Here is a 118,194-nt window from a genome sequence, read left to right on the forward strand (position 1 = left end):
ACCCTACTGAGAATCTGCGGCACTGTTTGAAAACTGCTGTCCAGGTGGCACCATCCCATCAACCAAGAGGATTTCGAATCAATTCTGCTGAGAAGAACCACAATGTGCAAAACTGGGACATACTTACATACCCAAAAGAATGAAGACCGCTATTGCAGCAAAAGGCTTATCGACAAAGTAAGAATGTGTAGGGCTTGAATACTTAGACAAACATGAACTTCATTAGTTAAATATCTACAGAAAATATAGTGAATGGATAAATATGTGGGCAAATCTTTAGTCATGCAGAATAATTAGGATAACTGTGAAAGGGACTGAATACCTTTGCAGGCCTCTTTATTTGTCATTAACCACTGTAAAAGAATCAGTCTCAACACACAAAAAAGGTTTGGGGCAGCCATCCTTATATTGTCCCTGGCTGCAAAAAGGGGGAATGAAATAAGCATGTAGCACTCTCTTTGAGTTCCAAAGCTGAACTAATTTCAGTGGTGAGATGATGGCGGTTTTCAATGCCAAAAGCTGAAGTAATGTCATCAAAAGGCCGGACCGGCAGTGACCTCATTCTGGGCGCCAGAACCGGAAGTGACACCATTCTGGCCACTGGAAGTGACGTCATTCTAGACATCGGAAGTGGAATCATTGCTGTTAACTCAGGTATATTTTCCTGTAGTTGGACTGCAGAGATAATAGAAGTAGGTTTAGTGCATCCCCAACACTCCCCTAGCCTGGCGGATAATTACCTCCACTTGGTCCACTCAGCTTCCTCCTAATTGCACATGTGTGACACCACTAGCTGTAAACATTCCGATTCTCACTTGCCATAGTTAGCATTTTTCTGACATGGTCATTCTGCTAAATTATGTTGCTGCATTACACGTTTGCAAACATATGTAACTTTAGTAATGTATTTATAACAGGTTATTATCCTGGCAACAGAATTTTGAATAAGCTGTAAGCGATGGATACGTTTTTGTGGGATGCCAGATAGAATAGCATTACAGTAATCTATACGTTAAATGACTAGGGCATTAACCAATACTTCAGTACTGTGTATGTAATAATAATAACAATAATACAATTTATTTAATAGGCGCCTTTCTTAGCACTTAAGGTCACCTTACAATGAAATTAAACAACATTAGTAAAATAAAAACAAAGAGAATGATAAATTAAAAAGCAATAATTAGCAAACAAACAAAGATAACAGGCAGTGACAGTGCAAAATTCACAGTTGGTAGGCCAGTTTGAAAAGATAAGTTTTGAGGACAGTTTTAAAATGTGATATTGAATCAAGCTGACGAATATGAGAAGAAAGAGATTTCCTGAGTTGAAGAGCACTGGGAGAGGACACTTGAACTCCCATAGAACAGAGTTTGATGTGTGGTACAGAAAGTAGAGCTGCAAGTGAGGATCTGAGGGAGCGAGAGGAGTGTAAGACTGGAGGAGATCAGCTAGGTAGGCTGTGGAGAGCTTGAAATGTTAAGAGCGGTATTTAGTACTGTATTCGGTAGTTAACAGGGAGCCAGTGGAGTTGAGAGAGAATAGGTGTAATATGTTCAGTGGATTTATAACAGGTTATTATCCTGGCAACAGAATTTTGAATAAGCTGTAAGCGATGGATACGTTTTTGTGGGATGCCAGATAGAATAGCATTACAGTAATCTATACGTTAAATGACTAGGGCATTAACCAATACTTCAGTACTGTGTTGGGTAAGAACAGGACAAAGTCTAGAAATGTTTCAGAGATGGAAGAAGCTAGTCCAAGAAACATTACTTATATGGGAAGAAAAAGAGAGAATACTGTCAAGAATGACGCCCAGGCTCTTCACCTGGGTAGAGATGTTTGTGTTAATATTGTTAATTAAAATAGAAGAATGGTTAACCTTAGCAAATGTAGATTTAGAACCAATGAGGAGCACCTCAGTTTTATTGCTGTTTAGTTGGAGAAAACTGTGAGTCATCCATGTCTTTATGCCTTGGAGACATGCCATACGAGTATCTCGAGGGAAAACAGAAGTGGATTTAGTGGATAGATATAGCTGTGTGTCATCAGAGTAACTATGAAATTTAATACCATGGTGTCTGAGGAAATTACCTATTGGGAAGATATAAATGAAAAAAAGTAGTGGCCCTAAAACAGAACCCTGAGGGACTCCCTAAGTAATGTGTGTTTATGAAAATGGATGCAGAGAAATTAAAGTCCTGTCTGATGAGAAAATGGATTCTTTCAATCTCATGTGCAAAGAGAATCAAAGAGTGTGCGATAAATCCCACCACACATTACTCGCGACTGAAAGGCACATCCCTTATTCTGAGTCAAAAGGTAAGGTCGAGGGGGAAAAGCGACAGTTCCAGAATAAGCTGGCTATCTGACTTCAGCAGGCTTTTGCAGACCATCTCGCCTGAAGAAATGCATTTTAATATGGCTTTCTCATAGCTTCATTAGTGTAACCTTGATATTCTGTGTACAGGGTTCGTACAATCATGAAAAACCTGGAAAAGTCGTGGAATTTGAAAAGCAATTTCCAGGTCTTGAAAAGTTCTGGAAAACTAAACAAACAAAGAAAGTTATGGAAAAGACATGGAAATCTGATTGACGCATCAGTATAATGAAGTAAATGGTTCCTTTAAGATTGAGCGAGAAACGTCTTTGTACGTTAAAAACTGCAGCAACTAATTTTCCGAAGCTCCCTAAGTGAACCGACAGAAAATGGCACATCTCACTGCCTACAGAAAAGATGTAAAACGTGTGCTCACATTTATAATACAGACTGTATAGTTATACCACACTGGCAACTAGAACATCGCATAAAGGGATCATTTTCCTGCAGATCATCTAATGTGGTCTACCTCATTCTCTGCATGACATGTCCTGACACTGCACTCAGTGTGGGAGAAACTGGACAAACACTCCACCCGAGAATGAATTTACAAAGGTTCCACATCAAGCATGGCAACACAGATTATTTCCCTAGCAGCCCACGTCAACATCCATGGACACTGTGAGAGGGACTTTAAAGTCACAGGGCTTATGGGTAACTTCAGAACACAGCAAGAGAGAAGAGAATAGGAAGTCAGACTCATGCTAAAATGTAACACTTTGCAACATGGTTTAAATAGAGACAAGAGTTTTATGGTCAGATATGAGGATTGCTTGCATCTCTCGGACTGACACAGACAACCTGACTACAGACCCACATTGTATGGAAAAACTCATGAGAAACTTCCAAAGACTTTGTTGGACAGTTATCTTATCCAAACATCTTGACTATACATTGTTCTTCTCTCTTGCTAAATGAATCTTAGCCTGAAGAGGTCTATTAGTTTTTTACATTTAAGATGTCTCACTTAAAGATTTACCAATGTTGTTATTTGTCCTAGTGTGTATATAAACACAGGGAACTCCAGTTTCTGTATTACATCTTGCCTGAAGAAGGTGTCTGAGTTGCCTCAAAAACTTGCATATTGTAATCTTTTTAGTTAGCCAATAAAAGGTGTCATTTTGCTTTACTTCTCACTACATTTGGATGATAAATTGGACTGGACTGCCAATACTGATGCTCTCTGCAAGAGAGGACAAAGCCGACTATACTTCTTTAGAAGGCTGGCATCTTTCAACATCTGCAAAAAGATGCTGCAGATGTTCTATCAGACGGTTGTGGCGAGCGCCCTCTTCAATGCAGTGGTGTGCTGGGGAGGCAGCATAAAGAAGAGGGACACTTCATGTCTGGACAAACTGGTGAGGAATGCAGGCTCTATTGTTGTCATGGAGCTGGACAGTTTGACATCTGTGGCAGAGCGACGGGCACTGAGCAGACTCCTGTCAATCATGGAGAATCCACTGCATCCACTGAACAGGATCATCTCCAGACAGAGGAGCAGCTTCAGCGACAGACTGCTGTCACCGTCCTGCTCCACTGACAGACTGAGGAGATCATTCCTTCCCCACACTATGTGACTCTTCAATTCCACCCGAGGGGGTAAACGTTAACATTATACAAAGACATTGTCTGTCTGTATACCTGCATTGTTATCACTCTTTAATTTAATATTGTTTTTTATCAATATGCTGCTGCTGGAGTATGTGAATTTCCCCTTGGGATTAATAAAGTATCTATCTATCTATCTATCTATCTATCTATCTATCTATCTATCTATCTATCTATCTATCTATCTATCTATCTATCTATCTATCTATCTATCTATCTATCTATCTATCTATCTATCTATCTATCTATCTATCTATCTATCTATCTATCTATCTATCTATCTATCTACATTCACAGTTGCTAACACAGTACAACACCCTAGTACTACGATAACAAGTTAAATTTTCACGGAGGTAACTCAGTGCGCTGCGTGCAGGAGATTCAGTAGCGAAACGCCGGGTAAATGCCGATTTAACAATGCATGGCTTCACTTGGATAAGTATAAGGGATGGCTTGAGAAAGATCAGGACCCAAGACATGCGAAATGTTGACTGTGTAGTAAAATGTTTGACATATTGAACATGGGAGAGGCAGCGCTAACTAGACATGCAAAAGGGGCTAAGCACCAGGCTGCTGCTACACTCAACCCTATGATCGATTGACCCCCCCACCCCCCACCAAGTCTCCAACCTGACACCTGCTGCCAGCTGCAGTACTTCCCTCTCATCCAACTTCAAACAAGGGCAGATTTCAGACTCTGTGTCCAGAAACTCAGCCCTAACTGCTGAGGTACTGAGGGCACTAAAGGTGGCAAATTCTCACTATTCTTACAAGTTGTGAGATGTCACAAGCCAGTTAAGAAAATCTGCATCACTATTTACAGGCTAAACAGTTAGACAGGCATGTCAGGCTATAGGATGAGCCCGAAGTGAAAATTAAATACATTGGGTCAGAGTTTATGGACCATTCTACAGCGCAAGATATCGCTGAGAAAATGAAGGACTTGCTTTCAGAGATCGGAAGCATTAGGCCTACCTGTATGAGAAGAAGAGAAAGAAAGAACAGCAAGGTATTGAGTTGAAGCAGAAGACCGTCACGGATGAGCTGCATGAATTGAAAATGAAGGGTGCAGACTGACATTTGCGTCCCTCGAGAAATCTGCTGATGAATATGCTGGGAAAGCAGAAGCTACAAGCAATCTGACCTTCATCACTAAATCCAACAATTCGCGTTGAACTGCAAAAGAAAAGAAAGCATCTCTATAATAATAATAATAATTCATTACATTTATATAGCGCTTTTCTCAGTACTCAAAGCGCTATCCACACAGGGAGGAACCGGGAAGCGAACACACAATCTTCCACAGTCTCCTTACTGCAAAGCAGCAGCACTACCACTGCGCCACATCTCTGCTGAATATTGAAAAGCATATTGATGGAAAGCTTCCAGTCATTTATGTTAACTAGGGCTACATAATGTTTTTCAGGGTTTACATTGCGTGTGAGTGTTTGTAAAAATGTGTACTGTTACACACGTGCGACTAGGAGGACGTTATATGGACCAAGCAAAGGTAATTCCATGCCAGGCCTGGGGGTGGTGGGGTGCACTAAACCTTCTCCTGTTATCTCTACAGACCAGCCGTGGGAAAACCTGTCTGATTCAGAGCAGATGACATCACTTCCGGTTCTAGCGCCCAGAAGAATATCACTTCCAGCACCCAATCTGACATCCGAAGAACATCACTTCCAGTTCCCTTACATCACTTCCTATCTGTTCCCTTAAAGCCACCATCTTTGCAAACCTTCGATAGTTCTGTTTTGGACTCCATACTGAGAACATCTCTGTACCATTTAAAAACCTTTTGCAGCCAGGAATAATATACGGGTGGCTGCCCCAAACCTTTTTAAGTGTGTCGAGTCTATTCTTTTTACAGTACGAACTCTGTGTATATGAATTGAATTATCGTTTTTATCATGGCTCCGCCATCCGTACTAACCATTACTTTCTCTGCTATTCTTTTTCTGTTTTTTTGTGGTGGTGATCTGCACCCCCACCACCTGATCAGGACACCATGCAGTCCCTGCATTGATGGATTGAAGGCCAGAAGCCCACATGAACATTACCATTTTATTCTTCCATGTGAAGCCTGAAAACCATGAGGACCGATTGAGATCATTTATGTTAGGTAGAATGCCCAGTGGAGTCTGGCCGGGTGGTCTCGTGGCCTGAGGACCCCTGCAGATTTTGTTTTTTTTTCTCTCCTTTTTTGTTTTGTTTTTTCCTTCCGCCCGGCCATCAGACTTTACTTTATTCTTTGTTACTTAGTATTGCCTAATCTTATTTTTATATTTTTATTTTTTATAAACTTTTCTTTCATCATTTATATGAAACTGTGCTATAGAAATAAATGTTGTTGTTGGCTTTTATACAAGCAGGAGGAAGACATGATGATGTGCTGCAGCAAGCCTAGATTAGCCGATAAAACAAATTAGTGGCAGGATAACGCAGTTTCAAATGTAAAAATCTGCCAGCAAGTGACATGCAGCATACCATGAACGTTTGTTGGCTGCAAGCAAATGTGCCAAGGAATTAGGACGGTAACAGATATGCAGACAAAATAAGAAGAATGAGGGTGTAAAAAAAATACGAACTTTCAGTTAAGATAAACACAGCAAAGGAAGAGCCGAGTTTCATTCAAATGACACCACTTGTTTTGCTTCAGAAGAGATTTCCCCACCATATGACAACGATGTTCATTATGCTGCAGACTAAGAAGAAAAAAAAAAAGAAACTAATAAGGTCAAGATGGTGTAACAGACTCAACTGTGGTGGAGTATTGTGCCTGGTCAGATAGTTTACATGACACATTGCCAGTAAGCCATCTCTACCACAGAGTTTAAGAAAAACCTATAAATTAAATGACATGTATAATTTTGAAGTGTCGGTTCAATGTGATTCCGAAGACAAAAGCCACATTGTGAGTTTAGTTGATTTGCTGAAAACGTTTCCCATATTTGCGTAATTTCCCATATGGTTTCCACGTGTGTTATCTGTTGGTGATAAATCAAATTTTGAAGTGTAATAAACATCTTGTTTATTTGGTCTATAACACTGGAATAGATCACCTTTAAAAATGAAACAAGTAATATGACATTCTATATATCGTGACAAATACTGAGATTGACCACTATGGCCAAAAATGTTATCATTTTTTTTCTGTAATTTTCATTACAGCTCTGTAATGATGAAAAGTTGAGCAAGTAACTTTTTAAATGTTACTAGCCAGTGGAGTTTCTGTCTTTTGTGTCTCCGTAGAGGGTTGTACATATTCATTTGTGTTGAATCATGCAGCATTATGAGAAGGCAAAATAATTTACTTAATTACAGTATCTTATGGTAGCTCAAAGAGACAAAAACATTATAACATTGGAATAAGTTGAATAGGTCTAAGGCAGGGGTCTCCAACTCCAGTCCTGGAGAGCTACTGTGGCTGCAGGTTTTCATTCTAACCCTTTTCTTTAGTGACCAGATTTTGCTAATAATTAACTCTTTGCCTTAATTTTAATTGCTTAAGACTCAGGCTCATTAATTATTTATTTTTTCTTTAATTAGCAACCAAATAATAATGAGATATAAAATGAAACAGCATATGAACAACAACCTGTGTCCATCACACAATACAGTAATCCCTCCTCCATCGCGGGGGTTGCGTTCCAGAGCCACCCGCGAAATAGGAAAATCCGCGAAGTAGAAACCATATGTTTATATGGTTATTTTTATATTGTCATGCTTGGGTCACAGATTTGCGCAGAAACACAGGAGGTTGTAGAGAGACAGGAACATTATTCAAACACTGCAAACAAACATTTGTCTCTTTTTCAAAAGTTTAAACTGTGCTCCATGACAAGACAGAGATGACAGTTCTGTCTCACAATTAAAAGAATGCAAACATATCTTCCTCTTCAAAGGAGTGCACGTCAGGAGCAGATCATGTCACAGAGATAGAGAGAGACAAAAGCAAGCAGTCAAAAAAAAAATCAATAGGGCTTTTTGGCTTTTAAGTATGCGAAGCACCGCCGGTACAAAGCTGTTGAAGGCGGCAGCTCACACCCCCTCCGTCAGGAGCAGGGAGAGAGAGAGAGAGAGAGAGAGCCACAGAAAAACAAAGTCAAAAATCAATACGTGCCCTTTGAGCTTTTAAGTATGCGAAGCTCCGTGCAGCATGTCCTTCAGGAAGCAGCTGCACACAGCCCCCCTGCTCACACCCCCTACGTCAGCGCAAGAGAGAGAGAGAGAGAGAGAAAGTAAGCTGGGTAGCTTCTCAGCCATCTGCCAATAGCGTCCCTTGTACGAAATCAACTGGGCAAACCAACTGAGGAAGCATGTACCAGAAATTAAAAGACCCATTGTCCGCAGAAACCCGCGAAGCAGCGAAAAATCCGCGATATATATTTAAATATGCTTACATATAAAATCCACGATGGAGTGAAGTCGCGAAAGGCAAAGCGCGATATAGCGAGGGATCACTGTAACTGAAAATAAAGAAAGTTGAACGCCTCAGTAATGTTGATCTGCTCAGGTCTACAAAACATTTGGACAGCGCAAAGAAAATCAACAGTTTTGGAAATGTCTGCCGTGGCAGAATGAGCACCATGAAATTAAATAACGGGTTTAAGGCAGTGGTGCTATAAGAATTATGTTTCTGGACTTCTCTAGCGCCTTCAACACCATTCAACCTCTGCTCCTTAGGGTCAAGCTGACAGAGATGGGAGTAGATTCATACCTGGTGACATGGATCGTGGACTATCTTACAAACAGACCTCAGTATGTGCAGGTCTGACATTGTGGTCAGCAACACAGGAGCGCCGCAGGGGACTGTACTTTCTCCGATCCTGTTCAGCCTATATACATCAGACTTCCAATACAACTCGGAGTCCTGCCACGTGCAAAAGTTCACTGACGACACTGCTATCGTGGGCTGCATCAGGAGTGGGCAGGAGGAGGAGTACAGGAACCTAATCAAGGACCTTGTTAAATGGTGCGACTCAAACCATCTACAACTGAACACCAGCAAAACCAAAGAGCTGGTGGTGGATTTTAGGAGGCCCAGGCCCCTAATGGACCCTGTGATCATCAGAGGTAACTGTGTGCAGATGGTGCAGACCTATAAATACCTGGGAGTGCAGCTGGATGATAAATTGGACTGGACTGCCAATATTGATGCGCTGTGCAAGAGAGGACAGAGCCGACTATACTTCCTTAGAAGGCTGGCGTCCTTCAACATCTGCAATAAGATGCTGCAGATGTTCTACAACATGGTTGTGGTGAGCGCCCTCTTCTACGCGGTGGTGTGCTGGGGAGGCAGCATAAAGAAGAGAGACACCTCACGCCTGGACAAACTGGTGAGGAAGGCAGGCTCTATTGTAGGAACGGAGCTGGACAGTTTGACATCTGTGGTGGAGTGACGGGCGCTGAGCAGACTCCTGTCAATCATGGAGAATCCACTGCATCCACTGAACAGGATCATCTCCAGACAGAGGAGCAGCTTCAGCGATAGACTGCTGTCACCGTCCTGCTCCACTGACAGACTGAGGAGATCGTTCCTCCTCCACACTATGCGAATCTTCAGTTCCACCCGGGGGGGTAAACGTTAACATTATACAAAGTTATTGTCTGTCTGTATACCTGCATTGTTATCACTCTTTAATTTAATATTGTCTTTATCAGTATGCTGCTGCTGGAGTATGTGAATTTCACCTTGGGATTAATAAAGTATCTATCTATCTATCTATCTATCTATCTATCTATCTATCTATCTATCTATCTATCTATCTATCTATCTATCTATCTATCTATCTATCTATCTATCTATCTATCTATCTATCTATCTATCTATCTATCTATCTATCTATCTTAATGAGCAACAAGAAATGGTTTCAAGTTAAGAAACTGAATGAAGGGTGCAGTTTAAGGCCCCAAACTTAGTTGGTCATCTATTGGCTCTCTTCACATCAAATTTATCTTTAGGTGCCATGTAAGAAAAAAAGGAATCAATTCAGCAGTCAGAGTCTCAACAAAAGTCAATTAAAATAAAGGGAAATAGTTAATTAGCAGCAAAATCTGATCACTAATTAAGAAAAAAGTTATAATGAAAACTTGCAGCCACAGTAGCTCTCCAGGACTGGAGTTGGAGACCCCTGGTCTAAGGTTAGGTGTAAATTTGCCCACAAAACAAACAAATCGTCTCTTCACGCCCAAAACACGTTATAAAGGCGACTATGTTTTTCATTTTATACTTACATCTTATATATTCCTTGTGCTAATATAGCTAACTGAGCAGGGCTTCCTTCTCTAAGACAGGTTGACATCTGAGAAATCAATGTACAATTCAGTGTTAACATTTTCAGTGTAACATAACATCCAATTTGTCTATTGGAATGACAAATTCAATATATTTTATTACTAAAAATGTTTGTAATGCGCCATCTGTTGGAATGACAAATGCAGTGTACATCTCTTTTGTATGCCATTCATTATGAGATTTGTAAAAGCAGTGTTAATGTTTGTGATGGGCCATCTATTGGAATGACAAATGCAATGCATTTTATTACTAAAAATGATTGTGGTGTGCCATATGCTGGGATGACAAATGCAATGTACATGTCTCTTTTATATGCCATTTGGTATGGGATATGTAAAAGCAGTGTTAATGTTTGTGATGCACCATCTATTGGAATGAAGAATATTTCTTCTTCTTCCATAGCTATTCATATTTTTGTATGAGGTAGCTATTTTTTTACTTTACTTTTAGTCTTGAAGGTTTTAGTGTGATTTCCAAAAAAAAAAAACCCCATCAAGTCGAGTCGCTAAAGTTTTACTGTCTACCACATTACTTGGCAGCTTATTCCAAGTGTCTGTCATTCTTTGTGTAAACAAAAACTTCATAATGTTTGTGCAAAATTTACCCTTAACAAGTTTCCACCTGTGTCTCCATATTCTTTATGAACTCATTTTAAAGTCACCGTCTCAATCCACTGGATTAATTCCCATCATAATTTTAAACACTTCAGTCAGATCTCCTCTTAATCTTCTTTTACTTAAACTGTAAAGCACGGGTCGGGAACCTTTTTGGCTGAGAGAGCCATGAACGCCACATATTTTAAAATGTAATTCCGTGAGAGCCATATAATATGTTTAAAACTAAATACAAGTAAATGTGTGCATTTTATGTAAGACCAACACTTTTAAAGTACAATAAGTCTCTGAATTCTTTTTAATAACGTTGTGATGCTGTTGCGTACCAATGATGAATAAAGTACTTCTTACCATTATGCGACTTCTGGTGCTGCATGGTTTTGCTGATGGCTTTGAAGTCTGGTTGATACATGGTGAGGTTAAGCTTCATGCAGGCGTTGAGACTTCCATCCGTTAAACGTGATCGTAGGTTGGTCTTAATGTTCTTTAGATGTGAGAAAGACTGCTCACATGCATACGTAGAGCCAAACATTGTCAGTACAGCAATACTTACACGCTGCAGTGTGTTATATGTGAAGGGAAGCGCGTTCCAAGTTTTCACAATCAGATGGTCCCCGGGTTGAAGTTTTTTCATTTCTCCCCACTTGTGTTTGCTCGCCAACTCTGCTTGCTGTCGTTCAAGTCTTTCCAAATCTTCATTCAGTGACTTGAACTGTCCACTGCACACTCGTGTGGATGGGTGATGAACTTAAAAAGACGAGTGCGCTCACGAAATTCTCCAAAGCGCGCTTTGAATGACTGCAGGAGATTAGATGTGAAGCCCGCTAGCTACTGAAGATCAAGATGTTGAGCAGGGTCACTTGCTGTGCATGCATCTTTAAACTCTCCCAGTTTTTCAAAGTGTAGTAAACGACCTGTTTCAATGTCGGCAATGAAGAGTTCTAGCTTGTTTTCAAATGCAAACACTGCCTGTTGAAGGGATAAGACTGTATTTCCAACGCCTTGCATTTTCACATTGAGCTGGTTCAGATGTTCAGTCATGTCCATGAGATAGTAGAACTTCAGGAGCCACTCAGTGTTAGCTAACTCAGGATGCTCGACGTTTTTCATTTCAAGAAAAGTCCGGATTTCGCTCAGACACGTCGCGAAATGGCTGAGCACCTTCCCTCTTGACAACCAACGCACATTGCTGTGCAGAAGCAGACCAGGATAATTATTCCTAACTTCATCTGGCAGTGTTTTAAACTGGCGATCATTTAACACTTTTAGGGCGGATGTCGACTTTTGTCGACAGGAGGGGTTGAGAGCGAATGTCGACAAAAGTCGACATCCAGGGATAGAGGGCGACAATCAGCTGTTAATGGCGACAAAACTCACTGTCACGTCGCAGGCATTCCCTCTCTGCTTGGAGGAATGTTAGACTCGTTGACTCAGCAACTAACCCTTGCGTGTGCGTGAGTTGCGAAATGTAAACAATGGCAAGATGGCATCGACATGTCACAAGGGAGCGAAGCGAGTGCAGAAAAGAAAACGCTCGGTAGACAATGTTTTGCGCATTATCGCGGAGTCGGACTGATTTTTCAGAATCGGATTTTATTGACAGTGATCAGGAGATCGAACAAGAGAGTGAGAAGCCGGCATCAGCTGATCAGCTGATACTGTCAGACGAGACAAACAGTTAGGCAGAGACATTTTTTGAATCGCGGGCTGCGCTTGCATCGCATTCTCGTTTTTCAAAGTGGAAACCCACAACAAAAGACGAGATGAAGCGCGCTGTGGCATTACAAATAGAGATGGGACAGAACTGGTGATATAACTTCAGGGAGCATTGGTCCAAACATGCTTTGTCCCCTGGTGGCTTTGGACAGGTTATGCAGTGTGATGATAGGTACGTGCTCCTGCAAAGTTTTATTCTCTTCTGTAATAAACAGAAGCAAATCCCATGGGGTGAGCCAGGTTATAACACCATGCATAAAGTTCAGCCCCTGCTTGACATTGTGGAACCAACATAGAAACAATTTTATCAGCCTGGCTGTGATTTGTCTGTGCATGAATCTATGATAAAATAAAAGGGACACCTTTTTTCTGCAAATATATGCCAGACAAACCCACAAAGTATGGCATAAAGGATTTTGTACTGCCAGAAGCAAACACTGGTTTCTGCCTGAAAGTAATTACATATACAGGAAAATATTTCTTTCAAAGAGAGAACTGTCCCTTGACAAGTCAGGTTGAGCTGGAGCTGCTTCAGGGCTATGAACATTTGGGTCATGTTGTGTACATTTGGACAATTTTTATACATGCCCAGAATTGCTGTGTAAAATGTATTTGATATGTATGTGAAATCATAGAGTATGCAGGCTCATACAACATGCAAGACAGTAACATTTGTCAAAAGGAAATATTTTTTGTTGATTTCAATCGCTTTGTGTTCTTTTTTTAAAAAAAGTTAGTTTTTGGAAAAATATTCAGCCCAGGGAGAAAAGAAACAAAAAAAATTAGCCCTAAAAGAGTTAAAGCTCGGGCAACAATAAAGTTGACCACCCGAATGACCAGCGACATCACCTCACCAAGCTGCTCGCCACACATCTGAACACAAAGCGCCTCCTGATGTAGGACGCAATGAAAACTTAGGATGGGTCTCTTTTCATGTTCACGAAGAAGCGCTACGAATCCTCTGTTTTTCCCCACCATGCAAGGGGCACCATCAGTACACACCGAAATAAGTTTATCCATCGGTAGATTGTTTTCTTTAGCGAGCTCAGTGACAGACTTGAATAAATCCTCCCCTCTTGTTGTTCCTTTCATAGGCAAAACAGCAAGACTTTCCTCACGTAGTGTGTCACCGACAGCATACCTTGCAATCACGCTGAACTGGGATAAATGGCTTGCGTCTGTTGACTCATCCAAAGCGAGAGAAAAGAATGGTGCTGCATTTATGTCCTTCACTTGTGTTGCCTCAATTTGATTTGCCATCATGATGGTACGATCGTGAACGTCGACAGAGGCATGTCTTTTATTCGTTTGATTATCTTGTCTTTATCCGAAAAGTCGTCAAAAAGTTCATTGGCAACATCAAGCATGAATGTTTTGGCATACTCCCCATCTGTGAATGGCTTTCCGTTTCTCACAATTGCTAAAGCACCAGCAAAGCTAGCTGAATTCCAGTCACCTTGTTGGGTCCAAACACGGAGTTGCTGCTGACTAGCTTGCACTCTGCACAGTAGCTCTTGACATGCTTTCTTCCTGCTGTCCCCCGCAGGATATTTCGATGCAAATGTAGTATGGCGTGTGTCGAAGTGCCGCTTTATATTTGACTGTTTCATCAATGCAATTTTATCATTGCATATTAGACACACTGCAGAACCTGCTCTCTCCACAAAGGCGAATTTCTCTGTCCATTCCTGCTGAAAAGTACGATACTCCTCATCTTTTTTTCTTTTAGCCATCTTCTTCGATAAAAGGGTTTCTGCAATTAGCTAGCTGACTACTTGATTGAAAGGAGGGAAGTTTACTTCCTGACCTCACAACGACCCATGTACGTTACGCATTATCCAATAAAAATTTGGTGTTGTCCCGGAGGACAGCTGTGATTGGCTCCAGCCACCCGCAACCACGAACATGAGCGGTAGGAAATGAATGGATTGAAATATCAAGAAGAGCCACATCTGGCTCGTGAGCCATAGGTTCCCGACCCCTGCTGTAAAGACTCAGCTCTTTTAATCTTTCCTCATAATTCATCCCCTGTAGCCCTGGAATCAGCCCAGTTGCTCTTCTCTGGACCTTTTCTAGCTCTGCTATGTTCTTTTTGTAGCCTGGAGACCGAAACTGCACCCAGTATTCTAGATGAGGCCTCACCAGTGCATTATAAAGGTTGAGCAGAACCTCCTGTGACTTGTACTCCACATTTCGTGCTATATAACCTGACATTCTGTTAGCCTTCTGAATGGCTTCTGAACACTGACGGGAAGTCGATAGCTTAGAGTCCACTATGACTCCTAAATCCTTCTCATAAGGTGGACTCTCGATTTTCCGACCACCCATTGTGTATTCAAACCTCACATTTTTTACTTCCTATATGTAATTCTTTACATTTACTGACATTAAATTTCATCCGCCACAAATCTGCCCAAGCCTGTATGCTGTCCAAGTCCTTCTGTAATGATTTAATGGATTCCAAATTATCTGCTAATCCACCTGTCTTGGTATCATCTACAAACTTAACCAGCTTGTTATTTATATTCCTATCTAAATCATTTATAATATTAAAAATAGCAGCAGCCCCAGCACTGACCCCTGCAGGTCACCACTCTTAACATTGGTCAATTTTGATGAGGTTCCTCTCACCATCACACTCTGCTTCTGGTGTCTGAGCCAATTCTGAACTCACCTAAAAACATCACCCTGAACTCCCACTTCTTTTAGTTTGATGCCCAACCTCTCATATGGCACCTTATCAAATGCTTTCTGAAAGTCAAGATGAATAATATCATATGCATTTTATGGATGTATACCTTCCCTGATGCCAACCCTGCCCATTGCAATGCATTTAATTACTAGAAATATTTGTGATCCACCATCTATTGGAATGACCAATGCAATGCATTTTATTACCAAAAATATTTGTTATACACCATCTTTTGAAATGACAAAGGCAAGGCTTGTTACTACTATAAATGTGTGTTGTGCGCCATCAGTTGGAATGACAAATGCAATTCGCATGTCTCTTTTATATGCCATTTGGTATGGGATTCATGAAAGCAGTGTTAATGTTTGTGATGTGCGATCAGTTGGAATGACAAATGAAAAGCATTTAATACTAAGAATTTTTGTGATACAGCATCATTTGGAAGAACGGAGCCACAGCTACTGGATAGAAACACAGACATTTACTCTTTTATTAAAGTTGATATAAACAGAGCTAATGAAGTGCAAACTATGTATAATTTTTAGTCAGTATTTTTACCTAAACATTTTTTTGTTCCAGGTTAGAGTGAAGGCTACATATTCACATCCCCAAATTACATGTAGGCCAGTGTCACTAATTACGGTTTGCAGCCTACATGTTTTTGTCCAAATATCTACTTTCATCCTAATAGTATGTTCTCAACCAAGGTTATCATCATTAACAAAAACCAAAACATCAGTGAAAACTATTAATTAAATATCATTTTTGAACAGTGTAATAAAATATTTAACCAGACCAAAACAAAAAATAAAAACTAAAAAAAAAAAATTCATGCAGCTAAAAGACTAACTGAAATAAAATAATAATTTACAAAAAATCTTTTATATTTCTACACAACCTGACTTACAGTATGCATTACTGGGCTTTAGAGGTTGCAGCAATTCCAAAATTCATCTAAAATGCTTACTAAGTATTTGTTTTTTAAATAAATATTCCTGCCGTTAGGCTGGCCGGTCAAGTCTTCTTTAACCCTTTTCCTCCTTAACAAGTCACCAGCATAACGTCATCCAATGAACAGCAGCTGTTGACAGAAGGCGGATGTTAATAATAATAATAATCAGGCGGCCATCAGTATTATTTGAAAGTACTCCCAAGTGTGGTGGAAGCCCAAAGTAGGGTTCTGTAGCTCACCCTGGCAACCCCCATGGAACCCAACAGGGCTATGCCAAACTCCAACTCCCATGGAGCAATGTGGGAATCTGAAGCCCCCCTACAACTGAGGGGGGCTGCCATCTTGCACTCAAGGGAGAGGCAGTGTCCTGTGCACTTCTGCTCCACTGGTCCTTCCTTTACGACGGCCTCCCAGACAGAAAAAGCCTTGGCAGTGTTGCACACTATATATATACATATATACACACACACAAAGAGTTTCTGTAAAAAGCCCAATTTCCCTCTATCTATTGTCACACATGTGTGACGTGGAGGGAGCTGAGACTGGACCAAGTGGAGGTAATTACCCTCCAGGCCAAGAGGTGGCAGGGTGTTATCTCTGCAGGCCAAATACGGGAAAACCTGCCTAATTCAATATCACTTCCGGTTCCAGCGGCCAGACTGACGTCACTTCCGGTTCTGGTGCCCTGACTGACGTCACTCCCGGTTCCGGCCAAATTGCATCACTTCCACTTTTCAGCTAATAAAGCCGTTATCTTCTCCTAACATGATCAGTTCAGTTCAGGACTCAAAACAGTACACATGAGTGGTATTTCAAAACCCTTTTGTGTGTGTCGATGTTGTTCATTTCACACTATCTATCTATCTATCTATCTATCTATCTATCTATCTATCTATCTATCTATCTATCTATCTATCTATCTATCTATCTATCTATCTATTGTGGCGAGTGGCTGGGGGTGGTATCCAGCCGGGACGCCCAGGAGGACCGGAGGAGGGCTTACGCCTCCTTCAGACCACGAGGGGGCGACCGCCCTGGTGGCTTTGGGGAACACGGGAACAGAGCTTAGAAGCTCAACCCTATAGGGGCCTGTGGTCACCACCAGGGGGCGCCCCAAAGCCTATGGAGCCCTGGCCCTCAGCACTTCTGTCACACCTGGAAGCGCTGGAGAGAAGAAGACCAGGGACACCCAGAGTGCTTCTGGGTGTGCTGCCGGTAATTCCGCCACACTGAGGAGTGCCGGCAGAAGCTAATTGGGAGGCACCTGGGGCACAACCAGGTGATTATAAAAGGGGCCGCCTCCCTCCATTCGATGACTGGAGTCGGGAGCGGAGTAGACGAAGTCTTGGAGGAGAGGAGTGGAGGCGGCCTGAAGAGAAGAGGGAAGCATTGTGAGGCCTGGACTTTGGGGAAGTTTTGGGGTTATGTGTGCCCTGTTATTAGTGATTGTGAATAAACGTATGTTGGGTTTTGTACCTACAGTGTCCGCCTGTCTGTGTCCGGGCCACATTCCACAGTATATTTCTATGTAATTTGCTGAGTTAAAGGAATCTGCAGACAATTGCAAGCCAAACCAAAAAAAAAATCCCACCCAAAAACTGGAAAAAGCAGAAACGTAAGCTGTTTTTCCATAAAATCCTCCCAGATAATAAACAGTTTTGAGGAAATTCACACATTATGGGAAATCAAAGTCATAAATATAAAAAATGTTATGGTGTATTGCCACAGATTCTGCATTAGAATTTGGTTTCAGAAATCTGTCTGACACTAACAATGCTAACTCTCTGCACTTTCTCCACTTTACTTCTTTTTAGTTTGTTAGGCACCGCGTAGACGTAGCTAAACAATTGTTTTACGTCTCTTATTTGTTTAATTCATTTTTTCTCTTCTGTTGATGCTCTGAGCCAGAGGGATGAGAATAGTAAATAACCTGCTCTCACCAAAACTGTTCCAGTAATAATAATCTGAAATGGGAGTAAGCCAAGCTCTACCTTTGTGTGTCTTTTTATTACCTTATTTCCAACTGAGGCTTTTAAAAAGGAGAAATGTGATGAAAGGGAGATGCCTTCTTGTTGCTTGTAGCATTTTGTGAGATATGGACGGAGCATCTTGACATGTCATCATCTGACGGGGAGCTCATGTGTCCAGTTTTTGCATTGCTCAATACCTGATTATTATTCCAAGATAATTACTTGTATGGACTAAACTTATGATGCACTGCAGGAAGATGTCAATGATGTGCCAGGAGTGAATCATCTGAAGGCTGTTTGGAGTACAGTTGCCAATTCGCTCATCTCAAAGCTGTTTCCTGAAAATGTTAATAAAGGGTGATGAATCCAAGATTTACACAGTTGAGGCATATCACTAGAAAGAAGAGGACCCCACAGATCTGGTGAAGCTTTGTAAAGCTTGAAAAGGTAGGATGATTCTCCATTTACTATTCTATATATGACTTCTTTTGTCAGCTTGGACTTTTATTTTTTCCTTCATCTCTCTCTGAGACTTGTGTTTGGTACTTTTCTTCTCTTTTCCGGCTTGTATGATTGTAAAGATGGCATATTTGGTATATTTCGAACAGGCATCTGTGCATTAATTATACACAGGTCATTCTGACTTCTCTATATGTTTCTTATGTAAACATGTTTTTAATAGAAGGAGAACATTAGAAAAGCTTTTCATGAGAACAGGCCGCTAAGACCAAAAAAGCTTTCCGTCCCATCCAACTAATTCATCCAAAATAACATCAAGTCGAGTTTTGAAGCTCCCTAAAGTCTTAACTGTTTACCACACTTGGTTACTCATTCCATGTGTCCAAATTTCCCTCTGTGAAGAAAATCGTCCCGTCATCTGTACAAAATGTACCTCTTAACAAATTTCCAACTGTGTTCCTATGTCCTTGTTGGGCTCATTTTAAAGTAACAGTCTTAGATAGATAGATAGATAGATAGATAGATAGATAGATAGATAGATAGATAGATAGATAGATAGATAGATAGATAGATAGATAGATAGATAGATAGATAGATAGATAGATAGATAGATAGATAGATAGATAGATAGATAGATAGATAGATAGATAGATAGATACTTTATTAATCCCAAGGGGAAATTCACAAACTGAATTGTCCACTCTAATAATTCAGTTTACAATTTTTAACATTTCAATCATATCACCACTTAATCACCGATTCCTTAAACAGAAAAGGCTCAGCTCCTTCAATCATTGTTCATAACTCATACTCTAAACTTGTGAATTCATGCTAGTCACTCTCATCTCGATTTTTGACAGTACTTATATTTTAGCATCAATTCCACATGTGCTTCAGAAGAGGTCATCCACCTGAATCTAAGCATGTCCGGTCCTGGCTAGTACTTGGATGGGGAGACCAACTAGGAAAAGCTTGGGTTGCTGCTGCAAGAGGTCTTTGTAAGGCCAGCAGGGGGTACGTACCCTGTGGTCTGAATGTAGATCACAGTCTAGTGATGGGGACACTGTGCTGTAAAAATGTCACTGTCCTTTGGATAAGACATAAATACAAGGTCCTGACTCTCTGTGGTCATAAAAGATCACTGGGCATACTTTGTAAAGAGCAGGGTATAGCCTGATGTCTGGGATTCATTGCCCACCACGGCCTAGTCAGGCTGGCCCCTCATTATCCCCTGTCTCTAATTAGCAAGCTATCTGTCACCACTTCACCATCTAACAGCTAATGTGTGGTGAGAGTATATATAAATTATATATATAAAAAGGTTTTTAAGTGACATGATGTTATTAAAAAATTCACTAAAAAGTATTTTTTTTGTAGATAGATAGATAGATAGATAGATAGATAGATAGATAGATAGATAGATAGATAGATAGATAGATAGATAGATAGATAGATACTTTATTAATCCCAATGGGAAATTCACATGTATTAAGATTTTGTTGATCATATGTAACTAAAAATAAGATTGTGGGGCTCCCATAAAATAATTATTTTAATTCAATTAAAATTCATAGATTCGTTAAAGTGAAATGTCTAACCAGCTTAACTATGGAACGAAAATGATACATCATATAAAAGTTGATTAAAGTATGTAGGATAATGGTTATAATCGGAGAAATTTTCAAATTGTAAGTTGTTTTTTTGGCACATCATTTAAGGAATCTATGAATTTTAAATAAGTTAAATAGGTGTGCCACTATACCTTTTTTTAACATTTTATTGAATTTATTAAACACAAGTCACATTCCATACAAGCAAGTCAAACTTGACAAAACTAAATACAAATGAACCCCAACCTATGAGAAATTGAAAAGGCCAAAAGCCAGTGTAAAACTTTAAGAGTAGAAAAAAAAGGGGGAGAAAATCCTTTTCCCCAATTTAAGTGCTTAATCTAAAATGTTAATGATTAGATCTTGCCAGGTTTTAAAAAAAGGCAGCAGAGTAAAACTTTAAGCTAATAAAAATAAGTAAATAGATACATGAATATATTAGATAGATTATATTAGATAGATAAATTAATACATGGATAACGATAAATGGAGTAAAAGAGGAGAGAGAACCTGCTTCCTTAATTTAAATGATTATTCTAAAATGTTATTGATCAGATCCTGCGAGGTTTTGAAAAAGTTTTGCACAGATCCTCTAAGTGAGAATTTGATTTTTTCCAATTTCAAACAGTACATAACATAAGTTACCCTCTGACTTAATAAAGGAGAGTTAGGATTCTTCCAGTTGAGCAAGACAAGTCTACGTACTAATAGTGAAGTAAAGGCAATTACAGTTTGTTTGTCCTTCTCCACTTTAAGCCCATACAGTGGAACCTCGGTCTGCGAGCATAATTCGTTCCAGAAACGTGCTCGTAGTCCAACGCACTCGTATATCAAAGTGAATTTCCCCATAAGAAATAATGGAAACTCAGATGATTTGTTCCACAACCCAAAACTATTCATATAAAAACGATTAATACAAAATATAAAGTAAAAATACATAAAACAAATTAACCTGCACTTTACCTTTGAAAAGAATCATGGCTGGCGTGAGTGAGTTTCTAAACTCTTGTGGGATTGCACCCAACGGAACGACATGCGGAAGAGCGTCCCAAAGCAATCGCAGTCTCCCAGCGCTGTAGCAGTTCGCCGCAAAAGTGAATCCGAAAAGATCACGGACGTGCTATAAGCGCCTGCCGTCAATGGGTGATACAAGGAACAAGGAACATTATAAATGCACAGGGCCCTGCCTGACTGCTGTGACTGTTTGAAGCTGAATAAAGCTGGTGTTGCTAAAGTACTGAGACTCAGCTTTGTGTTTTAGTGTGCAAGACGGGGACTTGCGTGTTACAGCACACACGGGCGCGCGTGAGCACACACACAGTCACAATGCTAATGCTGCAGTAAACAGTATACGCTCGCACGGATGTTTACTATGAGTGAAGCACGCCAACTCAGATGGAAAATAGGAGACGATTGCCCACAATCCCACAGCGAGAGAGAGAAGAACCATCAGCTCAGTTGTGATCACATGACACTCAGCAGACAAAGAGTATACATACTGCTTGTACTGCAAGACCTCGCTCGTTTATCAAGTCAAAATTTATTAAAAATTTTTGCTCGTCTTGCAAAACACTCGTAAACCAAGTTACTCGCAAACCGAGGTTCCACTGTATGGGTGTCCACCAAACACAGCTGTTAATGGATTAGGAGGGATTGTGATGCCCAGGCTGTATGAAACGCATTTAACACTAGAATTACCAGAGCCTACGAGAAAACACGTAACTCCGGTCCATCTTAAATCCGTTCATACCTATACATCAGCGCCTTTTGTCCTGTAAATGTGCTGATTAAGACAAGCAGCAAGCAGCCGGCTATTCCATCCCCCACCGTCGCAGAAAGTTCACAAAATTCTATCAGCTCATGCCTTGTTTGATTATCCTGGAGTGAGTGAACTGCTGGAGTTTTAGAGTGGAAATAATAGATCATTATTTGGAACACATGCATTTCATGTGTGTTCCGTTTCTACAGTAATCTGTGTAAACACATTGTTAAAGCAGAAACTTTTTCATATTTTAGTAATAAATGTTACAAAATGTAGGCATTCTAAACTATAGAATGTGTGAAGCCTGAAGTCCAAATATCAAATAAACACTTTCACAAAAAGGTCAAGGACAATACAACAGCTTCCATGGCGTAGTGGTAACATTTGCTGACATGTAATCAAGAGTCCCCGGTTCGATCCTGACTGTCTCCTGTATTTGCTGTTTTCAGTAGTAGGAGGTGCTCTTATTGTTAATATTATACAGTACACACATACATTTGGTTTGCGTCTGTAACAGACCGTGTACATTTATAGTACTGTACTTGTAAAACGTACCTTTTTTTTTCATTTTTATTCTCTCAGTCACGATCACCATACATACACCGCCCTAGGGATCTGACGCTGTTAGTTTTCATTTGAATCTGGGAATAACTGTGGATGTGAGTGGTGTTTTGAGGCAATGGAACTGGACATTCTCTTAAGCAATATAACTTTGTTGATAAAGAGCTTTACATTTACTTGTGATGTTTACCGCAAGGTATTTAAACTGATCTGTGATGATAAAAGGGAAGATGTCCAATCTAATATTGTGTGCTAGAGAGTTCACAGAAAAGAGCACACTTTTATTCCTATCAATTTTGAGTCCAGAAATCTTTTAAAATCTGCTAATGCTGTTAGGACTGCAGGCACCATATTTTGTTTATCTGATGTATACAGTACCATATCATCTGCATATAGTGATATTTTCTGTTCAGGTTCTTCTCTGATAATCCCCTTTATCTCATAAGCATTTAGAAAATGAACTGCCAGTGGCTCAGTGGCGATTGCAAATAGAAGTGGTGACAAGGGGCATCCTTGTCTAGTGCCAGATTCTAGTTTGAAGTTTCTGGACTGGTATACAGTAGTTTGATCCATGCACATATGTTCACACCAAACCCAAATTTCTCCAATGTAGTAAAGAGGTAGTCCCATTCAACCATATCCAATGCTTTTTTTTGCATCCAACAATACTAATATCTCCAGGGCGTTTGACTTTGTGGGAGAATATATTACATTAAATAAGCGTCGAAGACTGGAAGCTAAGTGTCTGTCTTTTATAAATCCAGTTAGGTCTTGTGATATTGCTGAAAGCAGCATTTTCTCAGTCCTTCTAGCTAGAACTTTGTAGAGTATCTTAACATCATTATTCAGAAGTGAAATTGGTCTGTTTGATGCACATTGTAATAAGTCCTTATTTTTCTGAGGAAAGACAGTAATTAATGATTGGCAAAAAGTTTGAGGTAGAATTTTATTGCCTCTGGCTTCTGTGAATGTTGCTAATAAAAGGGGATCTAACTTTTTTTTTTATAAAATTCTGCAGGGTGACCATCAGGGCCTGCTACTTTCCCACTCTGAAGTGAGTTTATAGCATCTAGTAATTCTGAGAGTGCCAGAGATTTATTCAATTCCTATGCACTGAGAGTATATAGTTAAGGTATCTGTAATGCATCCACAAACACATTAGGTTGTGTCTTGTCTTCTTTAAACTAAGTAGAATATAAGGACTTATAGTTGTCTCTAAATATGTGCATTATATTTTTATGGGCAATGATTTTGTCTCCGTCTATGTTGGTAATTGCTGGGATTGCATGCAAGCTCCCTGCTTGTGGATTTGTTGAGCTAAGATCTAATTAGCCTTCTCTCCGTGTTCACAGTAGTGATGTCATGAGTTTAAAGTGGGTTGTTCTGTTTCTTCTGTTGTCAAGAGGTTAAGTTTGCTTACATTAAATTTCATCTGCCACAAATCTGTCCATGCCTGTATGCCATCCAAGTCTCTCTGTAATGACTCAATGAAATCGAGATTATCTGCCAATCCGCCTATCTTGGTATCTTATGCAAACTTAACCAGCTTGTTATTTATATTCCTATCCAAATCATTTATATATATTAAAAATAGCAGCGGCCCCAGCACTGACCCCTACTGGACACCACTCTCAACATCAATCAATTCTGATAGGGTTCCTCTACACCATAATCCTCTGCTTTCTGTTTCTACCAATTCTGAACTCACACTTCTTTTAGTTTGATTCCCAACCTCTCATGTGGCACTTTATCAAATGCTTTTTAAAAGTCAAAATAAATAGCATCATATCATAGCAGAGGACTATTGGGATGCAGTTTCTAGCCCTGGAGGATATTTGCAGATAATCTAGATAAATTAATGGAAAGAATTAGGGGGGTGATTGAGCAGAACATGGCAAGAACAGTAGTATTTCTGAACAGTCAGCATGGGTTCAGAAGAGGGAGGTCATGTTTTACTAACATGCTGGAAATCTATGAGAAAATGGGACATATGATATTTATCTTGACTCTCAGAAAGCATTTGATAAGGAGGTACATCAAACTAAAAGAAGTAATTTGGTCTCGTCTATTGCGGGAGATGGCCGTCTGAAGCGGAGCTCCGTTAGCAGCGGTGTTATTTTTTCTATTATTTCCTATTATCCAGAGGTATCCTGTATTTACCCAACCCGAGGAGGTTCTATTACAGTATATGCAAGCATATATAAACATGAGCGGTAAGAAAGGGGTTCAGAAAGAAACAGAAAAGAAACCTAAAGCTACATCCAAGCCTAGACAGGCAAGTCCAAGTTCAAGGTACGGCCTTTCAGAGACTGACCTGGAACAGACAGGCGAAAGCCCAGACTTCTCGGGACCACAGTCCACTGCATTGTCTCCAGTCTCCAGAGTGAAAATGGGAGTGAATGTGCAAGTGATGCAGGTCACGATAGCTTGTTGATTCCAGAAAATCAGTTGAAACTGGAAAAGGCCTTGCAGTCCGCGCTTTCATCTACTCCTCACGAGCTGGAAGCATCGGCTGTAATAGGGCTCGTCGCTTCACCTACGGTGCACGAAAGCAGAAATTATATGTCCCAACTGAAGGTAATAATCACTGAGCTCAGGCAAAAGATAAACAAAGAAATAAATGGTATGCTCAAGACAAGCGAGAAGCTGCGGCAGGATAATAACCTGTTGGCCGTAAGTTTGTGTCCCTATTACTTGCCCAGAGAGTTTGGACATGTCATTGTTGTTATTGTTTACATCCCTCCTTGGGCGGACGTGGAGATAGCGAATGACATCATCCATTCTGCTGTTGCTAAGTTATAAACACAGCACCCTGAGGTGCTTGTGCTAATCGCTGGAGATTTTAACCATGTGACGATGGACAAAACATTACCTGCCTTCTCCCTGTATGTGAATTGTAACACCACGGGAAATAAGACTATTGACTTACTATATGCAAACGTTAAAGACGCATACAGCGCCACCCCGCTGCCTGTGCTAGGGAAAGCAGATCATAACCTGGTTCTGCTTCAGCCTCACTACAAACCAAGAGTGAGGGAGCTACCTGCAACCACACGCTCATTCAGGAAGTCCCCTGAGGCACAGCAGGCTCTGAGGGACTGCTTTGGAACTACGGACTGGGATATCCTGCAGGGATCACATAGTGAGAACATTGAGGAGGTTGTTGACTGCACTACTGACTACATCAACTTCTGTATGGACATTGTAGTTCCAGTAAGAACAGTATTTTGCTATGCTAACACAAGCCATGGATTACAAGTGACATCAAGGGCCTTTTGAACCAAAAGAAAAGGGCTTTTAAAGGCTCTGATCACCATGAGCTCAAGCGCGTGCAGAAGGAACTCAGAGTCCAGCTCAGGGCGGCGAAGGAGCAGTACAGGAGAAAGCTGGAGCAGAAGTTGCAGAATAACAGCATGAAGGAAGTGTGGGATGGGATGAAGATCATCACTGGCTGCAGCTCGAAGCGGGGTGCCACCATCGAGAGAGACATGAAGAGAGCAAACCAAATGAACAACTTCTTTAACAGGTTTGACCACCCTAACCCACTCTCACCTTGGAGTACTACACCCTCCAACCATCCTTCTGCTGATACCAGCATAGGAGAGACATCCCCACCCACAATTACAGCAGCGCTGGTGAGCAAAGAGCTGAGGAGACTTCGTGCCAGCAAAGCAGCGGGTCCAGATGGAGTATCGCCACGACTGCTGAAGGTGTGTGCGCTGGAGCTGGGGAGTCCTCTACAGCGCATCTTCAACCTGAGCCTGGAACAGGGGAGAGTCCCGAGGCTTTGGAAAACATCTTGTATCACCCCAGTCCCAAAGGTATCACGTCCTAGTGAGCTGAATGACTTCCGGCCTGTTGCTCTGACGTCACATGTGATGAAGACCATGGAGCGGCTGCTGCTTCACCACCTGAGGCCATAGGTACGCCACGCCCTCGACTCTCTGCAGTTCGCATATCAGGAGAAGGTGGGAGCGGAGGATGCCATCATCTATATGCTACACTGATCCCTCTTCCACTTAGACAGAGGCAGTGGTGCTTTAAGAATTATGTTTCTGGACTTCTCTAGCGCCTTCAACACCATCCAACCTCTGCTCCTTAGAGACAAGCTGACAGAGATGTGAGTAGATTCATACCTGGTGGCATGGATCGTGGACTATCTTACAAACAGACCTCAGTATGTGCGTCTCGGGAACTGCAGGTCTGACATTGTGGTCAGCAATACAGGAGCGCCACAGGGGACTGTACTTTCTCCGGTCCTGTTCAGCCTATATACATCGGACTTCCAATACAACTCGGAGTCCTGCCACGTGCAAAAGTTCGCTGACAACACTGCTATCGTGGGCTGCATCAGGAGTGGGCAGGAGGAGGAGTATAGGAACCTCATCAAGGACTTTGTTAAATGGTGCGACTCAAACCACCTACACCTGAACACCAGCAAAACCAAGAAGCTGGTGGTGGATTTTAGGAGGCCCAGGCCCATCCTGGACCCCATGATCATCAGAGGTGACTGTGTGCAGAGGGTACAGACGTATAAATACCTGGGAGTGCAGCTGGATGATAAATTGGACTGGACTGCCAATACTGATTCTCTGTGCAAGAGAGGAGAGAGCCGGCTATACTTCCTTAGAAGGCTGGCGTCCTTCAACATCTGCAATAAGATGCTGCAGATGTTCTATCAGACGGTTGTGGCAAGCGCCCTCTTCTACGCAGTGGTGTGCTAGGGAGGCAGCATAAAGAAGAAGGACGCCTCACGCCTGGACAAAGTGGCGTTTACTATGCTTATCCAGGGCCACTTTTTAACACCATTCCCTGAGTCTACTATCTTAATATTTCAAGACTGTTGAAGATTATATTTTATGCTAATACAATTTGGACTGTATTGGCAATAGACATCTCAATTTTAATCTTCATACGCCGGTCAGACCCCTGGAGATTTCTAAACCCAAACTCAAGAACATATTCCTTCTACTCACCTGTGCATCACTGCTACTCAAGAATTGATTATTTCTTTGTAGATAACCATTTCTTGCCTATGATTAAATCCTGCAAGTACGACGCTATTGTTATTTCCGACCATGCCCCTCTGATCTTGGAGCTAAAATCATTAGGCCCCACATATTCATCTCACAGTTGGAGTCTTAACCCACTTTTATTAGCAGGCAAGAACTCTACAGAATTTATATCAAAACAAATGTTTTTTTCTAGAGACAAATACATCCTCAGAGGTCTCTGCAGGAATACTCTGGGAAACCCTGAAGGCTTTCTTAAGAGGACAGATTATCTCATATCTTTCCCACAGAAATAAATTGGAAACCAAGAAGATAGCAAAGCTAACCAGCGAAATTACTAGAATAGATCAAGAACATGCCAGGTGTCTTAGTGAGGCTCTTCATAGGAAAAGGCAGGTTCTGCATTCAGAACTCATCCTCTTGACAACTAAAGAAACTGAACAACTCATTTTTAAATCAAGACATCATTACTATGAACATGGTGAGAAAGCTAATAAGCTCTTAGCTCAACAAATCCACAAGCAAGAATTTCGCAATGCAATCCCAGCAATCACCAACACAAACGGAGACAAAATCATTGACCATAAAAATATAATGCACACATTTAGAGACTACTATAATTCCTTATATTCTACTGATTTTAAAGAAGGCAAGAGCCAATCTAATGCATTTCTGGATGCATTACAGATACCACAAATAGATACTCTTAGTGCAGCGGATTTGGATAAACCGTTGACAATATCAGAATTATAGATGCTATAAAGTCACTTCAGAGTGGGAAAGCAGCAGGCCCTGATGGTTACCCGGCCGAATTTTATAAGAAGTTCTCCGCTCAGTTAGCTCCCCTTTTATGAGCAACATTCACAGAACCTAGAGACAATAAAATTCTACCTCAAACTTTTCGCCAAGCATTAATCACCGTCTTTCCTAAACAAAATAAGGACGTATTACAATGTGCATCATACAAACCAATTTTACTTCTGAATAATGATGTTAAGATACTCTCCAAAGTCCTAGCTAGAAGAATGGAGAAAGTGCTGCCTTCGGTAATATCACAAGATCAAACTGGATTTATTAAAGGCCGACACTTAGCGTCCAATCTTTGACGCCTGTTTAATGTAATATATTCACCCGCAAAGTCAAACATCCCAGAGATAGTATTATCCGGTATGCATAAAAAGCATTTGATATGATTGAATGGAACCACCTTTTCACTACATTGGAGAAATTTGGGTTTGGCCCAAACATTTATGCATGGATCAAACTACTGTATACCAATCCAGAAGCTTCAGTTTGTATTAACAACATTAATTCAGACTACTTTAAACTAGAACCAGAGGCGCAGCTAGAGTTTTCAGCGCCCGAGGACAACTGAAGATTTCACGCCCCCTCCTGTTTGCCAAAATGCAATGGGGAAGGGAAAGAAAATTAAAAAAAAATATTTAACTATTAAATAAAGAATACATTAACTATGTATTAAACTATTTTGTCTGAAACATTGAAAAAAAATAGATACCACTATGAAAGAATGCATGAGATCCTGGTTATTTTATTATAATTAAAAAGTCAAATGTTTGTACGTGTTTGTATAATTTAATAAATAAAAAGTCTCAGAAAATGATAACGCCGCCTCATGTTCTTTAAAATCTAAATGCGTCATTAGTTTTTGTAAGAAAACATTTGTTTTCCGCATTTAAAAATGATTTTAAAGAAAGTATATAGCAAATTATAAAGCAAAATAATTATATATTTATAAAAACTGCATTACTTATAATTTATTCGTATGAAAATATGATGGGGAAACGTCTAGACTTTTGCAGCCATCTACTAGAATACTTCACCACAGCCCAAACAATTTTCTATCAAACACATAAACACAAATCACTTGGCACACAGAAATGGCGTTTGCAACAACTTAGACAATGATACACTAATGCCTCATGTCAGTCACGCGACCTGCTTAATAATGTCGTGGAGGGGATACATTATTGTTTGTTGGGTATGTTTTTTATTTACTTTTTAGTGCATTTAAGAATGGAAAACATTTCATTCTAAGATTTCATAACATCAATTTGGCGTCCCCTGAATGCTGCGCCCGTAGACAGATGTCCCCTCTTGCCCTCCCCAGCTATGCCACTGACTAGAACGTGGTACCAGACAAGGATGCCCCTTGCCACCACTACTTTTTGCAATCACCATTGAGCCAATGGCAGTTCACTGTCGAAATGCTTATGAGATAAAGGGGATTATCAGAGAAGGACTGGAACAGAAAATTTCTCTATATGCAGATGATATGGTACTGTATATATCAGACCCACAAAATAATGTGCCTACAGTCCTAACAGCACTAACAGAATTTCAAAAGATTTCTGGTCTCAGAATTAATTTGAATAAAAGTGTGCTCTTTCCAGTGAATTCTCAAGCACACAATATTAGATTGGACACCTTCCCTTTTATCATTGCAGATCAGTTTAAATATCTAGTGGTAAACATCACAAGTAAATATAAAGATCTTTATCAACAAAATTTTGCCGTCTCTATGGAAAAAATTAACACTAGAATTCCCAGAGCTTACGAGAAAACTTGTAGATCCGGCCCACCTTAAATCCGTTCACACCTCTCCCTCAGCGTCTTTTGTCCTGTAAATGTGTCGATAAGCAGCACGCAGCCTGCTATCCCATCCCCACCGCTGCAGTTCAATTTGCAAAGAAGTTTCTCGGTGCTCAGTGTTTATCTTCGAGTGAAGTGCTGGAGCTTTATAGGGTAAAAAAGTACATTTATTTGGAATACATACATTTCATGTGTGTTCAGTGTCATCAACAATCTCTGTAAAAATGTTGTTAACACAGAAACGTTTTTCATGTATTAATAATAACTGACAAAATGTAGACATGAAATGTATAATGTGTGAAGCCTAAAATACAAATATGAAATAAACACTTTCACAAAAGTTACAAGTATAACAAAACAAGTGCACTTTTATTCAAGAATTTAACCATAGAATAAAGAAAGCAGGTTACGGTAGGCAGTTGATATGACAGCTTGCATGATGCAAAGCTAAGAACTGCTGCCTTTCAATCAAGCGGTCGCGATTTCAATATCAGCTGCTTCCCAAATTTACCATTTTGAGTGGTGAGCTGCTCTTATTGTTTATATCATACAATAAAAACATACATTTGATTTGCGTCTGTAAATTTATAGTACTTGTCGAAGTTTGTCTTTTCCAGTTGTATTCTGTCACTCACATTCAAGCTTACACACACACCCACCCTTCCATGTGACGCCTTTTTTAGATAAAGACGTGGTAGGTACAAACTTGTTTTGTTATACCCTCTCTTTATTTGAAAACCGTGTCAGATCTTGTGCACGAACGAGACTGGGAAAACTGTGGACGTGGATGTGAGTGTTGTGTGTGACAAAAATGACTGTGGATGTGAATTTTTTTAATTCAGTTTTATTCTTGAGTGTTCCTGCTCATGCTGAATTAGTATGCGCCTTCTGATCCATGATGTCAAAGCCACTCTGACAAAAAAAGAAAGACTTAGATATATATGACATTTGGAATGATTCATTTTATGACCTGTATTGTACATTTCGGAAGATGTTGTTGCACTAATGCAACATTATATTCATTTGCATACCTTCATGTGATTGTAATCATGACGTGACTGCGTTTGTTTTTTGTTTATTTTTTTTTTCTGAATGCGCTGCAAAGTTGCGCATGCAAAGAGTGCAGCTAGAAAGTAAGAGAAATTTATAGAGGACGTGTGAGTGGGACTTCCTTGTCTAAAGTGTAATGGTATTAAATTTAGTGTAACACAAATTTAGAAATATCTAAAAAATTTCCAAAGCGCTGAGTTAATTTGTGTTAAAATGTCTATATATATAATTCTTTTTGCTTTTGAAACGGAAATTATGTATGACCACGTGATATGGAAATTATCTATGACCACAGAACATATTACAATACAGGAACTAATCACTTCGTTTGTGGACACCATTTTTATATCGTCTTTACGAATTGTTATTATTTTTGTGACAGTTATTTTACCGATATTGAAAAGAAGTAAACACAAACACGCCGATCTATCCCATAGAAACGCCCTCTCCCAGCCGTCCTGTCTGGACTACAGCGCTGAGCCGTCCACCGCCAGGCGCATTCTGACAGAGAAGTTTTATTTATTCGTCCACGTGACTGTTGCTGAAACTGCCACATTGTAACTTTTTTTTAGTTGGCAGTACTTGATAGTAGAAGAGATGAGGAAAACAGCTTTGCGTCTTTCTACTTTTTAACTGCGCCAAGCTGTAAACAATGTGAAGACGAGACTGCCTTCAGCTGCGAGGGGTCGTGAGAACAAAGTGGACGCTGGGAGGCGCGGAATGTCGGGCTGCTCCGCCGAGTCGAGAGCTTTGCAGTTTTGGGCAGCGTCCTCTCTTCTCGCACTGTTTGTGACTCTTCAAGTCCCCCGTCAGCTCCTGGGACAGTGGAAAACTTTGCGAATGAGTGTAATCGGCGCCATCGAAGCAGGACTCTGTTTGTAAATTGCCCTGCACGACTACTTACTGTCCCTTAAGGTAAGTTCGGGTCACTAAAACCCCACAACATTCAAGGTTTCTTTTGTGATTAATTATTTTAACAAGTAAATCACAGGTAAGTAGTGCAAGGTTGTCAGGCAAAAATTTGGACAATCACATAGAAAATGTAATTTCTATACCACAGTGATCGTGTAGCGCCTTTCACAAGGGATCTACTACTTACCTGTTGTGTTATAGCACCTTTAAAATGGAGTTTACCCGAAACCACTCCAGTAGTGCTCAATGTATCTTTACTTCTTAAATGTTAATGTTGTTTACTGTTTAATAACTTATAGACTACATTTTATTTTTTTCCCTTGCACTCAGTGAGCGAAGCCACTGGGTAATCAACTAATATTTGATAAAATCAAAAGCCCCCATTTTGCTTATAAAAATGTTTATATGTATAAAACATCTTTCCTTTAGACCCTGACCAAGTCTTAGGGAAAAATGTTCTCTGATTAATTTTAAAATATAAAGGAGACAATTTCTTTCAAGGATAAAATGCTGCTGGTATATGTGTGTGTGTATGTGCATGCGTGTGTGTGAAGGTGCATATTTGTTATGGACATTGTTTTAAATGCTTTCCATGAGCTGTTAGGTGATTGAAGTAGGGGTGATATGGTGGCGCAGTGGTTGGCACTGTTGCCCAGCAACAGGAAATGAAGGTTCAAACTTGACATATTCTCTGCGTGAAGTAAAATAAACATAAGGAAAAGTGTGAAAATGCTTTAAATAGTAAATGCTTAATAATAATAATAAAACTTGAGTAAGTATAATGTGTTAAAGACAGTTTAAGCTAGTTTGAGTATGTTGTGCAATGCGACAGATCTCTGTGACTGAAGCGCATTTGAAGGAATTTAAGTGAGTTTGGAAATATGTTTTGTTAAAGACAATGTGTGAAAATATGTTTTAAATGATGAGGCAATGAATAAAGGTGTACATAAATATGTTTTGAATTTAAATTTAAAAAAAAATGAATATGATTAGGTCCAATGAAACGTTTCCAGATTTAGTATAAATGTGTGTGTCTTTTTCCTTTGAGTACTGGCCATACACAAATGGAAGAAAGTTCTTTTAGTAATTAAAAAAAAAATGGGATAGCAAGAAAGTTGGTGATGAGCACTGGGTTCCAGTCCAGCTAGTGTTCTATACTAAGATATGCTGTGCAAAAGGGGGGTTAGCTAACAAAAAAGGGCAGACTGTGCTCTTTCTACAGACCAATACTCGGGAGAAGCTGCAAGAAGCATTTCAGGATGATAACAATGAAAAAGTGTACGTAAACAATTAGCCTTAACAGGAGGTTATGGGTAAAAGAAATCAATATTATTAAGCATAGCTAAATTTTATAAATATAATAAAACATTTTCTTTAAAAGTACTATATGTAATGGTGTGATGCACTAACTACCCTGAGAGCATTTTTAATAAGAACAAGATTTTAAATTATAAGGCATTTGATACAGAATGAGATGTTGATTTCTTTTCCCATCACTCCTTGTTCACAAGTAATTTGAATATCTTAAATGTGAATTAGAATGTTCATCTTTGAATGACTACATAGCTGATAATAGGGTTTACCTTTATTTTCTATAATTTGATGCTCAAATGAAACATTCTGGACACCTGTTAAATTCTGAAGCCATTGGTAGAAATGCATGTGTCAATTTAATTAGTAAAATATTAGGTTAAAGAAAAATAAGCTGGGATATGAATACAGAAACTGTTTAGCTATAAGATTAAAAGTTGAGAGGTAATAATAGATGCATTTTAAGATAGTTGTAACTTTTGAAAATAACCTCTTAGGCTTAGATGAAGTGAAATACAAATTTATTTTCTAAATAATGTAAATCCCAAGACTGCACATAATTGAACAGTATTCAGTAATTAGAGCAATTGGGAAAGGGAATGTGGAGCTTAATTGTTTTAGTTTATTTTGCTCTTATTTCTAGAGCAGACCAGACTGTGGATCACTTCTTTGACTTTTGCTTGCTATGCTGGCTGAGAGATGTTCTCTGGAGGACACTGGTATTTTATTACATTCATTATGAAAAGGGGATCGAGAATGCATGTCTAGGCTCCAGTTGAAGACTAGAATAAGAAAGGAAAGTAAATACATTAAAATGTTCTACAGGAACCTCCACAGAACACAACTCTTTAACTAATAACCTCCATACTGTGTAAGCAAGAATATTATCAGTTGAACAAATCTTGCAAAAAGAGGAAGCACTGAGAAGAGGAAGTTAAACGACACGCAGAGCATGCTGAGCAGAACTCTGAAGTAAAGGCAGAGAAAACGCATGTCAAGTTATTAGCAGCCCAGGTTAATTATTATTCTGGACAATCTGCATATCGAGGTAGGGGTGGTCAGCGTGGTCGAGGTAGAGGACGCGGACGGCCAGTGCATTTCTATGCTCCGGGTCGATCTAATATGAGGGCGGACTCGTCTTTTTTGTTTGTTTCAATTGCGGGCAATCCAGTCATTTTCGCCGGGACTGCCCAAATAAAAATATACCCTCTGCGAAGTCAGCACCCTCCCAGCCGACACAGGATGATCTGACACAGTTAACAGTTGTTATCAATACCACTCTACATTCTGTTTTCTTTTGTTTGGTTTGCCACTCCTGGACATATTTGTGTTCTCTATAGGAGACCTATATCATTCTGCTCTTTCCAAGTTGTAGTAATTAACGGGACTGGATTCAGAAGTTTTCACTGACTGATACCCTCTTGCTCCACATTCCCTATAAGGGGGGAAAGATTGATATTTGGTTACAGGTTATGTGCTAATAGTTTGAATATTTTGAGACAATAGAATGTTTTTCCTTTGGTATTTATATATATACAGTAATCCCTCCTCCATCGCGGGGGTTGTGTTCCAGAGCCACCCGCGAAATAAGAAAATCCGCGAAGTAGAAACCATATGTTTATATGGTTATTTTTATATTGTCATGCTTGGGTCACAGATTTGCGCAGAAACACAGGAGGTTGTAGAGAGACAGGAACGTTATTCAAACACTGCAAACAAACATTTGTCTCTTTTTCAAAAGTTTAAACTGTGCTCCATGACAAGACAGAGATGACAGTTCAGTCTCTCAATTAAAAGAATGCAAACATATCTTCCTCTTCAAAGGAGCAAACAAATCAATAGGGCTGTTTGGCTTGTAAGTATGCGAAGCACCGCGGCACAAAGCTGTTGAAGGCTGCAGCTCACACCCCCTCCGTCAGGAGCAGAGAGAGAGAGAGAGAGAGAGAGAGACAGATAAAAAAATCAATACGTGCCCTTTGAGCTTTTAAGTATGCGAAGCACCATGCAGCATACTGAAAAGCTGCACACAGATGGTAGCAACGTGAAGATAATCTTTCAGCATTTTTAGACGAGCGTCCGTATCGTCTAGGTGTGCGAACAGCCCCCCTGCTCACACCCCCTACGTCAGGATCACAGATGGTCAGCGCAAGAGAGAGAGAAAGAAAAGTAAGTTGGGTAGCTTCTCAGCCATCTGCCAATAGCGTCCCTTGTATGAAATCAACTGGGCAAACCAACTGAGGAAGCATGTACCAGAAATTAAAAGACCCATTGTCCTCAGAAACCCACGAAGCAGCGAAAAATCCGCGATATATTTAAATATGCTTACATATAAAATCCGCGATGGAGTGAAGCCGCGAAAGGCGAAGCCCGATATAGCGAGGGATTACTGTATTGTGAGATATGGCTGGCGAGGTGGAGCCCTCCCTACAGCATGGAGGTGCCCCAAATGCCAGCAGGGAATTATGGACATTGGAGTTTTCCTTTACAACCCTGCTGGATACCACGGGGGCCGCTAGAAGGAGCTGCAGGGAGGAGCAGTGACTATTTTCCCTACACCCCGGAAGTACGTCCCAGTCACACGGACAGAAGGAATGGCGTGCTTCCGGGATGAAAAAGAAGAGTTTTGATCTGACCCGGAAGTGCTAAGAAGTCACATGGACTGAGGGTTCGGAAACACTTCCGGGTCAGGGAATATAAAAGGACTATGGGAAATCCCAGACGATGAGCTGAGTTGGAAGGCAGGGTGGCTAAGCGTCTGGGAGAGTGGAGGATTATTTGATTATTGATTATTGGTTATTTGTATTGTGGAGAGGAGAGTGCTTTGTGCACTGTATTATTATAATAAACCATTATTTGGACTTTTATCTGGTGTCTGGTGTGGTGTCCGAGGGTTCGAGGGAGCAAGAGCGTCCTTATCTGTCACAATATTAAGATTGACTTTATTTTATATTGTGGTGATTTACTTGTTATGATTAATATGATTTTGAGTGGGGTCCACAACAATGGCCAAACTAGATACAACTAAAGAGAAATAAACAAAAAATTATTGAGGGATCTATTTTTTGAACATAATGGCCACAATGAGTGGAAACTTCTGCATTGTGTTTACCAGCTGCAAAATTCATTTTTGACCATTAAAAACAAATTGGCTAACAGACGATCAGAGACTGGATAAAATGACTGTTTTACCGCTAGCGTTATTTTTGATGAGGGGTACCCCCAAATGAAACAGGCCTAATATGTCATGACGCACTATTTTTGGGATCCATAAGTAAAAAATTACAGATGAAGTATTGCAATGCTGAATAATATGGAACAAAACTTTTAAGTCGTTGCACCTGCAGGTAAAACCTGTTTTTCCTAGCTCATTTTTTAAGACAGCACTTGAATTTGAATCTGGAGACTGAGCTGTGCTAAAGGTCTGCAGACAAATGAATCATCCGACTCCCAAGGAGAAACAAGCCATACTAGAGAGGGGATCAAGCTGTGGATCAGGCTGTCGATCAATTGACTACTGGACAACGTACTCAAATTCCAGTCCAAGGGATCATGGGTTCCTGTAGCTGCTGGTAACCATTGACATCAAAAGATAATCGTGGGTCCAGAATCATAGAGGTCAGTCTGCATCACATCCAGATCAGAACCTCATTCATTAGATGAAGAGTTCCAGAATATTGATATCCTTTGCTTTGGGGTATTGCACCCCAAGATCTAATTCACACTTTACTGTGCAGGGTTCTATGTTCTTTGCCAGAGCCCACTTCAACTGTGCTTGATATGCCTTACAATGTGTCCACTTGTTTTCAATTTTATGACAGTTATTGACCAAGTACTTGAATTCTTCTTGCCCTAGGAGTTGGAACCACAACCTAATCTCTTTTTCTGCATCACTTGTCCAATACAGTCCCCACAGTGAAGCATGGCGGTGGCAACATCATGCTGTGGGGGTGTTTTTCAGCTGCAGAGACAGGACGACTGGTTGCAATCGAGGGAAAGATGAATGCGGCCAAGTACAGGGATATCCTGGACAAAAACCTTCTCCAGAGTGCTAAGTACCTCAGACTGGGCTGAAGGTTTACCTTCCAACAAGACAATGACCCTAAGCACACAGCTAAAATAACGAAGGAGTGGCTTCACAACAACTCTGTGACTGTTCTTGAATGGCCCAGCCAGAGCCCTGACAAACCCAATTGAGCATCTCTGGAGAGACCTAAAAATGGCTGTCCACCAACGTTTACCATCCAACCTGACAGAACTGGGGCCTCATGTATAACGCCGTGCATAGAACTCACACTATAAAATGGCGTAAGCTCAAAAGCGGGATTGTGCGTACCCACAGAAAAATCCAGATGCAGGAATCTGTGCGCACGCATACTTTCATGTTCTTCCACTACATAAATCCCAATCAGCATGAAAAGTAACGCACATGCACGCGCCTTCTGTCCCGCCCCAACTCCTCCCAGAATTACGCCTCTTTGAATATGCAAATCAATATAAATAGCCTTCTGTGAAAAGACAATGGGAAAAGCACAGGGGAAAATATAAGAATTTCAGCGAATACCAAGTGGAGGCAAAGGAAAACCGTACTATTTGTTGGTTTAAACAGTGGGATAATCAACAAAAGAAAGTTGATTGAGTGACAGAGTGTCGGAAAAACTCGAAAGATCAAATTCACAAAGTCGCACAGTGCCCGAAATAAAAAAGAAATCACATATCAAAGTCGTTGTGAAAAGGCGAGTCGGAGCCCAACGCCTGAGTGTCATATGAAAGCGTATTAGGGTAGAAAGAAAAATCATAGGCACACAGTGGGAAAAATCCACGAAATGTCAACTTTAATCTTGAAATTTCCACTTTAATCACGTAGTTTATTTTGCCATTAAAGTAGAACATCATAAACTTCATCTTCAAATCGTTTATTTTACTAGTTTCTCAAGTAGCATGTTAAATGCTTTGTTCTGTGTTTGATCTTCTATGTGCTCTATGTGTGTGAATCACTACGTGCTTCCGTTCTTTCTCTTTCTCCAACAGGACACAGAATGCATTACATTCGAGATATTACAGCTCTCTGAATAATTAAAATACTGACATGTATACGTGATATCATTTTCATGATGATAGGAATCAAAGCATGTTATTAAACATGGAAACACAGTGGCGCAGTGATTGTTCATATCTCACGCAAGAGGCTTGCTGCACCATGTGCGACCTTCGATGAAATAATTTATTACAGAAGTACTGTCTCTTTCAAACGTATTAACCTCCAATTCCTGTCCATACTTTTCTTTCTCCAATCGCCACACAATCAACTCTGTAATAGACGTTAAGCCATTTCTAAGCTTAGAACGCCGATTCTTCAAAACTTTTAAGGAACATTGAAATATCTTCGTAGTACATGTTTAATTATTCTATTCGTCTATCCTTCCAGTGTCGCGTCAGCACCAGCAAGAATACAGCGCAAGGCAGGAGCTATCCTTGAACTAGCTATACGCTGCGGCACCGTGTCCTCACATGTTTAATTATTAACAATACAGATTATTTAAATGAAATTAAAGTTTTATCTGTATACTATAAGCAACATATTTTGCTGCATTTCATCTTAAAAATGATATTGTCATCATACACGCTTTATAAAGTAGCGCAGGTTGTGCAATATTATAACTGTAGTGTAAGTTTACAGTGAGGTGATTGTACTTATAAGTACAAACAGTTATACAAGGAGCACTTGATGGACTGATTGAGTGCGTTTATAGTTCTTGGGATGAAACTGTTTCTGAAATGCGAGGTCCGTACAGGAAAGGCTTTGACGCTTTTTGCCGTGGTTGATGTAGTGTGTACTTGAAACTGTATACCCATAATTCTCTGTCCGATCATCTGCTGCTGTGATTCACACTCAGATACAGTGATATAAATACTCCGAGTGGTGCAGTGAGAGTAATATGGAAAAAGATGATCTGCTTTGGCAACCCTTAACGGGAACAGCAAAAAGAAGAACAAGATGCAGTGAGCGTAACAACGCTAAAGCAGTTATGGTATTTGGAATACTATGGCTATTCCCTGGCCCATTATATTGCAGCAGGTTAATTACAATCAGATGCATTACACTAATAAACAATATGCAGTTAATTTCAGTGTATTTATAAAGCCGCGTCAGGAATGTGGAGCTAAGAAAGAAAGGATGAGCACACAGGAACAGTAGTTTGACGATTCTGTGGACCATTATATTGTTACAGGTTAATTACAATCAGATGCATTCAATTTATGAACGATATGCGGTTAATTTCAGTGTATTTGATAAAGCCACCGCCGTGGATGTGGATCTAAGAAAGAGTAACCACACAGGAACAGTAGCACTGCTTTGACGCTGGGTGCCGCCAGTCTGCAAAACCGAGCGGAGAAATTGCGTACGCCAAGGTATGAGTTACCGTGGAAATGTGCCTGGCTTTACGCCAAGTTTAGGTTTTATACATCGCGATTTGAGCGTGGAAAGGTTCGTACGCAACATTTCTGTGCGTACGCACCGTTTATACATGGGGCCCCTGGAGAGGATCTGCAAGGAGGAATGGCAGAGGATCCCCAAATGCAGGTGTGAAAAACTTGTTGCATCTTTCCCAAGAAGACTCCTGGCTGTATTAGCTCAAAAGGGTGCTTCTACTAAATACTGAGCAAAGGGTCTGAATACTTAGGACCATGTGATATTTCAGTTTTTCTTTTTTAATAAATCTGCAACAATTTCAAAAATTCTTTTTTTTGTCTGTTAATATGGGGTGCTGTGTGTACATTAATGAGGGAAAAAATTAATTTAAATGATTTTAGCAAATGGCTGCAATATGACAAAGAGTGAAAAATTGAAGGGGGTCTGAATACTTTCCGTACCCACTGTAGATGTTTCTAGTACATCAGAGTCTATTGATACGCAAAAAAGTTTTAAGGATCAGTGTTTGTATGTAATTTGAACTATTAATCACATTTTAACACATGATTATTATCACTTGCAGCATTACCAGCTAACTCAGTCCAATTTAAACTTTCTTGGTTATTGGTTTTAATAATTGAATGAATAATAGAGTTTAACATAAAGAGAAATTTGTTAACTGTGAAGAATGGTAGTAAACCTGAGGGACAGTCAAATGTTTTGGGAATAGAGACGCTCAGGACAAAATGTCTAAATCTATTGACATAAGGTGAAGATAAAGTTTAAAATAGAAATCTTGATACAAGCAAAATGAACCATTTGTTAACTATTGTTTTTTTTCATGAAGGATGTGAATTTTATAGTTAGAATTATTTAGTTAGCAAAACAAAGTAATAATTCAGCACAACAGAGATGGAGTGTCTTATGCATGGAGTGGTGAGTGAGCGGTTTGTGAAATTGGAAAGCCCAGATACAAACCAGCTGGTTAACATCAATAAGAAGCTTGGGTACAACCTTTGTAATTTTAACGTGACATTGACATAAGCCACTGGCTTGCATTAATGAGAGTAGTGCTGACATCTTCTGAAGAGAGGATTGACACCTGCTTCTAGCAAGATAGCTGTTTTTTATGCAGCAAAGGTGATCATCTAATTTAAGGCCACAGCAGGATGTAAATTGGGGCAACTTTGAGAATGAGAGCATGAGGATGTGAGCATGGTTGTTTGTATAAGTATGCTATCTCCAGTTAGTGTTGTACACATCATTGGCACCATAAATTAGAGACGTTGGATGTTTTTAAAGTAAATATTTGGTCTGTCTGTATCACCACCAACATTGATGAAAAATATAGGACTAGGTACACTTCTGTGAACCAAGATAGCTAATGTTTGTTGCATAAGAAAGACATCAAACAGTTTGTATCATTCAACATGGAAGTTATGAGGTTATGGGACACAAATCTGAGATTTATAGGGAAAATCATGTAATGCCAGTATACTCCAGTAGAAAAATAACTTTGCTAAATATTGTTGTTTGACTTGATTTTCTATGTTCACTATTATTGATTTTATTAGTTATTACTGATTTTTGTGATTTATCTTTAGGTATTAATGATTTGCACTGATTTTTGTTATTCCCCAAATGCAGCTAGCCAGGAATCTTTTTCTTCCTTTTAGCCTATAAGGGGGGACATATTCAGTATACACATGTTTTATACAGATTAGGAATAGGGTTATAATGGGAAATTTTTCCTTACAGTTTTAGTGAGACTTTATGAAGTCTCAAAGGGGGGAATATGGAAAAACAATTTTAAGGTAACATAGCATTCATCTTAAAGAAATAGCATAAAGGGTTAATAAATGTGGGAACCAAATAAAGATCAAGTGAACAACAATATGTACGCAGAAATATAAGATTTGGTTTAGGAAAAATACTGAGATGGTCAAGTAAATAAAGAATGTACCAGAAGAAAGGTTAATGTAATATACAAAATGTATTGAAGGATGACTATGGAATTAGCAGATGTCCTACAAACTAGAATGGACAGTTGTTATATGCACAGAAATTTCAAGGATGGTGTCTCATCTCAAAATGGTATAAGAAGAACCAGAATATAATATAATAGACTTTTATTTTATATAAATAATTTGGGTGTAAACCAGTGAACCAACCAGAGTAAATGTATGCATTGATTGACACTGTATGTAACTTCAACAATTTATAAAATGAATCTCTGTTCTTTGTTTCTCTGACCATTCTGACCAGGCTGTAATGGACTGCTTTTGAAGAACACTTCCTCCAAGGCATTTTTCTGAGGAGTAATTAATAAGGAGTAATTAAAAGAACAGCTTTTCTCCTGCCTGATTACTGAATTGACATGTTAGAGGATGTTTATTTCTTTAATAATGTAATCAATTTTGACCACACTAGCCATTGTACAGCACCCCTGGAGCAAATTTTCAGGTTAAGGGTCTTATGGAGTAGGATCCTCACAGGTGGCGCAGTGGTAGTGCTGCTGCTTTGCAGTAAGGAGACTGTGGAAGATTGTGGGTTCGCTTCCCGGTTCCTCCCTGTGTGGATAGCGCTTTGAGTACTGAGAAAAGTGCTATATAAATGTAATGAATTATTATTATTAGGATCCCTTCTGGCAGTAACAGGATTCGAACCAGCAAATTCCAGATATCAGTGCAGATCATTAGTCACAGAGCCACCACTCTGCCTTGTTCCTTTTTGTGTAGATTGATGAGCATAAATGGCACATTTACCCATTTAAAAGTAAATTGACAACACCTGACCAATAGACAGCAATTTGTGAAGTTGAGGGACTGTTTGTCAGTAACGTAGGTGTGTAATATCAGCATTTGCCATCTACAGAAATTTTTAGATGACTCCTCCATTATAGACTGCATTAATAATGGAGATCAGATGAGTCAAAGTACAGGAAGGTTGTGGAGGAGTGGTGCAGGAACATCAATCGGCAACTCAGCATCAGCAAGACAAAAGAACTGGTGGTGGAATTCTCACGTGCCAAGAAGGCTCTGAGACCAGTCAGGGAGAGGATGTGGAAGTGGTGCAGAGCTACAAGTACCTGGGGTTCACATGAACAACAAACTGGACTGGTCTGACGACACAAGAAGGGCCAGAGCAGACTGGACATGCTAAGGCAGCGTTTCTCAACCTTTAAGTATTTGCACCCGAGTCTTCATAGCAGTTTTAATTGCGCCCCCCCTAACGTTTTTTTGAAACGCTAATAAAATTTATTCCTATATTTTTTGCTGCCGATACACCGCTACAAGTTTAAATTTTTCCTACGAATAGCGAAATTACGCCACATATGGCAACATTCGCACCCCCTTATTTTTACTTCTATGAGGCGCGCCCCACAGTTTGAGAACCGCTGTGCTAAGGAGACTCAGGTCTTCTGATATGTGCAATAAGCTACTGGAAATGTTCTACCAGTCCATAGAAGCCTGTGTGGTGTTCTACGTTGCAGTCTCCTGAGGAAGCGACCTGAGTTTTTTATCAAGAAATTTATCAAGAAAGTCTGCTCCATCACAGGGCAAATCCTGGACACACTGGAAGCTGCTGCAGAAAAGAGGAAGGTGGCATAATTGGATGTGATTATGAAAAATTCCCTCCATCACCTCCAGGTGGCGATGTATTGGAGCACTTGTAGCCACAGGCTCATTCCAATATAGTCTGTTAAGAAGCACCTCTTGGCGTCTTTTCTGCCTTCTGCTATCAGGCAATTAAATGTTTCCACCCGATGTATGAGTTTATTGATTAATTGATTAATTGATTGGCTGCATTATCTGTGCTGTGTGGCTGTATTCTTGTTTTTTTTTATATTTCTGCTGCTGTTTGCATTTGAATTTCCCCTTGGGATTGTTAAAATTTATCTAATGTAATCTAATAAAGTGTCCAAAAAGCAAAAATGCAAATAGCCCAGCAAATAAAAAATGAAAATGCAAATAGCCCAACAAAAGCACACTCCATCAAATGGAAATTGTAATTTTTTTTATTATAGATAATTTTTCAGTTTGTTAGTTAAGCAAATTCAAAAAGGTCTATCATAAAAATATAATATGATCAATATATTATTATACATAATTTATTTTTAATTTTTAAATTAACAAAGCTCAAAGACTGGCACAGCAGTAGAATTCTATTTTCCTTTTAGATATCCAGGAAATATTACACACTCAAAATAATAATAATAATAATAATAACAACAATAATTTAGATAACATACAAATCAGAATTTACACTTATATCACAGTATTCTAGCACCAAATAGTAAAGTTGACCTATCTAGGAGTTATACAGCACCTATTCGAGTAAGCACCACTTCAGAAAATTTCCATCAATCAAATTCAAAATTAGATGTGTATAATGTGTAATATTCAAAGCAAATTGTAAAAAAATAAAAAAGTAAAATTCAAAAACAGTTCATGCTAGCCCCAATTAGGCCTGGTATCTATAATCTTGCTGTAACAATCTTGAGCCCTGTTCTCCTGTTTAAGGAAGTACTAGTAGGCGTTTGTCACCTGAGAACAGATAATGCGTTCACAGGGGTCTTCTCCAAGAAAGCAAAGCAGCTGCCTAGACACAGCACTCTGAAAATACATTTTAAATATTATAAATATTTATAGACAGATGTAGATTATAGACTAACCTGAGAAACAGAAATCAAACAGATTGTTCACACTCCATTGGATGTAGACTTGCAAGTTTGAGTAGGATGCCTCTGTGGTTAAAGCTTTGGACGTCAAGCCCTGAGGTTGTGGGATTAAATCCTACTATTAACACTGTGTGACCCTGAGCAAGTCATTTCACCTGTTTGTTCGCCAATTGGAGAAACAAAAGAAATGTATTTAATTATATCTCAGATGCTGTAAGCCACCTTGGTTAAATGCAGCCTTATAAATAATAAACCACTCAGGAGGTTTGTTGATATTATTGATTGCTATTATTATTAATCGAAAACGTTTTTCACTAATGTGACAAACAGGATTAGATTACCCTTGAATATTATTTACATCTTTTCAATTTAAGCAGAGGTATGGTTAAAAGTTTTGCGACAGGCCTCTATTCTATATTGCCTTACTAATTTGAATATGTTGCATTCAAATCAATAAGTAAAGGTAGCTTAAAAATTATGCAGTAACTGCAAAGAATAGAAGGTGACGCAATAGAATGCATTCGTGATGGCTTATGGGTAGTGTGAACCCGCACAGCACTCTGCTGTTATGTAGTTGAAGCCACAGATACCCCGCTGCGGGATTGCATTACTGTTTAGGGTACAGGGTAGGAGCCAATCCGGGGTGAAAGACCATCCCAGTGCTCACTTATATACTTTAAAATCAACTGGTCAGATGGAGTAAATGAGTGAGCCAAGGTGAAAGCATTCCAGTTGGGAAGAGAAGAAAACCAACCAAGGGTAGAAAATGATACTGCATGTGAAAAATAGACAATCATGTTTATAAACCTAGGATGAAGACATCACTCTTAATTTATAGCTTAAACTTTAAATGTCTGTAAAAAAAAGTTTGTTATGGATGCATCCCAGGACCTCAGACAGCCTCAGAAAATTAAACCTGTTTAGTTTCAAGAAGGGCGGCACGGTGGCGCAGTGGGTAGCGCTTCTGCCTCGCAGTTGGGAGATCTGGGGACCTGGGTTCGCTTCCCGGGTCCTCCCTGTGTGGAGTTTGCATGTTCTCCCCGTGTCTGCGTGGGTTTCATCCAGGTACTCCGGTTTCCTCCCACAGTCCAAAAACATGCAGGTTAGGTGGATTGGTGATTCTAAATTGTCCCTAGTGTGTGCTTGGTGTGTGGGTGTGTTTGTGTGTGTCCTGCGGTGGGTTGGCACCCTGCCTGGGATTGGTTCCTGCCTTGTGCCCTGTGTTGGCTGGGATTGGCTCCAGCAGACCCCCGTGACCCTGTGTTCGGATTCAGCGGGTTGGAAAATGGATGGATGGATAGTCTCAAGAAGGGGTGGCCTAATCCCGGTCTACAAAAGTCTCAAAATCATCCATGTCTGTAAAGCCATACAAATTCATTCAACTTGAATGGCAAATCACATACTCGAGGACACCAGTGGAAATTAAGGGGAGGTCCATTAAAGATGGAAGCCAGGAAGCCCTGCTTTAGGCAAAGAGTTGTGGGAATTTGGAACAAACTACCAAGTCATGGAGTTGAAGCAGAAACCTCAACAACCATTAAGAAGGATCTGGATGAGATATTTGGACAGCTTAGCTATTAGCTATACAAACGAGCTTAATAGACTGACTGGTGTTCTCCAATTTGTCAAATTTCTTATCTTCTTATGTTCCAATTCATTCTACAGGCTACCTAGCCAGCTGAGTTTCTATAGGTTTCTATAGGTTCCTAGAAGACTAGCGTAACAATTTTCTTTCCTAGTATTGGGACTGTTGACCTGTAAAGGATTAAGGTTAAAGTGTACACCTTGCAATGGTTCGCTCTGTGATGGACTGGTGCCCTGTCCAGGGTTTGTTCCTGCCTTGCACCTTATGCTGGCTGGGATTGGCTCCACCACCTAATGACCCTGTTCAGGACTAAACGGTTTAGACAATGACTGACTGACTAACCTTGCAGTGGTACCATATGCCACCTGGTGCAGACTTTGCTTCCCTACGATCCTCACGGAACTAAAGCAGGAGCAGAAAAAGGATGGAAGAGACCAGCAGACTGATTTCTAAAAGAATGGCCCGGTGATCCCATTTTCTGGTTCAGTGAATCAATTTTTACCTATAGTACTAATGAATGAATGAAAGAATGACTTAATCGGGAGTCTGGGGTTAAACAGGGTTTGGACAAATAAAAAAAATATATACAAATGCACTCCTGAGGCAATGTGAGTTTTGAGAAGTTATGGGTATAACTGTTACACCGAAAGCATGAAAAGTAAGCAAGTCTGAATTTCACTTTTACAGAATAATTAGGTTAAATAGTCAACTTTGTTAATATGAAAAAGTACTACATTGTATATAATACAGTACATGAAAAAAATATGTACTGTATATTGTATTTAATACTAGGGGGCTTACCCCATGCTCGCTTCGCTCGCCAGCCCTCTTGGCCTGTGCTACGCGTCAGTCACTTCGCGTCTCTGCCACTCGTGTTGTGAAGAGGGAGGCTGAATGCACCCCAAGGAGATGCGGTCGCTCCTCCGAAACCCCCTCTTAAACGGTGATACAATGGGAAATAAATACAGTTTTATTTTTTTACATCCTCTTTGCTCAGTCAGCTGCTGGCTTGCTGCTGCTGCTGCTGCTGCTGCTGTGCCACGTGATCTGCATCTCAAGCAGCTCTTCGAACATTTAAAAACCTGTACAGAATCTGTCTGTCATCTACTCTTTGTCTTTTATTTCCGGCCCCGGGCCTGGTTAAATCTCTAGGCACAAAGTCTCGTCTAGCGGGACATGAGTTCTTGATATTTTTTAGTTTAGAATTTAAAAACGTAATAAGAATCTGAAAATCTAACAACATCACATTAAAGTTTAAAAAACTCTGAAAAGAATGATACCAAACATATGTGTAGGTTTTAAAATAAGCCCGATTTAAAACGTGACATAAAAACGTCACATAAAATCTTTGAACTTTTAGGCTTAGGATTTTATATATACAGTAATCCCTCCTCCATCGCAGGGGTTGCGTTCCAGAGCCACCCGCAAAATAAGAAAATCCGCGAAGTAGAAACCATATGTTTATATGGTTATTTTTATATTGTCATGCTTGGGTCACAGATTTGCGCAGAAACACAGGAGGTTGTAGAGAGACAGGAACGTTATTCAAACACTGCAAACAAACATTTGTCTCTTTTTCAAAAGTTTAAACTGTGCTCCATGACAAGACAGAGATGACAGTTCAGTCTCTCAATTAAAAGAATGCAAACATATCTTCCTCTTCAAAGGAGTGCGCGTCAGCAGCAGAGCCTGTCAGAAAGAGAGAGGAAAGCAAACAAATCAATAGGGCTGTTTGGCTTTTAAGTATGCGAAGCACCGCGGCACAAAGCTGTTGAAGGCGGCAGCTCATACCCCCTCCGTCAGGAGCAGAGAGAGAGAGAGAGAGAGAGAGAAACAAACAAGCAAAAATCAATACGTGCCCTTCGAGCTTTTAAGTATGCGAAGCACCGTGCAGCATGTCGCTTCATGAAGCAGCTGCACAGAAGGTAGCAACGTGAAGATAATCTTTCAGCATTTTTAGACGAGCGTCCGTATCGTCTAGGAGTGTGAACAGCCCCCCTGCTCAATCCCCCTACATCAGGATCAGAGAAAGTCAGCGCAACAGAGAGAGAGAGAGAAAAGTAAGCCGGGTAGCTTCTCAGCCATCTGCCAATAGCGTCCCTTGTATGAAATCAACTGGGCAAACCAACTGAGGAAGCATGTACCAGAAATTAAAACACCCATTGTCCTCAGAAATCCGTGAACCAGCAAAAAATCTGCGATATATATTTAAATATGTGTGAAGCCGTGAAAGGCGAAGCACGATATAGCGAGGGATCACTGTATATATATGTATATATATATATATATACTGCGGAGGGTTGGCACCCTGCCCGGGATTGGTTCCTGCCTTGTGCCCTGTGTTGGCTGGGATTGGCTCCAGCAGACCCCCATGACCCTGTGTTCGGATTCAGCGGGTTGGAAAATGGATGGATGGATATATATATATATATATATATATATATATATATATATATATATACACACACACAGTATATAGAGTACATAGTACATAAAAAATATGTACATTGTATATAATATAGTACATGAAAAAAAAAAAATAGCATATCATAAGTTTTGTGCATGCAAATTGTTCTGAATATGAGCTTATCTTGGTTAATTTATTTTAAAGAGCATTTAATAACTGTAAAAAAAGCTTAAGTGAATATTGTGCTAATAGTCCAATTATGGATTCAGGTTTGTGGATTACAAGCTTAAATACGGAGAAACATTTTCAACCTTTGAACTCTCCTCACAATGCTGTATTTCATAAAATGCATCAATATGCTTAAAATATCCAGATTTAAAAAAAACAAAACTCAGGTAAGTGGCTGAGGATTTGAATCCACATCTTTACTCTAAATAGTCCAAGACCAGACCACATGACACCAAAGAGATGTATCACACTGGTCACATGACTGCCATCGCTCCTATGGGTAACTATCCAAATTTGGTCACATGACAATGCCAGGTCATACTCAGCCAGTAGCTATGATTCTGTGCTTACTGAAATCTTAAAAACAAAATTATTCATTTTTAAAATCATAGTTTAATACGAAGTTAGCTAGATTTCAACTAGTAAGATAAATTAAACGTGATCCATATTACCCAATGCACATATTTTGTTACAAATGTACAAAATATAAAAGTAAAAGTCAATTACAGCACAAAAACATTTTGACTTTTATCATTATATATTTGCATCGGTTAAAGCTGCTCCACTGTCGATTGAGTAATGTGAGATGCATCCTCTGAAAAAATGAGCATTCTGGAAAAATAACACACTACTTTATAAAATTAGATTACATTAAAAAAAAAGAATTCTAGCTCTGTCCAATCCATTTCTTTCAGTATAGATAGGTCTGGTGCAATGTGAATAAAAACAGTAAAAAACTGTCAAAAATATAAAAGTCAGGGTACAGAGAGATGCATTTTCACATTTGGGGAAGCAACTTTACTCTTCACTACTGATACAGTCAAACTTTGGGTAACACAATTTTGAATTCATATTGCTTAAATGAATTCGTTCAAGTTTCTATGTTCAATAACTCATTTCATGTTTATTTGACAGGAGCAAAGCTGCACACTCTCTAGAATGTATTCAACAGCAAATGTCTTTCACTGCTTATTTAACTCTTACATTCATAGGAGTCCCCCACCTAAAACTGATATTTTTTTGTATGTTACTTACCCCTTGTACTTTGTAGTGGTGGCTAGGAAAAATCTTTCAATCTCATATTTTCATGCAGAACGGAGATAAAAAAGTTTATAACATAAAAGAAGCCAAAGTGCCCAATGCTCTACAACGTTAAATGATATTTAAAAATATCCATGGAAACAAAACCAAAATAAAAAATAAAGGATGTTGTTTGTGTCATATAATCCACACTTCAATTGTCCAGCTGTATGTTCTGAACATGCAAAACACATGCTGTTAAATAGTTACTTCCAGAATTATTATGGGACATTCAGTTACAGGTAGGTAAGACACAGTTGGTAGACAGTTGGACTTTAGAGGCCTTCAAAACTCAATTTAATGTTAGTTTGGATTAAGTGGATAAAATTGCATCTCTGTTGTTAGTCATTAGCACTAAAAAATAAGTAACATGATCGTTATAATTTGTTACTAACCCTCACCTATTCTGTTTCTCTTCTCGGTACTCAAATGTGGCACTTGGTGCCACGGTCCACCTGCCAAGCTGTTTTGCCTGCCTAAGGTAAAGTCATCCCTGATGGAGGATCGCAGGAATCATGGGAAAGAGGGGTCCTTTCATCGGATTAGTGCTGACTCAGCTGTGGAATGGCCAATTGGGGGAGGCAGCTTGATGGCCAAGGTCTCCAGGACTCTACACAAATCCAAATCCTATTATGTGATACCATCTACTGTTAAATTCTGCTCCATACTTGTAATATTTTTATTTTGATACTGTATTGAGGTTTACTTTTATTCTGTGTATTGCTTTGTATTGACCCCCTTCTTTTTGACACCCACTGCACCCCCAACCTATTTAGAAAGGGGTCTCTCTTTAAACTGCCTTTGCCGAGGTTTCTTCCATTTTTTCCCTACAAGGGTTTTTTTTTGGGAGTTTTTCCTTGTCTTCTTAGAGAGTCAAGGCTGTGGGGGCTGTCAAGAGGCAGGGCCTGTTAAAGCCCATTGCGGCACTTCTTGTGTGATTTTGGGATATACAAAAATAAATTGTATTGTATTGTATTGTAATTGGTGAGTTTTGTTGGGCTGAATTAACTGTTCTCGTCGAATTTGTTCTAATGTTTTTCTAATGACTTTTTGAACTGAAGACCAACCCCTTCCTACCAATTCATTGGTTAAATGTTTAGTGCAGACAACTGGATACATGACATGTGGGTTATACAACTCAAGTAACGTGAGATTTTTGTTTCTTTTTTCCATGGACGTTTTTCACATCATTTGCTATTGTGCCATCATTTGTTGCTATTGGAGTCTATTATATCATAAACATCTTTCTCTATCCTGCATGGACTAAGTAACATAAAAAAGTATCATTTTTATCCATTTTTGTGTAGAGGATTTTGTTAAATCAATTCAAATGTATATATATTTATTATTTTACTTTTTTGGTATACCAGTTGGCACTGTTACTTTACAGCTCCAGAAACCGGGATTCAAATCTGTGTCCGTGGAAAGTTTGTACCCTTTTTCTTTCTCTGTCTGGGGCTTCCTCTCTCAGCCTTAACGTATACACGTTATTTGACATGTCTAAAGTCACAATCGTCTAAAACTACTGAACAACAGCTGCACAATTCTGAAATGGATTGTTTATCCCCTATCCATATACAGTTCCAACAACACCCATCAATATACAGTTTAAGGTAGCTGGTGATTTTAAACTGGCCTGGTGTGGTTTTACTCACAAGTGAGCTGTCATGTCTTGCAAGATTGGTTCTGGAGGCTGTCATCTTCCAGCAATGTCATCATGAAATGCGCAAGTTTAGAAAACTAAAGAGCCCCTGTAAAGTCCTTAGGCGAGAACTGGAATGTAAATGGATCCAACCTTTATTGTTCTGTGAACCATTCAGCTCTGAGATTAAAAATGTAACTTTAGTACATTCTGCTTCTAATATTGCAATGTGGATTCACAAGATGAAGACAATAACTATTAAATTATTCTGATTCTTTGATTTTTACACTGAACCCTTAGGTCAGTTATAGTGTATACTTTTAATTGGATATCCTTTATACTTCCTTCAGATTATTAATCTGCCACTAAATATGTGCTTTAGTTGCTTGTTTAGGAACAGGAAGAATATGTCTGACTGAGTGATGTTTTTCAAAGGAAAGCTTCTTTATGTAATATTCTGCAAGTATGAAGAGTGCTTGTAGGCTGTATCTCTCACATTATTTCAGTTTCATTTGAATAAGACCTTATTCAAAACTCTGTCGTTAACTCATAAAAACAACAATATCAATTCTAACATGGCCCTGAGCCAATTCTTAGAAAGTTACTGATGTAGATCTTTCCATTCAGGTTCACCGGGGAAATCTCTTCACAAATACGCCCAGGGTCAGGACACCAGAAAACATAGGTGTTCCCTACAGTCAGAGATGGGCATTCATTGTCACGTATTGTGACATTTTCTGTCATCTGAGGGAAGAACCTGAAGGAAATCTGATGAGGACATTTGCTCACATTTAACTTGGCATAGTCGTCTAAGATGAGCCGGCGTTCTCCATTTTTTGCTTCTATAGAAATAACTTTTCCAAAAACACCTGTGGAGCAAAAGCAAAATAGTCAACACATTTAAAATTAGATAAAATTATTTATTTATAATTTAAGATATTCTATTATATGGTGATCTATCTATCTCTTTATCTATTTTATAGTGCTTTTTATTTTTATCTATCATACATTGCCTCCCATATCTATCTGTCTATCTATCAAACACATTTCATTTCTATCTATCAATCAATCAATCTATCTATATATCAAACGTCTTTCAGTTCTATTTATCAAACACATTTCATTTCTATCTATCTAACACATTTCATTTCTATGTTTATCTATCAAACACATTTCATTTCTATCTATCAATCTATCTATATATCAAACGTCTTTCAGTTCTATTTATCAAACACATTTCATTTCTATCAATCAATCAATCTATCTATATATCAAACGTCTTTCAGTTCTATTTATCAAACACATTTCATTTCTATCTATCTATCTATCAAACGCATTTCATTTCTATCTATCTAACACATTTCATTTCTATCTGTCTATCTATCAAAGACATTTCATTTCTATCTATCTATTAAATGCCTTTCATTTCTACCTATCTATTTTATAGTGCTTTTTATTTTTATCTATCATATATTGCCTTTCACATATCTATCTATCTATCTATCTATCAAGCACATTTCTATATCTATCAAACACATTTCATTTCTATCTATTAAATGCCTTTCATTTCTACCTATCTATTTTATAGTGCTTTTTATTTTTATCTATCATGTATTGCCTTTCACATATCTATCTATCTATCTAACACATTTCTATTTATCTATCAAACAAATTTAATTTCTATCTATCTATTAAATGCCTTTCATTTCTACCTATCTATCTATTATATAGTGCCTTTCATTTCTGCCAATTATATAGGTGCCTATCTAATTACATAGGTACTCTACCTATTAATTATATTATATATGGCTGGGATTTACAGGCCACTGTTTGACGATAACTGTGAGGCAGTAGGGCAATCACTACATCAGTACTTCCACACTACATCTAATAGATAAATAATGAAGAAGCATTACAAAAAAAGTGAATTTCATATTTACCTTGCTTATGTTCTTCTGACACATATACGTTATCTAGTGTGACCAGTCTGCATCTTTCTAAAAACAAAACAAACAAAAAAAAAATTAACTGCTGGACCATTTATTACCAGGACGCAGCAGTAGAGGTCTATGCATGTATGATAAATAATGAACTCTATCAAAATTCATTAAAAAAGTAAAGAGTTTTAAAAAGCAACAGCTTTATTATCAACAGTAACTGTCAAAATGTATAGAAACATTTAATTACTTTATTTGGGCCAGAAACACGACTAAAAGACCCCATTTGACAGTGAGTCCTTGAAGCATCTTCTATGCAAAGTGCAGGCTTAGAAGCACATGTGCTGTAAAAACAATGCATTTCTTGGTGCTTGGTTGCACACAACATGTTAGGCAGTTGGTGACTGTTGTGGAAGAATGTTCATGTCATGCTGTCCTGACAGTCGTGACAAGTTGGACGCCTTGTAATCAAGAAACACCTTCGCCGCAGCTGTCTGCATCAGTACCAGAGCATACGGGTTCCACATCATCCAATTGATTGTCACTATCTTGATCTCTGTCATTATCATCAAGACATTTATCTTGCAATAAATGTAGTTGTTTCAAAACATCAGCAGCTTTATATCTTTTTTGGTGACGACATAACTATGAACTGTCTATTTGTAGCACTATTCTCCACAAAGCTGTTGCGTCTTAAAAAAAAAAATCTATATATAGTCACTAGGTGGCAGCACTATAGTAGATAACTGAGACACAAAGCTCACCAGCAATCTCACTGCGTCTAAAGTACAGTGAGTGTTTACTGATGTGTGAATTATATCTTATAAAACTAGAATGTTTGTTCAGAAGAATTAAGTGGATAGGACTGGCAAGCTTTGCTGGGCTGAATGGCCTGTTCTAGTCGAGATTGTTCTAATGTTCTAATATCATACATCGAGCCTTAGCAAACTCATTCTAAGTGTTAAATAAACCACCTGATGTGCGCTAGCCAAGGTTACACTTACATCCCAAACAAAAGTTACCTGCTAAAGTCTAAAAAGATATCAATACTCACAAAATTAATCGATACAATAAAATGGATGGCAGATGTATTCTACGAAAATATAGGAGAAGATTTAATAGGATGGTTCAAAATGGATACACAATAAATTATTTTATAACAGTGTTTTATAATTTAAATCCAACATCTGTCTGTCTGTCTGTCTGCTTTTCACAAGCGAACTACTTAATGGATTTAGATCGGGTTTTTTTCTATAATTTGCTTGAACATTCCAGTTGAGTTTGCAATGTCTCTCATCACGCTAAGTGTCATAGTTTGATTGCAGTACCGATATATTTGTGCAAATCTGAGAGAGAGGCTGTGGGCCTAGGTGCGGTGGGGTGTGGCCAGCCTCGGGGCGTGTACCTTATTTCTGCTTAGCTAGCAAACGAGAGAACTACTTAACGGATTTATATTGGGTTTTTTTCTAGAATTGGTTTGAACATTTCAATTGATTTTGCGACTTCTCTAAGTATCATAGATCGCTTGCAGCACCGATTTTTTTGCACAATTCTGAGAGAGAGACTGCCGGTCGAGGGGAGGGGGAAGCAGGTGGGGCCTTCCTCACTCACGCACCAGCCTCCATTCGAGTCAGTCTGATGTTGCATTGGCGAGAGGGTTTTAATCCCTTGCATTCCTCTAATCATGACGGACATGCCCTTTCAATTCAAAAGATTACAGTTCCAAGTGAGCTTTGCTTTGCAATGTCAATTAACAAGGCCCAGGGACAGACACTCAAGTTGGCAGGGGCTGATCTTAGCTCACCAGGCTTCTCGCATGGTAAGCTTTACGTTGCTTTCTCCCAGGTTAGTTCCCTAAGAAACCTATATGTCCTCGCCCGATTGCAAAACCAAAAAAATTGTATATCAAGAGGTCCTCTGATATGGAAGCTATCAATATAAATTTTTCACAATACAAATTATTATATTTATTTTTTAATTAATTTTTAAAGTTTGTCCTGTTCTAGTTTTCCCTTTGGGGGACAGCTAGTATATGATAAATGCAAAAAAAAACGGTATGGAATGATCCACACAAGACTTCCATGTAAATTAAATTTTATTGACACCACAAGAAATCACTCACTGTAATATTTTACAATATAATACAATCAATTGTACTGTAATGTACCATTCAATCAAGTACATTAGTTAAATTCATTATGGGCACATATAAATGAAGAGTAAAGTGAAAAGGAAATTAAATGAAGTGAACAACTTCAATAATATTTAATTTGAAACTAAACACATTGGGTGAATGAAACAATATATATATATATATATATATATATATATATATATATATATATATATATATAAGCTACAGTATATACGTTTATATATATATATATATATATATATATACATACAGATCCCAAATATTTATGTACAGATGACCACCGAAATTCATGCGGGTTACATTCCTAGAGCACATGCAAATTGTGAAAAACTGCAAATTTTGGATGTGGTCAAAAAAATGCCTATTCTTATAATTTAAACCCTAAATATGCCCCCAAAACTCTTTAATTTCATTTCAAACTCAGCTTAATACATTACCCTAAAAAAGAATGTAAAGGTAAACCCGTATACTGTACAGTACTGTACTACTATGTCTCCCACAGTGCTACCGATGTTACCACTATATGTGCTGTAATTCATGCAAGCGTGTTTTCTTTGGTATAAGTATGCTAAATACGTAATAATTTAATTTAATAAAAATACAGTAAAATGTATGGGTACTTACCAATAATGAGTGATATTGATTAAAGATAAAGATAATGATGAATTAGCTGTGCAGTACGATGAAGGTATGTAATGAAGATAATGACTGCACAGCAAAGCAGAGGATTTACAGCTCCTTGGGTGGCTACTGCAGCATAACTTTTTAATTCTGGGAGCAAATCCAGTAGTTCAACCTTCTCCTTGAGTGTCTTAAACTTTTTCTGGAGCTTAGGTTCATTGCCAGAAGCCTTAGAAGGTGCAGGGCTTTTGGGTGGCATATTAGGGCTTTAAGAACAACAAAATGAAAAACATGAGAACGCTCAACGAAACACTCGAGAGAACTACACGCGGTAAAATGTTATGATGCAGGAATGCTGGGCTGCATCTGCCAGAGATGCGTCACAGAGCAGCATCCAATCAGCAGCAAGGAGAAATGAATAACGCTCTCGGATTGGCTACTTTCACCATCACAAACCAAATTTGATTTTTTCCAGTTTCAAATAATATAAAACATCAGTTACCCACTGACTTAAAAGAGGAGAGTTAGGATTCTTCCAGTTTAGCAAAATAAGTCTATCTGCCAATAGTGTAGTAAAGGCAATCACAGTTTGTTTGTCCTTCTCCACTTTAAACCCATCTGGAAGAATACCAAACACAGCTGTTAGTGGATTAGGAGGGATTGTGACATCAAGGCTGTCTGAAAGGCACTTAGAAATTTTCGTCCAGAATGATGTTAATTTGGTGCAGGCCCAAAACAAGTGAACCAGTGAGGCTAGAGCTTGATTGCAGCGTTCACAGGTTGGATCTTGCCCTGGAAACATTTTGGACAATTTCAAGTGAGACAGATGTACTCGATATGTAATTTTGAGCTGAATAATTGTATGCTTTGTGCATATGGAGCTCGAGTGAATTTTCTGCATTGCTACCTACCACTCCTTTTCTGATATGTTGAGTTAGAGATCCTTTTCCCATTGTCCTCTTGGATCTTTGAAAGGGAGGGACTGTAAAATAGTTTTATATATTGCAGAAAGTCCTTGAGACTGAGCAATATTTTTTCCAGCATAGAGGAAGGCGAGAGATGGGGAAAAATGGGCAGGTTCTGCTTAACAAAGTTTCTAATTTGAAGATAGTGAAAGAAATGTGTTACTGGAAAGTTAAATTTGGAATGTAATTGTTCAAATAATGCAAATATGTTGTCTATATAAAGATCTCTAAGCAATTTAATCCCAAATGTTTTCCAGATATTAAAAACTGCATGTTTGTGAGGGTTGAAAAAGGTGGTTCTCATGCAGAGGTGCCACACATAAAAGATTCTCCATCTTAAAATGATTTCTACATTGGTTCCATATTCTGAGTAAGTGAAGCACAATTGGGTTATTAGTATATTGGCAATAACTTGCATTTATTGGGGCACAAAGCAAGGAATGTAAAGAAGTTCTACAGGATTTTATTTCTATTGCACACCAAGCCTGTGTATGTTCATCTATTTGTGTCCAGGTTTTTATATCTTGTATGTTTGCTGCCCAGTAATAAAACTGAAAGTTAGGTAGAGCCATGCCACCTTCTGCCTTGGGTCTTTGTAGGGTCGCTCTTTGGATACGCGGATGTTTTGAGTTCCAAATAAATGAGATTATGGTTGAATCTAATTGCTTAAAAGTGATTTATTGATGTATATTGGAATGTCTTGAAATAAAAAGAGAAGCTTAGGAAGGATATTCATCTTAACAATGTTAATTCTTCCAGCTAGAGTGAGATGAAGGGTTGACCATTTATGCAAGTCTTGCTTAATTTTTTCCATACAGACGGCAAAATTTTGTTAATAAAGAGCTTTATGTATTTAAACTGATATGCAATAATAAAAGGGAGGTGTCCAATCTAATATTGTATGCTTGAGAATTCACTGGAAAGAGCACACTTTTATTCAAATTAATTCTGAAACCAGAGATCTTTTGAAATTCTATAATTGCTGTTAAGACTGCAGGCACAGTATTTTGTGGGTCTGATATGTACAAAACCATATTATTTGCATATTGAGAAATTTTCTGTTCAAGTCCTTCTCTGATAATCCCCTTTATCTGATAAGTATTTCGACAGTGGTTCAATGGCAATTGCAAAAAGTAGTGGTGACAAGGGGCATCCTTGTCTGGTACCACGTTCTAGTTTAAAGTAGTCTGAACAAATGCTGTTAATACAAACTGAAGCTTCTGGATTGGTATACAGTAGTTTGATCCATGCACAAATATTTGGGCCAAACCCAAATTTCTCTAAAGGTAGTTACATTCAATCATATCAAATGCTTTTTCTGCATCCAACAATAATAATATCTCCGGGGTGTTTGACTTTGCAGGTGAATATATTATATTAAACAGGCGACAGAGATTGGAAGCTAAGTGTCGGCCTTTAATAAATCCAGTTTGATCTTGCGATATTACCGAAGGAAGCACTTTCTCTGTCCTTCTGGCTAGGACTTTGGAGAGTACCTTAACATCATTATTCAGAAGTGAAATTGGTCTGTATGATGCACATTGTAATAAGTCCTTATTTTGCTTAGGAAAGACGGTGATTAATGCTTGGTGAAAAGTTTGAGGTAGAATTTGATTGTCTCTAGCTTCTGTGAATATTACTAATAAGAGGGGAGCTAGCTGAGTGGAGAACTTCAGAGCCTGCTGCTTTTCTGCTCTGAAGTGACTTTATAGTATCTAGTAATTCTGATAGCGCCAGAGGTTTATCCAATTCCTCTAAAATAAAAGTATCTATTTGTGGTATCTGTAGTGTTTCCAGAAATGCATTAGATTGTGTGTTGTCTTCTTTGAACTCAGTAGAATATAAGGATTTATAGTAGTCTCTAAACATATGAATTATATTTTTATGGTCAATGATTTTATCTCTGTTCGTGTTGGTGATTGCTGGGATTGCATTGCAAACTTCTTGCTTGTGCATTTGTTGAGCTAAGAGCTTATTAGCTTTCTCTCCACGTTCATAGTAATGATATCTTGATTTAAAAATGAGCTATTCAGTTTCTTTAATTGTTAAGAGGTTGAGCGCTGAATGCAGAGCCTGTCTTTTCCTATGAAGAGCCTCACTTGGACACCTGGCATGTTCTTGATCTATTCTAGTAATTTCGCTGGTTAGCTTTGATACCTTCTTGGTTTCTAATTTATTTCTGTGGGAAAGATATGAAATAATCTGTCCTCTTAAGAAGGCATTTGGAGCTTCCCAGAGTATTTCTGCAGAGACTTCTGAGGGTGTATTTATCTCTAGGAAGAAACTGATATGTTTTGATATAAATTCTGTAGAGTTCTCATCTGCTAATAGAAGTGGGTTAAGACGCCATCTGTAAGATGAGTATGTGGGGCATAATGATTTCAGCTCCAAGATCATAGGGGCATGGTCAAAAATAACAATAGCGCCGTACTTGCAAGATTTAATCGTAGGCAAGAAGTTATTATCTACAAAGAAATAATCAGTTCTTCAGTAGCAATGATGCACTGGTGAGTAGAAGGAATATGCTCTGGAGTTTGGGTTTAGACACCTCCAGGGGTCTGATAAGTTGTGGTCAGTTAAAAACTGTGTAATTTTCTTTGCAATGTTAGATGTCATCCCCCCTGTGACAGGAGACCTATCTAAGAGTGGATTTAAAACACAATTAAAGTCCCCAGCCATTATAATTTTATGGGTGTTCACATTGGGAATAGATGCAAATACATTTTGCATGAATTCCCTATCATCGACATTGGGTGCATAAACATTTATCAGAATCACTTTACAGTTAAATAAATTGCCCATGACAATCACATATCTCCCTTCAGGATCAGATACTACATCTGATACCACAAATGAGACTGTTCTATGGATAAGACTTCCCGCACCTCTAATTTTCTTTGTAAAGCTGGAATGGAACATTTGGCCAGTCCAGTCTTTTTGCAGCCGGAACTGATCTTCGCTTAATAAATGTGTCTCCTGTAAAAAAACTATTTTAGCGTTTAGACCTGTTAGGTGAGAGAATACTTTCTTTCTCTTTAATTCGTGATTCAGACCTTTAACATTCCAGCTCACAAAGTTAACTGTCCAATCATGGAGACATTGATTCTGAACTTTTGATGTCATTTTGTAGTCTTAACTGGAAGTGAAACAGCTTTAACCTTAATTTCCAATTTTCTCACGAGTTATTGCCATGCAGCCTATTGTTATGTTGGAAGTCATAATTATAAGGATTAAAAGGATAGATTAGGTAGAGCTTGCTCTCTTTCTCTCCCCCCCGCTTATCCACGCCCCCCCCCCCCCCCCCCCCCCCCCCCCATTTTGCCTCCCCACGCGAGGCTGGACCACACTTCACAAAGTCCCAGTCCACTGACATACCTAGAGACAGAGCACGTCCAAAACAAAACAAGCCCCAGCAGCGGCGTTTGAGGATTAAATAAGTAGAGATATCTATTGCCGATAAAGTCTAAGTACTATAAGCATAAAATATAATTTTCAACAGTCTTGAAATATTAAGACAGTAAACCCAGGAAATGGTTTTAAAAAGTGGCCGTGGATAAGCATTGTAAACCCTAATGCAATAATAACAATAACAATAAACCAAGGGTATGATGTTAAACAGTTTCCTTTAGAATAGTTAAAGACAAAAAAAAATTACTTTAATTTCTTACACACATACGCATATAATTGTAATTAAAACATAAACAGAGAGTGGCAGAGAACAGAAAAGGATGTATAATTATGGTACCCGTATCGTTGCAAGCAGATCAGACAGCAGGTAATATCTTCTTGCCATACCATGACAGGATGTGACTCACTATCGTGTTTCAAAAAAGCGTCGGGATCAGCTTTCTTAATTCCTTTTCTGCTTCCTCCGTGGAGGAGAAGATGTGATATTTGTCTTGAATATACAAGAGGCTGTATCTCATCTCGGCTTTCCGTAACCACTGTTTAATGTTGTAAAAAGCTGCACATTTAGCAGCTGTTGAGGGTGAGAAATCAGAGAAAATATCAGTGTGGTTATTTTCAAATATAATCTCTTGTGTGTGTCTGAGAAGTGCCATTACATTAAGCTTAAATTGTAATCTCTCGAAGCAGACAATTAAAGTCCTAGGTTTAGAGGTACAGTATTTGATCCACGTATGCGATAAGCTAACGCTATCTTGGTATCTGATTTAAAGTCCTCTCCAATTATTTTTGAGAATAGTTCAGCTACGAGTTTCACTAGGTTTGGACTTTCACAATTCTCAGGTAGACCTTCGATTCTAATATTATTCCTTCTGCATCCATCTTCCAGAGCCGCAAGTCTGTCTCTGAGTTTTTTGCATTCGGAAGTCACAGTTGTAGCTTTTCCATCGGCGTTAGATGCCAAATGTTCCGCTGTTTCAATTCGAGCCATGAATGTCTGCTTAACGTCTTCCAGCTGATCGGCAAGTGCTCTCAGTTTAGACGCATTTTCCTGAATTTGTTCCTCAATTGTTCTCAGCATATCTTTAAAGACTGCATCAAAATGATTATATATATGTTTTTCCAAGTCTTTATATTCCTGCCGCATCTCTTGCAGCTTTTGCCGCGGCTTCTCGTTTGTCTTGAGCAAACCATTAATTTCTTTCTTCATATTTTTCTGAATGTCTTTCTTGAGCTCACTTATGGCTGTGGCCGTGACCAATGTTGCGATCATTTCATTCAGTTTGAACAAATCGTTTTGGCTTTCGTGCTCCGCGGGTGAAGTGGCATCCCCCGTTACAGCCGATGCTTCCGGCTCGCGAGGACTAGATGAATGCATGGATTGCAAGGCCATCTCTAGTTTCAAGTGATCTTCTGCAATCGGCAAGCTATCGTGACTTGCATCACTTGCACCTTCGCTCTCGACTGGAGATGTTGCAGTGGAACGGGGTCCTGGGAAGTCTGTGCTTTCGCCTTCCTGTTCCAGGTCAGTCTCTGAAAGGCCGTACCTTGCACTTGGGCCTGATGCCTGTCTAGACTTGGGTGTAGTTTTAGGTTTCTTTTCCGTTTCTTTCTGACCGCCTTTCTTGTTACTCATGTTTATATACTGTAGTAGAACTCCTTAGGCTGCGTAAATACAGGATACCTTGGGATAATAAGAAATAAGAGAAAAAATAAAGCCACTGCAACGGAGCTGCGCTTCAGATGTCCATCTCCCATAACGGATGAGACCATTTCTAAACGGTCAGAAAACTGTATACCTATCCCTTTTATAGTTTGCAAATGGGTCTTCCAGCCCCTGCTAGCAATGAGACTAACTCCAAAACACACACACTGACTTAATTAACATTTACAACGTTTACATTAACATTGTATTACAAATCTAGCTAAGAAAGTTCTATTTCATATTAACTTACAGGGGGTAAAGGCTATACCATATTCTATAGCTACAGTATGAAAGAAAATTCTGTTCTATTCTATTTAAGCAAACACTAATATAAGTTCAACTTAAAGCTTTAACTTTCTAAGACTGGCTGTTACACATATAATAAAATAATTGTTAGGTTAGTTGATTAATTGAAAAATTGCAAGTTAATCGATTATCAAAATAATTGTTAGCTTCAGCACTGTGGCCCTGATTAAGTGAAACTTGGCTGTCCTCCACTTATATAGCAAATGCAAAAAAATCAGTATGCAATGATTGTCAACAGACTTCCAGGTAAATTTCCCTTTCCAGATACTGCAAGAAATCACTCAATGGAATATTTTGCAAAATGAAACAATTGATTGCAATAATATACAATCCGGTACATCAATTAAATTTATTACGTGCGCAGACAAAAGTAGAGGAAAATGAGCAGGAAATTAAATGAATTGAACAGCTTCAATAATATTTAATTTGAATCTAAACACAGTGGGTCAATGAAGTGAACAAGCTGCACAGATACCCAGATTGGTATGAGGGGTCTTAATGCCTCGTCAACAATTAGAGACTTAGTTGCATGTGTGTTTGTGTTGTCATACACATGCGAGTAGGGGACAGCTAACGGGCCTGACGCGGTGTGAATACAACAACCAGGGGGATTTGCCGTTTAGCGCTAATGCCTCTCTCTCTTGTTCTTCAAGAAAAATGACAATTAGAAGACGTACCTTCAGAAACTCCCTTCAAAATCCATCCAAAACACAGTCCTCTTACGGGTACCGATAATACGACTCCATTTAATGATCTCACTTCTGGCGCTTTCCAGATAGCCTCACTTCCTCCTTCATCCCATCTTATTCCCTCTGGCTCATCAGTTATACGTCAATGTCATTTATCACTGTCATTTCCTGTCTGTCACATATAAAAATCCTCTGTATCATACAAACAAATGTCTCATGGAAGTCTTTGTTATTCTGACAAGATGGCATCCTCACTATCTTCAGTGTATGGGACTGGGTCCCAAACCTTTATGTGTCTCTTCACAGTGTGTTCATTTCTAAATGCTTTGATATGGCAAACAAGCTCTCAGCTATCTTCACTTATATATGTCTTTGAATGTGTGTATGCTTGCACGTATGCGTGTGTGTATGTGTGCACATGTACATTTTTAAAAATTATGCACCTGAAAAACTACACATGCTAAATTTTTGCAAATCAATGGTCCTAGTACTTTGACTAAATGAAGCTGACTGCAAAAGTTCCAATTAAATGAAACAATTTCTATGGCAGTAACCATTGAATATAAGTTAAACAGTTATCAAAGGATATGGAGAGAAGTACTGGACCCAACTGGACTAAACATCATTAAGATGAATCCTGTATCAAACAAGAGTGACAGATCAATTTTTTAGGAAGTTATCATTGTACTTGTGTTTCCACAGACATACACATGCCTACAGACAACATGCTCAAATCAACTTTTCTCAACGTTTTAAATATCACAGAATCAGAATCCAAACCCGAAAGGGAATATTTGGCCCAATCACCAAACTTCCATTTTGATGGAAGTGAAATTGTGTTATTTGTACCTTAAGAGTATTTTCAGAATAGAAAAGCAATACAAAAATTCAATTGTCAGAGTTCCATAAATATTAACAGTTGGGATTTGCCTTCAGATGGGTTGCTGTTATTTGTGGACTTGGAAGCAAAGAGCAAAAAAAAAAAAAAAAAATACACCAAATGGAAACACACTCCAAAAAGGACAGCTGTTGCTATTCTTTTATTTTTATAACATTTTCCTCATATTTTGGATAACAGACTTTCATAGAGCGGAACCAAATGGTCTGAGTCAATGTGTCATGAAGAATAACACATGAAGTGCAGGTAACACTTTATTCCCCAGGAGTAGATCAGTAAAAATTCTCAAACAGTTATAATCTACTGATGACACATTGCATTTAACCAATGGAACTTTATTCATAATTAATTCTGTGAAATTCCTATAGACAATGATTTTCCAGTAAATGCCAGTTATAATGAAAGAGGCGTTTTTTATCACTTTGAATGCTTGCCATATGATTGCGATTTACTGAAATTTCTAAATGCGTAATTGTATCAGTTTTATTGCCTAATATTGCCAAAACTGATGCTGTACTTTCTAGGTCTCTATTCTCTCCTATCTCTTTTGGGTCATTTGCTTCTCCCCATCCCTGTTGTCACTTTCTCTGTCATGGGCTTGTCCAAGTTAAATATTCACAATGCTAACATTAGAAGACAAGAAGAGATTTGACTAGATCAAGCCATTCGGTCTTCTAAAGCTCACCTCTATCATCCATTCCTCCATTGTCAAACCCACTTACTGTAAAACAGGAGCCTGAGCTTATTCTGGCACAAAGTAGGATCCAACTCGAGGTTAATTTACAGCCATCAGTTAATCCAAAATGAACGTCTTTGGGGTGTGAAAGGAAAACATGAGTATATGGCGCAAAACCATCATAGACGCAAAATAATGTACAAACTACACACAAACAGTGACAAGCTACCATTAGATCCCACAATTGTGTAGACCGCAGTGCTAATCATTGCACTAACATGTTGGCATATTATTTCATTTTGACCTTATGCCTCCAAAATAAGATTAATTTGAGACTGATGGTACCCAAGGTGCACCTATCAACTACCTGTTTGATGCATCTATAATCCACTGTGTGAATTTGCATTTCATAACATTTATTAGCTTTCATCAACTTCCCTTTCTTTCTGTGAATAATGACAGCAATGCAGGAATATGTCAAGTAATTCAGATCACTGTTGCACTAGCAAGAAATATTTAAAGATGGTGACCAAGAAACAAAGTTGTAATCAAGTGCCAAAACAGAAGTCAAAACTGGGAGGTCAATCAACACTCAAACTAAAGCCCAAACAAGAGCCTAAGCACAAACCTAAGCCAAAAAACACTAATGGAAGAGCGTTTTGTACTGGTCAAAAGATCGTTTGAGAAAACGTTTTGTTTTCAGCACATTCAGCACATGAGGAAAGTTCTGAAAGATGACCTTATTAGATCTCTGAGGACAATACATGTTGCTGTTGAAATGAATAGAGACACAAAATGGCAGTGCCCATAAATAACAAAATAATATTTTAAAAAATATGCACTTGGGAGAAAACAATAAAATCTCAGAAACTGACTAGTCAGCTAGCCTGTGGGAATACAGGTGGGCTGAGATAAAAGGTCATTAACAGGCTTGGTTTAGCAAGGGATGGAAGGGATACCAGAAATTTATGATGGCCTCTTCCCCATCTAGGAGAATTGGGGATGTGATTGGAGGACTCAGTTGTAGCTGAATAGGATTGGTATAAAGTAGGGAATTGGCTTCTTATTCCATTAGCCTTGGAGGCACTTCAAGGAAGGTGAACTAAGACAAAAACAGAGGTAACAAAGGAGCTCATTCTCTCTGTTGTTGTCCATCCATGGGGTAGACGACCACCTCTCTCAGACAGCCATATTCAGACAGGCCATACTGGATCAAGGGCCAGGCTGGGCAAAAAGATGGCGAGAACATTGGTAGCCTTCTAGCAGGTTGCATTATTTTTCCAACCCTTACACTTGTACTTTATTATTTTTATTATATTATCTATTAGACATATACAGTATAAACAAAACACTTGTATGTGTGTTGAGCAATCTGCTCTGCTCACGCTCAACCATAGCCACTAGATGGCACATACATGTACTTTTAAATTTTTTGGTGCTTGCATGAACCTCACTTCTCACTATGAGAGATGTGTGTGTGTGTGTGTGTGTGGAGCAGTCCACTCTGCTGATGATCAAACACAGTCACAGGAGTTGGTGTGAATTTTATGGAAGATGTAGGAGCTTATAAAAGTGTGACTTGCACTTGGTGAGATGGTGCATACAAGCACTTAAAATTTTTCCGGCTCTTGCATGCTCCTCACTTCTCATTCCACCCAAGCAGACAAACAGCTGCACTTGACTACACGTCTGTCTTGGATAAGATACCACTGTCCCAGCCCACTGACGCCGTGCTGGTATTCTTGTCTGTTTCAGGAGGCTTGGTTTTTGTCCATTTCCTCTTACTGTGCATGTTTCTTTCATCCATCCATCCATCCATTATCCAACCTGCTATATCCAAACTACAGGGTCATGGGGGTCTGCTGGAGCCAATCCCAGCCAACACAGGGCACAAGGCAGGAAACAAACCCCGGGCAGGGCGCCAGCCCACCACAGTGTTTCTTTCATAGTTCTGATAATTGTGGAATAGACAGCTTAACTACTCATAAAGTCTGGGGTTCTGGGACTGATTAATCACCGACTTCAGTGTTCTGGTTTACTGAGACTTGGTTGAATGACCTGTTGCACTTTCAGTTTGTCATTCTTCCCAGATGTGCTCTGTCTGATTTGAATAATGCTATGAACTTTGCAATGAATAAAATGAAGCTTGACTGTGGTTTTATATTAACAACTCATGCTACACCGACATTAAAGTGCTGTAAACAAACTACTCGGGAACTTCTTATGATTAACTTCAAACTGTTTTAGTTTGCATCTATTATTCTGATTGGAATTCATGCTTCCCCCTAAAATAACTGCTGCTGAGAACAAATCCTAGGGCTCCATAAGTTTCATCTTGAATGATTCTGAATAGGCTTCAATTACAAGCAGTTGGTGAGAAGATCTACCAAAACTCAGGATGACTGTCACAATGCTATCCACGATGTTTTCCACACTATTCCACATATTCACTAAGCCTTTTGACCACATCATATTTCTTTTTCCATTTTAATGAACAGAAGTTAAAATCAGCACAACCAGAAAGTGGACTAGTGAAGCTGTGGATGGCCTGGGCTGAGCACAGAGGTGTGTTCAACAAAGCATGTGATTGTTTTCTTAGAAATCCTTAGAAATTGCCTTAGTCAATTGATGGGCCTCTCTGGCAGTGTTTTAAATTGGTTTAAGTCCTACCTGGCAGGTAGAGAATTCTTTGTTAATTGTGGTAATTATACTTCAAAAACACACAATATTGTATATGGTGTTCCACACGGCTCTATTCTGGGTCCGCTGCTCTTTTCGATCTTCATACTTCCATCAGGTCAGATTATCTCGGGGCATAATATGAGCTGCCACAGCTATGACGACAACACACAACTGTATTTATCAATAGCGCCTGATGATCCTAACTCTCTTGGTTCACTGACACAATGTCTTACTTGTGTTTCTGAATGGATGAGTAGTCATTTTCTCAAACTAAATAAGGAGAAAACAGAAGTTTTAGTGATTGGAAAATATGGATATAATGAGCGTATTAGAAATAAACTTGATCCATTAGGATTAAAAGTCAAGACAGAGGTAAAGATTTCAGGGGTAATTATTGACTCTGACTTAAATTTTAAATCACACATTAATCAGATTACTAGGACAGCATTTTTTCACTTAAGAAATATAGCAAAAGTTAGACCTCTTATAACTTTGCAAGATGCTGAGAAATTAGTTCACGCTTTTGTTTTCAGCATGATTACTGTAACGTGCTCCTCTCAGCACCACCCAAAAAAAGACATCAATCGATTGCAACTCATTTAGAATGCAGCTACCAGAATCAGAACTAGGAAAAGAAAATCTGAGCACATTTCTCCAGTTCTGATGTCACTACATTGGTTACCTGTGTCATTTAGAATTGACTTTAAAATACTGCTTATGGTTTACAAAGCCTTCAATAATCTGCTCCATCTTATACTTCAGAACGCCTCTCACCTTACTTGAAGATCTAAGGTTACGATTTGGAGTGTAAGTGTCTACTTAGAATTCTAAGAGCTAAACTTAAAAGAAGTGGTGAGGTGACCTTCTGCTGTTATGCACCTAAAATCTGAAATAGCTGACCGATAGAAATTCACCAGGCTAATAAGGTGGAGCACTTTAAAAAACTACTAAAAACTTATTTTTTTAACAATACTTTCTCATAACTTCATTTTAGTTTAATCTGGATGTTCTGTATATGCATTTTATTATCATTATCATGGTGGCCACGAAATCCGTACTAACCCCTACCTTCTCTGCTGTTCTTTTTCTGTTTTTTTGTGGAGGCGATCTGCACCACCACCAACACCTTATCAAAGCACTGTGATGTCCCTACATTGATGGATTAAAAGGCCAGAGGTCCACATGACCGTCATCATCAAGTCATTCCAAGTGAAGCCTAAAAACCATGAGGACTGATTGAGATCATTTATGTTAGACAGAATGCCTATTCCAATACAACTCGGAGTCCTGCCACGTGCAAAAGTTCGCTGATGACACTGCTATCGTGGGCTGCATCAGGAATGGGCTGCATCAGGAATGGGCTGGAGGATGAGTATAGGGACCTAATCAATGACTTTGTTAAATGGTGCGACTCAAACCACCTACACCTGAACACCAGCAAAACCAAGGAGCTGGTGGTGGATTTTAGGAGGCCTAAACCCCTCATAGACCCCGTGATCATCAGAGGTGACTGTGTGCAGATGGTGCAGACCTATAAATACCTGGGAGTGCAGCTGGATGATAAATTAGACTGGACTGCCAATACTGATGTGCTGTGCACGAAAGGACAGAGCCGGTTATACTACCTTAGAAGGCTGGCGTCCTTCAACATCTGCAATAAGATGCTGCAGATGTTCTATCAGACAGTTGTGGCGAGCACCCTCTTCTACGCGGTGGTGTGCTGGGGAGGCAGCATTAAGAGGAAAGACGCCTCATGCCTGGACAAACTGGTGAGGAAAGCAAGCTCTATTGTTGGCATGGAGCTGGACAGTTTAACATCTGTGGCAGAATGACGGGCGCTCAGCAGGCTCCTATCAATTATGGAGAATCCACTGCATCCACTGAACAGGATCATCTCCAGACAGAAGAGCAGCTTCAGCGACAGACTGCTGTCACTGTCCTGCTCCACTGACAGATTGAGGAGATCGTTCGTCCCCCAAACTATGCAACTCTTTAATTCCACCCGGAGGGTAAACGTTAACATTTAACATTATACATAGTTATTGTCTGTTTTTCACCTGCATTATTATCATTCTTTAATTTAATATTATTTATTGTATCAGTATGCTGCTGCTGAAGAATGTGAATTTCCCATTGGGATTAATAAAGTATCTATCTATCTATCTATCTATCTAGAGGGAGCTGGGTGGTCTCGTGGCCTCAGAACCCCTGCAGAGTTTGTTTTGTTTCTCCAGCTGACTGGAGTTTTTTTGTTTTTTTCTGTCCTCCCTGACCATCTGACCTTACTTTTATTCTGTTAATTAGTATTGCCTAATTTTATTTTTATATTTTGTCTTTTTTTTCTCTTTCCTGATCCTGTAAAGCACTTTGAGCTACATCACTTATATTAAAATGTGCTATAGAAAGAAATGTTGTTGTTGTTGTTGTTTTGACAGTGTTCAATGTGTCTGTATGGTATGAACCTTGTGGGTAGCCATTTGGGGGAAACGGAAGAGGGGAAGGATTTACAGTAGATGTAACACTGCAGCACACTTTTTTGGACAAAAACTTTAGGTATGTGATATCTAGCAGCATAGTCAATAACTACACCCTAAGCATGTGCTTATTGATAGATTTTGAGATTATTTGAGTTCCCCCCTTGTAAATATTAAATGAACAGATGACACTATGTATTTTTTATCAAAGTAAAACCCAACAGAATAATGCACAATTTTTAGTACATGCTCTTGTTGTTCAGTATTATGTATTACTAACATTTGCTGTAGACATTTTTTCAAGAATCACTTGTACTTTGATATACAGCGGCATTGTCATTTGTAGTGGTTTTGAAGCATCTTCTAAATATTATTTTATATTGATGCTTACTAATAATACAGAGCCTTCAACCTTCAACACCTGCGGCCCCTCAAATCAGAATGCTTTCCAGGGTCCATGTTTGTTCTACTCTCTTCTCACAACAGGTAAACCAATACAGTTATATCATTCATCAGTTTGTCAGTAATTATTATAGGCAATATCACAGATTTTTCCACAGAAATTTAAATATTGTACACTAATAAAGAGAATGCTCCCAAATGAGAAGATACGGCCATATACAAAAAAACAAAACACCAACAAGACAATCTGGCTGAGGATGTCAAACGCAAATACACGAAAAAGCTTGAATATCATTTTTTTTGTTCAACTATGATTACAAATGCACTGCCCTCTTCTCTGATTGACCCTTTTCTACCCAATCAGGTGAACAGTTTTTATTGTAAGTTTGAGGGACCATCCCTACACCGTGCTGGTCCCTACTCATAGCGCTTCTCCACCTGCCTTATTTCTCACACTCTAATCTTTCCTTCCCTTGCCTTATAACAGATACTTTACTTTCAGAGCAATTCGGTATCTTATTCCACACTAAGGGTTTATCCATACTATTGTATTTTCATTGAAAAACACAGACGTTACCCTCTGTTTTCACCTTTCACTCACTGTACAGCGACATTTATAACCCCCAAAACAGCAGACTTTTGAAAACACTCTCCAGGGACCTCATTTGTAAAGCTTGCGTACACACAAATAGAGGCTTAAAATGTGCGTATGCAACTTCCCACGCAAGCTTCAGGATTTTTTTTAAAGAAAAGTTGACACGAAAGCTTGCCTATATTTATGGCAACTCTGACCCTTGTCAGAACTGTCAGATACTGAAATATTGACCATATCAGAAAAATGGCATTAGATTCTGGTGGAATGCTAGCTCGGGGAGAGGACTGGAGTGAGGAGATTGGGTCGTGCAGACACACCAGCCCTCTTGCCTCTTGAGGCTCAGCAATGATCATTTCACAGATTCCCCTGTGGAAACCTTGTTTTTAATTTTTACTTTCTCGATAGTTTGTTCATCTTCTAGGTGCTCCACCAGAGGCTGTGAGCAACTGTGGCAGTGATGATTCAAGGACCTCACTAAACCATCCAAACAGTTGTAGAGATGGGCAGTGTGTACAAAGGGCAGGGACTTACTCAGTGGGAGCTTAGGACCCAATTGTGGGGAACTATTGCAAGCCCCAGTCCCCATCATGAATGTGGTTTAATAACTTACCCACGCCTCTCTCAGTGCTGGGTAGACACATGTTGAGGATCATTCAGTGCAGCGCTGGACATTTAAGAGCATCTAAGGTCTGTTTTTGCTCAATTTCATGTTGCACTACTGGGTGATTGGCCTCTAGGAATTACTTTCTGTTGCACACGGCCACAAATAAGTTTGAGCAAATCAAGGGTGTTGCAAAATGCGTTATGCTTTTATAATAATGGATAAGTAAATCTGCAGATAGAGAGGACTTACTGTAGAATATACATAAACAATTTTGAATAAAAATATAAATTAGTAGACTTAAATTCATCATACCCATGCAAAATAATGCGATTTTTGTGGGTTACTTGGGCTGCAAAATAGGCAGTGTGATAGACGTCCGGGGACCTTGCCCCACCGGGACCGGGAGAAGAGAAGGACCAGGAGAGGAGCAATGTCTTCCCTGGAACGCAAGAGGAAAGCCTCCCTGGATTGCATGGGGGCCACGGAGCTTGGAAACACAACCCTGTGGGGGGATGTGGCCACCGCCAGGGGGCGCCTGGACAGCTCTGGAGTCTGGGCATGCAGCACTTCCGCCACACCCGGAAGTGCTGCCGGATGCTAATTGGGGAGCACTTGGAGTACTTCTGGGTGCTGTATAAAAGAGGCCGCGTCACTCCACTCGGAGAGCCGGAGTCAGGTGGCGGTGGACAGAGCTTACAGGAGAGGGGTGGATGCGACAGAAGGAAAGAAGGACGGAGTACTGTGCTGATTTGTGCACTGTGTTTGTGCTGTGTGAAAATGGGAGAAATAAACATGTGTGATTTTGAACATCGTAAGCCTCAGTGTCTGTCTGTGTCTGGGCGGATCTTTAACAGCAGACATAAGACAGTATTATTTCACAATAATCAGAATTTCACAGTTACATGCAGTAAGTAAGATGGCTCCAGCCACATTAATGCATTTTCATTTATAAACATGTACATTTGTCTTTGTTTTCATCTTTCTTCCACACTACCCCACCATTTTCAATCACTGTAAACAAAGCTTTTAAAAACTTTCTCCAGAGCCATATACTTGTGAAAACGTAGCATCAGCATTTTGGTGTAGATGAGTGTAAACATAGTTTTCTGATAATAATTACTCAAATCATGCTCCGATTGGTCTGTGTGTATTTTGAGGCCCTTCCCTGATTGGGTCCTGCTCATTTATTGTTGTTGTTCAATTTATCAGTGCCATCTCTGTAAGGACCGATTCACACATATAGGTTGGTCTGGCATTTTTAGCCCCAGACTAGAACTCTCCCAAACCGCTTGAAAAATGACTTGCTATTATTTTCGAAGACTCTATTCACATCTAAGCGTTTTAGAAGGTTAGAAAACTCCTGTCAGCAGTAGCGTTCTGGTGGTTTTAGCCAAGCATTTGTCCCTTTGAAATGAATGGTAAAATGCTGGTAAAGAAAAATCAGTTTTACATGAAGTCACTGTCTCTTACTTTAAGCAGGATGCTTCTAAACTACACAGGGAAAAAACACGTCACACAGTGTGGAGCCAAAAATCTTCATTGAACTTGAGCTGTGTAACCCAGATCATACTTGTTGTGATGTGAGATTTTACATATTATTTGATGAATATTTTTGTATGTCTTTATTTGATTTTTAGGCAAAGCAATGTAATTTAGTGTTACTTTGGTGAGAGGCATTCGTGTTTGCCCCCCTTTTACGGCTGAGCCTCTTTGAATTTTACAACAGGATTTGGGGGATGTGTATTTTAAACCAATTTGGCAAGTGTTTCTTTGCTAAAGTCATTTCTACCCCCGCAAATGGGCTAAGGTGCACTTTAACATATGGTTTGGGGGCAGGTGTTAAGATGTTCTATTTCCCCCATTGGTCTGAAGTATGGCTATTTGGAATTGGCTTGGTTCAGAGGCCTTTAAGTACCATGATGTCCTATTGGCTCTCGGGATTGGACAGAACATCTATAAATGTATGTGTTTAACCTCAGTATCTCTCTCTTACCAACCAACATATGATGAAGAAGCATCTCTCTTGCTAACCTGAAGAGAACACAATGAACAGCACAGCTCAGCAGCCATTTTGAACAGACATGTGGCTGAAAGCTGAGCATCAATGATGCCTTAACTAGAGACATTTAAGTAACCAGAAGTCTGTGTGCCACCTGAACTACATATCATCATTTAATCAGGTTGTATGGTTGCCAATATTCAAATGTACTTTGCATTTTGTTATGATTTATGAATATTATCAATAATACTAATACATTGTTTAAACTGTAACTTAACTTCTGCTTGTCTTTTACTGCATCTAATTGCCTGAGGTTATAGATATAGAAGGGAAGGTGGGGATAAGTTATATACAATAATACCTTATAAACAGTGGTAAGTCTATGAGATTAGGCATTCTAAGGCTACATATTAATAATACAATAGGGGAAAGTAGAGCAATATATATTACTCTACCAAGATAAAACAATACTTTTTCTAATAATAAAACCCAATAAGCACATCGGGTTTGGCTGCTGTATTATCTTAGATAGTTCCTGATTAGGAACACCCCATTTTATATTTAAGCCATAAATTGTTGCATTGGGATCTTAATCATTACACTGTTATTATATTATTGAAAAGGAATGTCTGGCGATAAAATGGGTGATGGAAGCACTCCAGGTTTACCTTTAGGGATGCAAGTTTACTCTGGTAACTGATCACATTCTGTTACAATAGCTATATAGACACAAAGTTACAAATTCAAGAGTCACTAGATTGGTAATGAGTGGCATGGTGGCACAGTGGAGGCACTGCTACCTTGCAGTGGGTTCGCGTTCCGAGTCCTCCCTGTGTGGAGTTTGCATAGTCCCCGCACGTGCGCAGCTAGAGGAGGAGGAGGTTCGGAGTGGAGCACATGCTGATAGAGTGCATTGCTTTACCCACCACATGACAAACCAGCTCAGGATTTCAGATTAGGACCCCAGTGCAGCCATACAACAGGCTCACTTCAGCACCACACTAGTTCAGATGGAGTGGACCAGTGTGAGGTTTTTTCTATGGTGGCTGGAGTGCTGATTCTGCCACCAAGCCCCAGGTTTTTCCCTGCAGGTTGGAGGGCCTACTTGAAGGGCTGGATGGAGATTAACATCATACCCAGGATGGAGCAATTGTAGGTTAAGGGCCTTGCTCAAGGGCCCAACAGAGTAGAGTCACTTTTGGCGTTTTACAGGATTCAAATCGGCAACCTTCCTATTGCCAGCACAGATCCCTAGCCTCAGAGCCACCACTCTGCCCTATATGTGCAGCTAAGGGGTTCAAAAAAGGACAATTCCATGCTGGAAGAGAGGGTAGCAGAGTGTACTGATCCTTTCTCTTTTTCACTCTATTACGCCTGGGCTCGATGATGACACTTCCCGTTCCAGGTCCAATAATATCACTTCCATTTTCCAGACCTGATAACGTCACTTCTGGTTCCAGCTCCAAATACATCACTTCTGGTTCCTACCCAGATGACATCATTTCCCCTGCCCGGCTTTAAAACCGCCATGTTTTGTCTGTCTTGCCAGTTCTATTTTGGACTAATGTCTGTTAAGACCATTCAACCCAATCTTTGCTTTTATGACTGACGATTTTCAAGTATATAGGTGGCTGCCCCCTACCCTATTTGCTGTGTTGTCTGAACCATTTCACAGCATGTTCTCCCCCGTGTCTGCGTAGGTTTCCTCCCACATTCCAAAAACATACAAATTAAATGATACTAAATTAGCCCTAGTGTGTGGTCACCCTGCGATGGACTGCCGCCCTGTCCAGGGTTTGTTCCTGCCTTGTGCCCTATGCTTTCTGAGATAGGGTTGAGCAACACCCACAACCCTGTTCAGGAATAGGTGGGTTAGAAAAATGACTGATGACAAGATGGGTAATTCAATTGAAGCCTTCATATTTTTGGGGGGGGGGGGGGGGGGGTTTGGGTAAACGTTAACATTATAAAAAGTTATTGTCTGTTTTTACCTGCATTATTATCAATCTTTAATTTAATATTGTTTTTTGTATCAGTATGCTGCTGCTGGAGAATGGGAATTTCCCCTTGGGATTAATAAAGTATCTGTCTATCTATCTATCTTAAAAATATGTTAATACAGATGCCATTTCCCGATTTGTGAAAGCAAATAAATGAATGTAGCTGAGTGAAAGGATGTCACATATCCAGCTGTGCTTTCACTTTCTAGAGTTGGCTCAGTTACAGAGAAAACAAACAAAGTCGGAGAAATGCTGGATCAACTGCGGTCATGCACATGTCTCATAGTTCACTGTAAGAAAAAAATTCATAAATGACTCATTATGTAACACAAACAGTTCTTTGCCTGACTTTGGGTCTTGTGTCATGCAGACCATTCATGTCCAAAATATCAAAATATATATACTGCATGTACACTCACTGGCCACTTTATTAGGTACACCTGTTCAACTACTTGTTAATGCAAATATCTCATCAATTGATCACATGACAGCAGAGATGCTTCTTCATCATATGTTGGTTGGTAAGAGAGAGATACTGAGGTTAAACACATACATTTATAGATGTTCTGTCCAATCCAGAGAGCCAATGGGGACTGAAGTGACTTTGAACATGGAATGGTTGCTGGTGCCAGGCGGGCTGGTCTGAGGATTTCAGAAACTGCTGATCTACTGGGATTTTCACATACAACCATCTCTAGAGTTTACAGAGAATGGTCCATAAAAGAGAAGATATCCAGTTAGTGGCAGTTCTCTGGGCAAAAATGCCTTGTTGATGCCAGAGGACAGACTGGTTGAAGCTGATAGAAAGGCAAGAGTAACTCAAATAAGCACTCGTTACAACCAAGATATGCAGAAGAGCATCTCTGAGCACACAGCACATCAAACCTCGAAACAGATGGGCTGCAGCAGCAGGAGACCATGGCGGGTGCCACTCCTGTCAGCTAAGAACAGGCAACTGAGGCCACAATTCGTACAGGCTCACCAAAATTAGACAACAGAAGATTGGAAAAATGTTGCTTGGTCTGATAAGACTCGATTTCTCATTCAGATGGTAGGGTCAGAATTTGGTATCAACAACATGAAAGTATGGATCCATCCTGCCTTGTATCAATGGTTCAGACTGATGGTGGTGGTGTAGTGGTGTGGAGGATAGGTTTTGGCACACCTTGAGCCCTTTAGTATCAATTGAGCATCGTTTAAATAGCACAGACTACCTGAATATTTTTGCTGACCATGTTCATTCCTTTATGACCACAGTATACCCATCTTCTGATGGCTCCTTCCAGCAGGATAACACATCATGTTACAAAGCTCAAATCATCTCAAACTAGTTTCTTGAACATGACAGTGAGTTCGCTGTACTCAGATGGCCTTCACAGTCACAAGATCTCAATCCGTGGTGCAGTGGGAGATTTGCATTGTGTATGTGCAGTTGACAAATCTGCGTGATCTGCTATCATGTCAATATGGACCACAATCCCTGAGGAATGTTTCCAGCACCTTGTTGAATCTACGCCATGAAGAATTCTGACAGTTCTGAGGGCAAAAGGGGTTTCAACCGGGTACTAGCAAGGTGCACCTAATAAAGTGACTGGTGAGTGCATATTGGTAGTAACAACAGACTGAATAGTACAAACGTAAAATTCACAAAAAACGTTTCAGCTTATCTACTTGCAAAGCTATATATTGTTTCTTATAAAGCAAGATATTGAATAATCAATATTAACAAAACATAATGCACTTTACAAACAAATTGATTCCAGGGTAAATGCCAACCTTTTGTCTTAAATGTAGGGTGGTGACTTCTGCGATGAGACAGGTGGCCAGCATGGCATTTTTCCACAGTGGTGTTATAGATGAGATGTCCGCAGCATGTTAAGTTATTTGTCTCCATCAAAGGGCGCTGTTGGCTTTCAGAGGTGCAGCATTCCTGACCGTTGTTAATTAGGATGTTGCCACAGCAATGTACGTTCGTTCCATTCGCCACTTCATGTAGCTGGATCCCACAGCATCTTAGGGTGTTATTGGATGAATCGTATAATTTTTTTCCACAGCACAAAGGCTTCAATCCTCCATCAGATTTTGGATACCTAAAATATAGACTCACTCAGTTTGTTCATCTCAGTTTAAGTGTTAGAAGTTAGATCAAATAAGATGTGAAACACTTTTGAAGAGATGCTTGCTCTCTCTTTCATAGGAAACAGCAAAAACAAAATGGGAGAACGGATCTTAGAATCTGGCAGATTAGCTCACCTAACAATACAGAACATAACTTACGTTAGGCTCTGCTCATGTGCCATGGTGGTTTTTTAGAGTTATTTTCCAGTCTGTGCTTTGGGAGGTCAGGATTAGTTCTATTTCTATTAAGCATGTGTGACATCACTTCAAATGCAACTCAAGCACAAAAATGACAGCGCTGTATGCCCTGGTTATCATTTTTATTTTATACTAACAACTTGGCTAATTTGAATGCAATTTTATTATCAGAATAAAATAAATACATCTCCCACTCATGTGCTCACATATTCTGATCGGTCTTTCAGAAAATAACAAATCATCATTAACTGTCCCGCTAGTTATGTTTAGTTGAGATTTACATATACAGTAGAATGTGATTCTGGAAGCAGAAAATGAATTTTAATAATCATTTAACGAGTAAAAACATGGTAAAAAAAGCCTGCTTATTGTCATGCATGTGTGTCGGGGGACCTCCTCATGGGCTCGATTGAGGAATGTGATAATCTGCTGGGACAAGAGGGGGCACTGCTGCTAACATTCTCTTCTCCTTCTCTCCCCACAGCTCAGAGAAGTCACCCAACTTAGACACTTAGCCCCCACCCTTTCCGGCCCTCGCTGTAAAGGAGTCCTGCTGCCCAGAAGGAGCTGGCATTCACTCCAGAGAGCAAACCGGCGAGACATGGCTGGACATTGGATGTGGCCACTTTGTCACATATCCCGTGAATGCAATGACTGCTTGCAGTCTGTGACTCATGCACATCACCAAGTGCTGAGGATCTTCTCTGGTGAAGTTCTGCTAAGCTGCTAATGCAGCCATCTTCAAGCTCCTGCTTGTTTCGGGGGGCTGTCCCCTTCTGTTTTCTCTTCAGCATATGGAAGACCTGCTTAATTGGATTTAAATCGGGTGACTGGCTTGGTCATGCAAGATTTTTCCATTTTTTAGCTTTGTAAAACTCCTGTGTTGCCTTATTATAATAACTTTTCACGGTTATATAGTGCGTTCTCACTACTGAAAGCACTTTACACAGTGGGTGTGCAGCCAGATTAACCACTACTACTGTGTAGTGTCTACCTGGATGATGCAATGGTAGCATTTTTGAGCCGGTTATGCTCACCACACATTAGCTATTAGGTGTTAAAGCGATGAGTGTGAGAGCCAATTAGAGACAGGGGATGATTAGGGGGCTAGAATAACTTAGCCTGGACATCGGGATAAACCCTACTCTTTACAAAGGATGCCCAGGGATCTTTTATGTCCATAGAGAGTGAGGACCTTGGTTTTACCGTACGTCTCATCTGAAGGATGGTACCATTTTTACAGCACAGTGTTCCTGTTACTGCAGTGGGGTATTGGGATCCACGTTCAGACCACAGGGTAAGTGCCCCCTGCTGGTCTCACCTGCCAGCAGAATGTAGGATAAACATCATCCAATTAGTTTGAAGGCATTTGCTGGAACTTAAGCAGATCAGATGTTTCTACACACCTCAGAATTCATTGTTCAACTACTGTCAGCAGTTCCATCATCAATGAAGCGAAGTGTGCAAGGACCTGTGGCAGCCATACATGCACAAGCCATAACAACCCCACTGACATGTTTAACAGATGAGGTGGTCTGCTTTGGATCTTGGGCAGTTCCTGTTCGTCTCCACACTTTACTCTTGCCATCACTCTAATGAGGTTCATCATTGTCTTGTCTGTCCATAAGACCTTTTTCCCAGAATTCTCTCTCTCTCTCTCTTTTTCCCAGAATTCTCTGGGCTCTTTGAAGTCCTTTTTCACAAACTGTAATCTGTCCATCTTTTTTGTGGCTAACTAGTGGTTTGCATCTTGCAGTGTGACCTTTATATTTCTGTTCATGGAGTCTTCTGTGGATAGTCGTCTCTGACACGTCCACATCTGCCTCCTGTTTCTGATCTGTCGGACAGGCGTTGGAGGCTTTTTCTTGACTAGAGTACGGATTTTTCTGTCATCAACAGTGGAGGTCTTCCTTGGCCTACCAGTCCCTTTGAGATTACTGAGCTCATCAGTGTGTTCTTTCTTCTTAATGATATTCCAGACAGTTGATTCTAGAATGGCTTCTTTGACTTTCATTGGCACAGCTCTTATCATCATGTGAAACAATGGCAACTACAGACTCCAAAGGGTAAAAGCAAGCTGAGTTATCTTATGATGCCATGAAACCCAACTGAGGAATCACAAACACCAGTGACACAAACATTATGCTGCCCTGAAATAGGGGTACCTTGCATAAAAAAGTGTATGATAATCCCCTTAAATGAAAGTTGGCAATGTGCACTTTAATCATGCCTGAATTGTTTGATTTGTAATTTTAAACTGAGGAGCAGAGGGGGGAATCAAGGAGAAATACGCCTTTGTCCCAAACATTATGGAAGGCACTGTTTATTAGATATGGCTCCTCATTGCATTGTCTAGGATTGTTTAGCCAATTTAATATTGTTGGGTTTCTGTTGTCAAGCATTGCGTCCCTCCTTAATGTAATGTGAAAGCTGATTAGCTAAAGCTGAATGACAGTCTGACCGAGGCAGCCTGGGGGCAGAGCAAACCCTAACAGGATTTGGTAAGGGGCAATCCATATTTATACTGTGGATTCTTTGCATCCTGCTACATAACCCTTTCCATTTTAAATGGCTGCAGATCTCTGTTCATCTGTGTTTTACAGCCATACTGTATGTCTCTAGTTAAACGGCTTGAAAAGATACCCGTACAAGACTGGAAACAACAGATACTGAATATTTATTTAATGAAGTGCCTTTCACAATGCACATCATCATAAAGTGCTTGAAAGAAACAACTAAGGAAATGTAACAAGTAAGTAACAGAAGACGGACCTATAAGCAGAAAATTGGAAGTACAAGGTGTCCCGGTAGCTGTCCTAGAAAATGGACTACAAATGAGTTACAGTGGGCCATGCCCATGTGCTGCAGTGATGTGCTGTGTCTACATACCCTGCAGGCTGAGGAAAGCTTCTGGAAGAATATAAATGTTCACCATATAAAAGGTTAATAGCTTTCAATTTGGCAGTCAAAGAACAATAGATAGCCACAGAAAAAAAATGGCAGACAAAGGAAAAGAAAAAAATTAGCAACTGAGGTTTAAAAAAAAGATTTTAGACAGTAAAAAGGGCATTGGAAACCCTTAGGGGAGGGTGAGCCATTAATTATTTTATGTGTATTACTAGGGGGGCAATCCCCCCTGGCACCTATGGCACCCAATCCCCTGTTGTGGCATAGGGTCATCGTAAGTCGACCGGCAGCTAACTAAATCACCTAAATACAAACATTGGTGTTATGAGTAGATCTTGTTTTTTTAATAGTTTGTTCCTGTGAAAGAAAGTTTACTCAATCAAAAATAAAAACCACGACGATATTAACTCTTTTAGGGCGGATGTCAACTTTTGTCGACAAGGTGGGGTTGAGGGCGAATGTCGACAAAAGTCGACATCCTGGGATAGAGAGCGACAATCAGCTGTTAATGGCGACAAAACTCACTGTCACGTCACAGGCATTCCCTCTCTTCTTGGAGGAATGTTAGACTCATTGACTCTGCATCTAATCCTTGTGTGTGCGTGAGTTATGAAATGTGAACAAAGGTAAGATGCTTCACTCCCTCGTGAGATGTCGATGCCGAATGCAGAAAAGAAAATATTCGGCAGACGATGTTTTGCGCATTATTGCAGAGTCGAACTTTGATTTTTCAGAATCGGATTTTATTGACAGTGATCAGGAGATCAGCTGATGCCGGCTCCTTACTCTCTTGCTCGATCGGAGACCAGCCAATGCCACCCCAGCTGATCGGCTGGCAGCTGAGCACATTTGCGCTGTCGATGCACCTACGGCAAGGTTCGCATGGGAGGAATACCCAGACATTGATCCATGGGAGCCAAACTGGCTACTGGACTTCACAAGAAGGCACGGCTTGCTGCTGGACACGATGGATTGCCAGCCGCTGGACTACTTCAATCTGTTTTTTCCTGAGGCTGCTTTTCAGCTAATATCAGACGAGGCAAACAAGTATGCAGAGCAATTCACGTATTTCAAAGTGGAAGCCCACAACAAAACACGAGATGAAGGGCTTTATGGCATTGCAAATAGAGATGGGACTAGACTGGCGATATAACTTCAGGGAGCATTGGTCCAAACGTGCTTTGTCCCCTGGTGGCTTTGGACAGGTTATGCCGCGTGATGATAGATATGTGCTGCCGCACAGTTTTATTCACTTCTGTGATAACCAGAAGCAAATCCCAAGGGGTGAGCCAGGCTATAACCCCATGTATAAAGTTCAGCCCCTGCTGGACATTGTGGAGCCAACATATAAACAATTTTATCAGCCTGGCCGTGATTTGTCTGTGCATGAATCAATGATAAAATACAAGGGACACCTTTTTTTCCGCCAATATATGCCAGACAAACCCACAAAGTATGGCATAAAGGATTTTGTACTGGCAGAAGCAAACACTGGTTTCTGCCTGAAAGTACATATTACATGTACAGGAGAGCATTCCTTTCAAAGAGAGAACTGTCCCTTGACAAGTCAGGTTGTGCTGGAGCTGCTTCAGGGCTATGAACATTTGGGTCATGTTGTGTACATGGACAATTTTTATACATGCCCAGAATTGTTCATGGAGCTACAGAGCAGGGGAATTGGAGCTTGTGGCACAGTGAGGGTGAACAGGAGACACAGGCCTTCACAGGCTGAAGAGGAAAGGAGGTGACGATCAGGTTTTCATGCGGGTGGATAACTTGGTGGCATTGGAATGGTATGATGTCAAACGGGTGACTTGTCTCTCTACAGTTCACACCAACAATATATGTGAGAAAGTTATTCGTTCAAAGGGAAACCCAGAAGGTAGGAAGCTGGACAAGCCAGTTACACTTGAGGAGTATAATTGTAAAATGGCTGGAGTTGATCGACTGGATCAGATGATGGGGTCATATGCTTACGGCCATAAGTCCACCAAGTGGTACTACACTGTGTACCATCGCATGCGTGAGATTGCACTTACAAATGGATATATATTGTTCAAGCAGGCAAACAGTGACAGCACTATGACTGCGGTAGATTTCCGCAAGAAAGTGGTTGACAGCTTGCTGGCAGATTATGTTGCAGTTTCTTTGGCAAAGCGAGGAAGACCATCACAAAGAGCAGTGCCAGACAGGCTGACTGAGCGCCACTTTCCTGCAACATATGAGGGCAAAAAGTACAAGCCTGACTGTGTTGTGTGCAGCAACAGACAATTGAAAAAGAGGCACCAGTGCAACACGTATTGTAAGCAGTGCAACGTGGCAATGCATGCAATTGGCTGCTTTGAGCGATATCAGACTTTGCAGCACTTTGCTTTGTAACATGTACAGTATGTGAAATCATATAGTATGCAGGCTCATACAACATGCAAAACAGTTACATTTTTCAAAAATAAATATTTTTTGCTGATTTGATATGTTAAACAATTGCTTTGTGTTCTTTTTTTTTTAAAAAGTTAGTTTTTGGAAAAATATTCAGCTCTGGGAGAAAAGAAGGAAAAAAAAATAGCCCTAAAAGAGTTAAAAACCACGACTTTCTTGATATTTAATTTATAATTTAAGAATGGAATAAGAATCTGAAAATCTAACAACATCACATTAAAGATCGACAAATTCTGAAAAGAATTTATAGAACTAACATGGATCACTACCATCTACAAGCTTGTATAATGGTCATGGTGCTGAGGCCTTTCCTCTTCTCGCTATACACTTCCTCACTAAACCCCGTCATCAAGACCCACGGTTTCTCTTATTGGTGTTATGATGACGATATGCAGCTTTATCTATCTATCTATCTATCTATCGGGCCACACAGTATCACCTAGAATCTTTGCATGACTGAAATTGCCACCTGGATGATGGAACACCATCTCCAGCTCAACTTGGCAAACACCTTCTTGTTATCAAAGCTCACTCATCTGTTCAGCACCCCATCTCTCTTTGTTTTCACTGTCTGTACATAACCTTGAAATGGTGATCTATGACCAGCTGTCCTTCAGAGACCTATACAATATAGGTCTATACAATATCTGCAAAATAAGACCATATCTAACAGAGTATGCAGCACACCTCCTGGTCCAGGCTTTGGTCTTGTCATGTCTGGACTACTGCAACTGTCTTCCGCTCATAGGGGTACTGGCATGTGTCACCAAACCACTGCAGATGATTCCAAATGCAGTAGCGTTCAATCAGCATAGATCATTCCTCTCTTCAGATCACTATGTTGGCTCCTTGTAGTGGCACATATTAATTTCAAATCCTTGATGCTTGCGTACTGAGTAGTCAATAGTTCAGCACCAGTATTTATGAAGACACTTGTGAGGTACTCTGCTCCTTCATGACTATTCAGGTCTGCTGATGAACAGCATCTGGTGATCTCACTGCTGTGTGGTATCAAATCTCAGTCCAGACTCATGTAGCTCCTGGCTGGTGGAATGAGCTGCCCACCTCCACTCGGAATTCTGACTCCCTCAATGTTTTTAAGAAGCGTATGTAAGACTCTTGTGTTTGGTGAATTTCTGTCTAACTGATGTTAACAGGACTGTATTTTAGTTGTGAGATCTCCACTTGAGGGGATCAGCTTTGTACCTTTTATCTTTAACACTTGTTTAAAAAATAACAGTCTTCCAGACGGATGTTACTCATCATTATTGCAATGTTTCAGAATTCACTTACCTTCGTCCATTACAGCAGATATCATTCAATGGATTATAGAGGACCTTTCCACAACAAATGCCATCGTTTTGCTGATGAACGATGTCTTCACAAACTATTTCATTATCTGGATTATATGGGATGCTGCCATGGCAAGCTTTCTCACCAGCTGAGATTTTATATTTTATTTGATTGCAGCAGATAAACTTCCCCGCATCATCAAGAAAGCTGTCCTCACCGATGTACTGTGAATAGAAAAGAGAACACAATTCACAATTCTCAAGTGGCTTAATTGCAATCTTTTAAGTCAAACTCTCAGATGTGATTTTTATGCACTTTTATACATTGCTGAATTGGTGGGGGCAAGCTCATTAGTGGGCCCTCCTCAAGGAACACCACCCAGCACACAACGTACACAATTCCCATTGATTGATGTCTTAAGTGAGGAGACAACTGAGAAGACTACACACAGGAAAAGCTGCAGGACCAGATGGAGTCAATCCTCGAGTTCTTAAAGCCTGTGCTGACCTACTTTGTGGTGTCCTCTGTCACCTGTTCAGTCCGTCACTAAGGCTTCAAAAAGTGCCACCAATATGGAGAACATCTTGCATCGTTCCTGTTCCAAACAAGCCATGTACATGTACACCTAAGGACTTACATCTCAAATCATGAAGACCTTTGAGTGGCTGGTCATGGATTATGTGAGTCCTCTTGTGAAAGACCACCTGGACCCACTTCAGTGTGTCAATTGGATAAAGAAAAAAATAAACCTGCACTCTGTTGTTGCACTTGTAGATTTTGTGAGCCTCTGATCCGGAATTTTACTAATGGAAAGTATGGGTGTAGTCTGAGGGTGGAGTGTTGGTTTACTGAATATCCATTTCCCTCTTTACAGTAGACAAACAGCAAACAGAACAAGACATCCCAAAATGCTCACGAGAGGGGGGTATACTGCCAAACCCCTGTTTTGAATAAGGGTAGACACAGAATCCTTATAACATAAAAAGATGTATTTCCTCAGAATGGTCTGTCACAGAAAAGACGATCTGTGGAGCAGAAGAGGCAATAGGAGTTGCCTAAAACAATAAGCAAACACAACCCTAATACAGAATCCTGATACAAATTCAAAAACATGAAGCATGAAGTCAAAAATCCAGTAAATCACACAAGCTTAGCAAAACACAGGAGCTCACCAACTCCAGACCACATTCACAATGAACTGTCAAAAAACTGTGGAATAGGGCGGGTGATTGGCAGGTGGCCCCCAAAACACATGGAAGACAGCACAGGCATAGCAAACAAAATGGAACATTATCATACGTCAGCAACTCCAAATTGAACAAAACCCCAGCCAAAGGAGGAATCCTAGTTAGCAGCACAGCAGAAGGCATCATTCTACCGCATGAGCCTGTCAAGAGCAGACCTTTTGAGAACTTACAGAAGGCACCAAATTCTCAATTTTCCCTAACAGGGTGATTTTTTTTTCTTTTTTTTTCAGTTGCTACTATATTACAATAACTTTATTATTATTATTAATAATAATAATAATAATAATAATAATACATTTTATTAACATAGCATCTTTCCCATGCTCAAGCCGCTTATTAAATGGGGTCTTGCTGGCTGGAACCCCAACCTTCCTGCTGACCTGCTTGTTACTATTTTATACTATACATAAAAAAATACCTTTCCCTGATGTGATTACTTTTTAAATCCATACTCTTTTTTTTTTTTTTGGTCACAAATAGTAAAAACTGTTTCAAGCTTACAGTTTATTTACTTTGAAAAGGACATTTATGAATTACAGTAATCCCTCCTCCATCGCAGGGGTTGCGTTCCAGAGCCACCTGCGAAATAAGAAAATCCGCGAAGTAGAAACCATATGTTTATATGGTTGTTTTTATATTGACATGCTTGGGTCACAAATTTGCGCAGAAACACAGGAGGTTGTAGAGAGACAGGAACGTTATTCAAACACTGCAAACAAACATTTGTCTCTTTTTCAAAAGTTTAAACTGTGCTCCATGACAAGACAGAGATGACAGTTCCGTCTCATAATTAAAAGAATGCAAACATATCTTCCTCTTCAAAGGAGTGCGCGTCAGGAGCAGAGACTGTCACAGAGATAGAGAAAAGCAAACAAATCAATAGGGCTGTTTGGCTTTTAAGTATGCGAAGCACCGCAGTACAAAGCTGTTGAAGGCGGCAGCTCACACCCCCTCCGTCAGGAGCAGGGAGAGAGATAGAGAGAGACAGAGATTGTTTTTCAATCAAAAATCAATACGTGCCCTTCGAGCTTTTAAGTATGAAAAGCACCGTGCAGCATGTCGTTTCAGGAAGCAGCTGCACACAAAAGATAGCAACGTGAAGATAATCTTTCAGCATTTTTAGACGAGCGTCCGTATCGTCTAGGTGTGTGAACAGCCCCCCTGCTCAATCCCCCTACATCAGGATCAGAGAAAGTCAGCGCAAGACAGAGAGAAAAGTAAGCTGGGTAGCCTCTCAGCCATCTGCCAATAGCATCCCTTGTATGAAATCAACTGGGCAAACCAACTGAGGAAGCATGTACCAGAAATTAAAAGACCCATTGTCCGCAGAAATCCGCGAACCAGCAAAAAATCCGCGATATATATTTAAATATGCTTACATATAAAATCCGCGATGGAGTGAAGCCGCGAAAGGCGAAGCGCGATATAGCGAGGGATTACTGTATAGTACCAATTTTATTCGTTATTTTATTTTTTATATGGGAAGTCACATGGATTTTATTCCATTCTTTCTCCAGTTCCATTAAGTAACCTTCACTAATTACACACTAAAAATAAAAAATATTCATTCAATTGAACAGCTCAGTCTGTCCTTTTTATTCTCTACAGTTGTCACTTCTTTGTGTGTTTCTGAATGGATAAGTAGTAATTTTCTCAAACTAAATAAGGAGAAAACAGAAATCTTAGTTGTTGGCAGAAATGAATATAATGAGGGTATTAGAAATAAACGTGATCCATTAGGATTAAAAGTCAAGACAGAGGCAAAGAATTTAGGGGTAAGTATTGACCCTGACCTAAATTTTAAATCACATATTAATCAGATCACTAGGACAGAATTTTTTCAATTAAGAAATATAGAAAAAGTTAGGCCCCTTAAAACTTTGTAAAATGCTGAGAAATTAGCTCAAGCATTTGTTTTCAGTCGGATAGATTACTGTAACACACTCCTCTCAGGACCACCCAAAAAAGACATCAATCGATTTGAACTTGTGCAGAATGCAGCTGCTAGAACCTTAACTAGGAAAAGAAAATCCTAATGTCACTACACTGGTTACCAGTGTCATTAGAATCGACTTTAAAATACCGCTTATGGTTTACAAAGCCTTCAATAATCTGACTCAGTCCTATATTTTCAGAATGCCTCTCGCCTTACACTCCAAATCGTAACCTCAGATCTTCAAATGAGGGTCTGCTTATTATTCCAAAACCTAAACTTAGAGGTGGTAAGGTGGCCTTCTGCTGTTATACACCTAAAATCTGGAATAGCTTACTGATAGCCGATAGGCTAATACAGTGGACCTTTTTAAAAAAACTGCTAAAAACTCATTATTTTAACATGGCTTTCTCATAGCTTCATTTTAGTTTAATCCTGATATTTTGTATATGCTTTTAATTATCATTATCATTAATGGTGGCTCTGAAATCCGTACTAAGCCCTAGTTTCTCTGCAGTTCATTTTCATTCTCTGCGCCCCCACCACCTGATCAGGGCACCGTGCTGTCCCTCCATTGATGGATTGAAGGCCAGAGGTCCACATGACCATCATCATCAAGTTCTTCCATGTGAAGCATGAAAACCATGTGTACTGATTGAGATCACTTACAGTATGTTAGGTAGAATGCCCATATTGGGTGGTCTCATAACCTGGAAACCCTACAGATGTTGTTTTTTTCATCAGCTGTCTGGACTTGTTTTTTTTTTTTCCTCCTTAGCCATCGGATCTTACTTTTATTCTATGTTAATTAGTATTGTCTAATTTTATTTTTATATTTTGTCTTTTTTCTCTTTCTTCATCCTGTAAAGCACTTTGAATAACATAATTTCTATGAAAATGTGCTATAGAAATAAATATTGTTGTTGTTTGTGACTACTCCAGTGGTCTGTTTAACAACATTTAACCAATTTGTATGATGTGATCTTTCCCTGTTCAACCCACACTAAATGTCATTTAGAAATAAGTTTCCTTACAGATCGTACTTTTATTCAGTGGTTTTCAAGTTCAGTCCTGGGGGAACCCCCCATTGTGTCTTCAGCATTTTGTTTGAAATGACCTCCGCTTTTTTATTGGTCTCTTACCTTAGTCGAGCTGTTAAACTGTTACTTCCCAGTTTCTATGCTTTTGTGTCATACAAGAAATTTCAAAACTGGGCTTGCCAAATTGTACTAAAATGTTTTATTATTTAGTGCTTTTATTTACCTTAGTTTTTAAGATTTTCCTCATCATCATAATCCTGAATTTTGATTTGTTCTGGTTATTTATCCCACAAACTCCTCTCTTAAAATAATGGTGCCAAAGAAACACATCAAGTGCCATTAAAGAACCAGGATTTTTAAGAGTGCATATAATCAAATATTATGGTGTGTGTGTGTGTGTGTGTGTGTGTGTGCGTTTGTTATTCTCCCACATTGCTCCCATCCCACCCATAGTCTCTTTGTCCTACCTCAATCTGTCAGAAGGTACTGCAGAATCCAAACCAGTTCTGCAAGGAACTACAGCACTAGGACCTCCAGAGCAAGAGTGAGACCATCGAGGGATGGAAGAAATTTAATTGGCATACTGGACAAAAAGTGGTCTCAAAGAGGGAGAGCAGGAGCAGATTTGTCTCTTTTAAGGATTAAGAAGACTGTCCTGGTGACACTGCCTTCTTAACATTACTGAAGGCATGTACAGGGCCTTGAATATAATGTTATTTTTTTATTTTTGATCCTTTACTTGGACTCTAGCCTTCTATATACCTCTATCAGAGAATTACAAATGAGAAAATTCTGAACCAATGGCCCTAATCCAAATGTAGGGCTACATCTCATCCAAGAATAGGCGTTAGTGCCACTTTGAGCACACAGACTCATGGAACATGCAGTTACGTTTGGTGGTGAATCATGGACAACGAATTGATTGACTGGTATGTAGAAGGAAGTCAGAAATGAGAGAGAAAGTTGAAGAGAGATTGAAGGTGAAATGAAGAAAAAAACAATATTTTCTTTTTATTTAAACTGCAACCTTGCTAAAATACATATTTTTTATTATTATTACTTTTTACAAGCAGTTATGCATTTAACACTAGAATCCCTGAAAACTACGAAGCGACTCATAATCCAGAGCCACCTTAAATTCCTTCGCACCTCTCCATTAGCATAATTTGTTTTGTAAATGTGTCAGTCAGCACAAGCAGCAGGCGGACTGCTATCCCATCTCCCACCACCAACGGAGCTCAACTTTGGGAAAAAGTTCTCCCCGCTCAAGCCTTGTTTATCTTGGTGTGAGGTGCCTGGAGTTGTATGGGGTAAATAATATATCGTTATTTGGAACACATGCATTTCATGTGTGTTCCGTGTCTACAACGATCTGGGTAAATGTAGGATGACAGGAAATGCCAGTCAAGAAATGTTGAACACATACTTAAAATACAAACTTTTTTCATGTTATAGTATTAATGACAAAATTTTGACATAATAATAATAATAATTCTTTGCATTTATATAGCGCTTTTCTCACTACTCAAAGCGCTCAGCAATTGCAGGTTAAGGGCCTTGCTGAAGGGCCCAACAGAGCAGAGTCCCTTTTGGCATTTATGGGATTCGAACCGGCAACCTTTATATACATGAAGTATATAAAGTAAGAGTGAAGTCCAAATATCAAATAAACACTTTCACGAAAGGTACACATATAACAAAGCAAATTCGCTTTTATTCAAGAATATAACCATAGAAAAAGAAATTAGGTTAGGGTACAGCACTAACATGATCGCTTGGGTGGTGCAGTGGTAAGAGATGCTGACTTATAATCAAGAGGTCGCCGGTTCGATTCCAGGTGCTTCTGAGAATTACCATTTTTAGTAGTGAGCTGCTCTTATTGTTACTTTTGAGTAGTGAGCTACTTTTATTGTTACTATTATACAGTAAAAAACATACATTTGGTTTAAGTCTGTAACAGCCGGTGTAAATTTATGGTACTTGTAAAGGTTACCGTTTTTTTTTTTCTTTCAGTCACGTTTGCGGTATAGCGGGTCCACAGCTACAAAAATATGGCCAGTTTTAAATCCTGATAAAGTCTGTGTTACTCTCCGTGGGTGCGATTGCATGATCACTGGGATATAATGAGGTAATTGGGGTCAGTTGCATCTGCACGTGTGGGTGCAATCGTTCTCAATTGCTTCATCGGCTTCCTGCAGTGTGTGATTAAGGCGCTGCGCCCACGGAGATGTATATGTACAGGCTGACACAGATGGGATGGGGAGGAGAACAAATTGAGGAAAAAAAGAAAACAACATTGTGAAGAAGATTAAGACGAGTGATGAGCAGTCTTGGGAGGACGATCTGGCCACCTAGATCGGGAAGGCAGCAGGAGCTGGGGCCTTGCGATGGAGCATTGGTAATGGTGCTCTGGGGCTGGTTTGCCCCACTGAATAATCGAGTAGAGTGGGGTGAGCAGGACAGAAGCCCTCCCTATGGATCCGAGGTGCAACTGAGTGAGCGTGAAGGAAGATGGGAGGAGAGCCGACCTCGGACGGTCTGACTGAGCAGTGTGGAGGCAGCCAAGACGGGGGTTGGCATAAAGTAGTTTGTAGTTGCTGAGTCTCCGCCGGCTATGCGAAAAATGGATGAGTTGGGGAGAAAGAGAAGGAGGTGTGTGGAGATCATTAGGAGTTAGACTGCATTTTAAACTCTGATTTTAATGGATTTACTATGGTTTCTTCAACCCACATTTCACCTGGTTTTATGGATTTATTTATGTACATTTTTTTTAGAACACTGCAATCTGAACACTTTTTGGATTTTTTTACATTTTAATAAAAGCACCTTGGCACTTTTTCCACCATCTCCATGCTTCATCTGAGATTTGTCAGCTCATCGCAGTCATAACTATCAATGGTGTTGGATTCTAGCGACACGCATATGTGAAGAGGGAGTCTGGAAGGGACCTGCACCGTCACAATTTTCACGCTCCCCCCGATCGGACACTGCTGTTTTCAAATAAAGACATGCTATAACAGAGGAGAACTCAAATGAGATTGAGGGTTCTACATCGGAGAAACAGAAGCCCTCCCCACAAGAAATGTCAAGTCACATATAAGAACAACACAGGTGCACTAGGTGTAAAGGCAAAAGATGGCACCGTTTGGATGCAGCAAGAGGTTGGGCGTCATCCTGCCAGTAAATCTAACAATGAAACAGCATGGCATGCCGAGCTAGCCAAGATATCATGTAAAGTTCTGTTTGTGATTATGTTTTGTGATTACGTTCCATGTTCTACATGCCTACCTGGATGGGCTGCCTCAATTGTGACCCAAGTGCTGCTGTGCAATGGGAGACACCTCAGCACCATGCCAGTTCTGATCCCCAATAGTCCTTACCCCATTGGCTCTCTGGCGGTTTCGACACTTCCAGGGATGAGGATCCCAAAGGCTTTGCCCCATCTCTTTCATGGTGTGAGCAGCCTTCCTGTGGGCAGTTGCAGCAGAGTGCATGAAGTTTTAACGGTGGCTGGAGTGCTAGTCCCGCCACCAAACCTCTTTTTTCCCTGAAAGTTGGAGGACCACTTAAGGGCCGGATGCAAGTTAATATCATACCCAGGACAAGAATGTGAATGACTATTCTGCCTTCTTTTTTCTTGGTTTGAGAAAACATATTTTAAAAATTTGGACAATTTGACTAAACAGCTGCTTACCTGCCAATTCTCTTTTGAATAAATTTTTCCAGAACAACAAAATTTATCATCAGGATCATATGCTTCACCAGCACAGCAGCGCCCACCTAAGTAAGCAAAGGAATAAATGGGAAAATTCAATAGGAAATTATTTTGAAATTAAAAAGAACCTTGAGTCTGTAATCATTATGCTGATGAAAACAGCAGGATCAGGAGAAGAGTTGTAGTTAAAATGAAATGAAAGTCTATAGGAAGTGATCCAATGAACCTGGCGACAAAGGCAAACCACAAAGCAAAAAATCTTAGTCGGTAAAAACAAGCAAACGTTCAGAGTCAACAATGTGTTATGTTTCAGTGTTCAGATTCCTTATTAATGTCTTTTTCCTCATGTTCAATTTATTTTTTATGTTAATTATTTTTTCTTAGTTTTGTGCATTATATAATTTCTATGTGTTTATGCTTGTTCTGTTATGTTCGATGTGTGTTGTGAATTCACTAGAGGCAGGGCCATTTTACCAAAAGACTGCCCTCAACCCTATAAAAGCTGAGCAAACAAGCAGTCCCTTGCGGTTCATTAAACACGTTTAGTTATTTTGGTGAGTTTCTTTTGTGATTATTACTGTGCGTTTTGTGGATGTTTTTAACCTTTATGCTCAGTTTGTGTAATTGTGCTTGTGGGACTTATTTGTCTTGGATTGCCTTTGTTATTTAAGGCAACTCCTTCTGCTTTTGTGCACATTGGAGCATTTTGTGCTGCAGAGCATTTCTGAAAATACAACTTTTATTTTATAAAGATTTTTCTTTTATTTTGTTTTTTTTTATTTGATATATTTTATTAATCCCAGAGAGGAAATTATTTTTTCACATAACCCTTTGGGGTTCAGAGCACATGTTCAGCCATTGTACAGCACCCCTGGAATTTTTCTTCTGCCTTTCGGATTTTACAAGTGGAAGGATAACTAATCCTTTCTCTTCTGGGGCTTTTTGGGACTTGGTGATAAGGAACTCCCTCGTTCATGACAAAAAATCTCCGAAATTGAAAATAGATTTGAACAAAAAAAGAACATAAAGATTAAAGTATATCCACAAACTTGGATGAGCAAGTGCATCAAAGAGTGACTTTTAACTTGCCACACAATTAGCATAAGAGTCATGACTTCTGTGATTTTGCCTTGGTAACTTAGTGTCTTAGTGAAGCGTAAGTATAAACAAAATAGTGTTTGAAATAACCTGAATTAAATTTACAAAACCAAAAAAGTTGTAGCAAAGCATAAGCCTGAAAAATAGATTCCTTGACTCAAAAACAGCAAACTAGAATCTCTACTTATCCAAACACATAACAGAAGATGACAAGAAAAATGTATTAAAATATTTTAAATAGTCTTTTCTTGGGCAGCACGGTGGCGCAGAGGTAGCGCTGCTGCCTCACAGTTAGGAGACCCGGGTTCGCTTCCCGGGTCCTTCCTGCGTGGAGTTTGCATGTTCTTGCCGTGTCTGTGTGGGTTTCCTCCCACAGTCCAAAGACATGCAGGTTAGGTGGATTGGCGATTCTAAATTGGCCCTACTGTGTGCTTGGTGTGTTTGTGTGTGTCCTGCAGTGGGTTGGCACCCTGCCCGGGATTAGTTCCTGCCCTGTGTTGGCTGGGATTGGCTCCAGCAGACCCCCGTGACCCTGTGTTCGGAATCAGCGGGTTGGAAAATGGATGGGTGGATGGATGGATAGTCTTTTCATAACAGTAAATGGAATTATTCCAAATGGAATATTTAAACCCCCAAACCCTACAACTTCCAAGTTGTATTACATGATTTAAATTATTGTTTGTAGGCAATGTCAGTCCTGGTGGGCCACAGTGGCTGCGGGTTTTCATTCCAACCCAACTAGAAACCAATCCTTGCCAATCTCAGATTTTATTTAATTTTATGGTAAGTTAGTATGCAGTGTAATTTTCTTATATTGTAGATTTTGTTCCTTTCCAGGGAAATCATACAAATGATTTGAAGCCTAAAATTGATCATTTTCAGTCTGTCACATTTTTCCCTTAAGTGTTTTATTAACACTAGAATTCCTGAAGCCTACAAAAAAACTCATAATCCAGAGCCACCTTAAGTTCCTTCACACCTCTCCATCAGCGTCTTTAGTTTTGTAAATACGTCGATCAGCACAAGCAGCCTGCTATCCACTCCTCCCCCTTGACGGAGCTCAACTCTCCCAGCTCAAGCTAAGGCTCCTTATCTAGGTGTGAGGTGTCTGGAGTTGTACAGGATAAACAACACAGTATATCGTTATCGTATCGTGCATTTCAATTGTTTTCCGTGTCTACAAAGATCTGGGTAAGTGTAGGATGGAAGGAAATGCGAGAAATGCAAGAATTTCTGAGCACATACTGTACATAAAGCAGAAACTTTTTCCACATTATACTAATAATAACGAGAAGTGTATAATGCGTGAAGACTTTAGTCCAAATATCAAATAAACACATGCGCTTTTATTCAAGAATATAACCAAAGAAAAAAAAAAAGTATTCGATTTACATGTGGATGTCAATGAATTAAAACCTCAAACTCAAATGTCAATCGACAGGGAGTTTACACATATTCTTGAATGGTGCAGAGGTAAGAACTGCTGCCTTATATCCCAAAGGTCCCGGGTTTGAGACCGGGTGCTCTGTGTTTTGAGTAGTGAGCTGATATTATTATTATTTCTACAATATAATAAAAACATACATTTGCTGCTTGATGTTTGTGCTAATCGATGCATTTACAAAACAAAAGACGCTGATGAAGAGGTGCGAAGGGATTTAAGGTGGGCCGGGATTACAAGTTGTTTCGTAGGCTTCAGGAATTCTATTGTTATATCGAATAGTGCATGATGAATCCACACAAGTGTAAAGGGCAACAAGTTTGACAGAGAACTGTTGGCTGCTTTGTCATTTGCATCTTATTGTTAATAAGGAGCCATTAAAAATACTGAATGCAGCTGTTTAAGAACTAAATAAGCAATTAAGAGTGGGGAACCTAAACAAGCGAGATCACTAAAATGAAGCACAAAAATGTCACTTGAGCAATACGTAATTCATCAGCAATAACTGACTTCTTATTAAGAAACTGGGCTGGAACAAAACCCTGAAGCCACTGCGGGCCTCCAGGACTGATGTTGCCTACCCCAGCTTTAGAGGTTTGAATATTCTTAGTTCACACACCCACGTACTATAACTGGACTTGGTACGAATTCAATGTGTTTGAATAATTTCAGGTAATGTTGTGGAGGGTGAAGAGTCTTAGAAAAAAACATGCAAAACATACGGGCATCCTCCTCAGAGCTGAATGAGGATTCAAATGTTTCTAGCAGGGCACAGTTTGGTTACTCCAGTCAGCATTGGAAATTGCCACACAGTGCAAATTGCCAGGAACTCGCTATTAAGTGCCTGCTGTATGGTAAACGGACTTCTGTCAGGAGCTCAACACACCAAACAGCACAGGTTTTAACATTTTTTATACATTTTTTACTGCACAGAGTGAGAATTGGTATGTAGATGTGCACAACTAAATGCATAATTTTTTTTTGTGTGTTTCCTTATTATGTTCTAATACTACTCACAGTTTAAGTACGTGTTCACTTTAAATCAGTTATTCTGCATTGACTCATTTATTAGCCTTTTTTATTTATGCTAAAAAATGTATAAGGCTTACCTGTTACATTTTGAACATGACCAAAATGTGAGGAATTTACACAGCAAGTTTGGTGTCTTGGTTGGAAATATGTATTGCTTCCACACATGACGATATGTGGCCCTAGTTTGCCATTGCTGCAGAGAAACAGAAAGGCTACATGAGTATCTGTAGATAAACAACACCATATAACACAGGCAGATTTTAAATGCAATATACAACAGTGCACTATATAATGGATAAATAAATAAGAAAGACTAGATAGATAGATAGATAGATAGATAGATAGATAGATAGATAGATAGATAGATAGATAGATAGATAGATAGATAGATAGATAGATAGATAGATAGATAGATAGATAGATAGATAGATAGATAGATAGATAGATAGATAGATAGATAGATAGATAGATAGATAGATAGATAGATAGATAGATAGATAGATAGATAGATAGATAGATAGATAGATAGATAGATAGATAGATAGATAGATAGATAGATAGATTCAGTTCACATCTCTTTCTTAACTCTCCTCTTTTACACTACCAATAAAGCCTTGGATACAACATCCCCCACTCTAAATCACCTTCCTCTTAGTTAGTCTGATGTATGTAATATAAAGAAGAGCAAAACATTAAATTGCTTAAGAGATTAGAAAATAATAACAATTACGACAAGAACAGGCAATTTTTGACAATATTTCTTCACGATCTTTGTACACAACAAATTATTTGTATTATTATTTGGCAGGTACTGTATCACATATCTATGATCTGCTTCTTGCAACTGAGAGGGCATGGTGGATGTTTGCCAACCTGCTGACCAACCTCAAGCATTACCTGGTAGGTAACCATCCACATAATCAGATTGTGATTCAGACCTATGATGTCCGAGGTTCCATTTCGTGAGGGGAAGCAAAAGTGTGTACACCTGATGAGCCCCAATTAGGGTGAAACACATGTCATGTACTCTTTGTATTATTTGGCAGGTACTGCATCTCACACACATATATATTTTCATACTTACAAGGGCATGAAGGGTGCTGCTGCTTTCTTAAATAAAGCACAAACATCGCTCTATAAGATTTAATTTTTATGGAAAAATAATGGAATTCTGAACTTTTCTCTTTTCTACTGACACACTAAAACAATACATATCTAACAGAAAACATAAAAAAGTTGTGGGTCTAATACAATAAATATATATATATATAAATATATATATAAATATATATACATATATATATATATACATATATATATATATATATATATATATATATCACCAACTATATGTATTTGCATCCCACGTATGTGGAATTCACTTTCACCAAAACAACAATTCTTTTAATTCTCACAGATAGGCCTCTTCATTGGGAAGAAACACTACTTTTTCCTGATGGCAACACAAGTTAGACGATCTACAAGTCTCCGACTTAAACTTTAAAGCTGAACAATATCTACATACTTCTGTCATATCACCTATGTCCATATATTTGATCTCTTTTCACTTTTACCTTTTTGTCAATATCGCATTGAATTTTGATTCCGTGTTCGGAATTACATCGTGACAAAGCAACATATAACTGCCTGTGAGTGAATATCGTTTCTTTCTCTTTACAAGAAATGTGTCCGACAATAGCATTCACACAAATGAGAAATGATTAAACCGTGTGTGTGGTTGTAAATGTTTTAGTTGTGGGCAGGACTTTTCCAAATCTCTTTACATAAACTCTTGTCCCACGGGGCTTGAAATTTTCTCTCGCAGGATTTCACTTTCACCAAACAACAAATCATACGCTTCTTCATTGGGAAGAAACACTACTTTTCCCTGATGGCAACACGAATTAGACGATCTACAAGTCTTCGGTTTAAAGTTTAAATCCAAACAATATATTTGATCTCTTTTCGCTGTTCCGTTATTTCACCGAGTAATAATTTCCGTATGTTAGCGCTCATGCGACCTTTACTATCATATTTTTCAGACATTTGAATTTTCGTACTTCCATTATCTCTAACCAGCTCTGCACATGTATCACGCCAATGTTTTTGAATTCTTTATGATGTTCTACTTTGTCATCTACTCTTTGTCTTTTATTTCCGACCCTGGGTGTGGTTAAGTCTCTTGGTACAAAGTCTCGTCTTGTGGGATGTGAAAGTGTCTCTCTGAGAAAATCACGTCTCATCTCCTTCCTAAGATTTTTTTATTATAATAGAGAGATATATAGTAGAGACTGCATTGGTCCCACTTTATTTACCCAAGAAGGATGCCAATATAATGGAGAGCTTGGGGAAGGGTCCAAATCATGGCTGTATTCTCTCCCATCCTCCTAGATAGTGGCATCACTGGGCTTCGGTGCCTTTTCAGAGACCCGTAGGGTGTGCTGGTAACTTTCGTCCAATGGTGCAGCCTTATTGGTGTTTGTGGGTGCCATCATGGGGTGCAGCAGGGAGTTGCACTCCCTACTTTATGGGACATCCAGCTGACTCAAAAGTGTTTCCAGTGCGTAATGAGCCTGCACCTCAAGTACTCCCCGGTCTTCAATAAAAGGAACTGCAATGCCACTTCCAGGTGAATAGGAACTGGGAGATGAGACATGCAACACTTGTCTAGGAGGATTACAGAAGAGTAGAGTAGAGCAGAGCGGAAGAGAGAGAAGAAAGGAGAGTGATATTACTGTGCTGAAGAAGTCTGTTAAAGGTATTCTGTTGAAAATACATTTGTGTTTTAAACCTGTGATTGTCGGTGCATTCATGTGTGGGGTTTGGGGCTCTGTTTCACCCCCGATTGATTACTCTCTTTCTCTCTCTCTCTCATTATGTATTTTTTTCATGTTTTTGATAAAAATTTATACCTTTTTTTATCAAGACGCCATTTAATTGATTTTATAAGACAGCCCAAGTATTACTAGTGTTTATCAGTGCTTGAAAACACTGATTTTTAAATTTTTTTATTCACATATGGCTGCAACGCCCCATTTTCAACAGCCATTCCTTCGGTATCCTATTGGCCAACTCCCTTAGATTATCTTTAATTATTCATGTTTACATGGTGATTGGTTATTTGAGAAACATTTGTAATTGCATTAACACCACTGAAACCTGTTACTCTTTTCACTTGGGTTGAAAAGGACTGCAATTCCTAAAAATCAATTCTGGGCTCCAATAGAGACAAAATAAAATGACATTCTCAAGATAAATGTCAGTCTTTTGTTTTTTTTTTTTGCAGAGTGAATGTTAATCCGTGACAATGGTGACAACAAATGGCGGCTCCCTGAGAAAAATTATACAATTTCTAATAACTGAAATCCATTTTCACTTTGAGAATAAAATCCAATATAAATATCCGGGATGTCAGAAAATGTGAGAATAACAGCTTAACAAATGAGCAAAAAGTGACCAACATACATAATCTGAATTGTCCCTTGGGATTAACCCCTTGTTGCCTAAATGTATTTACAATTATATAAAAAAAGAAATTTGTATTTTTGCTGTCAAGCAGATGCTAAATGAAGTGGAGAATGTTAATTTGAATATAGCACACAAGCAAACAATAAGCTGGCACATATTTTTATCTTAGCACAACTTTCCTCAAATTTGGACAATTTCTCAAAATTAGCAGCCAAAATCCACGTGCACGGCCACACCAACACTTTGCTTCCATCAGGCGGATGTAGTTTCCACTACGACTGCCAGATGGCATGACAAGTGCTTCCAATACAATCCTTGGTACATATCGAATATGCATGGACCAGCATTGGCGGGATACCTACGCCACTTCAGCTGCATTCAGGCCAGAAGCAGTTTGAAGCGATTTTGCCACAATCATCTACAAAGGGTTAATAAAGTATATCTAATCCAATCTAATCTAATTATAACACAAAGAATAGTTTGGTATTGTTATTTAATTCATATCCAATAGTTACAATAATTATAGTTCATAATTTCTGTATTTTCAGTTATTATGGAGCATTTCTGATGTTTTTCTGGGTGCCGTCATTTTTTATCAGGGCTCAACTCCCTGTAACTAGGAGCCGCATTTCTGGAAGTTGCACTACATGATGTCTCCTACAGAATACTTTATAAGTTGGTGCCTGAGATTGTGGATAACCTAAAGAGTGTTGTGCATTTTCATTTTCCAAGATCTGGTCTATAGCAATCTCTTTTGACTTTGATTTTGTTTAGCGTTTAGGCTTTGGTGACAGTTAGTGTCATTTCTTGGTTAAGAATTTTGACTTTAGACTTCTGATTCATCACCTGCTTAGTTTTACTCTCCAGAATGGTGGTCTAATTGTAAAAAACAAACCTGCAAATGTCTTTAATATAACATAAATGTGAGTCTCCCATTGAATTAACCTTACAGCCAAGTATACAGTCTTTGCTTCAGATGGCACCATGTGAAGGTGCGTTTTCAAGGCAAAAAGAACTACAATACAGTATCAAATGTGTAAACTAGGCAGTGCACCAAAAAGCATATCCTTCCATTTAAAGAAACAGATAACTGGGAATAAAGTCCTTTAAGCAGCATTGGACACAATCAATGTGTTCTATCACAGGGCAAACTCACCACTCACATCCCACCTTCACTCACTTAACAAATTTAGAAAGTTCGATCAGACTAGGAATCGTATCTTTGAACTTTGGGGAAAAAAGCAAATAAATCAAATAAAAGAAAAAAAAAACACAAAACAGACTGGAAAATACCTGACACATTTAAAGAATGGGTACACTCAAAAAAGCTATTTGAAGGATATGTGCTGAACATATGTAAGTGTAAAGCTCAGATTTGATAACAAAAGATGTAAAATACGTAGATACTCTAAAGGTTAAAGCATTGGCTTGAATTCCAAAAGATATATTATCCATATTAAAATTCCACAAATTCCTAACAAGTGGAGAGTGGCACAAACAAATATGTGACATTCATTTTACTCCCAATAGAAAAATAATTCATCCCAAAATAGACACAAGCCTTACCTCTCTTTTATATGTATTGTGTTATTCACACAGAGGTGCTTCACTGGCTCATATATCATCTCTCCACAGCAATTAAATGTGCCATTTGCATTATATAACTGGCCGCTGCAGTTTAGCTGGCTTTCCTTAAAAAATGAAGAAACACCCATTTATAAATTAAAAAGATAGATAGATAGATAGATAGATAGATAGATAGATAGATAGATAGATAGATAGATAGATAGATAGATAGATAGATAGATAGATAGATAGATAGATAGATAGATAGATAGATAGATAGATAGATAGATAGATAGATAGATAGATAGATAGATAGATAGATAGATAGATAGATAGATAGATAGATAGATAGATAGATAGATAGATAGATATCCATGGGACAAAGACACATTTGTCCTTGATTTCTCCTTCTGCTCCACACTTATATTCCCTCTATACTTCTCTCAAAAGTTTTACTCTGGTTGCTGGCCTTTCTCTCTTTCTCATGGGCGTGGGTTGAATTGAATTTAGGTTGTTAAGTTTGACTTGAATGTATGAAATGTTACATGCTATAAATAAATTCAATAAAAGTTAAAAAAAAACAAAAAAATCAGATGTAATTAAGCGCACATTGCAGACCATGTAAAAATTGCACTTTTTCTTCATGCTCCCCAATTTCGGAGCACCTATAATGTTTGGGACAATTAGCATCACAGGTGTTTGTGACCATTCAGGTGTGCTTCATGGCTTTATAAGAGACCTTTGATAGTCTGTAGTTGCTATTGTTCAACATGACGACAAGAGCTGTGCCAATGAAAGTCAAAAAAGCCATTATCAGGCTCAAAAACAAGAATAAAACCATTGGAAACATTGGTAAATCCTCAGGATGACCAAAATCAATATGGAATATCATTAAGGAGGAAGAACGCACTGGTGAGCTCAATAATCTCAAAGGGGTTGGTAGGCCAAGGAGGACCTTCACTGCTGATGACAGAAGAATCCTCACTATGGTCAAGAAAAAGCCCCCAACGCCTGTCTGACAGATCAGACACAGTCTTCAGGAGGCAGATGTCAGAGACAACTATCAGCAGAAGACTTCATGAACAGAAACACAGAGGCCACACTGCAAGATGCAAACCACTAGTTGACCACAAAAACAGGATGGCCAGATTACAGTTTGTGAAGAAGGACTTCAAAGAGCCTACAGAATTCTGGAAAAAGATCTTGTGGACAGACGAGAGAAAAATTAATCTGATCAGAGCGTGGAGACAAAAAGAAACTGCCCGAGATGCAAAGCAGACCATCTTATATGTTAAACATTGCGCTGGGGGTGTTATGGCTTGGACATGTATGGCTGCCACAGGTCCTGGCACGCTTCTCTTCTTTGATGGTGGGACTGCTGATGGCAGTGGCACACTGAATTCTGAGGTGTGAAACATCTGATCTGCTCAAGTTTCAGTAAATGCCTCCAGACTCATTGGACAAGATAATGATCTAAACATATTGCTAAGGCAATACAGGAGTTTATCAAAGCTAAAAAATGGAAAACTCTTGAATGACCAATCAAGTCATCCAATTTAAATCCAGTTGAGCAGGCCTTCCATATGCCAAAGAGAAAACTTAAGGGGACAAGCCCCTGAAGCAAGCTGGAGCTGAAGATGGCTGCATTAGAGGTTTGGCCAAGCATCACCAGAGAAAACCCTCAGCACCTGCTGATGTCTATGAATCGCAGACTTCAAGCAGTCATTGCATGTGAGGGATATGCGACAAAGGACTAAATATGACAACAGCTTTAACGGACCTGCCATTGCTGTGTCCCAAACAATATGGTGCTTACATGGTGGGGGAGACCGTGTAGAAAATGTGCTGTGTGACCAAAATGAGTGAAAATCCACATAAATGAAAGTCTGAAATATCTACTTTAATCACAAGTATGAATTGTTTTATTTGCAATTTTAAGCTGTGGAACAGAGGGGTAAATCAAGGAGAAATGTGTATTTGTCCCAAACATTATGGAGAGCAATATATATATATATATATATATATATATATATATATATAAAAACAAACTTTCCCCTTGGGTCAAATGAAGTATTATCTCCCTGATGCTAGAAGCTCCTTCATAAGAAAATGAAACATTTCACAAACGGGAGAAGACCATTCAGTCTGTTTTGTTATAGTGTCTCCAGGAAATATTAAACACTAAAGGATCAAAAACGTAAGGCAAAATTGTTGTCAAAGACAGGCAAGGTCAAAACCAGTAGATCACAAAATAAACCAAACAAATAAAGCCCAACATAAAAAAATAAGAATAAAGTCAAAGCAGAAAACTATCCAGAACTGAAAAAGAGACAGTGCTAGGCCTACATGTAATAAAGATAACTGTCACTAAAAGATCTTATTTGTTGTTTAACCAAATGAGGGATAACAGATTGGGAACATCGTCATATTTATAATGTCACTTCCTGGTGATATAATGAATGCAGTGGTCCAAGTCACATTACCAGTCTTCCATCCAACCCGCTATATCCTAACTACAGGGTCACGGGGGTCTGCTGGAGCCAATACCAGCCAACACAGGGCACAAGGCAGGAAACAAACCCCAGGAAGGGTGCTTGCCCACCGCAGGGCACACACACACATGCCCACACACCAAGTACACACTAGGAACAATTTAAAATCGCCAATGCACCTAACCTGCATGTGTTTGGACTGTGGGAGGAAACCGGAGCGCCCGGAGGAAACCCACGCAGACACAGGGAGAACATGCAAACTTCACACAGGGAGGACCCGGGAAGCGAACCTGGGTCTCCTTACTACGAGGCAGCAGCGCTACCCACTGCACTACCGTGCCACCCTACCAGTCTTCCACATTGCATAAATAAATAACATAATGGGAATAAAAAAAAGCATAATTAACCTGTACTATGATGCACTAGTTTAGCGAATAGTTAAATTGTTCCAATATCTCATCCAGGTATTTCTTAAAGATTGTCAAGGTTTCTGCTTTGACTCTTGGTAGTTTGTTTCAGATTCCCACAACGTTTTATCCTCAATTATGTGATTCACTATTAATTTGAAAGAATTCTGCTGGATTTACTTTAGGAGTGCCTTTGAGAATTTTGAAAACTTGGATTAGATCTCCACATTGTCTCCTCTGCTGAAACAGGTTTAATTCTTGGTAGGTTTTGTCCTTAATTTCCTGGATGTCTCCTATCTGCGATTCTCTGTGCCATTTCAAGGGCTGCTATGTCTTTCTTATGGCATGGTGACTTGAATTGCACACAACTCTACAGGTGCGCATTATATAGCCTGACCATAATGTCCTTTGATTTATATTCAGCAGTTTTTACATTATAACCAAACATTTTGTCTTTTTTAAACACTTCTGCATATTGCTTAGATCATGGGTGTCCAACTCCGGTCCTGGTGGGCCGCAGTGACTGCAGGTTTTCATTCTAACCTTTTTCCTAATCAGTGCCCAGTTTTCACTGTCTACTTAACTCCCTTTCTCTTCATTTTAATAGCCCTGTTTTTAAGGATTCAGTGCTCTGAGTCAATTTGTTTCATCAATAAATGGCAGCCAAACAGATTTGAGATGTGAAACGAGCCAACAGATGACCAGCTAAATTGGAACATCAAACTCCAGCCATTTTCACTCCAATCAGTTTCTTAATGAGAAGCCAGTTCTTGTTGTTAATTAAAAACCGTTATTGAATATCATGACTTCTTGCTGCTCTCATTCTGTCACAGCAGACTGGTGATTTTCTGTTTTTTCTAAGACCACCGTCAAGATGTTTTGGTGACCTGAGCAGTCCAACATGACTGAGACCTTCACCTTTCTTTATTTTCAGGTTAACTGGTCATGTGGTGGCTTGTTATGTGTCTAATTATTGTGTGATTGCTCATTAAGGAAAAAAAAAACAACTAAGGGGTCCTAGTCACGTCAATTAAAACGAAGGCAAAACAAGTTAATCAGCAGTAAAAAAGGCTCATTAATTAAGAAGATCGTTAAAATGAAAACCTGCAACCACTGCGGCCCACCAGGACCAGAGTTAGTCATCCCTGGCTTAGATGATGAAAATATGTGAATATAAACCCGTAATTCCTCGTCAGAGGTCACTTCTTCTAGGACACTGTCTTCCATCTCATATTTTGAATTGATCTTCCTTTTGCCCATATGTAGCACTTTGACTTCACAGCTTTCAGCCCAGTTGGCCGTTGGCTGAAGTAGCTCTCCTTCAGCACAGCAGCAGAACACACAGCTATGGCTTATGTCACAGGTGTCAAACTCCGGTCCTGGAGGGCCGCAGTGGCTGCATGTTTTCATTCTAACCATCTTCTTCATTAGTGAGCCATTTTTACTGCTAATTAACGTCTTTTGCCTTAGTTTTAATTAACTTGACTCAGGCCCCTTAGTTGTCTCTTTTTCCTTAATTAGTAGCCAAACAATAATGAGACACAAAACAAGCCACCACATAACCAGCTAACCTGTGCCCACCATACAATAGCTGAAAATAAAGAAAGGTGAAGGTCTCAGTAAGGTTGATCTCTCAGGTCACCAAAACATTTTGTCGGTGTTCTTAGAAAAAACAGAAAAATCAACAGATTTGGAAAGGTCTGCTGTGGCAGAATGAGAGCAGCAACAAGCCATTCAATTAAATAACGGGTTTAAATAACAGCAAGAATCAGCTTCTCATTAACAGAGTGATTGGAGTGAAATTGGTTGGAGTTTGAAATCCCAGTTTAGCTGGTCATCTGTTGGCTCGTTTCACGTCTCATTTCTGTTTGGCTGCCATTTAATGAAGAAACAAATCAATTCAGAGGACTGAATCCTTAAAAATAGGGCTATTGAAATGAAGGGAAAAGGAGTTAATTAACAGTGAAAACTACTCACTGATTAGGAAAAGGGTTAGAATGAAAACCTGCAGCCACTGCGGCCCTCTAGGCCCGGAGTTCGACACTCCTGGCTTATGTGACCCTTGCTCGGTTTCCACTGCCTCCATCTCAAAGGGGACTTATTGTTATGAGTGGCATAGATTTCCCAGGACACATTCCTAATTAGAGACAAATGGATACCATCACCTGTATTCACTCAGGGAATATGGAAGTGCTACAGGGCTGAGAATGAACTCACTGTCACACAAGAAGGCACTTTACAGTTAGCAGTTTGTTTGACTGTTGACTACCAATCCTCTCCATTAGCAGCATGGCAGAGTTGGTGGCTATGAATGCAGCAGCTAAACTTCAATAACCCTACCATTGTTGCAGTTTCAGAAAAGACATTCACACAGTTGACTGATAGATTGAAATTCCACGGAACAGACATATTGTTACTATATTTAAATTAAAGCATTAAGGGGACAATGGCAATATAAATCAAACATACCTTTTTGGAACTGTTCAAATGGCTTATGATATTACCTGAAAAAAAAAAATACTGTCATTAATGTGAACATTTGGCTGCAGTGATGTACACAGACCTGTGGGTGGGCAGTGTCTCAAAAGGGGAAAAAGGGCCCTATATGGGATGCCATTTGTTATCTTTTAATCCTGGAAACAAATTAGTGCCCACTTTTATTACTGTGTTTTAAGCTTCACACATTTGGATGCAACTTCTGGGACATTCTGATGTTCACAAAATAGTAAAAATATCTGTCCATGGTTGCTGATTATGTTAGATTATCAGAAATGACAACACGTCCTCTTTACCTAATGACTGCAGACCAGTGGCACTTATTGCTCACATCATGTTGACCTTTGAGAGCCTGGTCCTGGATTATATGAGTTATTTTGCAGTAGACCAACTGGACCACCGCAGTTTGCCTATCAGACAAAGGCTGGAGTGGAAGATGCAATTATCTCTCTGGTTCACAAGACTGGATAATGTTGCCAGCACAGTGAGGATTACATTTTTTGATTTCTCCATTGCCTTCAATGCCATTCAACCATCCCTGTTAAAGAAGTGGATGGGCCTATGGTGTCCTGGATAATGCGCTGTCTGTCAGGAAGACCACAGTTGAACAACACAGGAGCACCACAAGGAACAGTCCTGTCTCGTTTTCTATTTGTTCTGTACACCTCATAACCTTCACTTGCAGAAATTCTCAGATGATTCTACACTTATGAGGTGTATTGATAAAGAGAATGAGACAGAGGAGAGGAGTTAGAGGGAGAACTTTGTGTCTTGGCGCAAAAAGAATTGTCTGAAACTTAAAATCAGCAAAATCAAGCCTCGATGTCCAATCACTATTCAAGCAGTGGATGTTGAGGTGGTGCACCCCTAAAAGTACTTGGGGGTCCACATTAATGGCAGATTGGGCTGGTCTTGGAACACAGAGGAACTACAGAAGAAACGGCAGAGCAGGATCATTCTCCTTAGGCGACTGCATTCCTTTAATGTGGGAAGTGACATCCTTCACATCTTCTACAACTCTGTGTTGGTAGGTGTGATTTTCTATACTGTGGTGTGCTGGGCTGGTAACATCACTTTAACAGAGGCCCATCGAATCAACAAGCCAATTAAAAGGACAGGTTCAGTTATGGGACGCACTCTGGACCCCCTGGAGGTCGTAGCGATGGAAAGGATGAATACAAATTTGAGTGCCATCAAAAAACAATGCTGCACACCATCTCCCTGACATACTAACACTGAAGACTTTCAGCCAACAAATTATTCAGCAGAAGTATGTCAAGAAATGTCCTGGCTAAACTGCACTCCATTGCCTAGTCATTCTGGACCTTAATCATTCCCTGTCTCAAATTGGCTCTCTCTCATCACTTCACCACATAACAGTTAATGTGTGGGGATTGTACTGGTGCATAAATGGCTGCCATTGCATCATCCAGGTGGATGCTACATAATAGTGGTGGTTAAAGTGGCTCCTCACTCACTATGTGCAGCACTCTGAGTACTGAGAAACGCATCATTAAAAGAATTATTACTATTATTATGATTAATAGTGATATCGTTCATTGAAAAATTAGAAGATCAGAAAGTAATTTTTGCCCATGTACATTTGTAAGTTTTTGGACTAATGATATGAGCAATATGAATTACAGTTTATTAAAATTATTTTAGAATCCCCTAAGATATTTTTCACATTTTGTCTTTTGGGAATTGTATTTATTCATGTCAAGTATCGTGTGGCCCAAGTTTTGTAATTTTTCTCTATACAAAAGGGCTTTGCTAATTTAATTTTGCTATATATTCTGTTGACTCCATCAGCTTTTCCTTTGTGTAGCTTCCTCAGTTGTCTTTAGTTATGGACAGCGCATTATTGATGGTCAAAGGTGGACTCGTCACTGACCATTCCAGTTCATGTGGTAGGAATTGTTGCCATAGTGAGGATGGTATGAGAAGACTATTTAGGATAACAACGTACCCCTAAAGCTGTGATCCAACAGCACTAATTACTGTGCTTTAAAAATGGTAAAGTCATACAGCACCCCTCCTAGCCGGGGTCTTCATTCTCTGTGGAGAAGTTATTTCTGTGCTCAAAATCTGGGAAAAGGCCATCTTTAAAACTAACTTTAGTAAAAAGGTACCTCCCCACACCACCACCACCACCACACACACCCCCAAAACTCAATCCAGGCAAAAGATAACTACCAGGTCAAAATATGGGGTTTCAAAGTAGCCCAGGGTCTCTTCTTGACAAAATGGTATATATGAAAAATTTTTATGAGATTGGACCAAAGGTGTGGACTTGCATGAAGATCAAATACACACACACCCACACTGAGGTTTATATGCAGTGGCTTTTACCAGCCGAGTGGGCATGGAATCAAGAATGCATCACATGTAGCAGTGCAACACATATGACATGGAATTATATCAGCAGGTGCTAGAATTCTGTTAATAGTGGAAAGAAAAGACTTCTTTTGTTACTATCAGACATGATTTGTTTAGAGTAATAAGCAGTTTTAGCCACAGATAATGCATCTTTGTACAGACGAATGGGCTCACGGTACATTTCTAGGTGCCCGGCCATTTGCTTTAAGTTGCCGAAGCTCAGGTGTGAACCAAGGAGTAGAGTGTGTAAAGAAGACAGCCCGGGTTTTTAAAGGTGCAAATGTGTCCAAAAGGCTATGGAGTCTGTCATTGTAGTAAGAAACCAATTTATCAGGAGTAAGTAAATTGTCATTTGGGTAAGGTTATCAATTGCCGTAGTCAATGCAGAGATATTTATATTTTTTGTGTCAGATTAACACTACATGAAACTAATTTATGGTCAAATATAAATAAAATCAGATGCATTATAATTACTTGGGGCAATGCCAGAGCAGCATACAAGATCAAGAGTGTGGCCTCTGGAGTGAGTTGGGAAATTAACTGTTTGTTGTATACTAAAACTATCAAGGCAAGACATAAAATCCTTTGTAGATGGGCAGTTAATATTATCCACATTAATGTTAAAATCACCCACTAGAATAACATTAGGGGAAAGTGCCCACAACAAAGTCAATAAAGTCGAAAATTCAACTAAAAAATCATTACTAAATTTGGGTGGTCGATATATATAGTAATCAGTAGTACTATATACCACAAGATTTATACGCTTTAAACAGAACTTTAATTAAACAAGAACTTTTCCTTTCTTTGCTATATCAATTTTTTTTCTCCATTTTTGTGTGAACTGTTTTACTTTGAAATTTTATGAAAGTTTTTAAAACAAAGATTTTTTGTCTGTGGAATCATTTCAACGCGTCAAGCTTTTGCCAGAATCCCATGAAGCATGCTGAAGCTGCAGAACTTTGGTAATTTTGGGTAAAAGCAGCTACAATAATGTACTACCTTAAATTAAAAGTATAAAATGACAACACAAGTTCAGAAGCAATCTCTCTTTGACCAAACAGTGAACTTGTGAGATGGAATATCCATCCATCCATCCATCCATTTTCCAACCCGCTGAATCCGAACACAGGGTCACGGGGGTCCGCTGGAGCCAATCCCAGCCAACACAGGGCACAAGGCAGGAAACAATCCTGGGCAGGGTGCCAACCCACCGCAGGACACACACAAACACACCCACACACCAAGCACACACTAGGGCCAATTTAGAATCGCCAATCCACCTAACCTGCATGTCTTTGGAATGTGGGAGGAAACCGGAGCGCCCGGAGGAAACCCACACAGACACGGGGAGAACATGCAAACTCCACGCAGGGAGGACCCGGGAATTGAACCCAGGTCCCCAGATCTCCCAACTGCGAGGCAGCAGCGCTACCCACTGCGCCACCGTGCCGCCCCGAGATGGAATATCAAAGGTCTCAATTACGAATTAAAGAGGAAGAAAGTATTCTCTCACCTAACTGGTCTAAATGCCAAGATAGTATTTTTACAGGAGACTCACTTAGTCAGCAAGGATCAGTTTTGGTTGTAAAGAGATTGGATTTGCCAAATATTCTACTCCAGCTATACAAATAAAACTAGAGGTGTGGGAATCTTAATTCAAAGAACAATTTCATTTGCAGTATCAGATGTAGTATCTGATCCTGAAGGGCAATATGTGATGGTAATGGGTAATTTATTTAATTGTAAATTGATTTTTATAAATATCTACGCTCCCAATATGGATTATAGAGACTTCATCCAAAACATATTTGCATCCATTCCTAACTTGAACAATCAGAAAATTATAATGGCCAGAGATTTTAACTGTGTTTTAAATTCAGACCTGGATAGGTCTTCAACTACAGGGCCGATAACATCATAACACTGAAGAAATAATCACACAGTTTTTAATCGATCATAACTTATCAGACCCATGGAGATTTCTAAATCCATACTTAAGAGCGTATTACTTCTCACCAGTACATCATTGCTACTCAGGAATTGATTATTTCTTTATAGATAACAATTTCTTGCTCACAGTCAAAACTTGCAAGTACGACGCTCTTGTTATCTCCGACCATAGCTCAAATCACTATGCCCTACATACTCATCTCACAGCTGGCGTCTTAACCCACTGTTATTAGCTGACGAGAACTGTACAGAAGTTAAATCCAAGCAAATTGATTCTTTTTTAGAGACAAATGCATCCTCAAAGGTTTTTGCAGGAATACTCTGGGAAACTCTAAAGGCATGTTTAAGAGGACAGATATCTCATATCTCTCCCACAAAAATAAATCAAAAACCAAGTAGGCCTCAAGAGTAAATCAGTGAAATTACCAGAATAGATCAAGAACACACCAGAGACTTATTTTTTACTTTTTAGTACACTTTTTAACTTAATATAAGCATGGTTTTTAAAAAGTATTTTATATATATATATATATATATATATATTATTTTTAACTTTTTAGTCTTGAAAATTTTTCAAATATTCTTGAATGAAATGAACCCAGGGGTTCTCAAAGTCGGTCCTGGGGGCCCACTGTGGCTTAAGGTTTTTGTTCCAACCAGATTTGTAATCAGTGACAACACCAGACAACACTGATCTCATTTAATTAGCTGTTTTTTTCTCTTATTTTATTCTACACTAAGAAAGCACCACAGCATGATTTTTACATTAATAAGACATTTAGGAATATTTCCATTTTTGCTATAGATTTAATTATAGCATTATATGATTTCATTATATTCTGCCCCTTCTCTGTGCAGTTTGTATCATTGTATCTTAATAAAGACAACAAGCAGAGCAGCAGACAGCCAGGTAAACAACAATGAATAATCAAAGGCTGCAACTACTTCAGCGTTAGACCCACTAATTAGAAAATAATTAATTAATTAAACAATTAGAACCCTCTGCAAAAAACAGAATGAAAATCAAGATGAAAATATTGTTAAAAAGAAAACAAAATACATTATTCCAATATAACTGCTTGGTACATTTTAATACATTCAAATTTCTACATTTTTCCCAAAACACAGAATTTGACAAATAACAGTTCACTTAATTAGCTCAGGAGTCCAATTAAAAATAGAAGCTGGTTGGAACAAAAACCTGCAGCCACAGTGGGCCCCCAGGACCGACACTGAGAACCTCTGTTCTAACCGATTCTAACGCCGCCTATTGGATAATATTTCTATCCGTTACTAGTGCCATCTATTGGTGAAATCTTGAACTATTCTTCATATAAAAATTTAATTTCTTAATTAACATGGATTAATTGATCAATTAGTGAAACTGATTATTGATTCATGTATTGTCATCGGAAGTGAGTAAGTGTGCAAACTTTCAAGTCATTTGGACAATAGGAAGTGTGTTAAATTTTGATTACAAAGTTTGTACCAGACAACAAACAGGTGAAACTAATATAAGCGTGGCAAAAATAACAAGGCTATACCAAGCCAGAGAGTAGCTGTTGTTTTCCTTACCTGTCTTTTTAACAATTTTTTGATTGATACAATCAGATTTGCTGTTGTCATAAAGTTCTTCTCCACAAAGACGACTTGTTGGTAAATTCATATTTATGATGGTTTTGTTATATGTACAGATTTGTGAACTTGGGTTATAGAGATCTGAAAAGCAAAAACACAAAAGATCTTCTATCAGCATTGAACAAAACAGTTTCACACTGGTTTTATGTACTTTCAATTTATAATTGAACTTTTGGGGACTGAGCTGTGATCTACGGCAGGACAGACCTCTAGATCTGTGGTAGTGGTGCTGATTGAGACTTTGAGTCTAACTAACCCCTAATTCCTGTCCTTTTCTTCTCCAGATACCCAATCGCCACACAATCAGCTCTATAATAGACGTTAAGCCATCTGTAAGCTTAGAAAGCCGATTCTTCAAAACTTTTAAGGAACACTGAATCTGTGTAGTACATCTAGTGTTGCGCCAGCACAAGCAAGAATACAGCGCGAGGCAGGAACAATCCGTGAACGGTGTGCCAGCTCCTCGCTAGTGCTGCGGCACCGTGTCCTCACGTTTAATTATTAACAATATAGATTATTTAAATGAAGTTAAAGTTTTATCTGTATAATATAATAAACATATTTTGCTGCGTTTCATCTTAAAAATGATATCGTCATCATATGTAAATACGCGCTTTATAAAGTGGCTCAGGTTGTGTAATATCATAACTGTAGTGCAAGTTTACAGTGAGGTAACTGTACTTATAAGTACAAACAGTTCTACAAGGAGCACTTGATGGACTGATTGAGTGCGTTTATAGTTCTTGGGATGAAACTGTTTCTGAAAAGCAAGGTCCATACAGGAAAGTCTTTGAAACGTTTTCCGTGTGAGAGCAGTTCAATAGACAGAATGGCTGAGGCAGCATGTGCTTGATGCTGTATACCAATAATTCTGTTTCTGATCAGCTTCTGTAGATCTTTGATTCCCCACTCAGATATAGTGATATAAATACTCTGAGTGGTGCAGTGAGAGTAATATGGAAAAAGATGATCCACTGTGGCAACCCCTAATGGGAGCAGCTGAAAAAAGAAGAAGAAGAAGGTGCAGTGAGAATAACAACGCTAAAGCAGCTAGTGTATTTAGAATAGTTTGACCATTCTGTGGACCATTATATTGTTACTGGTTGATTACAATTAGATGCATTAAACTAATAAACAATATGTGGTTAATTTCAGTGTATTTATAAAGCCGCGTCAGGGATTTGGATCTAAAAAAGAAAGGGTAACCACACAGAAACAGTAGCACTGCTTTGATGCTGGGTGCCACCAGTCTGCAAAACCGAGCGCAGAACTTGCGTATGCCAGGGTATGAGGTACCGTGGAAATGTGTGTGGCTTTACGCCAAGTTTAGGTTTCATACATCACGATTTGAACGTGGAAATGTTCTTACGCAACATTTTTGTGCTTACGCACCATTTATACATGAGGTCCCTGGTGCTTCCTGTCTTCCTATATGGTTGTGAGACATGGACACTATCCAGTGACCTGAGATGAAGATTGGACTCCTTCAGTACTGTGTCTCTTTCAAGAGTCCTTGGGTACCTCTGGGTTGACTTTGTGTCGAATGAGCGGTTACTCATGGAGTCCTGAATGAGGTACATTACTTGCATTGTGAGGGTGCATCCCCGAGGGTGATCCAACTCACAGGATCATGTCATTTCTAGAGGGTGGGACTAGACTACGTGTCTGCCTGAGGTTTTGCCAACCAGGATCCTGAGTTGTTTTGTTGGGTGGTGGCTGCAACAACGTGCTGTACCAGTACATGTTCGTCAATCTGACCTGACCTGACCTATTTTTTAATCCTGTCCCTGAACATTCCTGGAAGAGCATCTCTATATATAAGTTTATCCCAAAGCATCGATGCAACCAAGATATTAATAACAATTACCTTCCCCTAAAAGCAAGTCTGACCACTAGTCATTTACATTTGTTCAACTGAGCAGTTACTTTATCCAAAATGCCAACCCAATTACTTTCATCTACCCCAATACCATACCATGGTAACAATCAAAAAATCCTGTTCCTACTCTGACTAACAGGAAGCTCCGATGACAGACAGTCACCCCAAGAGCCAATTAGAAAAGCATTACTTTTAGACCAGTTAAATTTTAGCTGAAGAAATTCTTTCAAAGGTTTTTTGGTATGAAACTTCCAGTCATAAATTTACCGGTTAGGTATACAGTAAACTTGACAGGAATTTACAACCAAATCCATTACAGCTGGTTTGCCAAAGCACTGGAGAAAATATTATAATACGTACAGAGAAGACTCACAAGATGCCAGTTCTTTATTTGGCATCAATTTCCCTTTTTTTTTGGAAGCAGAGTGATCACTGCTCTTCTGCAGGTGACAGGTAACTCACCATATTTCAAGCTTTCTGAAAACACTGCATGCTGATCAGCCCACAGTATTGGCCAGAACGGTGTGTACAACTCAATGGGAAGACCATCAGTTCCTGGAGTCTTTCCCGTGTTTAAAGCAGAAGATGAATCTGACATTTCCTGAAAGGTTAACTCAGAGTCTAATCGTAGCTTAAAATAATTTAGAATCCTAGGAAGTCCATCAAGAAAATCAACCATTGCCTAATTATCAATATAATCATCCTTAAATAGATTTGTATAAAAAGAAAAGTCTTCTGATATCTTCAGTAATGCACAATTCTCTACCATCAGCATTATGCAAGATGTGGATCAATTTTCTTGGCTTTCTTTCTTTTCGTCCTATTGAAAAATTTTTTAGGTGCATTCAAGTGATTTATATTCTGAAAATGTGACCTCACTAGGACACCTTGTGCACATCAGTCCAAACACTTGGTACACTATGAACACTTTCTGGAGGTTACAACAGAAAAAATCTCTTTGTCAAATCCATTTTGCAAAGCATACTGCAGTTTTAAACTGTCTTCTTCCAAGGCTTTCGTGTTTAGTAAGCATTTTCTAGTGACTTCCTGCATATATTTTTGGCAAAAAGCCTTTATCTGAACTTTAGAAATATCCCATCACTACTTAAAGTGAATCATATTAGATTTGTCAGCAGTTCACTGCTTTCAAGGAAATTCAAAACATTTAACAAAATGAGCACCTTCTAGCAGTGAAAGATTGAAGTTCCAAAAAGACTACTTTCAACCCCACCAAAGAATGGTCAGAAAAACCAACGGGAGAGATATAATCTGATGTGAAAGTGTTTAGATTGTGACTGGGACAATAAAAATAATCTAGTCGAGTCGTAGACATATATCCACCCCATCTCTTCACCCAGGTGTACAGTCTATCTGATGGGAATTTATTAGATTAGATTACATTACATTACATTAAATTAGATTAGATTAGATTCGACTTTATTGCCATTGTACAGGTAAAAACCAGAAAGTGTAAATAGTACTAAGGTGCAATAGACAGTGGGTGCAAATAGTACATTAAAGTGCAATAAGCAGTAAGGTGGGATAAGGCAACACACACACACACACATATATATATATATATATATATATTTGAATTTACAGGTAATAGTTAGTAAATTGGATTTATTTGAAAATGGAACTTGCCTTGACAAATCTGATCATGTCATTTCCACCTTTCTCAATCCACTTGCGCCACCTGCCTGGAAGTGCCAGCAGAATAAAAGGTTTTGTCTTGTCCTTGCCACCACTTGTGCACCGCTTTCTTCATGTCATCCTCTGTCTTGAATCGATGACCACCCAAATGTTTTTTTAGCAGCCCAAAAATCACAAGGTGCCAAATCTGGCAAATAAGGAGGATGTGGCAATACCTCAAACTTCATTTTCTTCAGACAAGCCTTGTTGTTCTTAGCAGTGTGTGGGCAGGCAGGCATTACCTTGTAGTAAAAGGACTCCTTGAGACAGCAGTCCCTGCCACTTGGATCGAATAGCAGGCTTCACATTGGTCTCCAGCAAGTCACAGTAAATTGCACTAGTGACTGGAGTATCCCTCGGCATGTAGTGTTTGACAAGAACTCGGCTGCACAACTGGTTGCGAGGACAAGAGAAAACCTTTTATTCTGTTGGCACTTCCAGGCAGGTGGCACAAGTCCACTGAGAAGGGTGGAGATGACATTGAGAAATGATATGAGCAGTTTTGTTAAGGTTTGTTCCATTTTCTAATAAATCCATTTCCTAACTTTAGCTTGCCTCCCCTTTGTATATAAAATGAAGAGAACATAGATATGAATACTGATCAGTAGTACAAATACTTGGCATAAATAAATATATCCATCCAACCTGCTATATCCTAACTGCAGGGTCACGGGGGTCTGCTGGAGCCAATCCCAGCCAACACAGGGCACAAGGCAGGAAACAAACCCTGGGCAGGGCACCAGCTCACCGCAGGGCACACACATACACTAGGGACAATTTAGAATCACCAATTCACCTGCATGTCTTTGGACTGTGGGAGGAAACCAGATCGCCCGGAGGAAACACGCACAGACACGGGGAGAACATGAAAACTCCATGCAGGGAGGACCCGGGGAGCGAACCCAGGTCTCCTTACTGCGAGGCAGGAGCACCACCACTGCACCACCGTGCCGCCTAAATAAATATATATAATTTGAAATATTTTTATCTACAGAATAGATATATGTAAACATTGTGAAAATATACATAGAGTGCAGTAAGAAGATCCACAAGATCGGCCTGTTTTAACAGAGATTTTAACACTTGGACAGAACCAGGATGAGGTTCAGTGCCATTATGATCTAACACATAATTGGCTGTACAATTCCCACCAACAAAACCCCGCCATTAACAAATGTATCCACCGCTCTTTGCAATGACTCAAAAAAAAAAAATCATTTCCCTTCCATTGGTAGCAGCATAGACGTTAATAATCACCATATCCTGATCCCCAACTTTGACCTGAACGACTAAAAAGCGTCCAGCCACCACCTCACTAATTTTAGTGACTTGTAATTGCACAGATTTTGAAAATAATATGGACACCGCAGCACTAACACTAGAACCATAACTAAGGAAAGCCTGACTCTTCAATGCTACCCAGGGGGGTAAACGTTAACATTATCCATCCATCCATTTTCCAACCCGCTGAATCCGAACATAGGGTCACGGGGGTCTGCTGGAGCCAATCCCAGCCAACACAGGGCACAAGGCAGGGAACCAATCCCGGGCAGGGTGCCAACCCACCGCAGGACACACACACACACACACACACACACACACACACCAAGCACACACTAGGGCCAATTTAGAATCACCAATCCACCTAACCTGCATGTCTTTGGACTGTGGGAGGAAACCGGAGCGCCCGGAGGAAACCCACGCAGACACGGGGAGAACATGCAAAATCCACGCAGGGAGAACCCGGGAAGCAAACCCAGGTCTCCTAACTGCGAGGCAGCAGCGCTACCACTGCGCCACCGTGCCGCCCTACGTTAACATGTCTGTTTTTACCTGCATTATTATCAATCTTCAATTTAATATTGTTTTTTGTATCAGTAAGGTGCTGCTGGAGTATATGAATTTCCCCTAGGGATTAATAAAATATCTATCTATCTATCTCCACCCACCATTCTCATACTAGTCTGGTTGATTCTGAAGATCAGAATAGTTCTTCTGAAGCAGACTGATATGTAAAGCTTTCTGTTCTACAAATGTCAAAACCATAGCCCTCTTTGTTCCTTCTCTGAAGCCATTAACATTAACAACAAAT

The 118,194-nt window shown here is 39.4% G+C and overlaps 1 protein-coding gene across 1 annotated transcript; it reads right to left on the reverse strand.

Moving 5' to 3' along the window:
* Positions 1 to 52,112: 52,112 nt before the first annotated feature.
* On the reverse strand, positions 52,113 to 101,287 carry LOC114665723 (galaxin-like). Its single transcript, XM_028820347.2, has 7 exons — positions 101,167 to 101,287; positions 96,210 to 96,325; positions 92,541 to 92,626; positions 84,627 to 84,850; positions 77,448 to 77,761; positions 53,499 to 53,555; positions 52,113 to 52,427 (listed from the first exon to the last, which is right to left on the reverse strand). Exons 1-7 carry the CDS (start codon positions 101,223 to 101,225, stop codon positions 52,129 to 52,131), a joined length of 1,155 nt encoding a protein of 384 aa, XP_028676180.2. The 5' UTR covers positions 101,226 to 101,287; the 3' UTR covers positions 52,113 to 52,128.
* Positions 101,288 to 118,194: the final 16,907 nt, after the last annotated feature.

Source organism: Erpetoichthys calabaricus, chromosome 1 (assembly GCF_900747795.2).
Source record: "Erpetoichthys calabaricus chromosome 1, fErpCal1.3, whole genome shotgun sequence".
Taxonomy (NCBI): Eukaryota; Metazoa; Chordata; class Cladistia; order Polypteriformes; family Polypteridae; genus Erpetoichthys; species Erpetoichthys calabaricus.

What these genes read in the sequence shown, in the direction of transcription:
- LOC114665723 (XM_028820347.2), bottom strand. Translation starts at nt 101,225, where the DNA reads ATGATATATGAGCCAGTGAAGCACCTCTGTGTGAATAACACAATACAT. An exon ending in ACAATACATATAAAAGAGAG is followed by an intron (nt 96,326 to 101,166) that starts GTAAGGCTTGTG and finishes GTTTCTCTGCAG; the next exon opens with CAATGGCAAACTAGGGCCAC. An exon ending in CCCTACATTTAAGACAAAAG is followed by an intron (nt 53,556 to 77,447) that starts GTTGGCATTTAC and finishes TTTTGTTTTTAG; the next exon opens with AAAGATGCAGACTGGTCACA.